Raw genomic sequence first — 144,179 nt, 5'->3', positions numbered from 1 at the left:
ACCTCAACCTTGTTGGGTTACTATATTTGACATCGTCCACTTTACGCTAATAAAAGGTGTAATTTGAGCGTATCAAATTTTAGCGCTATTGGTTGTAATCCTTCATGACACAACACAGTGCACTGTCTCAACAATTATCATTAATTACGGCCCGTATGTCATTTTACGGACCATATTTAGTGATTGAAAAAAAAAATACGACGGGAAGTCACTTAAATAACGGGCAAAGAGGGAGAATAAATACTCATATTCCCACCACTTCAAACATAACTCCCACTATTCAATCACAAAACCCACGACCTCCCACTAACAAAACCATCATCTTCCACTCCCCATCTCCATAAATACACCATTATACACTCTCAAATTCATCATCTTCACCCAACCAAAACCCTAATCTCTCTGCCCTAGTTTTAGCTGCTTCTTGTTGATTTTTCTCTCAAAGTTCTTCAAGGTTGTCATATAATATTCATCAATACAGATATGATTGACACTCTCCAAGATTAATTTACTCAATTTGGGTATGAAATAGTTTTGGGTGTACACTAGAGTTTTGTGAAAATTTTCTTGGTTAATGATCTTGTATTGGGGTAATGATGTTGTAAGATTGTAATTCTCATGGGAAGTTTGTGACTAGGAACCAAATGGGTTGGAGGGCATTCCAAACCTCGAAATTCAAACTTCAAGTTTTGTTATGCCCACTAATAGCATGAACCATGAGTAATTGAAAAGAATTTGGTATGAAATTGGATGAATTCTAAGTAACCCAACCCCATAAATAATGTGAAACCATGGTGATTGAGGCGATTGATGTTTTCTTGAACAACCAAAACAAAGTCTGTTTCTGTAACTGTATGAAGCGAGCGTAATATGAACTCAGGATACGAACCGTATTTCACTTTATGGTCCGCATTTGGTCGTTATATTGAAAAGCCACAAGCAGTGAAGTCAAAAATATGAGATGGCACATTACGACCTGAGTTACGGACCATATTTCGCTTTACGGTCCGTATTTAGTCATTATATTGAAATGCCAAAAAACAGTGAAGTGCAAAAATGAAAGATGGCACAATACAACCTGAGTTACGAACCCTATTTCACTTTACCATCCGTATTTTAACTTTACGATCAAAGACAGAACATAGTTTTTTTTGTACAGTTCTTTTGTTTTCGCTTTTGTTTAGTTGTTTCATAGTAACTAATAGGAAGTGCCTTTTGTATGAATGGGTCCGAAAAGAAACGCTACAAGGAAAGCGAGGCTCCGACGCAAGGTCAAAAGAAAGCAAATGGATGAACCCTCCAATTTTGAAGGAGAAAAGTTAGGGTCCGAGTCCAGGGGAGGTTATACGTCCACCGAAGGTTAGAGGGGCCCCCGCACAAGGCACATCTACACCTCTAACCATGGCACCGTCCAAGTCCGAGTCTGAAGCCTCCCAGTCTGAAAAGGGGGATTCTGATGCAGTAGCAGCAAGCAAGGGGACGTCACAACAACCTGAGCAAGAGAGTGCCTTTGAGGAGCCACGTTCTAGCCAAGCTTTGGATTCTGATACATCACCAGAGGGTCGAAAATTAGCCATCCAAACCAAACGATTAGAGGAAGAAAAACTCAGGTTCTCGATTAAGGGTTCAAAGGAGTTATATGACCAATGGATTGCCGGAACAGAAAGTAGAGGCAAGCCGCAAAGGAACATATTTAAGGAGCAGCGATTGGTTTTCGAGGGTGTTTCGGCATATCCATAGATTAACGAGACCGTCAGGATGTATCACGTATCATTTGGATCTCTTCACTCACGAGCCAACAGAGTATTATCTGCACGTGATGAGGGAGTTTTATGCTGCATATGAGGCTGTGTTGAATGATCTAAAAAGTCCCAGTCACGCTTGGCATGAAATTTCTGTGTTAGAGACAGTCATCGTCCGGAACACCAAGGTTGATATTTCCTCTAAGGCCATCAACAGAGCTTTATTTAGTAATGATTATGTTGCGCCTACCGACTTGAGCATATTCCTAGACAAAAGAACAAGGAAAGATAAGAAGTCTGTGAGGGAATGGACTGCAGCGACTATTACATCTCAGCCAAGCAAGCAAAAATGGACAGATGATGAGAGAGTGAAGATTACAAAGTTGCTTAACGACGGAAGCCAAGTTTTGGTGGATGTTGCTTAGGTAACAGATCACTCCAAATTTGGCTAACAATACTCTTTCGACCAGTCAGGCAGTCACTACTGCCTCTTTTATGTCAAAGTATCTAATGGATATTAGAGAGCTAATTGCTGAGGAATTGCATGTGAGGGCACACAAGCCCAAGCAATCTATGGTGTTCCCGTGTCTTATCATGGAGTTGTGTAAAAAGGTGAGGATATTTGAGCTTCCAAAATGGGACAACATCATCAAAGTTGTCCATGTGGAAGATTGGAGGAAGAATAAGGTTAACGGCAAGGATGATAATGAGGCAGATCAGTCTGGTGATGACGATAACACTCAGTTTGAGTTGAGTTCGAGCCATGTTTTTGGGACTGATCCCGTTGAGCCCACTATTGATGCTGCTACTGATCCTGCTGCTGCCACTATAGGTGTCTCAGAGAGTGTTGCGGCGAGTACCGATGCTGCGGCTGAGAGATAGATACACCAGCTTCCGCAGCCGGACAGCCCGTGGTACAACTGCCATACTTATAGACAGGAGGCTGCAGGACATTTAGGATGTTGTCATTCTTTCTATCTTACATCGTGCGATAGATCCATGTGATAAGAATTTACTTTCTAATAATTTGTCCTAATTTCAGCGATGCCTCTGAAGAAAGCTACAGCTGCCCAGAAGGGTAAGAGAGCAACTGGTAAGGCTACTAGTCGTACTCAGTGGACTACCAGGCCTCGGGATGAGTCTCAGAGTGAGACCCCATCTCAGACTTCACGTACCTTTCCTGCACTATAGGAGCTCAGAGAGGAGCCAGCCCCAGCTCTAGCACCTGCCACAGTGCCTCCAATCCTTCAACCAGATGCACAGGGTCAGGATATGCGGGATGCTATACAGCTGTTGACTAGATTGGCAGCCGCTTAGGCTCAGCGTCAAGAAGTGGGTGTTGATCAGGCATACCGAGCTACTAGTGCGAGGGTTAAGAATTTTCTTAGTTTAGATCCCCTAGAATTCTCCGTGTTGAGGCAGAATATGAACCCCCCAAGACTTTATTGATAGAATGCAAAGGACTATGAGGGTCATGCATGCTAATGAGGTTGAGTCAGTGGAGTTGGCTTCTTATAGGCTCCGCGATATTGCAGTGCAGCGGTACCAGACGTGGGAATTATCTAGGGGAGAAGATGCCCCTCCAGCCATTTGGCAAGAGTTTTCAGATGCCTTTATTCGTCATTATTTGCCGCCAGAGGTTCGGCAGGCCCGAGCAGGTAGATTCTTACATATTGAGCAGAGCAATATGAGTATTCGGGAGTACAGTGTGCACTTTGATTCACTGGCTGGGTATGCTTTAGCTATGGTGGCTGATATGGAGGACCGAGTTCACTATTTCGTGTCTAAGGCTGCATTTGATTGATGAGTGTATGACAGTTGTATTGCAGCCTGATGTGGCGTGATTTTACGCCACAATCGATGCTTTTTGACTATAAGTTTTACTTGTTTTTAAGCAAGCCTATGTGATTTTACGTGGTTTTTAGTGTTTTTCAGGTAAATGAACAGATTCGGCACAATCACAGTTGAAGTGCAGAACCAGGTCGTAAATTGAATTTTACGGTCCGTATTCTACAATACGGGCCGTATTCCATGGTCGTATTAAAGGATCTCAGCAACGGAGAGTCAAGCTGCAAAGATGGTGGTTTACGAGCTGAGTTTACGGACCGTATTGCAGTTTACGGTCCGTACTCCATCACGTATTTAACCATTTAAGCATCTGGCAGAAAGTCTAAGTTTTGGCAAAGTGAAAGACGAGCATGCAGTTTACGGACCGTAAACCACTTTACGGTCCGTATTCCAAAAGAAGCAACTGAAGGAGAACTGGGTCGTAAATTGACTTTACGGTCCGTAAACCAGTTTACGGACCGTATTTTGCCATGACGGGACTGAAGTGCAAAATCTGCAACTTATGTATTTCCAAAACCTATAAATAGTCATTGTAGGGTTTTTAATAGACATCATTCATTATATTTTTGTCTCTTGACTTAGAACATTAAATTCTCTCCAGTTTTTGAAGATTCAAACATCAATTCAAGTGTTCTCAATTTCTTTTTCATCCCAAAGTAAGCAATTATGAATTCTTCAATTTCTTATTTCTTGTTCTTTGTCATGAGTAACTAAATTCCCTCACTAGGGTTGTGAACCCAATGCAGGGTGTTTTGTGATTGGGTTTTGTGATTGATATACAAATAATGGATTATTAGGGTTTAGTTATTCTTCATTCTTCATTCATAATTAATGGTTGCAAACATTGATTAAAGCCATTAACTCTAAATTTATTTGGGAAAATAATTAGGGTTGGTAAGAATAATTAACAGGAACTCAAAGCTTTAAACTTTGTTTAATAAATTCACTTAGGGATAAGAAGAATTTACTTGGCACGATTAATCGTTCTTCATAATTACTTTCTTATATTTAGGAAAATCATAGAAAGATATAATCTTTATTTATTGGGGAATAATAGAGATTCACATAGAGATTAAAGTGCATTCATATAATGGTCCATTAGAAGTATATCAAGATCAACGCCCATGATCATACACCCAATCTAACGGGGACACAACCTTAGTTTCTTTTACCATAAATTTTCACCAAAGCAATAGTTTAACAATTAGTCATATAAACAACCAACTTTTACACAAATCATCGGAATAAGACATTGGACCTAGAACTTAGCATCTACGACTTTAGTACCCTTTTCACACCATATTCCCTGTGGGATTCGACCCCAACCTTGTTGGTTTACTATATTTGACAACGTCCGCGTTATACCATTTATAGGTGTAATTTGAGCGTATCAAATTTTGGCGCCGATATGGATATTTTGCGTATGCAGGCATATGCACAGAACCTGGAGGATCGTAAGAGTCAGCGGAGGACAGAGCGAGAGCGTGACCGGGGCCAGGGTAAGAGGGCTATATCTTTTGTCACGACCCAACCCCGTAGGCCGTGACTAGTGCCCGAGTTGGACACTCATATTATCTATTAACTATAATCATTTATATTCAGCATATCATGAACTTATTTGTATAAAAACGGCAGGATGTTATTTTAAAGCTGTCACAATTCTGTATGTTATTTTAAAGCTGTCACAATTTTGTATGTCGTAGGCACCTGTCTCCTGAGAAGTTAAAGTTTTCAATAACAACATATATATATATATATATCTACGCAAGCCGACAAGGCTGCCACTACACACAACATCCCAAACATACATATAAATGCAAGCCGACAAGGCTGCCATTACGAATGGGTACGCCCCAAAACATAAGTCATATTCATACAACGCAACCACAACTATATAAAGACCCACACAGATGTCTACAGACCTCTAAGAGTAATGACAGTATCATATGACGGGACAGGGCCCCGCCGTACCCCGAATAAACACATACATATATGACAAAAGGGAGTTATACCACAAGCTAGGCTCCGGAACAAAGAAGCAGTCCAAAATAGCTGAATAGGTATCCTAAGCTGGCGGATCTCCAAAACGAGCGTCTGTACCTGCGGGCATGAACGCAGCCCCCCGAAGAAAAGGGGTCAGTACGGAATATGTACTGAGCATGTAAAACATGAAACATAGTAATAGACTCATACTGAGACAAGGTGTATAGGACTCAATGCAACAAACAGAATTTCATAAAACTTGCCTTTGAACATATTTCATCTGTATCGTCTCATATCAATGTCAATATAGTGTTTTGTAATCAAAGCTGCATAATCATTCTGTATATAACATATATAACGTGTCCCGGCCCTTTAATGAGGGACTCGGTAATTATAATCATAGCATCATAAAAATAAACATATTCGTGTCCCGGCCCTTTAGTGAGGGACTCGGTAATAAGGAATATATGCCCTCCTGGCCACCATCTCCATATCATCATATCATCATATCATCACATCATTATATCATCATGTCGCCATACCATCATATATATATAACGTGTCCCGGCCCCCTAGTGAGGGACTCGGTGAATAATATAATAAACATGCGCACGAAACGTGTCCTGGCCCGGGACTCAGTGAAGGATATAGCGGTAAGCACGAGCAGAATAATAAGCAACCACATATATGCAATTCATCTTTTGAGACTCAATAGATAAGCAACTAACCAGCTCTAAAGTGTCAGGATAATAATCATATTCAGTTCTTTTTAAATCTCATAACAAACTATAACAAGAAACGTTTCAGATTTCATGTACATGTATCACTTTAACATGGTGTAGCTTTTGAAAGTCAAGTATGCCTCTAGTTGTGCAATTCTTTAAGAGTAGGAACTTCCATACATCATTCATTAGTCATTCATATTGTAGGCTCGTGACAATAACATTACGGAATAAATAGAATCATAAGTCATACTTGGAACTAGAGAGTAGAATTTACCCCAAGGTTCATATCATTTCATACTTACGTCTAGGACATGCCAAAAGAAAGAAAGAATAGGCTTTACATACCTTTAGCGTTTAGTCGTATTATACTTGTACTTGCTGCCCAATAACACTTATCCTATATCAAGATATCAAGAGCTACAATTAGTCTACGAGGGAATTCAATATGTATTTTAACGTTAACAATCCCATTCTAACATTTAGACGACGTTTCGTTCGCATTCAAACCAACTAGCACTACAAACTAATGTTGCTAATCATTCTTTCATGTATCAATCCGAACTTGTTTAAACATGACTTAAGGGAACTTTGGACAGTCCGTAAATAATTCAAAACAGTCCCATCTCACGGCCAGGCAACACACACAACATTACCATTCTCATTTAGCAATTTTCCAGCTTTAACTTACAACGACAACAACACGTTTAACAACATTACCTTTACGATTCTTGGAACTGTTTTAGCATCATTTTCATTCTTACAACAGCCCACAAACCATTTCAATTTCAACTTGAATCATTAAACTTCACTTTCACTATACGTTCATAACAACATTCAACATTCAAAACGCATAAATTTGCTCCTATCATCAAAACAATCCACGGTTTGGACTGTCTTCCCCCTTCAACATGATTCGTTTCCTTAACACCTCAATTCACATATTCATTATCCATACAATACACCATAATGTCCATAACAACAACAATCAAAATATGACACAAAACAGTCCACAAATTCCTCTAAAACAGCCCACTTACACGGCTTCAACACATGATAACGTCCAAAATACACTCTCAAAGAGAAAGTGTACACGGTCGTATGCAATATATTTACCCAACTATGAGTCGGGGTCGATCCCACAGGGAACAATATGCTAGGCGATTAAGAAAGTATGAAATTATCACCAACTAAGCTAAAGCCAAACGATAGATAATATTTTGGGTTTTTGGAAAAGATTATCACTAATGCAAAAATATAAACTAACCTAGAAAGCGAGTAAAATGATCAATGGCCACAAGCATGGATACAAGGGAAATTACTCTCAAGTAACGATCCAATGTATTTTACAATTTTACAACTAAGAGTGGGTCTATGTTAATAGATAATGATTTCTAAAATCTCATTGAAAGTTTCTCAACCAAATCAATGAATTTCACTCTAAGCTTTCTCAAGCCTTAGAGTTTGATGTTAAACACAATCAATTCAATCTCAAGTTAACTATCCTATCTCTAGCTCAAGTTATTAGATGGGTTTAATGACCCAAATCCTTGCTATCAAACTCTTTTCCTAACTTTCACTTTCTTTCTCAAGCAAAGTAAAAGTGCTTAGGCACAAATAATGTTTGCAACCATTAGGAGATATTTAAGCATGAAGAGTTAATAGAAAAACAATAAACCCACTTCATTAGAAATAAAAATCATTCAATACATAAGCATAACAAGAGATTCAATCCAAACTTTAATCAAGAATATTTTCATAAACAAGATTCAAGTATTGAAATGAAATACTACACACTTAGATATACAATACAAAACATGGAATTGAAGAAAGGTTTAAGAATTATCTCATTTAAGAACTTCAATCTTCTCCTCCAATGGTGTAGGTGAAGGAAACCCTAGCCCCCAAGCTTGCAAAATGGCAAAAGATGTGTTTTACAAACCCTAAAAGAGTATTTATATCATCCCAAAAACGGAAACAAAATCTGGGCAAAAATACCCTCGTGCACAACATGCTGCACAACATGCGGTTCGCATGTTCAACATGCTGCACCGCATGTTCAACATGCTGCACAGCATGTTGTTCGCATGTTGAACATGCTGCACCGCATGTTCAACATGCTGCTTCGCATGTTCAACATGCTGCTTCGCATGTTCAACATGCTGCACCGCATGTTCAACATGCTACACCGCATGTTCAACATGCTGCACGCATGTGTTGCTAGCATATGCTGCCAGAAAGTGCTTCTTGTTCAATTTTTGCTCCGTTTTGCTTCATTTTGCTCTCCGGACATCTTATCCTACAAAACAACATAAAAACACACAAAGTAACAACAAAAGTTCTTAAAGAGTCACAAAAATTTAAGGAATTAGCATCGAATATCGCGTAATTTCACGACTTATCAACACAACTACAACATCTTCATGATTTTCATCCATTTATCCATACCACAACACATTCAATCCATTTCCAATACATGTACAAGAAGATTAAGCATGATTTCATTTAACTCTACAACACACGGCTCATTTCAAATTCAAGAAAAACAGTCCAATACCAACATGCAACATCATAAACAAACTTCTACGATCTTTGTTCATTTACATATGTTGACACACATTCAATCCATCAACAAGACATGCAAAATGAAACCAACCATGACTTCACCAAGCTCACGGCTCACCCCCAACTTCAACCACAACAACAATCCAACAACAACATGCACGAATTGTACATTCAAACTATCATACAACACAAGAAAAATGATCATTCTTACCTTACAACTTGCTCTTCAACCTTGGCCGAATTTCAACATCATAGACATGCTACACTTCCTTGTTTCTTTCCAACAACTACTACACGTTCTTATGCACTTGGTAAGGAGTTGAATTGAGGGAGAAATTTATTTATTTTTATCAAACTTTGGAGTTCATTCTCGGCCAGCCATGGCCGAGAGCTTCTCTTTCTATTTCTTGGTTTCTCTCAACTTTGTGAAGGTGAAATGGCTAACTAGTTGAACCATGAATCAGCATTTTTACTTGTATATGCAGTCCACAAGTTGGACATGTGTCCACTTAAATTTTTGGGTCAAGAATCTTTGACCATTGCACTATAATGCACGGCCAAACATGGCTAAAAATAAGGGACTGATTCTTGTTCCCAATCCCACTTAATAATCTAACCATGGTTAATTTAAATCCCAATTTTCCATTAATGCTCCCATACCAACGAAATTTGCAGGTAAATTGTGACTTGAAACGAAACCGGAAGTTAAAGTCTCTACTTCGTATCTTAAGATAGTCTTGTCTTTAACTTGTCGCGTTTATTTTAAAACGTCCCAATGTATGAAAATATGGGTTATAACATCTTTAGATATTGCTGGTAAGTTCAGAGTTGGAAAGAGATAGTAGTATTCTCGTTATCCATTCCATTCAACGGCGAGTGCACCTCTGCGATTTTCAGGTCAGAGGTTTGATCGGTCTTCTTATTCCAGAGCGGGCTAGAGTTCTAGAGCTTCAGGTTCTCAGCATAGACCGGAGTCCGAGCAGATGAGACCAACGTTTCCATGGTGTGCCCAGTGTGGTGGATTACACGCGGGATGATAACGTCCAAATACACTCCTCAAAGAGAAAGTGTACACGGTCGTATGCAATATATTTACCCAACTATGAGTCGGGGTCGATCCCACAGGGAACAATGTGCTAGGCGATTAAGAAAGTAAGGAACTTTCACCAACTAAGCTAAAGCCAAACGATAAATGGTATTTTGGTTTTTGTTTGAGAAAAATATGACTAAAGAGGAAATATAAACTAACCTAGAAAGCAAGTAAAATGATCAATGGCCACAAGTTTGGATATAAAGGAAATTACACTCAAGTAACGATCCAATGTATTTCACGATTTTACAACTAAGAACGGGTTTATGTCAATAGATAATGATATCTAAAATCTCATTGAAAGTCTTCCAACCAAATCAATGAATTTCACTCTAAGCTTTTCCAAGCCTTAGAGTGTGATATTAGGCACAATCAATTTAACCTCAAGTAACTATCCTCTTCCGAGCTCAAGTTATTAGATGAGTTTAATGACCCAAATTCTTGTTAATTAATCTTTCCCAACCTAGATTTCCTTTTCCAAGCTCAATCTAAGTAAATGGGTGAGTCCTAGGGTTAGCTAATCCCTTTGGAAACATTCAAGAACGAGATTAATTAAATTAACAAAGACCCACTTCAATAGCAATAAGAATCATTCAATACATAAGCAAAACAAGAGTTTCAATCCAAACTTTAATCAAGAATATTTTCATAAACAAGATTCAAGTCTAGAAATGAAATACTACACACTAAAATATTCAATACAAAACAAGGAATTGAAGAAAGGTTTAAGAATTATCTCATTAAAGTGCTCCAATCTTCTCCTCCAATGGTGTAGGTGAAAACCCTAGCCTCCAAAACTTGCAAAATGGCAAAAGATGGAAAATGTTTTGCCCTAGCCTCTCTTTTGTAGCTCCCCCCAATTTTTCCAAGTCCAAAAAATGTCAAAATCTGCCCCCATATTTCTGTTTTTGCAATTCTGCCCGTTTTTGCAAAACTGTCCACTTTTGACAGTTTTGCAAATCTGTCCCGTTTTTGCAAAACTGTCCAGTTTTGACAGTTTTGCAAAAATGTCCAGTTTGACCTCTTTTTGACTTTCTTTTCACTTGGTTTCTTCCGATCACTCATTTCAGCTACTTGGCTTGTTTTGCTCTATTTTGTTCCATTTTGGTCCATTTTGATCCATTTTGCTCTTTTATGCTCTCCGGGCATCTTTTCCTACAAAACAACATAAAAACACAAAAAGTAACAACAAAAGTGCTTAAGGAGTCACAAAAGCTTAAGGAATTAGCGTCGAATATCGCGTAATTTCACGACTCATCAACACCCCCAACTTAAAGTCTTTGCTTGTCCTCAAGCAAACTAAAACAAAAATCTCAATGAGGATCCATTTTAAGCACAAAAACATGACTTTGGTTGGTACCAACAATTAGGCTACAAGCATGTGAAGCTTCAACCAAATAACTCCCTCATTCAAAATACAATTTCAAGAATGCAATAGAGATATAAAACTATCAAGCAACAACACTCAAGTCTCAATAAGTGACTCAAAACTACTAGCTTACTAGATATGCTCAGTTGACTCAACTTTGGATTTTTCAACATCACCAATCTATCGTAATCCATATGCCCTCACAAGAAAGAAAGTCCCAAAATCACTGTATTCACAACAACAACACAAGGGACAATTACACAAAGTCACTCAGACTCAACAAAAAAAAAATTCTAGTGCTAACAAATATCACACCATAAGCTTGCCCTTATTTTCAATCATCACTAACTTAAGAACATTTAGTTGGAGATCACATAGGGACTTTTTAAGCTTGTAATGTAGGCTTAGGGAAGGGTAGGATAAGTATTTGGGATACAAGTGACTACGCCCTCCTTGAACACTACACAAAACCTTTCGTCCACTTTCCTCTTCATTTCAAAACAACACTCCTTCCTTTGCATACTAGTTTCCCCAATTATTCCAACTTCCTTTATAAAGTTCCAAAATATAATGTGCTAGCACATGCCACCCCCAACTATAAATGTTGCAGTGTCCTCGCTGCACATAATCAAAACAAAACATAAAAATAGAAAAGGAAAAAAAAAAAAAAAATTTTTTTTTTTTTTTTGGCTGGCACCACCTGCGACCACACATGCGAATCGCAGGTCTGACCTGCGAGTCGCAGGTGATGTCACCTGCATTTTTTTTTATTTTTTTTTTTTTTTTTTTTTACAAAGATACATTTTTTTTTTTGCACAAAAAGTTTGCAACCTTTTTGTATTTTTTAAATTTTTCTTCTTTTCTTTTGACTTTTTCACAACACCAACCTTCACCACTCTCAAGCAACACTAACACCCCCAACTTAGGTTTTTGGCCTCAAATTCACAATTTCATGTTCAAGGAGGGAAAGGTTCAAAAGAGAGACTTTTCATCGAACAGGGTAAAGGCTTGTAATGGAGCAATGAAAGAAAAGGTCATAAGCTCAAATGAGGTTACTAGTGATATTATTTATGCAATGGTAGGCTAGAAAGGCTAAAGAGGTTTTTTCACAAAGATAGCCCAAGGTCATCTCTCCAACCAACATAATCAAAATTAGCATTGAACGACTAACCGGACAAGTTCTAGATGATAAAAGTAAACACAAGATTTATTCAACAAACACTCACACACATGGCATATGAACTAGTCAAGATGGATCAATTTCACTTCCCAAGCAAGAACAACTAGTTCAATATCTCATAATCCAAAGTCAATACACTAGTAGGTACAGAGTCACAAAATGAGCCAAAAAGTTGTCACAAAGATCATTCTTTCCTATGCACCTTGCTTTTTAACTTTCACAACAATTTGGAGAGGTATTCACATTTCAATTTCACATGCAAGAGACTAACTCTATTAGTACCAAACAAGCCAAGAGTTTTCACATTTTTCCTCAAAGGAGAACCTACACCTAAACTTACAAGACTAATGAAAGAAGCTAAGAAAGAAGATAAAATAATAAGAGTGACTAATCCACAACATGTCAAAAGAACAAAAATTTTAGAAATTTTGAACAAATTTCAAAATATAATGCGCTACCACATGCCACCCCCAACTATAAACATTGCAGTGTCGATTGGGGTCAGACGCTTGTTATGCTTGTGGCCAGCTAGGTCATGTGATGAGGGAGTGTCCGCCGAGTGGTGGTGTCATTATTGTTCAGCCTACAGGGTCCGTAGCTGGTTCTTCTTCATCTGTACGCCCTCAGAGCAAGGTTCTCAGACACCAGTGGGACGTGGTAGAAGAAGGGGTAGAGTGTCTAGTTCGAGCGGTCCTCAGAACCGCATCTGTGCATTAACTAGTAGATAGGATTATGAGTCATCTCCTAATGTTGTTACAGGTCTATTATCCGTCTCCTCCTGTGATGTATACGTACTGATTGACCCAGGTTTCACCTTATCATATATTACTCCATTTGTTGCTGGCAAGTTTGGGATAAAGCCTGAATTGATTAAACCTTTTGAGGTATCTACGCCAGTTGGTGACCCAGTCATAGCTAGGCGAATATATCTGTCACGCCCCAAAACCCACCCTAGATGTGACCGGCATCCGATGTTTTGAACATCATCGGAAGAACCTAAACGACACAATAATAACACTTAAACCCGCCAGATTCAACATTCACCTCTAATAGTTTATAAAATAAATCTAGCATCAAGTTCTTTTTTAATAATCTTTCCTTATCAAATTAAACAAAGTTATAAGTAACTGCATATATCAGGATCACAATTATGAAATAAGATCAACGGAAGTCCATTATAAGTAAATAGTCATAAACGTGGCAAACACCCATTAAGTCATACGAGACTTTGACAATCTACCCACAATTCTAACAACTATCTATGGAGCTTCTAAGAGATAAACAATCATCTAACTTCGGGACACAGCCCGAAAAACTAAAATAATAAATGAAACAGGAAGTGTCCCACGAACAAGGATGTGGGCTCACCAAATCAACAGCAGCAGCAAGTTCTCCTAAGCATCGAGAGTATCACAAACCTGCTCTTCTCCGTTACCTAACATACCATAAAAAACAACAATGATATGCCTGAGTACTTTCATACTCAGTGAGTGCCTCGGAGACAACAAGTATTACAAAAATAAAATATAATAATACATAAAGAAATCAGTTCTGAAAGGATAGTATAAAAACAGTCATTCCACTTTGTGATTCTAAATATCATTTGTTAAACAGTTTACAAAGCCATTAATCAATATAAAAACAGGTATTCAGCATATGTATCTCAATAAGAATTATCAAAACCGATTACAAAGCCTTTTGTCAATTTATAAATTTCAATTATGCCTTTCAAATTGATCATGATTGTCAACAACAGTTCCATGAGAGGATAAGAATATCACACATCCCAATACAAGCCCAAGAATCAATCATATCGCACATAGCGTACCACACCGGAACATATAATTCTCGATGGCTATCCTTCCTCCCGAATAGCTAGGCATAAATCACACCAGACTATGTAGTACGCAGTGGCTATCCTTCCTCCCAAATAGTTAGGCATAAATCACACCCCGGGTAGCGAACCCAGCGGTGGCTATCCTTCACCCGAATAGCTAAGCATAAATCACACCCCGGGTAGCGAACCCGGTAGTGGCCACTCTTCCTCCCAAATGACTAGGCAATTACCACACTAGGATCCATAGTGGCTACCCTTCCTCCCGAGTAGCTAGGCATAAATACACCAGAATATGAAATTCTCGGTGACCACTCATCCTCCCGAATGGCTAGGCAAAATCACATCAACAGAGCTCATAGCATAAAAGCCGAATTACAATTCATCTCAAGGTAGTCACATCACCATTTAGCATTAAGGTTTATTATGCCATATCGTAAAGATAAATCATTTTGATGAATGTCTAGAAAACGTTTACACTTCTTTAACCAAGATTTCAATGTCATAACTTCTTTACAAAAGATTTTCATGTCCCAATTCATCAATGAGAATGTCATTACCAACTCTTAACCATCATTATTAAGCATCTCTTATAGAGGAAAACATTCATAATATCTTATACATATATAGGGTTTGTTACAATCTAGGTTTAATGTGGGTTTGTCCCCTCACACACATTAACCACTATTTAGACATGAATTAGAGTTCAAGAAACATGAAAAGATTACTTTTCCTTTCATTCATTAAAGAATTTGAATAAAATTTATACTTCCAACAATAGGTTCAAAAGTGATTTTCATTCAAAATAAGTTTCCAAAACGAGAGACATACAAATCACCTTTATAGTAAAAAAAAATGATTTTTAAAAGAGACATACAAATCACAACCAAAGAGTTCATAAAAACCGATCGAAAGAGTATGTTAAAAAGAGACATATGAATTACCTTTATGTTAAAAAATGATTTTATTTTTAAAGAGACATACCTTAATATGTTAAACAAAGTTTAACAATTCACTTTCCTAATGAAGAATACCCAAACCCTAGCTTGAATCACTTTAGGAAGAATTATGCTGCAAACTCAGGTTTTTATCACAAGAATCATGGTAAGAATCATGGGTTTGATGTTAGAATAGATTAGTAATGTTAAGGGTGTTCTTACCTTTGATTTGAAGACTTGGAGAGATGATTTTCGTCCTTAAGGTTTGGAAGGATGAAAAAAAATTGGAACAAAAAAAAGACCATACCCATTTTAAACCCAATTTTCTGCCAGAAATGGAGAAAATACGGCCTACAAGTACGTCCCGTACTTTGAAGTACGTCCCGTACTTTGAAGTACGTCCCATACTTAGGCTGCCAAGACCAGTGAAGAATGGAAGAAGTAAGTCCAAAAGGAAGTCCCATACTTTAAAGTATGGCCCGTACTTTCTGGGCGTACTTTGGGCGAATTCTCTAGCTTTTGTGCCCTTCAGTAAAACGGGCATAACTTTTTGTACATAGCTTTTCTCGGGCTGGGAGACCTACCGTTGAAAAGATAATTCAAAGATATACAACTTTCATTAAGGAAGTTTTTCCAAATTCGCAACACATTTTCATGAAAATTGCTTATAAGACAGATCTACCAAAACTTAGGCGAAATTAAGAGCCCTTAAGAACTTCAATTGTTGGTTTGACTTCAAAACGACCATCTTCCACCCGAATTCATCAATAATGGATTCATATAGATATAATATCATCTTAACACTAGATTTTTACATATTCACACCTAACCCGAATTTACAGAGTGTTACAATATCGAGGTTGTGTAGTTATAGATTGTAATCGCCATACCATAGCAGACCTCATTGAGTTAGATATGATCGATTTTGATGTCATTACGAGTATGGACTAGTTGGCTTCCTGTTATGCTAATATTGATTGTTGAACGAAAGTAGTCCGATTCCAGTTTCCAGATGAGCCAGTTTTAGAGTGGAAGGGTAATGCTGCTTTACCGAAGGGTAAGTTTATTTCCTACCTCAAGGCCAGTAAGATGGTCAGAAAATGGTTTATTTGTCACCTGGTTCAGCTTCAGGATGTACAAGCACAGTCACCGACCCTTCAGTCTGTCCCTGTGGTTAATGAGTTCTCATAGGTGTTTCTAGATGAGCTTCCAAGCATTCCGCCAGAGCGGGAGATCAATTTTACTATTGATCTATTACCAGATACTCAACCCATATCCATTCCTCCTTATAGAATGGCACCGGCAGAGTTAAAAGAATTGAAGGAGCAATTGACAGATTTACTTGAGAAGGGCTTTATTAGGCCCAGTACATCGCCGTGGGGAGCGCCAGTATTATTTGTAAGAAAAAAGGATAGCTATTTGCGAAGGATAGCTATTTGCGAATATATATTGATTATAGGCAATTGAATAAATAGACTATAAAGAATAAGTATCCACTTCCGAGGGTTGATGGTTTATTCGATCAGTTGCAGGGTGCCAGATAATTTTCAAAGATAGACCTGAGATTGAGGTATCATCAGGTTAGGGTGAAGGAGAAAGACATTCTGAAGACGACATTCAGGACTAGATATGGGCACTATGAGTTTCGTGTTATGTCTTTCGGGTTAACTAATGCTCCAGCTGTATTCTTCGACTTGATGAATCCTGTATTCAGACCCTTTCTGGATCGGTTTGTGATTGTATTTATAGATGACATCTTGGTTTATTCACCGTTAGAGGCCGAGCATGCAGATCATTTACGTGTAGTGCTTAGAGTTTTTCGAGATAGAGAGTTATACGCAAAGTTTTCTAAGTGTGAATTCTAGCTGAACTATGTAGCTTGTCTGGGTCATATTATTTCAGATGATTTCTTCTCTTTCAGCCCCGTTGACCAAGTTGACTTAGAAATCAGTTAAGTTTCAGTGGACGGAGGCATGTGAACTGAGTTTTCAGATATTGAAGAATAAGCTGACCTCAACACCAGTCCTGACTCTTCTAGAGGGAACAGATGGCTATGTGATTTATTGTGATGCTTCAGGCGTTGGGTTAGGTTGTGTGTTAATGCAACACGGTAAGGTTGTTGCTTACGCTTCTAGACAGCTGAGGGAGCACGAGAAGAATTATCCAACCCATAATCTTGAGTTAGCTGTAGTGATTCATGCTTTGAAAATGTGGAGGCACTACTTATACGGTGTCCACATTGATATTTATACCGACCATAAGAGCCTCCAATACATCTTTAAGCAGAAGGACTTGAACTTACGTCAGAGATGGTTAGAGTTGCTAAAAGATTATGATGTTGATATTCTGTACCATCCTGGGAAGGCCAATGTAGTAGCCGATCCCCTAAATCCATGGGTAGCCTATCATATTTGCAGCTAGAAAAGAGAGAGTTAATCCATGAAGTTCATCAGTTAGCTAGCCTTGGAGTTCGGTTGATAGACTCAGGTGATACAAGAGTTACTGTCCAGGATACAGCGATGTCATTTTTGGTAGCTGAGATAAAGGAGCGTTAGTACGAAGACCCAATTTTAGTTCATTATCGAGATACGACTCCTCAGAAAGAAAAGACACCTTTTGTGATTACAAGGGATGGACTCCTCAGGTATCGAGAGAGATTATGTGTTCCTAATGTTGCAGGGCATCGTCGGCAGGTTATGAAGGAAGTCCACTATTCTCGCTATTCTATTCATTCGGGAACAACAAAAATGTACCATGATATTAAAGAGGTGTATTGGTGGGATGGTATGAAGAAGGACATAGCAGAGTTTGTCGCTCAGTGTCCAAATTGTCAGCAAGTTAAGATAGAGCACCAGAAGCCCGGAGGTTTATTGCTGGCTATTAAGATTTTGACATGGAAATGAGAGGTAATTAATGTGGATTTCATTACAGGTTTGCCCCGTACTCAGCGGAAGAATGATTCAATATGGGTCATAGTTGATAGGCTTACAAAGTCCGCCCACTTTCTGCCTATCAGAACTACTTATTCGGCTGAAGATAATACGAAGCTCTACCTTAGAGAGATTGTACGACTTCATGGGGTTCCTACAACCATTATTTCAGATAGAGGGGCGCAGTTCACAGTACTGCATTTCATTCGCAAACAGATGGACAAGTTGAGCGTACTATACAGACACTTGAGGATATGCTGAGAGCTTGTGTAATTGATTTCCAAGGTAGCTGGGATGATCACTTACCTTTTATTGAGTTTTCATATAACAACAGTTACCATTCTAGTATTCAGATGGCTCCTCATAAAGCTTGATATGGGCGGAGATGTAGATCACCCATATGATGGTTTGATGTTGGAGAGAATCAGCTAGTAGGCCCAGATTTAATACAGTAAGCGGATGATATGTTGAAGGTAATTCAAGAAAGGTTACTAGCGGCACAGGGTCGACAAAAATACTATACAGATAATCAGCGACGCAAGTTAGAGTTTGAGGTAGGCGATTGGGTCTTTCTAAAGATCTTACCTATAAAAGGAGTGATACGATTTGGCAAGAAGGGTAAGTTAAGCCCTCGATACATTATTCCATATAGAATCATTCGTACAGTGAGTAAGGTAGCATATGAGTTAGAGCTACCTTCTGATCTGGAGTCTGTACATCCGGTGTTCCATGTATCCAGGCTCCGTATAGGAGATCCCTCGAGAATTTTACTAGTAGATGATATCCAGGTGACCGAGCAGTTATTATATGAGGAAACCCTAGTGGCTATATTGGATAGACAGGTTCATCGATTGCGAACTAAGGATGTGGCTTCCGTTAAAGTGCTTTGGAGGAATAATAATGTTGAAGAAATGATTTGGGAGGCTGAAAATAAGATGAAAACTAGGTACCCGTACTTGTTTCCATCGTCCCTGGAGGCTCAGTTTGAGGCATCATCACCCCCACGTATTGGTTTTATGTATAGTTATTATGATTGGTCGTGTGAGGCCATAATGTTGTGTATTTTAGCATATGGCCCTGTGTGGCATTGTATTGGGTTGTTGTGTACATGTTGGATTGGTATACTTATAGGAGAGACTTTGCTGAAATTTTTATAACTCATGACTTGTATGAACATTCGAGGACGAATGTTTTCTAAGGGGGGAGAATGTTACACCTCTCGTTTTCATCGTAAGAAAGTTTATGGTTTCCTAGTTTTGTATTCCCTTAGTTTGGAGATTCGTATCCGAGTTTATGAGATATTAAGTGTCTTACCTCGCGTATACCGAAGTACAAGTATATGTTCCTTGCAATAAGATAGGGGATGTTTTGGGAGGTGATTTGGAAGGGATTTGATTATATTTTGGTATGTAAGTATTGATGTTGTTGTGGTTGGTATTGTTGTTGATGTTTGGGTCAAATTGGGATTAAGGGGTTGTTAAGGTTACAAAGAAAATGTTGTCCGAAATTCTTCAAGTTCCTTTCGTACTTGAATTGGATAGTAGGTGATGTAAATGGTCTAATTGTGGCTTATGTTATCTTGATAGAATTACGAGTTTGAAAAGTAGATGTTGGATGGTTGGATACGCTCCAAGGTATGTTAAGGCTGTCCCTTTTATTCTTTTGGCATGATATTTATCATACAATTGGAAGAAGCAAGCGAACGAGTTCCAAAGACTCTACTCCAAGATGGTATAGGGTTCATTGTATCCTTGGTTTCACATTTTTTCATATCTTTAGCTTCCAGAGATCTTATATTGCCCAGAGGAGTCCAGAGTATCCTTTTACGAGTCCTTCATGCATTATATATGTATGTACAGCTATTTTCTTACACCGCGCTGCGCTATAGTCGGTCGGGCAGGCAAGTAGATGTGCACACCACTGCAATGGGTAGATTATAAGATTACCCCGGACGCGGGATGACATGAGATATGGATCGGGCTGTATGTTCCACAGCACTCGTAGTTATATAATTCTAAAAGAGAGCATGCATATCATACGCCGTAGAGGCACTTTTAGATATCGAGTTTAGCTTTCATGTTTTAGATATCTTTCATGATTTTTATGTACATGTTGCTCTTATACCTTACATACTCGGTACATTATTCATACTGACTCACCTATTGCTAGGAGGGCTGCATTCATGCCCGCAGGTTCAGGTAGACAAACAGGCGGTCCAGCTCAGTAGGACTTCTACTCAGCAGTAGTCAGTGCGCTCTACTTGGTTTGGAGCTGCAGTTCATTTTGGTATGCTATTTTTGATATGTATATATGGTTATGACGGGGCCCTGTCCCATCCTTTCTACAGCGTTGTATTTCATTAGAGGTCTACAGACAGTTGTATATAATTGGGATGATATGTATCCTTGTCGGCTCTTATTTTGTTGTACAATATATGTGGCAGCCTAGTCGGCTTGCATTGTTATTTTCAGTATATATGTATAGATGGTTGTGAGTTATTGTTGCTCAGTTCATGGCGTTGTTCTTACAAGAGTCATTATAATAGAATTATAGGTCATATATGGGCTACCCTGTTGCTCAGTGAGACCCAGATACAGGTATAAGGGTGTCTGGTCATTAGAAGTCAGGCACTCGTCATGACTCATCGGTTTGGGTCGTGACATTTTTCCACTGAGTGCTTATTTTTTTTTAAAAAAAGTGAGGTGTTTGACCTAAGCCTGGCTAACGGGTCGGGCTGACCCGGAGCCGGACCGGTTCAAACAGGTAAAAGCCTGGACCTGACCGAACCGGATTAGGGTGGTCTGGTTTGGGAACCAACCCAGACCCGCACGGGTTGAAGGTTTCACACCGGTGACCCAGATTGGTTGAAACCGGTAATGTCACATCATGACTTTACCGGTTAATCGGACCGGACCAAACCGGACCAACCCGATTTAACAGCTAATTTTCATTTTTCAATTTTTTTTTTTTAAAAAAGAGTGTAAGGCACTAGCCAGTCCTTACTGGCAAAACTTTTGCCATATGACCGCTTGGCCAACGGCTACTTGTGCACCTTTTTCCCTTTTTTTTTTTTTTAAAGCATGGCATCCCTTTAGAAATTGTATATATAGCCCCCACCCTTCCCCTATTTTTTCCACACAATTATCATTGCCCTCTAATTATCAATTTCAGCAAAAATTCTCTCCCAAAGTTGGAACAAATATTATTAGCTTTCTAAATTAGCTTTATTTTATTTAAGGTTTATTTGAAAAATCAAAAAAATAGCAACAACCAAGTGAATTTGTGGTAGCATTCAACGGTTCAAGACTTTCAATTATTGGGGAAATTTGGTACACTTGTTCCATCTCTTTCTCTTCTTTAGTATTTTTATTATCATATATTTAATTTTTATTAGTGTTTTTATTTTTCAACTTGCATAATGAGTTTTGTTAAAAAAGCTTATAAATTAGTTCGGGGTAATAGTAGTACTAGTACTAGTAATAGTAGGGGCGGAGGTCGAAAATCAAGGGGTTCTTTTAATACTCTTACTAGTAATATAAATGAGTATTTTACACATGTTTCCGAAACGTCACCTGATAACAATGAGGATTATGAACAAATGCAAGAAGATTATTGCATAGAGGATGATGAAAATGATGACATTGAATTAGTTAATAATGATACACAACCTACACCTACTAGTGGAGTCAGCCAAAATCAAGTAAGTAGGGGTGGCGGTCGTGGTGGGGCTACGCCACCTTTACCCACGGATATCAAAAATCGTAAAAAAAGAAGTAGGGTTTGGAAATTTTTTACTGACATTGAAAATACCGATCAAGTTAGATGTAATTTATGTGAACAACCTTTTAAACATGCCACCGGAGGTAACAATGGGGGGACGGGCACATTTGCTAGACACATGAGGGATAAACACCCAGAGGAATGGGGCGGTGGTTTAGAAGATGATCAAACAACGTTAAATCCGCAAACTAGAGGATACCATAAATATGATAAAATGAAGGATCGGGATGAGTTAGCAAAAATGATTGCTTTGAGTTGTCTACCTTTTTCCTTTGCTTCCTCGACATATTTTATTACGTATATTCAAAGAGTTCATAATCCTTCATTTAAAGGTGTTCTTAGAAGTACATGTAGATGTGATGTTCTTAGGCTTCATGGACAATATTTATTTTATTTAAAATATTTGTTTAACAACCATGCTTGTAGAGTTTGTCTTAATTCTGACATTGGTCAAGTTGTTAATGGAAATAAATATTCTACAATTACATGTCACTGGATGAATGATGATTTTATAATGCAAAAACGTATCATTGCTTTTAAATATGATGAAGATCAAAGTCACACAGCTGCATATATAGCCACTACAATAAAGGAAGTTTGTGAAGAATTCAATCTTATTCAAACAGTTTTGTGTGTTTCTTTTGACAATGCTTCTAATAATACTGTATCAATTCCACTGTTAAAGTTGCATCTTAATCCACCGCTTGAAGACATTTTTCATGTTAGGTGTGCATGTCATACTTATAATTTAATTGTTAAAAGTGGTCTTGAATTATTTAAACCTGAGATTACTCTAGTTAGAAGAGCAGTTGGTGTCATCCAAGGAAATAATAGATCTTCTAGAATTAAAGAATTTAAAAAGAAGTCGGTTGATTTAGGACTTGCCCCGAGATACATGCCGGAAGGAGTTGTCACTAGGTGGAACTATATATATATATTTTTGAAAGTTTGTTACAAATATAAAAGTCCTATAACCAAAGTTGCTAATGCTCATTGTACCGAACCAACTCGTTTGTTAACACCTGGTATTTGGAAAACCATTCATGAAGTTGTTTTATTTTTACGTAAATTTTGTGTGACTACACTTGAGTTTTCTGGAGCTTATTATCCTACTATTACAAATGCTTTAGCTCATATAGGTGAAATTTCTTACCTACTTTATAATTTGAAGAAGGACCTAGGTATACACCCGCAGTAACCAAAATGATGGACCATTTCAAAAAATATTTTTATCCTATTCCTCTTATTTATCTAATTGGTGCTGTTTTTAACCCTTCTATTAAGTTGAATGACACTCATAATTTAATTAAATGCTTGTATGAATATATGGAAATTGAAGGTAAAGAAAATCCTTGTTACTTCACTTGTATGAGTACACTTAACACACATTTGCAACAGTTATATAATTATTATGCAAATTTAGTTGACACGATGGCACCTGATATGCCAAATCCTAATCTTGCTTCTAGTTCTTTTTCTGCAAATAATGATGACGATGAAGATGTTGATAATTTTGCTATCTGGTGCACTTTTTCTAGTAGCACACCACATAGTAGCAGGAATATTGACGAGCTTCAATTCTACTTGCAAAAGGCTAACGAGCCAAAACTTCATTTTTCACCACTAAAATGGTGGAAGGACAATGCAAACAGTTTCCCGTTCTTTCTGCAATGGCCCAAGACGTACTAAATGTGCCAATTTCAACAGTTGCATCAGAGAGCGCATTTAGCCAAGCAACGCAACAGCTAGGAGATACCCGTCACTCATTGGGTAGCAATGCCTTGGAAGTTCTAATGTGTTTTAGAGATTGGGTAAGATCGGAGCGAAGAAATCAAGGACGTGCAGAGCCGGAAGATGAAGAGATTGCAGAACTAATTGGAGATGAAACTTCAACAGAAGCAACACCTCATGTTGATGTGGAAGAGCTTCCAAGGATGTTTCAAAATTGGTGAATGATTCAAGAATTAAGAATGTAGTCATGTACTCTTTTTTTCAGTTTAAGTCTTTAATTTAGAAGAAACAGAACCCTTCCTAGAAGGTCGCTATGTAGACCTAGTTGAAACAGAACCCTTCCTAGAAGGTGGTTGTGTAAATTAGGTGCTCTTCTTGTATGTGTGACTTTGTGTTTAATATGAAATTTCTATTAAATAAAAATTTCAAGGCTTGGCCTTGATTTTATTAAGATAAATATTGTTAAGTATTAATTAGTAAGCCTTTTCTTTTTTATAAGTATTAATTATTAAATATTAAGTAGTAAAAGTTTATCTTTAATAAAAAAAATTAAGATAAATATGATTAAGTAGAAATTATTAAGTCTTTTTTTTTAATAAGTATTAATTATAAAGTACTAAAAATCATGTGACAAAATATATTGCTACAAGACTTTTATTTGTAGTTTTATACAAAATATACTGCTAGAAGACATAATTTCGTACCAAACTAGTTAGCTACTTTGGAATAATTTGCATTTTGAAAATTTTGAATTTTGAACTTTCACTTTTCTCAATCTATAAAATAAATTCATTTTTCAACTTTCTTCTCACAACTTCGCAACTCAAAACTCACTACTTTCTTCCAACTTTGAAGTTTCAACAATTCAATTTCAAGTTTTCAAGTTTCAACTCTCAACTTCAAAATGAATAACGATAATTCTCCTCTTCCAAGAAGAATAAGTAGTTTCGTGTGGAACTATTTTGTCTTTTTCGGAGATGATAAAGTTACATGCCAAATTTGTGGACTCACCATGAAGTGTTATTTCGGCCCGGGAGGAGTGTGTACCGGTCCGCTGGTTCGTCACATTAAAAATAGTCACCCGGAGGCGGATCCGCATGCATAAGTTCTAAAATTATTGGCTAGTTTATTAACTTTATGTTTATCGTTCATTTCTCGAGTTTCATGTTTGTTGTTAAAAATTTCTCAAAATTGTTGTGTGTTTGTAAACTTGTAATGTTATGTTGTAAACTTGTAATAACTAATAAATGTTAGTCGTTTGTGTTTGTATTTTAGACTCGTTAATGACGTTAAATTAATTTTTTAAACAATTTAAGTTTTAAATATCTAAGTTAGTTAAAGACTAGTTAACAAAAAAAATTATTTTAATGAAACCCGACCCGGCCCAAACCGGTTGAACCCGAACACACACGGGTTCCATAAAAACTTAACGGAAACCAGCCCGATTGAACCCGGTTAGCCCAACCCGGAACCGAACCGGCCCCTGAACCGGATGGGTTGGGAAATTAAGGAACCGGACCGGCCCATTGACAGGTTTAGTTTAACCAAGCTTTTGGGAGAAAATAAGTGCTTCTGGGAAGTAGCAGAAGCAGTTTTCCACTAAGTGCTTATTTTTTTTAAAAAAAAAGTGCTTTTAAAATAAATTGGCCAAACACAAACTGTCTTTCACCAAAAGTACTTTTGAAGAAAAATTACTTTTCAAAATAAGCTGATTTTAAAAGCTTGGCTAAACAGGCTATAACTCTTGTTTTGCACTATTTTTTTCCATGTTAGACCCCTCCTGTGATTGTTTTCTCATCTGCATGTGCAAGGCTAGCAAGTTCGCACTTGCTTAGGACCCGTGTGGCCACAAGAAGTTTTCATTTTTTCCCCCAATTTATTTGAGAATCAGCATTTGGCAATGAAAATTCATTAAGCCAATGGTCTTTTGGAAATTTATTTCAAAATCAATGTTGCGCTATGAAAATTCAACAAGCTGATAGTCTATCGAAAACAACCTCTCTATCCTCAGAGGGTAGGGATAAGGTATGCGTACATTACCCTTCCAAACTCCACTTGTGAAATTGTTACACTATATCTATCGAAAACAACCTCTCTATCCTCATAGGGTAGGGATGAGGTATGCATACATTACCCTCCCAAACTCCACTTGTGAAATTATTACACTATATATATGTATGTGTGTGTGTGTGTATATATATATATATAGTGTTGTTGCATCGATTTTAGTATAAAATAATACAACAAGTTATATACACAATCAGGGGGGATTTAGAGGGTGCGGAGGGAGTTCACCCGTACACCCTTCATAAAAAAATTACATTGTATATATATGATAGACTTTCTGTGTTTATGTACATATATTAACTTTTAAATACCCTAAAAAAATGCAAAATGTTAGCTCAAGCGTTTTCATTTCTAGTGTCCTAGATTCAATTCTCAAGAAAAACATTATATTTTATATTTAGCTATTATTGTTTTTCTCGAACCCCTGAGTGAAACCCCTGGGTCCACCAGTGTACATAATTATACATAACTCGAAAGACAAAATAAACAATATCAAATTTTATACCATAAGTTTTCACTCAATAGCCGTATTCAATACATCAAACCAAATATTGATTCTTTCTTTTTTTTCACAATAAAACGCAAAAACAAGAAAAAAATCTGAGCCAACTTGGCCAAACGGTCACCACTTAACTGTTGACACTGCCTATTCTCCTCGACCATACCCTCCAAACACTTACCGTTAAAACGAAAGGCTCATCTTTAACTTCATTTAAAAAAGCTTCTCCAAAAATAAGTGTCATCTCATAAATTCAAGACAAAATTTCGTAAATGTTTTCAATTACGCTCTTAACATTAGAGAAGTAGTGCTCTTTAATAGTACTCAATTCTGATTAAAAAAAAATCTAATAAATAGAGTAGCTTATTAAACTTCACGTTATATTTATTGATTTCTTAAAGCGCGTAATTTTTGCTAAGCTGACACTTATTTTGGGACGGAGGGAGTACCTTTTCTAGAATTAAAAATTCACAAATCTAAAATTCTAGTTCTGGCCTTAGCTCTGAGAACAAGTATGTTTCTACTCGGATCAAACAAGTTTCATCTAATGTACAACTAGAAGTAGAAAAAAGTAGGCAAAAAGAAAAACACGTACCTGCCAAATTAGCTTCAAAATGTCCATTAGCCAGAAGTAGTTGATGGATAAAAGATAGAAAAAACCGCTGCAGACATGGGCCAAAATGAAGCCACCAGAATATTCTTCCGCTCTCCAACACTAAGGGCCCACGGTAACATCGGATCAGCTAAAAATGACATTGGGCTTTGGCAGCCCATCAATTATACTTTCAAATGGAGCTTCCATCTTAGTAAACACAGCTTTCACAAAGCCCAATAAATATCTGTGTCTGCCCTTTTCTGATGGAATTACATTTGGGATTGTAACGAATTTGATGTTAGTTGGTTTTGGCTCTGATTTCAAGAAGCTGAGCCACTCTTCTGTTACAATAAAAGAGATTAAAAGATTTGGTCTGGTTATAGCTATGAGCTTGCACAAGTTCATTAAAGGATTGATGTGGCCTCTACCTGGATATGGAATAGCCAATACGTGGCAATATAGAGCTTGATCCATGTGGGCAGTTTCCATGTATGTATGATCTCTTTTGTTTTATGAACTGGCAAAGGAAACTAGGGTTTTAGGACGATAAAGTGACCAGATTGATGATCGAGGAAGATGATAGCGATATTTTACAGCACTAGAATTAGAAGAAACTTAGTTCTAACCACAAGCTTTTGATAATATGGTTGTCATATGTCATGCGATTATGGAAAGAAAAAAGTTACGTAAAATAAAAAATAAATTTTTACACACATCTATATTTATATTTATATTTATATTTATACTAATATAAAAGTGAGAAAGCCCCTAAGTCAAAAGTTAAATTACTATAATGTCCATTAAAAGTTGAATGATCAGTTTGCCCTTTTATCATGTATTATTATGCTTTAAATGTTAGAGCAGAATTGAGTAAAAACACTTCAAAATTAAGAAAAAATGTTGTTTTTATAAAAATAGCAAATATATAAAATAGAAAATTCGGGAGAGGGGTGGGGGTGTGCAAGCTAGGGTGGGTGGTGGAAGGGGGGTGGGTTAGGTGGCAGGTGTGGATGGGAGGTGGGGTTGGGGTAGGTGAGTGGTGGAAGGTGGGGTGTGGGGGTTGGTGGTTTGGCATGGAGGTAGGTAGTGGGGGTGGAGGTTAGCGGTGGGGCTTGGGTTTGTAGCTGGAGGTGGGGTAGATTTGGAGGGTGAGTTGGTGCAGAGCTCAAATATGCCATCGATTATTGGAATCATTTATGTAACTCATCAATGGTTTGGCTTAAATGAGTCAAATTATTGATGAGTGACATAAATGAGCCATTTCCGATTCCATTTTTTTTTTGTTGTCATAAAAAACAATTATTGGAATCGGAAATGGCTCATTTATGTCACTCATCAATAGTTTGGCTCATTTAGGCCATCGAACTATCGGAAATGGCTTGTTTATGTCACTCATCAATAGTTTTGCTCATTTATGCCGTCACCTGATAGAAATGACTCATCCATGCCATTTTTCTTTAACGCTGATTTTATAATATATGTGACACGTGGCCTCCAATTAGAGATCTACGTCGTTTAATTAAACCAGCCCAATTTTAAATTCCAAATTAATAAAAAAAATCCGACCATACACCCTAACCCACAACCATAATCTAGTTGGAGGCCATGTGTCATATTTGGTATCGTAAAATCGAAGTTAATGAAAAATGGTATGGATGAGTCATTTTGGTAACGGGCGATGACGTAAATGAGTCAAACTATTGATGAGTGGAATAAATGAGTCATTTCCGATAGTTTGATGACATAAATAAGCCAAACTATTGATGAGTGGCATAAATGAGTCATTTCCGATAGTTCGATGGCATATTTGAGTCTTTTTCCTTTTTTTATTAATCTGAAAAATGTTTTCCCCCAAATTTGTATGGAAAATATTTTCTCTTATTTTGAGGAAAAACATTTTCCATGGGAAAAAAAATTTCAAGATACTTAATGCAACCAAACAAGAAAAAATAGGAAAACATTATCCTTTCATACCAAACTGCCCTAAACCCTTCACTTGTAACTAATCTTGTGTCCAATGTTTGAACTGATTAGCTAAAGAAGAACCACCTCCTCCAAATTTTATCCTGTTGGTCTTTTCATAAAGTTCAGTAAGATAATTCATTCAAAGCTCCATTTGACTTTGTCCGTTGCATGTAACATTCCACATTAAAGCACTAAGCATTCCATGCTCTCTAAATACACCATACAACTTCATATGTCTAGTGTTGGGTTAAAACGGCTCAAAGACACTCTTAACATGATGTGATATTGTTCGCTTTGGGCCAAGCCCGCACGGTTTTCTCCAAAAGGTCTTACATGATTAAGAGTATCCAATACCGTATAAGTAGCTCTTGTTTCTTTTCAGCTATACTATGTTCGCATACCTAAACATCTAGTCGTTCTCAATGATTACAAGAAGAAAGGGAATTACTCTCTATTGTTTCATGGCTCTCCTTGCATAATTTGCTTTTTTGGAGTTAAATGTCACGGAAGAAGATGGCTGGTCGTTCTACTTCTTACTTGAGTGTTACTTCCGGGGAAAGCCTAGCTGATTGTCACGTCCTTAGTCTTCAACTAAGCGCACGTGCGGCACTTGACAACTCACTCACGTTCTTGCACAACTTGCTCACAATCTTGCTATGCCAAGTCAGCCTAGATTACTACACTCAAGATTGCTAAGGGAATAGTAGGTGAATAAGACAAGAGAAACTTGCTAGAAGGAAGGTTTTTATTATAGAAGATTTGATTGATTTTTGCTTGATGATTTACAAATGAATGACCCTCCTATTTACACTACTCACCTAGGGACTAGTATGTAAATAATAATTATTATACAAGTCCCTACATATTTACAAATAAGCCCCTATTCTAGAAATCTCTACACAACTAGATTATTATAAGGACTTTCCATGCAATTCCATAAGGTTCTAAGGTCTTCCATGAGAAATCTCCATATTTCTCTAGAACTTTTTCACATAAGCTAGCCTCCTCTCCATGTAAGCATCCACATAAGCTTCCTACATGGCAAAAATAGTTCCACGTGGCACCTAGGTGGCATGATGATGTGGCGGGTCATCACACTCTCCCCCACCCGATATTACGACGACCGCGGCGCAATGCTGCTGTATAAACTCTCGAATCTTGTCTTTAAATTGCCACAAGTCTTCGTACCGCCCTCATGCGGCCTCCTCCGGTGATTTCCCCTTCTAATATATGAGGAACATGGCAGTGTCCTTTTGCCTTTGTTTCCGCCTAGCCTAGTAGTCAATGATAGCCTCAATCTCGCTATCGTGTGAGGCGGTGACGGTAATCGGTGCATGACTTGACCCTTTTCCGGTTTATACTCCAACTCAATCTTGTGATCCTGCTCACGCCTAAGAGGCAAGATCTTAGGTAGCTCTTCGGAAATACCATCTTTATTTTCTTCAAGCAAATTACCTATCCAAGGCGGCGGTGTCTCTTGGGTACCATTATCTTCCTTCAAACTTGTAATGGTTACCATGAATGTTGGCTCCTCTTTCTTGAGCCCCTCGACAAGCTGCATAGCTGAAAGTTGTGCATGACCCTGTTCATGCGACATAGTCACTGTAGGCACCATGCAAGCGCCTTCCCGCTCCATGACCAAGAGACGTTGGAGGTAGGGATCAATCATCGTGTGGCAATGTCTAAAGAATTCTTTCCCCAAAACAATGTCAAAGATATCCATAGTAATGGCGGTAAAGTTTGTCGTGCCTTTCCAATTGCCCAATTTGATACCAACTCTATTGGCTACACCACGAGCATTTTCTGGCTTAGTATTCACGGTCTTGACGAGTGCATTAATTGAAGCAAGCTTCAACTTTAGTCTCTTCGCTGCGGCCTCAGTCATAAAATTATGAGTCTCCCCAGTTTCTACCAGTGCACGAGCGGGCTTGTTATTGATGGTGGGATTCACGTACTGGTTTTTATTATCGTTGGTTTGACTATCTTGCTTCGTGACAGCGCCACATAGTCTAATCGTCCCCAACTGTGCAATTCCCGTACTCTATGCTTGCGTCTGCTCGTTACTTTCACGCACCATAGCGCTAAGGCTCTTCAGGTCAGGGCAAATTTTGAAGCTATGCAGCCCTCCATATAAGTAGCATCCCTTCTTCTCGCTCTGCACCTTCTTTTCGGCATAGCCCTGACGACCACTTGACTTTTTGCCATCGAACTTGTTGGCATTTTGAGTCCTGGAGTAGTATTGTTGAGACTCCTTATTCTTACCACGGTCTCCCCCACCTATGGCATTGCCACCCCTTGACTCATGACCTTTGACTTTGTCGCGTTTGTCATGCTTGAAATCCATCAAAGACTTGGCCTCCACTATGGCTTAGTCTATATCACTGACTTGTCGGCGTTGCAACTCTTTCTTAGCCCAATTCTGTAACCCGTCCATGAAGTGAAATAACAAGTCATCACTAGTGAGGTTGGGAATTTGAAGCATAAGGTGGTGAACTCCTTGACATAGTTGTGAATGCTCCGTGTCTACTTCAACTCTCTAAGTTTGCGCCTTGCTTCATACAATACATTATTTGGGAAGAACTGTCGCTTGAACTCATGCTTGAACTGATCTCACGTGTTGATTGTGCATAGACCTTTGTCAGCATCGGCGACCTTTCTTCTCCACCATAACATGGTAGTCTCTGTTAGGTACAACACAGCGGTGTTGATCTTGGCCTCATCGTCCCTCACTTTTCCATGCCTGAAATAATTCTCCAAGTGCCAAAGAAAGTTCTCCACCTCTTGTGCATCACGAACCCCTTTGAACACTGGTGGCTTGGGAGCCTCGATCTTAGCCTCCCTCGTCACGACAACATTGTTGGTTGCCTCAGTCACACTAACATCAATCTGCTCTTCGAGTGTCACTATATTTGCCTTCATGGCATCGATAGTACTTAATGCCTCCATGAGTATGCACTCTAAGGCAGTGATGGTTTGTTTTACCTCAATCTTAGCCTGCATGTGCCCTTCCAAGTCATTTCAGATGCTTTCAATCTCTTTAAGAGTATGCCCCTCAAGAACGCTAAGAGTGCCCTCCACCTTGCCCAAACGTTGGCCAAATATGTCGATGGCGTTCATCCCCACGTTAACCTTCATAACCCACTCTTTACCGAGCGAGACGTCCTCGAACAGGACCTCTACGTCATCCTCGCTCGCCTCAGTGGTAGATGGTTCTTGGGATGTAAGCCCTTCATTTGGCACAACCTTTGGTGGAACCTCCTGGCTCTTGTTGGCGTCATTCCTCTTTTTTTTTATAGCCCTTCTTGCCAGTAGCATCCTGGATGACGTTGGCTTGGGTTTTAGCAGCGTTGATTTCTCCGTCGTTTGCCATTCCCTCAGTCGTAATCTTCGCTCTGATACCACGTTGTCACGTCCTTAGTCTTCAACTAAGCGCACGTGCGGCACTTGACAACTCGCTCACGTTCTTGCACAACTTGCTCACGATCTTGCTATGCCAAGTCAGCCTAGATTACTACACTCAAGATCGCTAAGGGAATAGTAGGTGAATAAGACGAGAAATTTGCTAGAAGGAATGTTTTTATTATAGAAGACTTGATTGATTTTTGCTTGATGATTTAAAAATGAATGACCCTCCTATTTATACTACTCACCTATGGACTAGTATGTAAATAATAATTATTATACAAGTCCCTACATATTTACAAATAAGCCCCAATTTTAGAAATCTCTACACAACTAGATTATTCTAAGGATTTTCCATGCAATTACATAAGGTTCTAAAGTCTTCCATGAGAAATCTCCATATTTCTCTAAAACCTTTTCACATAAGCTAGCCTCCTCTCCATGTAAGCATCCACATAAGCTTCCTACATGGCAAAAATAGTTTCACGTGACGCCTAGGTGGCATGATGGTGTGGCGGGCCATGATTCTTCAGAAAAATTGTTACCAGAGTTTAGAGCTCAAAAAACACACAAAGAACGTTCTTTTAGGGGTTGGCCACGTTCACAGCAGAGGAATCATTCACTATGAGTCTATGACATGAAGCCACACAATATTGTTGTTGTGGCAGGGATGAAATTGCTTTAAAAAAAAAAAAAAAAATTGGTCATAAGGATAATATTGCATTACTTAAAGCAAATTATTACAGGGAGCAAAATATTGCAGTGATGAAATTGCTAATATAGCACATTACGGACTTTCCATGACTTTGGAACAGAACATGAAAGAAAAGCATAGACTGAGGGGAACAATAAAGGTATATGAATATGAGACCAGAATCCGTGTTTAATGAGAAGTAGAAACCAGCTGTTGACATTTGGGCTCTTGACACCACTGTATATGAGTTGATTACAGGGACATCGCTGATGCAAAGGCTGATGTGTAATATAGAATTTGGTTTTGAACTTTTAAGAACCCAAGTTTCGGAATGTCAAGTTGTCAAACGAATCACAAGATTTTTTATCATCATGGAACTTCCGTTCCCATTATACAGACATAATATTTTGCTTTAATTGTGTACCCTATTAAAAACTTATCTAGTGAAATTAGCATTCACTCTTTTACCTTATATTTCATGTGGCATTATCATTCTTAGCTTTCACAGAATGACGTCAGAGAAACTTCCTTTCAAGATATCTAAGAACAAGTATAAGGTAATGAATTTTCACAAAATAAATTGTGCGTACTCGCTATTGAGTAATAGCAAACCTTAAGAGATCATAGTAGAGAAATAGTTAATATCATGACTATAAAAACAAAAATTCAATTTTTTAGATTTCTCAATATGTTAAGAGCACTATCCACAACCTAAATACATCGTCAGCCTGAGAAAACTGAGCACGCTAGTTAGAGCACATGCTGGGATCATTGAGCACGTAGAAAAAAAAAATTAGTAAACCTGCTTCACACTTCTGCAAAAATAGCTAAAAAAAGGAATTTGATAATGCAGAAGATTTATCTATTTCAAGACAAGAAGGGTAAATATCAAATGTCATGTGATAAGCTCATCATATTTAACCTGGAATTGAACTCGACTTGATCAATTTCAATCACAGGTTAACAAGCCTTCCAGTACTCAGTTGTCTTTGTACAACTAACATAAATAAATAGTCAGTTCAAAGTGCTTTAATTTTATCCGGAGAAAAGTACTCTGCAAGTGGGGTCAGTCCCTGAAAGGGTTTTCATGATCTTAAATCTGCAACATTACCCACTGGTTTGCCGAAAATTAAATGGACTTAGATTCCTACAACTCTTTCTCCTTTTGGCCTCTTCATAAACAACAGCATCTCTTTCACCTATCCAGGAAACTACTCCTAAGCCTCCAACGCAGCATGCATAAGCACATCGAGACATTGGCAAGATGCCTGTGAATAACATCAGGAAGAAACTTCTTGTTCTCACCACATGCAACGATTAAATAAAGGTATCAAAATGAACTTCCACAAGTCAATAACTTTTCTCAAAAAGATGATTCTGCATTTCAAGAACTGATACTTTCTGAAGATAACTGATCACTCCATAAAGAATATATAAGAAAGGAAAAATGAATATCCACACACCAGATAGATAGCATTATAAATTTCCACTACAGACCAAATCACTCTTAATAAAGGTATCAAAATGAACTACCACAAATCACACAGGAATTTTCTTTTAGCAGTAGACACCGTATGGATGGCACCGCGCGGTTCTGAAAGATAATTTTCTGTTGTGAAGCAAAGGGTCAATATGGAAACTCCCAACTAGGATGCAGAAAAGCATCCCACCACTTAAAGAAGGAATGCCAGCAATCAGATGCATAATAGTTAGACGTAAAGCAGCAATACAGTACTAAGTTCCTTTTTTTCCCAAAAAGAAAGTGGCAATCTGTTACTGCAGCTCTTCGAGAAGATAATCGCATAGAGGATTGTCTACTTCATCATTCGATTCTTTTGACAGCATAAAAGTACTGGTTCTGCAACGTACTCTTTCTTCTGGTGATGCCATGAGTTCCTTTACAGTGACATAAATCCTTACATCCCCATTTTTGACAGCTACATTTATTATCTAATACAAGCCATTTATGGAGCTATTCCAACACTGATTGACAGATTCATGTGTGAATTGGTCAAAGAAAAGATTGAAAACCTATACTACCCTTCCCAGTGGGGGAACCGGAATTTTTAAGGGGATTCAAAATATAAAGTACTCAAATACACAAAGAAACCAAGGGGATTCATACCTTATATATACAGTGTAAACTTATGATGAAGGAGATTCGGATGAACCCCTATGCTTCCCCCTAGCTCCACTCCTCTCCCTTCCCCTCAACCCCCAAACAGAAGAAAGTAGAACAGAATTTTGGGATCTCCTTAGGCTGGATACATTGAAGACTGCCAGAAATCCCTTTCTTGTTACAAACACAAAGACGTGAATCAATCCGAAGCCTTATATAGTACAAGAAGAGAAAAATTGCGCGAGGTTATGCGATAACTATGTCTATTTCAGCAAACAAGATATAAGCACACCACTCTGATATAAAGGGAAAATGAATGATAAAGATGGTTTTTAACTTATAAACAATACACCTCCTAAAAAATGAAAACCATTCACCAAAAAACCTAGCTCAGGTCTTTTATCTGAAAGCTGTACTACTAGTGTCCTGATCCTTGAGAATCATCCTCTGGAGATGTTTGTTGCTGTTGCCGATGTTGATTTTGTTGGTGCTGCTGTGGATGTTGCATTCTTGCTTGCCCCACCTGCTGGTATATCTGACTTAAAGCTTGTGAGTTCAAAACCCCTATATGACCCTCTTGAGATAATCCAAGCTCCAATCCTGGCAGTTGTTGCTGGTTACTCGCACCCATAATTGAAGTAAAGCTCATAGGATTCATATTTGTGGCTGCAGGCAGATCAAATCCAGGAAAGCCGATTTTCTGCAGATAATAATTTGAACTTTCACTACCCATATTAGTACTTGATGGAGCAGACGATGAAGACTGAAACCCGAAACTAGTGACAACAGGGGCAGGTGCGGGCCATATCCCCGGGGGTCTTCCAAAATTCCCACAGATCATGGGCCAACCGGTCCTACTATTAATACTAGTACTGCTACTTCTGCCTGACCCCCCAATATTCGGGCCCGATTCAGCCATTAAACCAGCTGATACAGAGATCCCCTGTTGGGAAACAGAGGCTGCTGCAGCTAAAGCCGAGGCAGGAATGGTCCCTGTGCCGGTAGCGGCGATTATGGACGGCTCGGCTTGCTGCAGCAGCCACTGGATTGTTTCTCCATCAGATTTATGACCTAATTCGCGCGTAAGTTGGAAAATCCTTGCAGCACAGAGAGCAGGCATACGTATCCTCCTACCTCTGCCTTCAACTTTGGTATGCCTATCTTTTCTTTTAGGAGCAACCAACTGCTTCTGTTTGGTTTCATCATCTTTTTCTGCAATCAAATCTTTTATCTGATCATGACCAGGCTTAATAATACTGTGGTTGTTGTTATTGGTAGCGTTAGGCTGTTTGGGATCCATGAATGAACTGGATGGGGGTACCTTGCAGGCTATGGTAATAACTAAGATACTCCTTAAAAGGAGGCTCTTTGTTTACTAGTAAAAGGAAAAAAGAAGATATGGTTTGGATTTTTTTTCACTTGTGTGTCCGGTTTGAGAGAAGAAGGTGACTTCAAATAACAGACAAAAAACAAAAGAGAGAAAAGAAAAGAAGAGGAAAGCCCCAACTATGTTGTCATGTCAGGAGGTTTCACTGTCTGTCAGTGACAAGAAATAGAAAATGTGAAACGTTGAAACTTTCCTCTCCTTTCAGGGGCCGTAGTGGCAGAGTAATCGAAAATTATATGGTAGATATATTAATTTATATATATGTATGTTAAATTCAACATTTTGCGTGTTGAATTCATTGTTTTAAAAAGGCAGTCAGGACTCGCCCCGAGGCTCGTCTCGGGACAGAGCAGTGGCAAAACGTCCTGGGGTTAACTTACGGGGCTTAGTTTCTATGAGGCTTGCGTCCTAAGCACTCAACCATACGCCCTAAACACGCCTAACGTCCAACGCCCAGGGCTCGCCTAACAGTTCTTACACAAATTATATTTTAAATTCCTTAATTAAAATCATTCACCCTCATAATTGTTTAACAAAATAACGATACTTAATAGTTTTTCATCTATAGAAATAGAAGATTGGGTGTAACTCATATAACAAGTCGTAGTGTTGGATATTTACTATTTGAGAACGTCGTGAGCGTGAATATCACTTAATTTTAAAAAAAAAAAAAACACATAGCGGAATTGTACATTTTCACTTGTCATTGGTCATAAGTCCTATGTATCAGAATTATCATGTAATTTTATTTTTTGTTCATGAAGAAGTTATGTTTTAATTGTAATATTGATAAATTTTATTGATTATTTGCTTATAGGGAGATAAAATGAATAGTATGATAATAATAGTGTTTTAAGAAATTGTGTTTTTTTTCATGTTTGAAAGTTAAAATGTTAGAATTGTTTTGCATTTCATAATAGCTTTTATTTCATTGTATTGTTTATACTTGTAAAATTATGTTATATATAATTACAAGTTATAAGCGGTGAATAATGGATTGCTTTGATCATTTTTTTGTGAGAATCAAGTGCGCGCGCGCGCTCACACACACACACATATACATACACAAATATATATATATCATTTATTTGCAGTTTTCTTTTATTTATTTTTATGTAATTTTACCTATTTAAAAATATTTATTGTAATTATATTATTTTAAGAAATATTAAAAATTAAATACCCATGGGGCTTACGCCCCGTGCCTCGAGGCTTACGCCTCGTCAAGGCGTATGTAAAACGCCCCGCCTTACTCCCCCGCCTTTTAAAACACTGGTTGAATTATAGCTGCAGGTAGGACCGATTCAGTTCGATTTCACAAATTCGATTCGATTTTTTGATTTTTAATTTGTAAAAAATGGGAATCAAAACTGAACTGAAATAACTTCGGTTCAATTCGATTTTTGCAATTTCGATTCGGTTTCTTCGATTTAGATATGAATGACATAGTTAAGCATCAAGCTGATACTTCATCATTCCAGAAAATCCTAATAGAGCTCGGTGTGAGACAGTAGAAGTGTTGACCGCATAATAATCACTTTATCAGCCAAAATACAAATTAATGCAGTGGCAGAACTTTTCCTCACATTTCATTTAAGTTCTCTATTACTAGTATTTCTTGTTTATCAACCAACATCTTCTCTACAATCCAAGAGATATGACAGAGGGAATGGAGATTATAAGTAGTTCTTACTTATCAAACTTTGTTGTATCACATCTTCCTACCACTAACCAAGAAGAGTTTTTTATTCACAATTTGCAATGTTAATATATATTACTAAGATAACACCCATTGTCACAAGAAAATATGCTAACGGGGGTTCTAAGATACATTGTTGAGGAAATTTATTAAAAATCTACAAGGAATTGTACAAGGAATATATAATGGAGTATATGTTTCAAGAAAAAAGTGGCTTGTTAAAATTCGGTTTTTCGGTTCAACCGAATTAAATTTTGCATAAACCGAAAACCAAAAAAAATTGTTGAAATCTTATAAATTTAAACCGAACCAGACCGAATAAATCGAAAAATCAAAACCGAAATTAACTTTGGTTCGGTTCAATCGGTTTTTTCGGTTTGAACCATATTATGCTCAGCCCTAGCTCCAAGCTTCTTATTCCATATAAGTTATACTCCTTCTGTTTCAATTTATATGATATGATTTGATTAGGACGGAGTTTAAGAAAGAAAGAAAGATTTTTGAATCTTGTGATCTAAAACAAGTCAAAAATATGTGTGTGCTTATAAATCATCTCGTTAAGCATAAAAGGTGATGTTTAAAGTTAAATTATTATCAAAAAAGAAATGTATCATTATTTTTGGGACTGACAAAAAAAGGGATAAATAATAGGAGTAGTAATAAGAGTAGCTGTATATTCTTTGCAGTTTTACCCGTTTGGTATTCCGATTCAAGTCGTGCAGAAATGGGAAAAGAAAGAAGATGGGGAACCAAATGGTCAAATTCCTCGGGGAAAGATGGAACTTAATTAGGTAGGTTAAGAAGGTAAGTATCAAGACTAACACTGTAACATATACTTCTGCTGCAATTTCTCTACTTTAATAATTGAAGTGCGAATGCGCATGTATCGCATCGCATGACAATTGACATTCTAGTATACTAAGTCGCGGCGAATAATAGAATGCATGATTTAATGTCCACATAGGAGATAGCAGAACATGTGTTGGGTGGAGATGCATGCAAACACTTGGGTTTGTATTTATATATATGGTTGCTTCTAATCTACTCCCATATAGTCCCATTTGTATCATTACTAGTACTATTACTCTCCTTTTTAATTTATTTGTCAGAGTTTGAATATGTACGAAGAAAGATTTTTGAAATATGTGATCATATACTCCTAAACTTGTGATCTTAAATGTTGAAATTATTTGTGCGGCTAATAAAAACTTTTCATTAAGTATAAAATGAAAGTTTTTGTTTACAAGTTTAATTAGAAAACTATCATTCTTTTCGGTATACACTTAAAAAAAAAAAAGTTATCATATGAACTAAAACGGAGGGGGTATTATTTATACGCTGACTTACTCCAACATTAAACAAGATTATCAATTGTACATTATTTGGAGTAATAATAAGGCTTAACTATATGTAAGCACCATGGAACATGTAAGCAGCAAAGAGCTGATGACAATGATTGGTGGCTCCCCCTCCCACTCAAAGCTCATAAAACTAGATTATTATTATTATTGCTATTATTGTTATTATTATTATTATATTATTATTTAGCTTAAATCCAGTTGGAAATGTAAAGTCCATGAGCGGCAGAAGATAAAGACAAGAGACTTCCCTTCAATCACTCCTTGAACAAAGATGCCCCAATTTCTATGAACGCCTTTTTTTTAAAATAATGATGAAGATGATAGATAATGATAACAACTAGTAGTACTAATATTGCGAATAATATGTGAACTCTCAACACTGTCAATGTCATTTGTGTTTCGTTTTTTTTTTTTTTAATTTATATTATATTACAGTGATAATAATCATAATAATAATAATATTACATGTGTCTTCTACCACAGGCGAATATAACCTCTTGGCTATAAAAGTTTATTAGAATTTCAATAAATATTAGATTTGAACCCTTAATATAAACCGGTAATTTTAATTGTCCAATTAGTTCAGTATTAATAATCTTATAGATTAAATCCTTTAAATTTAACTTGCGGAATTCCTTGTCCTTTGTATATGCTTTTATCACATAATTATTTTTAAGTATTTTTACTTTCTTTATTATTCAATTATAATGAAATATATTAATTAAATTAATATAAATATCGAATAATGGGTAGATTTTAGTATTTTACCGGTGCCAGTGTTCCTCTAATTGAGTGCTGAAAAAGTGTTGGCAAAACATTCCAAATATAACGGGGAGTTGTGGTTAATTATTATTGGTGTAATAAGGGTTTCATTGCCGATTTTATCGTATGTGTCTTTGTCGGTCAAATCAATTTTGCTTCCCATGATGGAGACAAAAGAAGACCGCCTAAGAATCCAAGTCTTAAACCCCCGCCCCCGACTTTTTCTAAAGCTACCTCTCTTGAATTGTCACTATTTTGGTAGGAAATTACTCTCTACGTTTATTTTTGTAAATATTTACACCATATAGCTCATATTTTGTGTACAAACATTTGATTTATAACATATGTGTGTATTAACATCTTTTACATATTATGATACACTTTATACAAGGTTGATATATAATGTATAATGCTAATCTCCAAATATAATATTATATATTGCATTATGTGACGTAAATATTTTTCGGAAAAGGGCCAAAATTACCCTTGAATTTTGGAAAATAGTTCATCGATACCGTTCGTTATACTTTAGGGCCAATTATACCCTTACCGTTATTTTATGGGGTCAATTATACCCTTATGTCTAACAGCTGTCACGTGGCATCATCCCAGCCCTTTAAAATTATTTTCCCCTCAAATAATTTTTTACCCACTAAAATAATCCAACCCGACCCGATTTTTTTTCCAGCCAAACTGATACGGACCCAACCCATTATCCCTTGGATGGAAAAAAAAATCTGGTCGGGTTGAGTTATTTTAGTGGGTAAAAAATTATTTGAGGGGAAAATAATTTTGAAAGACTGGGATAATGTCACGTGGCAGCTGTTAGACATAAGGGTATAATTGACCTCATAGTATAACGGTAAGGATATAATTAGCCCTAAAGTATAACGAAGGGTATGGATAAATTATTTCTAAAAGTTCAGGAGTAATTTTGACCCTTTTTTTGAATATTTTCAAAAGCTGTAAAAAATTTTAAACATCCTTTTTCTTTTTCCTATGACTCGAGAGAGAAGAGAGAGATGGTGTTTGAGCCTTCATGGGTACGTTTAAGAAGTATGATTTTCTTTTGGTTGCCGGCTAGATAAGGGAACATGACATTTGGAATAAGATAATTGATTGATCATTTAAAGTCTTACCATAATTTCTTGTCATGGACAGGTTTTCTATTGCGATAAGCGAAAGTTACAAGGGGGGAAACTAACTGATGCTCTGAAACTTTACTGCAAATGAAGTTTATTTTAATACTTTCCGTAAACAAATTTGTCCCCGCCGTACTGTTTAAAATTGAGTAACCTTATCATCTGTCAGAGATTTGATCTACCGTAAGAAGGGTCTTAATTTTGTCCTTCACGCCCAATATAATGAAGATTTAGCCTGAGATTGTTTTAAACATGGTTACAAGTTGAAGCGTAAATTTAAAAAAAAAAAAAAAAAAAATCTAGACAATTTAGACACGTAAAATTTATTCCTGTTGTGTTGGAACCCTATCGGTGACGAGATCAAGTACGAGATGACTTCTTAACAACAACACGAATCGACCAAAATTCCAACGGGAGGGCAAAGTTGCTCAATATTGCATAGCAAAGTGGCAAAATTGGACATTTTTCCTTTTCAATTTAAAATATTTGGCGAATGAATCATCACAGTTCTAAAATATCTAATAAATTTTGCTAATAGCATGTTAGAACTTGTTTTACTATAACAGAAGAATTAAATTTTAATTATTCTTCTAACGTTTCGATAGCATGAAACTCGATTAATGTGCATTAGTAGAGGATGGAAGGTAAAATGGGACATCCCATTAATACTTTCTAGTAGAGTATAACAGTGAACATAGTAACAGCAAGTGATTTTAAATACAAATAGAGGAAGTGGTAATTAATTGCAGATCAACTATTTTAGTTGATAGATTACAAGTGTTAGTTGAGGTAAAATGGCTTAAAACTATACTTTAAGAAACAATGGTCGTCGACCCCTTATGCATTAGCAGTTCACAGTAAACTTCTTCCCCAACCACTGAAAAGGTAATGTTTTCTGTTCTGTTTCATTGCTTGTTTTCATAGTTTTCTCCCATCCCATGATCTAAAGACTAAAATGATACTTCATGTTAGCTATGACAAAAAGATTGATGCAAGGTCATCACATATAGATAAAGTAGAAAAGCATACAAAGGTTCTGCTTCTTGATATATACATTTGCACATCCTAAAAATGTTTCAGATATGATTTCATCCTCAAAGATTGACATATGAGAACAATCCACTAAAAGATGTACAATTAGATAGATCCGTTAAAAGTACCTCCACGACCACTTTCATTAGATCTTTGTAACCACGTCCCTAACTTTAGGAAGATTGATTGTACGTATTCCCACCCTTCTAAGATTTATTGGACTCAAATTTACTTCATTTAGAAGCCAATAATTGTTAGACTTTGTATCTTCATGCATCTTTTTATGTGAACAAGATAAAAACTATCGGCTTCTAAACAGAAAGAACCCTTTTAATGTAAATATGATCGAAGTGTGCATGTATCTTTTAAAGTTTATGTTCTTTCTGTTTAGCTCAGCTCAGCTCATTTGCAAGTGAGAAATGTCATTCTGCAAGTAATTACATTCTGTCATCAAATGTTTGTAATTGGTGATACAGTTTTCATACCTAAGAAAAGTTTTTCACTTTAGCAATGACTACATTGTATGTTTTTTTACTTTATATAAGTTCTCCTTTACGCACTTTAAGAGTTAACAAAGAGAATCTGTAGCAAAAATGGAAGTTTAAGCCTTCACTCCCACAACTAAAAAAGCTACTATTCATATTTGTTCAACGGTGTTATTTTATTTACCAATACATTCGCCGATCTTACAATAATACATACTGAACAAAATTCCAATCGACACCTGAAACTTTGGGTAAGAGACCAGGACAAAATAAATGCTGCAAACCCATCAAACTCAGTTACAAAAGCCAGTAACTACATTCAGATGTTAATTGAAATTTAAAGGACAAATTAAGTGCTAAAGAAACTATCACAAAACTCATTACAGAAACTATTAATTACATTCGGAGGTTACATGAAATGTGAAGACCTCAATAGTCGGGGATTGAAGTAAAACAATAACCTTGAGCACTCTCCAAGAATAATATGCAATCGTTTCTCATAAAAACCTGCAGGTAATTATTAAGTGTCAAATTTGATTGTCGGAATCAACTAACGGAAAAGCGAAGAAAAGACATAAATAAAGAACTAGAAATATGCAACAAGAAGTGTAGTCAGTATTAGACTAAGAATGTCTAAACAAAATGATAAATACCTTCTTGGTCAAGAAGGATAATCACAAAGGATAATTCGATAAACACATAACAAGGTTGCATTCACCATTCAACAAAAATTTATTGATGAGTGTGCGTGTGAGAGAGAGAGAGAGAGAGTGAGTGTATACATATCTCAAAGTTTGTCAAATTTGTTCCATATTTCGTCTCATGAGAGTCCATAACTTTTCATTAACTTTTGAATCTGTTGTTACAACACTAATCGCATTGCTGGTATAATTACCAAAGGAAGAGAAAAAAAATATATCACTGCTACAAAGCATGTTTAAGCCAAAATTTTGGTGGTTTTGGTCATCAATGTGTCTCAAAAACTCTTGAGGATTGACAGTTTCTAATGTGGTCAGGTCCTCGTAATCAATTTTAATCGTCCAATTGGAGGATTCCTAGGTGAAACCTTTGCATGACTTCTGACATTAGTTCTTCTAATTTGAGAAGTGTATAGGATTCATAAAACTCATCAACCATTTTCCGGCATATAGTTATACATTTGTTACTCATATCACCAACTTCTGTCAGTATCACACCTATTCCATCATGGACAGACTTTTTCCAGCATTAGCTAATGAATTTTGACTTGTTACCTATGGGAAGCTTTTCAAAATAGTACCACTGCACTGATCTCCTTGCTTTTTTATGCATATTGGCTGGAAAGGAAAACGGGGCCTTTTAAAATTAAAGAATTGTCCCTAATTAACTTTAAGGCACTGGTCATGAGAACAGTTTTGTTTGGTGCAAATTGCCTTTAAACTCTACCTTGAGAATGATTGACAACTCCTCACCAGCTTATGTATAGCAGTTCACAATTGACTTCACTCTCAAACTACTGAAAAGGTAAGCTCACAATTATGCTTTCTACATTCGGAAACTCCCGCACTTCCTTCTCAACTCAGACATTGTTTGAAGAGCGAGAATACAATGTATAGCCAACCTACTACTTCACAACCACAAAGTAACCACAAAGAGTGTATCAGAACAAGTTAAAAATAACAAAGTGGAGATCGTCCAGGAAGAACCATCTGATGAATTCTTCCATGACTTTCTCACAATTGGCACTATTGGTTCTCAAAAAATAAAACCGATCCTCCGATACCAACAATTCCTATGCCTATTGAGCATGTAATTGATTGTGAAACGACATAACAGAGAGAGAACTTAAGCTTATATGACGATAAGCTAGAATAGTTTACTGAAGCTTTAGTGAATGAAGGTCATCAGACAGAAGAAGCCATGCAAGCATTATGAATGGCAAACAGATTAAAAGAGGAGTTGCTGAAAGCCTTGTCAGTATGGTAGAATCCCCATACCAGAAATATCTTTTCGGTTCTTCAGTTGAACTTCAAGAGACAGAAAGAAACAAAAAGGGTCACCAGGAGAGCTCCTTATAAAGAACGCACAGTCCAAGTTTATATCCAGCAAAATATGGGAAAGGGAATAAACAGGCCAATGGAAGATATGGAACACATTTCATGAAGAAGATGTTGAAGACCGTCCAGCCAAATCATAGAGCTCCTAACGCTGATGTCGTAGAGTCTGTCTCAAGCAAGAGGAAACTTCCCCGGGTTGGTATCTATGCAAGGTAATTAAAAAGTGTATTTTTTTTATAAGTTGAAGGTATAAAAAAATTATCTATCAAAGATGTGGTTTAAAAATTAAGCTCATTAAAGGGTTTGCTCATTATATATAGTCAAATATAATCATATAGTTAAAACTCGAAAGGAATCCCTATTATGTATAATATTCTTTTTTCTTCTTTTTAAATATCTGAGTTATTTAGGACAGTTTGCGAGCACCGCGACTAAATTTGCTTCGGATTACGAAAAAATGGTTACTAGGATCATTAAAATGAAAAATCAGAGTTTTCACTCTTGTTTCAACGCTAATTCACCATGTCAATTTTTATCTTGTGAGCTTTATCACTACTCCTAAACTCTTATCATTTTTCCCTGTGAAACGAAGATCAGCCATAACTGAAAAAGCATGAAGATAAAGAGGCCAAATACAGTCATACCTCATAGATTGCACCAGAAAATGATTGTTGGGAACATTATAAATCCCAGGTATTAAATGGGTAGTGGCTCTCTTTTAAGTGCTCCTCCCATTTCCATCCTCCAAGATTGATCTACCAAAGATGCCAACTCCCTATAGATTACCATCACTCCGGCTATTAGAGAAGGAACCAAAAATTTAATACATTAAGAAAACAAGGTACAGTTATCTCATTTTCACTGCCAGCTATGGATTAGTTAATTATCAATCAAGAATCAGAGATGAATTGCTAAGCAAATAAGAATACCAGAAACAAAATGATGATTTATTGCCTTCCAATTAAATGCATCGTTTGACTATGCTCAAGTTGACAGTTGCATGCAGTTCTAACTTCTACCTCACACATGGAGGATATTGCCCACCACTAGTTTTTCATATCCTTCAGGGATAGCAGTGAATAGACAGCCAACTAGCTTCGGGATTGAGGCAACAATTGTTTGATTGATCAAAAACTTAGAAATTGCCGATCGTACAAAGTGTAAATGCTGTCCTTATATTGTCCATCACTTCTATTTCAAATTGATTGTGTCGGTTTTCCCTTTTTCCTTGGATAAGTTTTCACCTCTTATTGCAAACAATTATAAGTTTGATAGACTCTATGTTTATGCTTTCAACATCTGAACAATTAATCTGTTGTTTGGCTGTTTTTTTTTTTCTTTTTCTGATGACCGAGAAATCCGTCTGAAGCCAACCGCTGCCTTCGGAACGCGGGGCTGATATGCCCGCCCCTCTACCCTTCTCCATTGAAATACTAAACTTTGTTTGCTTGGCGTAGTGCTCGAACATCTGACCTAAGACACAAATTCCTCGACCATTGCCAATTGAGCTAACCCCTGGAAGCATCTGTTGTTTGGCTGCTTGTTATACAGAAAATAGAAATACGCATATAAAGTCTAAACTATATTTTCAGTAAAATATAAAGTCAACGGTTTTACATTTAAAAATGGTAGAAGCCTAGAAGGTGAACAAGATATGCAATCAGGAACGGAGTAAATGAAAATTTCTTTATCATAACACTTGATATCATTATGGGACAACCAAATGTGTCAAAGGGAGTGGCAAAGGTAGTACATGCGGCATGTATGGCAAGCGCATGGCACGAGTTCGAGTTCTAACGGATGAGTCAAGTCTAGTGGAGAAGGGTAGAGAGAAGATCCCATTCTCCACCGAGTTCCGAAGTGGGAAACAATGGATTTCTCAGTTATCAAGGAAATAGAAACGGGGAGTCAGCGAAATTTTCCAGAGTTCACGAGTTATGGATAAATGACTTCCGTCACGGCTTCACTAGAAAGTGTCGACTAAAATTTCTCGATATCAATAGAAGCCTCGAGTGGACAATGCTAGACATCTAGCATGGTGATTCATTTCCAATAAATAAGTAAACAATAATAACAAATGGACCAAAGCAGGAACTTACTTGAGGTCATGGCTGACAACAAGTAAAGTTAGCTCCTTCTTTAGATGCTTTAACAATTTCGCCACATCTGCACGAGCCTTCCAATCTGTTTTCCCTCATAGATAATGAACTTTTTTAGACACTGAGTTAGGCACCCAAAAATATAAGTAAAAGTTGGGACCAAAAATACAAAAATAGTCCGCCGATCTAATAACTTATTTATAATTAAAAGCAATTAATTCTAAATAAAGCTAGTAATTCATTAAAAGAAAAAAGAAGAACCAGGGCTAGCTATATCATATCAAACAAAAGAAATTAGTAAAATTTTGCTTTCCAATCTTTATGTGAATAGCTTCACTCCATAAATAGTCCTCCCCCTCAATACCACAAGCTAGCCTCACTACCATTAGCCTATATGCAATCTGAACAGAGGTACATCTAACCTGGCAAGCTCGTCAACTCTGCTTGTACCAACCATACCAAAGAATTGCTATATAATAAATTTAAGAATAGCCCTTGTAACCATATTAGCAAGAGCAAATATGAGAGCTAGTACACTGATAGCAGCAAGAATGTTTTAACACAACAATGTTTTTGTACATCGATGTAACCATTTGGAGATTAAGATCAGATAACCTAACAAGGAACTCGAGCTTCTACTAGAGAGAAGCAAACAAAATGCTTTTAAGTGAAGCCAAAAGAGTTCCTCTAAAGCAGATGTAGAGATCCCACCCTGATTGCCTTTAGTTTCTGGAGAAATAGATAATGCAGCCTAACATAGAATCTTAATGTTCAATGGCAGAAAGATTTAACATATTTTAGCACATTATTCATGAAGTAAAAGCAAGTAACATAACCCATGACTAATTACTCATCCTATTTTGACTTGTTTATCATTATTAACAGCTCAGCATACAGGGTTTGCTAAGATTTTACAATCTTGGTACTTCAGTCAAAATAAAACAAGTTAGGACTTTTGTAAGCACGGATTACTGAGATTGCAGGATACGGAAGACTGAACCCAGACTTCAATAACCATAGTGAGAAGAAGGATTGTTCTTCAAAAATAACAAATGTAAAATCCTTGGGCAAGCATCTCAATTCCTTCTGTACCCTTTCAACTTTAACCTAGAAATCTCAACTATTTTTGTTCTGTAAAACCAGAACTTTTGTTAATATAAAAGCATAGGTACGTGGGACAATAACCAACTAATGAATAATCAAATACTAATAAGAGAAAACTATTGAAAAAGATGAAAAGTTAATCCAAAAAATAAACTGAAATAGATCGCTGAGAGCTTCTTCATACCAAGACCAGCAAGAGGCTCATCCAATATTAATAAATCTGGTGTTTGAACCTGTGTAAAGAGAAAACTATATTAACAGACAGATGATCAACCAAGATAGCAACAATATTTGGTCGCACAAATAGGCATATGCATGTTCATACAAATGCACATAAAATGGCAGGCAAGCAATTTCAGCTTTTCATAGGTGAGAAATCCTTACTAATTGAATAGCAAGGGCAAGTCGACGTTTGTAGCCACCGCTTAATGAGTGGGGATCCTTATCCAACGGTATTCCAGTTAGACCAACCTAGGAGTTGTCAACCACATAGACACCTGTCATAATTTTCTGAAACGCGGACAAGTTTTTCTCCTTTGGACGACAAAATTACATGACAGTTTAAATCACACTTAAGGAATACATACTGAGGTAATGGCCTTTTGAAGTCTAGAAGCAAGAAGCTCTCTTAACTGTAGGCCACCCTTTTGTCTTGGCCACCCGAATGTAACTTCATCAAGAACAGTGTCCGCAACAAAGTATCTGTAGAACAGTGAAACAGACAAAATCAAGTTGAATAAACTGCTGTTGGAACCAAAAAGAACTGTTTAAACTTTATGTACCTACCTAACACATGCAATACTCACTTTACCAATATGCATGTAAATAAATAATTCTATAATTATGGAGAGGTAAGAAATAGTGTTTAAATAATTGCAGTGCTGATGATTCATACCATCTGCACCTGCAATAAATTTGATAACTGGAGGAGCTTTTGTCTTTTCAGTAAAAACAGCAAATGAAAACGCATTGTGTTTAATAGGAACCTCGTCATTAAAATCGCATTGTGTCACAAAGAACATCCTGACAGTGCATGAAACACCCCATTCAAGAAATGAGTACCTCTCAGGAAATTGGAAAACAATGCCAACTCTTTCTGGTTGTAAGGGTTCAGGAGACTTGATCTTTTCACCATCATAGCTATATCTTTGCACATGTATGGAACCTGATGTTGGTTTGCTTAGCCCTGCAATCAGCTGCATGGATAAGGTCAAAGATAAAAAGCAGCCTGAACAAAGTACCTTTTCTTTTGAAGGTCGGACAAGAGAAAAGCTAAAATGAATTTGGATAGAAAAGACCAAATCAAAAGAACACCTGCAATAAAGTAGTTTTTCCACTTCCACTCCGTCCAAATATCAAGCCAAAACTACAAAAGACCCATGTCAAATCCTCTCATCCACACGGAGCCTCTTTAAAAGGCATACCAGTATTTGAGCTTCTAGTTGATTTGTAGTGATACTGTTCCATAGACAGCTTCATGTGTTTTTAAATATCTTATAAACAGTTAGGAGATTCAAAAATCTTATGAAACAGTTAGGAAAATGTAATCTCTAGTTAGCTCTCAGCCATGATCAGTTGACAAGATGACAAAGGACGTTTATAACAGTAACGGAATGTAGAGCGTTTGAATTTTAGCAACAGCCTGTACCTTTTCTCAGGGATGGAAAGGTTGACTTGACTCAATAGGTCGATCTTGGTCCCTGGAGGTCGATAAGAGACATCCCTTAGCTCCAAATCCATAACAAAAAAAAAAAAGGTTCGACATCTATTAGTACCACCTCCACTATACAACCACAATAGGTTCAATAATCTCTGGACAGCCAAAATAGATAAATTATAAAGAGAAAAACTGACGGTTTCAAATTCAGCTTGCTGCATGCCTTGTTAGTTAAGATGGGACTAGAATTATTTGGAATACCTTGTCTAATACTTATTAACTCCTAGAAGTATTGGACAATTGAAAAAAGAGAAATCATTGGAAATTCAATAAGAAGTTGCTGAAAGACTTCTTGATTAAAGAGTGTATATGCTACAGAATAAGGTCTCACAACCTAGCAACATAACTCCTTTTGCCATCAGTCTAGTGTGCCACATGCGACAAAGGGGATTCAATCCGTCAGGAAGTTAGACTACTCAAATAGGTGAAAATTATTTTTTCTTGTTCCAAAAAAATTCTCGAATCCCCTAGACATAATAGTACAGGCTCAATCTCGGTGTCATTCTTGTAAAAAAAAATTGAATCCCCTTATCAGAATTATTGGCTTAGACACTATCGCCACCCTAGAAAAAAATTAAATAAAAGAAAGAGGAAGCCTGCGACACATCGGTTGCTTCTGCTCGTATGTAAATGATTCAAAGTGCCTGCAATAGTTATCAATTTCCAGAAAAACTCAAATACCACCAATCTCCAGCTAGGCTAAACTTCTGAACCTAAAAAGTTTGCAAATTCATAACAACTGAAGCTATCAAGTATTCTGATAGTGTTTATGAAAAATACCCAGAGAAAGAAAAGAGGGAAGCCCTGATCTAGAGAGGTACACCTCTAGCAAATATACAACAACAACAACATACCCAGTGTAATCCCACAAGGAGGGTCGTGGAGGGTAGAGTGTACGCAGACCTTACCTCTACCTTGGGAGGTAGAGAGGTTGTTTCCTGTTACACCCTCGGCTCAGAATAAGGCTATAACAAAGCAGGTCAAATAGCCAATAACAAAGCAGGTCAGACACAATAAATCAGTATGCTAGGCGAAGAACAAGAGACAGTAGACCTCAAGTTTTTGTGTGAACGTTCAGTTAAACTAAATTTCAAATGTAGAGAATCAAACAATGTTCAAGAACTTTACAGCAATTAATTTTCCTAAAATTAGGAAAAGAAATACTAACAAATATACAAAATGATCGCTGCGAGTGCTATTGGGAAGTAGAAATGTACTAGAAAGACAATAAAAGAAGAGGGGTTTACTTCGAAACAGGAGTAATCGCAGGAAATGGACAGTGCTTGCGCCTTTCTGAAATAGAAATGAGAAAGTTAAGCTGACAAATGTGAAATTATAGGGTAAAGAATCAGAGAAAACCGAAGGAAGAAGGAGCAAGACTTGCCTGAATCGCCGGTGAGGATATAAAGGCACTGTTGATGGTCTTCCCAAAATGTAAGAGGAGCTGGAAATCAATGGAGAAGATGAGGCAAGTGGAACGCTTCCCATCTTCTGGGCCAAAGTCTATATTTCTCTGGTGCTAGTGGTGTGTACCCAGTATCACTCGCAATATCAAGTTTTGCACAGAACCTTCATTTCAGAAAGTAATAAAAAAAAATACTTACTGACAGAACAGATACAAAATAGACCTCACTAATTCAATTTCAAATGATCAATTGAAAAGAGTTAAAAGGCTTCACTCGAAAGTATTCAAACTAGACTACAAAAATATTAAAAAAGAAAGAGTGATTGTGGAAATAAAGGGGTTTTGTGATATTCAGATGGAAGGAAATAGAGGGTATATACCTGATGAAAAGAGAGAGCACACAAAATCGTAGCTATGTTAGCTAGAGAAAGACGAGAAAGAGCCCGTTTGGATTGGCTTATAAGTTGCTTATAAGCTGTTTTCGGCTTTTTTAAGTGTTTGGCTGGCCAGTTTAAAGTTATTTTGTGCTTAAAATAAGTTCAAGAAAATAATTGGGCCTATTTGACTTAGTTTATCTAAAGCAGCTTATAAGCTAAAAAAATAAGTTACACTGCCCCAACTTATTTTTTTTAACTTATAAGCTGCAAACAGCTTATAGGCATAAACTCATCCAAACAGGCTCAAAGCGAGGAAAATTGCCCAGATGAGGGAAGTGGACGTTGGCGCCGCAGTTGGGTGGGTTATTTGGATTGGGTGGGTTGAGTTGGATTGATCTTTTAAACTCTTTTTTTTTTTAGGTAAATTACGTATATATACATATTTAAGGAGAAATATTTATGAAATGTGACGATAGTTTTCTACTTACAAGATTTAACATTACAAACTCTATAACAAACATACTTTTTAAAAAAATATATTTTTTATTTTATTTTTTATTTTTTTTCGCTTAAAAACTTATGTATGAATTATGTCTATCTCGCTTAAGGCTTAAAAAATTCGTTCAAAATTTAGTGTATGAAAACGGTATGAAAATCGTATGAAATATGTATATCTCGTTCAAGGCTTGAAAAATCACCTCAAAATTGTATGTATCAAAACGGTATGAAATTTGTATCTCGCTGAAGGCTTAGAATTTCGCTCACATTTTCGTGTATAAAGTTCATGTTACATTTCTCTAAAATTAATATAACTACAACAATATTGTATACAACTTTGATACAACATTCAAGACTTCAAATAATCGCTTAAATTTAAATGTGTATATCTTGCTCAAGGCTTAAAAAATTCGCTCAATTTTGTGTATGAAAAACGTATGAAATGTGTATATCTCGATCAAGACTTAAACATGACGCTCAAAATTTTATGTATGAGAATGGTATAAAATGTGTATATCTTGCTCAAGACTTCAAATTTCAATCACATTATGTGTATGAAAAACTATATTAAAAATTTCGCTTACACATACACATTTCAAAAAGCTTTCATATACAAAAATTTGAGGTAATTTTTTAAGCCTTTGAGCCAAAAAAAAATTTAAATAAATTTTTAAAAAAATATAAAATTATTTTTTTTAAGTTTAAAATAATATTTTTTATTTTATTTTTTAAAATAAAATAATTTTCTGATAATAAAATTAAAAACGAAAAATATATGAAAATCCGTCATGTTTCGTATAATATCGTTATGTTTTGTAAATAATGAAAACTATCGTCACGTTTCGTAAATATTTCTCCTTAACATGTATATATACGTAGTTTTCCCTTCTTTTTTTTTTTAAGAAGTTTGGTATGAACCAAAAGTGAAAAAAAATATTTCGTGCCTGGGAATCATTTTTCTATCTCACCAATTAGTGAACCCAAAAGTGTAAAATTTGAATTCTAACAACTTGTGAAATAAAAAAATGGGAAAATTTCAGAAATATACAATTTGCTCACTTACATTGCAAAAGAGTAGCTCAAAGGAAAAATTACGTGTTATAGCTACTTTTAGTACATAATTAGTGATATTAACTACCTTTTGTTTTAATTACTAATAATAATTAAGTACTTTTGGAGTTTAACTAATATAGCTACACAGTAACTTTCAGTTACTGGTGCACAAATACACCTAAAATTTAGCATCCCCAATCCCATATCCCCCTTTTAATGGTAACAATATTAATCACTTAATATACATTACCATTTTCTCTCATTTTTCATAAATTTTTTACTTTCTCTATTCTCTCTCACTACCCATTTCAGATTTTTCATTTCTTAAATCCCTAAAACATTCCCTCTCTCCTTCTATCAACCACCACCACCACCACGGGTGGCGTCCGCCCCTCTCAATTTTATTTTTGAATTCTAACAACTTGTGAAATAAAAAAATGAGAAAATTTCAGAAATATACAATTTGCTCACTTACATTGCAAAAGAGTAGCCCAAAACTTGCATTGCAAAGCTTTGGCCCCAAAACACTTTTATACAGGTTATACACTTACATACAAAAGAAAGGTACATTATGTATATAGGTGTTTGAAGGTGTATAATGTGTAGATATATACACTAAAAAATATAATTATACAATATTATACAAGAAAATACGCACTTATACACATTTATACATAACTATACAATATTGTCTTGAGTGGGTATAAACATAGATCTGGACTGATTTTGAATAAGAAGTATGTATATACAGTCTGACCTCTGTATAACGACACTCGCATATAACAGCACCTTTCTATAACAACCAACTTTTTTCGAAACCGATTTTTTATGTTATATTTTACTTCTTTATAATAGCATTTCACCTGTAACAACAACAATTAACTTTATAACAGTACGCTCTTTGTAAAATTACCCCCTATATAACAATTATCTTTTTTTTTTATAATATAATAATTAACCATCTTTATAAAAATAGAATATCTATGATTACCAATAATAAGTGTAGAGATTTTGATCAAATATTTTATCATTTAATACACTATTACAACAAAAAAAAACATTTTATGAATATATATATTTTCATCATTAAACGATTTTCCTTCGTTATATAAAGTGTGATTAAACTTAGAATTTGATAATTAAAAATAAAAATTAGATTTTGTGCATTTGTTTTCCTATAACAGCGAAATATTATTTAAATGTCAATGCTGTTATAGGTGTATAACAACCATTCTCTATAACAGCTGAAAATTTTTGGACCCAGCAATGTCGTTATAGAGAGGTTTGACTGTAGGTGTATAAAAATGTATAATAGTGTATAAGAGGTGTGTATACACCCATATACTACTATTATACAAAAACTAACTTCAACACCACTAACGACAGCGGCAGCAGCAGACACCAGCGCAGCAGACACCAGCCATCGCCGGAGTTCCGTTCTCCGATGAACTCCAACACCACCACCAGATCTGAGAGAGAGAGAGAGAGAGAGAGAGAAATTTCTAGTGAATAACCACCAGCCACACCACTACCAGATCTAAGAGAGAGAGACAGAGAGCGAGCAAGAGAGATAATTTTTCGGTGGTGCCGACCAGCCACACCACTACCATACCGGCCGGTGAACTCTCTCTCTCTCTCTCTCTCTCTCTCTCTCTCTCTCTCTGACCTTTCCGGTGGTGCTGACTGCCGGTTGCAGCGGCAACGTTGTTGAGAAATGCCAGCGATTATGGTCCGGCGAAGAAGAGAGAGAGAGAGGAGGAGGAAGAGGAAGGGGTTATTTTTGTAAGATTTAGAAATATGGGTCAATTTTGATAGCATTGTTATGCTAATCAACATACAGCGTAATTATCTCTAAAAAAATCTCACATAATTAATGTTATTTGTTTGAGACATACAAGTCAACCTTTCTAGAATTGTCATTCGTTATAACAACATTTCACTATAACGGCCTGATTTTCTCCGGAATCGATTTTTCATGTTATATTTTACTTCTCTATAACAACATTCTACCTATAACATAAATGACAATCACTATAGCGGTACACTCTTTATAAAATTACTTCTCTATAACAGCCATACTCAAATATCGTGTAATAATATTTTGTAAGAAATATATTATGTATAAATAAACATTAAAATATTTCTGGTAATCATCATTAATATCATGCAAATAGTAAACTTCAAGTACTAATATCTAAAAGGAAACTAATATATTTCTCATAAATCTGATTTAGTCTTGAATATTTTCAAAATCACCTATTTTCTATCTACCGATTTTGTATATATTTGATACTTATTTCCTTGAATTTGGTAGCTATAATTAGCCTATTTTAAGTTTGAAATTTTGCAAGAGCAAATCTGATTATTATGAGAAATATATATTTTTTTTCCTTTTAATATATGCAAACAACCAAATCTTACGATTTAATATAGTGAATATTTGCGGAACTTTAATTTTGCTATCTTCCTTTTATAATTTGAATTAATTCTGAATTTTGTAACTATAAATACAATTATATTTCTAGTCAAAAATAGCATTGTTCATCACATATCCTTTATTCACGCAATATGGGGTCTAAACGTCAAGCTATTTCTCTAGAAACAAAAATAGCATTGTGTCAATACAAATAGGACAATCCAAAAATCACACATGAACAACTGAAGCAAAAAATTTCAATTGGTAGTCGTCAAGCTGTCGAGGATATCCTTAGCAAGAAGAGCAAGTACATTAAGGCGGCTAAGCAAGCTGAAGTTGGTCAAAGCCTGTTAAAAGCAAGATATTGCGTGAATGTGCGCATCCAGAGGTACGTATAGAAAACAAATTCCTTAATATTCTTTTATCAAAAAACTAACCCGTCTATATTATTCAGACTGACAAAGCAAGAAAGATTTGGTTTAGTCAAGCAAGGGCAGACCATGTCATCTTGATAGATGCAATTATCCCCGCCAAAGCTCTTACTTTTTCAGAATCTCTAGGTATTCACACAGTAGAGAAAAAAAAATCTCTACCTCTAATGGGTGGCTCTTGCGGCTCAAACAACGACATGATATCAAGTCTTATCATTTTCATGGGGAGGCTGAGAGTGATTCCATCCAAGACCTTCCGACTTTACGCACTAAACTTTCTCTTAGGGGTTGATGTGGCGTGATTTTACGTCACAATCGACACTTTTCGGCTATAAGTTTTACTTGTTTTTAAGCAAGTCTATGTTATTTTACGTGATTTTTAGTATGTTTCAGGTAATACGGGGTCCCTAGAGCCAAAGTGTGGAAAACAAGCAAAAAAGCTGCAAAACTGGAAACAAACTGAAGGTTCTGGAAAATTTCGTGGAAAATTACTCTGCGCGTTCGCGCAGGTAACCCACGCGACCGCGCCCATGCGCGTTATTAAGTCCACGCGACCGCGCTGAAGGAATCGCGTGATTCTACGCGTTCGCGCAGACACATGGCGCGATCGCGTTGAAGGATTTTCGGCAATTTTCGACCAGAACTTGAGATTTGACGATTTCTTCCATTCCAGTTCATATAAATAGAAAATTAGGGCAAAACATCAGGCATCTTTGGCAGCTTTCACAACTTGGAGGCTAGGGTTCCTACAAAAATGTTCTCTCTTCTTTTTAATCCTTGTTGATGGAAATCTCTTGGTGACAATTAAGATTGACACTCTTGTTGTGCTTATTTATTCATATGTATTATTCTTAATCAAGTAAGTTTTTGCTATTTTAATTATTCTTGTTCTTGAATGTTTTCAATGGATTAGCTAACCTTTGAACTCACCCATTTACTTTGTTTGAAACTCGGAAGAGGAAGAACGGAGTTGGGATAGAATAATTAACATTAATTTGGGGCGTTAACCCTCATCTAATGGAAATTGACCTAGGAATAGGCAATACCACTTGTAGCCATATTCGGGTGTTCTTAATGCTCCTAATTGCTTGAGGGATCTTCAATTGGGTAGTCTAGTTAATCTTCGGAAGAAGTTAATTTAGAGTCATTATCCGAGGCTAAATAACATAAACTTGCTATTATTTATAATTCGTGAAATAGATTGGATCGTTACTTGAGAAGTAGTTTCTCTTCTTCCATTCTTGTTGTCATTGATCAATTTACTTGCTTTCTAGATTAGAATTTATATTTCCATATTTTATCAAAACCTTATCAAAAACCACCATTGATGCGTTCGAGCATAGCTATTGTTAGTGATAATTCCTAATCTGCTTAAATCGCCTACATATTGTTCTCTGTGGGATTCGACCCCAACCTTGTTGGGTTACTATATTTGACAACGTCCGCGTTATACCATTAATAGGTGTAATTTGAGCGTATCAAATTTTGGCGCCGTTGCCGGGGAACAATTGGTGTATTTTGGCTAATCTAGGAAATAAGCTAACTTGCTTTGATCTGAACCCGTAAATATTTGTGTAGTTGTTTTCTGTGTTTTATTTTATTAAAAAAAATGGCATTTTTCCATGAAAACTTGTTTAGTAATGACTTTTACTGTGAGCATGGCCAAATTGGTGAGTTCAAGCGCATGATGGAATGCCTGCTAGGTGAGGGTAATGAAAATCAAAAAGCCTTTGAAGAGTATTTGGAAACTAGTCTCCAACTTGGTTTGATGAAAGAAGAAGAAAATCCTCCACGGGCAAATCATTATGAACTACCCAATGCTCAAGATAAAAGGGTAAATCATGAAGATGAGTTTATTGGGAATGCCAAAGAAAAAAATGAATGGGAGTCAACCATTGTTCTGAACAATATGGTTGGTGTTGACCCCAATCCGGGGGAAAGAGAGGATGTCATAGTTCAAAAAGTTCAAGAGCCTTATATTCTGCAATTTGAAAATTCAACAAGGCAAAATGACATTCCTCACTTGAAAGCCAAAAAGTGAAGAATGAACAATATTTTACTTGGCGTGATCAGATATTTACCACCCCCCGCTGCTCGTGGTCACAAACTTGATTCCAAGTTAGGTGCCCAATTCATAAGCTCCAAATGGTGAGAAAAGCGGTAAAGTTGGTAACCGTCGTGCCGCGACGTTAACTTAAGCGCTTGGTGGGAGGCAACCCATCGTTTTTAAATTTTTTAATCATTTTTGAAATTTGATTTTTTAGAATTGTTTAGTTTATGATTTGTGACTAATCTGCAAAATTTCACAATTTTTGGAATTGTGTTGAATAGGTTGAGTTTTCAGAACAGCCACAAATCAGTAGCTGCTGGTTTCTGCTTATTTTCTGAATCTGGAAAAACAGGGCCGAATTTACCTCTACGCGATCGCGCAACAAAACGACGCGATCGCGTTAAAAAAAAAAAAAAAAAAAAAAAGAGTAACTTACTCTACGCGAACGCGCCACATCGCCACGCGATCGCGCAGAGGCGCGTTTTTCAGTTACTAAACAGACCTGGGGGTTAAAATCCCCCATTTTCCTCCCATTTCCCTAATTCTCTCTCAAACCCAATTTCAATTTTTTTTTTTTTGGAAAATTCTTCAACTTGCAACCACAAGGTATGTGATTCCTCCATTGTCTTGTTCCTAGGGTTGTTTTTATCATCTTTCCAGGTTAGAAATTGTGAGTTAGAAAAATATATATATATATTTTTTTTCCACTTATTTAAGCATGAAAATGTGATGAAATTGTTGAATTTCTTGTTATATAAATTGTTGTTTGTTGTTGAGTGATGTGAGTTGAGAGTTGGGTGCTGATATAAAAAAAATGGGGCAAAATACGTGCTTAGAATCATTGAATTGAAGCCCCAAAAATGATGCCCATAACCTGTTTGTGAAAATGTTTCGCTGAATCTGAAACGATTCAGCGCGATCGCGCCCATACAAGACACGAACGCGTTGAATAATGCAGTAAAATTGGCGCGAACGCATCATGCTGAACCGCGATCGCGGTGAATGAAATCATAAAAATGGCGCGATCGCGCTGAAGGAATTCATCGAAATGGCGCGATCGCACCTCTTTGTCACGCGATCGCACTGAAGAAAAAATGCCAGTGCACAAACAGAATGCTCGCACAGAGCTGCTCAAAACTTGGGTGCCCAATTTCCTTAACCTAATTGCCTCATTATACATCATTGTAGGTGTTCATATGCATTGTGTTTGTTTTGTAGGTACTTAAACTTAAAAAATGGCTTCATCATCCAATGCTGCCCAAGTGCCCTTGATTGAATACTATGACACCACCACCTTCCAGTCAGCAAAATGTTCGAAGCTATATGATAGACTGCTGGGAAAGAGCTTCATTGAAGAGAGGGGCTTTGTAACAGAAAATTTGGAAGAAAAGATACCCGAGTTCTATGGAAGGTTGGTAACAAGCGGCTGGATACGCTTTACAGATGAACCAATCAGGGCAAATCATACCCTTGTGCGGGAATGCTACGCAAATGCTGCAGAGGCAGACATTACACATAGGGCAATTGTCAAAGTCAGAGGTGTGGATGTCCTGTGCAATGCCTCTAGAATCAATGCCTATTACAATCTGCAGGATGGTGACAACAGCGAGATGGCACAGATGTACGAACAACTGCGACAACAATGGTTTGTGACCCACCTTCACGGTGGGGAGCAACCAAAGTGGCTAAACACAATTCAGAAAAGGATTGACTCTGCAGAGTTCACTGCTGAAGCCAAAACTTGGCTTGATATTGTCACATCCAGGGTGCTGCCTTCAAAACACGATTCAGAGGTGCCTCTTGAGAGAGCTAAAGTAATTTGTGCTGTGATGGAAGGGTTGCCTGTTGACGTAGGGAGGCTCATTATGCAGGAAATCCGGGAGGTGGTGCTTGAACGGACTAAGAGCTTATTCTTCCCATCATTGATCACTTACTTGTGCTCCACTGATGGAGTGCCCACAAGACCAGGCGACAAAGAAAAAGGGCCTGGTGGACCGATTTATCCGTTGAAAAAGAGAGGACCCGGTAATGTACAGAAGAAAAGGAAGGTTGATATAGCAGCCTCATCATTTGAGCAGTTCACATCTACTGCATCAGATTCTATTGGTGGGGCATCTGCTCCTCCCATGGCTATACTAATCTTGCCACCACTGCAAGAAGCCGCCAGGCCTTTCCAATATATCTCCACCCAGGTCCATGGGGTGGACAATCGGATTCAGCAGCTAGTGGCTAGTCTCCCTTCGGGCCCACATGGAGAAGGCACATCTACAGCTCCCTCTGTTCCTATTGGTCCGACATTAGCAGGTGTGGTGGAGGACATGAAGCATATCAAAAAAAAGCAGGGAAAGATAGAGAGGAGGCAGAAAAAGGCAAGAGAGCACGCAAAGAAGCAAAACAAATTTCTGAACAAAATGATGAGCATTCTGAGGAGTGTATGCGGAGCACAACATGAAGATGAGGAAAATGAGGATGATTTTGTCCTGCCAGAGCCCAGCAGCTCCAGTTCAGAGGGTGAGCAGAGATGACCATAGCACGCAGTGCTAGGAAGTATGAAACAAAAAAAAAGTTTTTCTGTGTTGATGTACTGCAGTGAGGACACTGTATGTTTTTTAGTTAGGGGTAGGAACCTCCTCGGCTTTTCTTTGCCAGAGTTCTTTTCCTGAGGGGGGTTTTTATTTTGTTGAAACTGGCATGTTTAGGATGTTACTTAGGTTGAATAGAGTAATTTTGTTTTATTTGGTACTACTTGGTAACTAATGGCATGTATTGTGTTTTGTTGAAATTTTTAGACCCCTCGAAATTTTGAAAAATGCATACTTAGAACAGTTATTGTCTGACATGATTGATTCTTTATATGACATTGTGATTATTGGGGTGTTGTGTGTGATGAATTACTACTTATGAGGTCATAAGTGTAAAAATTATTGTCCTTATGCCGATGTGTGTGTGAGTTGTTAGTTTAATTATGTTTACGCATGTATAATCTAGAACTTGCCTGGTTGGTCGTGTTTGAAATGCGAAAGTTAGTTTGGTTGTGAAACGATCTTAGGCTTTCTTTGTGTAAATAAGTCACTGTGCCTAAATAAGCCTCTCCAAAAGCTGAAAATACCCCTAGTTTTCCCTTTTGAGCCTTTTTGACCTTTTTCTTGGCTAGCCAATTATGAAACCTTACCCTTTGTGAAATTAATCCATCTTCACACCCGTTCCCTTCTTGATGCTACTAGTTAGATGAGGCAAAATGCCTAAGTTGGGGGTGATTAAATGTGGAGTACATGTTAAAAACATAAGTTGGGGGTGGTGGAGTTTGCTAGTGAAGATTCAATGTGGTAGTTGCGTATATATATATACATAAAAAAAAAGGAATAATCAGAAAATTGTAACACAAAAAGATTTGTAAGTTGGTTAGGAGTAAAACCACATCGAGGTCGAAAACTGAAAGAAAATAAAGGGGTGAAAAGAAAAGAGGCGAATTATGGTGACAAGATGTTGTAGTGTTCAGGGAGGGCGAGTCACTAATATCCAAAAAGTATCCGACCCGTCCCTAAACCTACATTACAAGCCGAAACAAGTCCTAATGTGATCACAACCGAACGAGCCTAGGATGAGAACATAGAAAATAAGGGCAAGCCTATGGTATTTGCATGTGTAGATATGAATTCTTTGTGAGTGTTGAGTGTTTTTCTCTTCTCTTTCATCTTCGTCCCATTCTTGTCGTATATATGTGTGTTGGGACATTCTTTGGTCTATGTGAGGGCATAAGGATGAGAATTGAACAAAATAAAGTGACCGCCGAAAGTAGCGTTTGTGTGCACCATAATATGTTCGATAATGTAATGTCATTTATTGAAGCTTCATTGTTAGTCGTAATGTTCTTGAGTTGTGCATATTGCTTTAAAGTAGAAAGTTGGGGTGGTCGTTTAAAGGAAAACATGCATGCCGGTAGTTCAAAGTCAAAACCAATGTAGACGTTGTTATTCTATCATATCTAGGTGTTAGATTGAGTCGTTGTTTTGTATGGCTTGCTTGAGGACAAGCAAATACTTTAAGTTGGGGGTGTTGATGTGGCGTGATTTTACGCCACAATCGATACTTTTCGGCTATAAGTTTTACTTGTTTTTAAGCAAGTCTATGTTATTTTACGTGATTTTTAGTATGTTTCAGGTAATACGGGGTCCCTAGAGCCAAAGTGTGGAAAACAAGCAAAAAAGCTGCAAAACTGGAAACAAACTGAAGGTTCTGGAAAATTTCGTGGAAAATTACTCTGCGCGTTCGCGCAGGTAACCCACGCGACCGCGCCCACGCGCGTTATTAAGTCCACGCGACCGCGCTGAAGGAATCGCGTGATTCTACGCGTTCGCGCAGACACATGGCGCGATCGCGTTGAAGGATTTTCGGCAATTTTCGACCAGAACTTGAGATTTGACGATTTCTTCCATTCCAGTTCATATAAATAGAAAATTAGGGCAAAACATCAGGCATCTTTGGCAGCTTTCACAACTAGGAGGCTAGGGTTCCTACAAAAATGTTCTCTCTTCTTTTTAATCCTTGTTGATGGAAATCTCTTGGTGACAATTAAGATTGACACTCTTGTTGTGCTTATTTATTCATATGTATTATTCTTAATCAAGTAAGTTTTTGCTATTTTAATTATTCTTGTTCTTGAATGTTTTCAATGGATTAGCTAACCTTTGAACTCACCCATTTACTTTGTTTGAAACTCGGAAGAGGAAGAACGGAGTTGGGATAGAATAATTAACATTAATTTGGGGCGTTAACCCTCATCTAATGGAAATTGACCTAGGAATAGGCAATACCACTTGTAGCCATATTCGGGTGTTCTTAATGCTCCTAATTGGTTGAGGGATCTTCAATTGGGTAGTCTAGTTAATCTTCGGAAGAAGTTAATTTAGAGTCATTATCCGAGGCTAAATAACATAAACTTGCTATTATTTATAATTCGTGAAATAGATTGGATCGTTACTTGAGAAGTAGTTTCTCTTCTTCCATTCTTGTTGCCATTTATCAATTTACTTGCTTTCTAGATTAGAATTTATATTTCCATATTTTATCAAAACCTTATCAAAAACCACCATTGATGCGTTCGGGCATAGCTATTGTTAGTGATAATTCCTAATCTGCTTAAATCGCCTACATATTGTTCTCTGTGGGATTCGACCCCAACCTTGTTGGGTTACTATATTTGACAACGTCCGCGTTATACCATTAATAGGTGTAATTTGAGCGTATCAGGGATGTCTTTAATTGTGATAAGACTGGACTTTTTTTCTCGTATGTCTCCAAATAAGACTCTTGCTCAAATGCCAGAGAGTGGACGTAAGAAAGATAAATTTAGAATTACTGTGATGTTAACATGCAATGCTCTGGGTAAGATATCATTTTTCTACGACATATTTTATTTGTTAAATTTTTTTAAGATTAAATGCTTTTTTCAGTTGATTGTTCTTTTACCAAGAAAAGGCTCAAACTAGATTTTTTTATGCGCACTTTATTCGCAGGGACAGAGAAAATAAAACCTTTGACTATTGGATCTGTTGCTAAACCTCATTGTTATAAACATGTCGATATGGACTCTTTCCCACACATCAATTATTTCTTTAACAAGAAAGCATGGATGACTCGTGACATTTTCAAACAATACATGCTTGGTCTCAATGCTAAATTTGAAGATGAAAATCGTAAGATTTTGTTGCTGATGGACAATGCTACTCCTCATGACATCGAGGAATACGAAGATCGGCTAACACATATTAAGGTGTTTTATGTAGCTTTAATCATATTCTTTTTAATGATAATTTTATGCTAAATTTAGTTATTCAGGTTCATTATCTTTCGCGTAATATGGCATCACATCTTCAACAAGTTAATGCTGGCATAATTGCAAAATTTTAAGGTCAAGTATAAAAGTCATTTTATCAAACATTTGATTGATGAATATGAGTACAATGGAAGCCACCTATAATCTAATGACAACAAGTTCAACTTACGACAAGCAATTAAAACTCTTGTAGAAGTATGGAATGATGTTAAGACCTCTACCATTCTCAATTGTTGGAGAAATATCGGAATTCTACCTACAGATGTCAACCCCAATGTTAATAGTGAAAACTTAGAACTTGTTGAGGATGTTATCAGTGTGTCATCACTTATAGCACAAATCCCATCTCATAACACCAATCAAGCAATGGATGCTACTACTTATATGGAGTTTTACGCAACACTTCCAATCCTTGAAACTTACATTGATGAAGAGATTATTGCACAAGTGATTAGAATGGAAGAACAAGAGACATCAGATACAGAAGGTGACAACGAAAGTGTTGATGAAGAGCCTCAACCTGCTGCTACTTGGGATGAGATAGAAGAGTCAGTTGTTAAGCTCTGATACTAAGCTTTGTCACTCCTCGATCCATGGCCTGGGCGTAACACGACACTCGGTGCGTATGTGATCGAGCGAACCGTATGGCTTGCTGAATCAACATGGGGCATGAGCTAATGCAGAATATGATATAAACATGCATGGTGAGAGTAAAACCTGATATTAAATAATCATAAGTCTGAAAATACATAATAAATGCTTAGCCAATACTGGCTATACGACTCAGAACATCTAACATGGCATAACTAAACTAATCTAGTCTATGAAACCTCTGACATGAGTCTGGCTGCTAAGCTGTTACCGGGATAAGGCCTCCGGCATACCTTAACTGCATAACTGAAAATAAATAAATAATGATAAAACCCCGAATGAGATGGGGTTCACTGATAGCTGATACGTGCAAAGTCCTAACGAGCTGATCCATCGTTCTGTAAATCTGCATCGTGAAATGCAGGCCCTCAGGAAAATAAAACACACACACACACACACACACACATATATATATATATATATATATATATATATATGGAATCACCACGCGAGTATGTGGAGTCTGGTACTGGCCCGACCAGCAGAGCAGCCCCACACCTTGCCAGGGTATGAGACATAAGCATGACATTAAAATGGATCCAATTCAACTTTCAGAAAGTGTCATCCTAATTTGGGCGGATTGACCCTTCCTTACGTTGGCATACGTAGTTTCAGGCTATCTGAGCCTTCTCGGTAAACCTATGCTACTCCCAACAACATGAACATGGATATAGTTTGGCATCTAGGCCAATGGTCTGTATAACATGTTAGTGTCAAGTTTTTATGATGACAATTTTACGTGTGCAGGTATAGTAATTAAATCACACAAGGAATATATGTGAGCCCACAAAACAGCCCCAACAAAATAGAAGCCCACAGAACTGCCCCAACGAGCTGGGCTCACTCGAGAAATGGCTTCCCAGCCCTAACGGTGCAACTAGCAGTACTCTTCAGCAGTACAAAATCTTTCAAGAAAGGAAAAGATATCTGCAAAATAAAGAAGCAATATTCCAGCAGCATCAAATCGTTTCAAAGAAGGAAAAGCCATCTCCAACATTAAAAGGCATATCTCATGAAGAGTAATAATTCTGATGCTGCCCCGACGCACAAGGAAAGCAGCAAAAGCTCAGTCTTATTCTTGGAAATAGGATCCTTAATTCCATTTCCAAGGATCAAATCCCTTGGGTTGATCTCTCTGCGTGAAGAGCCTAAAACACTATAAAAAGGGCTGTCTCACAAACACAAGTCTTATGCAACAGTCTCATTACCTCCATTGCTCTGCTTTACTTTTAATAAACATTGTTAGTCTGAGTGATTCATAGTGTAATAAGAGAGAAAGGAGAGTTATAGTTTGTGAGGCTTTGTATAAAAAAGAATAAGAGTATTTTGAGTGTAGACGTAGGAACTTCATTGAAAACCTTCATTGTACCAAACCTTATAAAAGAGATGCAAAGAACACCCTTGCAACCCAAGGGGACTGGACTAGGATTCACATTGAATCTGAACCAGTATAAAATACGTGTGTCATTTATTTTCTGCACCTTATTTTAGTATTCACTGAGTAGGTAGTCGACTAACAGATCGAAAAATTTTAACAATTCACCCCCCCCCCCCCCCCCCCCCTCTTTCACTTTCATAACATGGCTTGTAAGCATGACTTGTAAATTTTGATTCATAAACATGGCTTGTAAACATGATTTCGTGAGTATAGTATAGCATGTATATAGGTATATAGTATAACTTGCATGACGTGGGGAAGAACAATGATGTTCCCGCACGTAGATAGAAACCCTACATACGTTAATCGCTCCAAAACTTGTAAGAAGGTCTGAACTTGAAGAAGGAATCCAAAAGCCTTAATCTTGAATCCCTTAGATGGGTTTTTTTGAAAACCCTACGTTAGGAACAATGAATTCCTACTTAATATTCATGAAATATATGCTAGAATTCACTTGGGATGCTTAGAAGTAACTTACCTTGATATATACGAATGGTGGGAAGAGAAGAACTTTGTGCTAGGGCTTGGAATTATGAAAATAGAATTTTTGGAATGAACATGACGTATTTATACTTTACTGCGTCGAAAATTATACGGTCATGAAGTACGATCCGTATATATTTATACGGCCCGTAAAACATTGGCCATATTTCAAAAGTACGGCCCGTACATATTTGTACGGTCCGTATATATGGTCTGTCTTTCACTTGGCCCAAAACATAATGCTGACTTTGGACCTACTTTGATACTGCCCAAGGTACGGCCCGTATCTAAAAGTGTGGCCACAAGTACGGGCCGTATCCTAAAGTACGGTCCACATAAATGGGTGTATTAATGATACTTCACTGAACTGAAACGAATTTAGTTCTAACACTCCCCGTTTAATTTTTTAAGTCCCGAATCATGAACGTAGCTATATTTAAAGGTACGAGATGTTACAACCTTCGAGGGAAAGCTATTGAATTTCCTTTTGCTGAAAGTTTGGACAAAATTCTTCGTCAATTCAAACGTTATATTATCACTAACAGACTAGAATTTACGAAATTGTTGAGTTTTTACATCAAACTTGAAATATTTAAATTCTCATTTAATTGTAAACGCATATGTTCCATAGATTTTAATTCTTTATCGGTGTGGTACAACTAGTTATGGATTTATTAGTAATTTATTAGTCTTTCCAATTTTAAATTAATGAGATATGAAAATCAATTGAGATTTTAAAATTAACAAGTATATTATTTTCGTTTATAACATAAAAAGTACAAAAAGTTAATTGTTTGAGTACTTTTGTTTATAACAGCTAAATGAGATCTAATTATTGAATGTTAGTATACATACATAACAGCATCTCACTATAGCAGCCATGAAATTTTCGGACAAACGCTGCCACTATAGAGAGGTTTGACTATACAATAAAATTTTCACCAAAGATGTACTAGTGATCTAGATTAAAAAATAAGGATGATTTTGCTTCAAAGTTCGAATATACGGAATTGTTTGGGGCTTCTTCTTCATTTTCTTTCGTGAAAATGGCATCCAGGTAGCGACTTTTAGAACTGATATTAAAGCTTTAATTATCGCTTAAAAATTATTTAATGTTTAGTCACAACGTGAAAAGCGGACAAATATTGTTTCTTCATCTTTTTCGTTTCCTCAAACTTTGTCCCGGTCAATAAAAAATTTCAAGATACTATGTTTTGAAGTTCAGTTTTCAGTTCAAATTTTCAGGGCATTGTAGCCTAAGTTCAATTTTTAGTTTAAAACTTCATGATATTGTGTCCTTAAGTTACATTTTTTTTTAGTTCAAAACTCAAGACATTGTATCTTTAGTTCAAATTTTTAGTTCAAAACTTCAGAATATTGTGTCTTTAAGCTAGATTTTTTAAATTCAAAACTTCACCGTATTCTTAAGTTCAATTTTTTAGTTCAAAATTTTCAAATATTGTGTCCTTAAGTTCAATTTTTTCAAACTTTTAATATCAAAAAATTCATCAATGTTATAAAATGAAAATATTGGAATAACAAGTATCTAAAATCTGAATTTGTGTCTAGTTTATTTAAATGTTTATCTATTCATATATTAATGAATTTAGGTTGCTACAAAGTCTATATTTGAATCAATTTATAATTAAAAATTGTACATTAGTAATCAATTTGCTCTGTGGTGTTACAAATTTAAAGATATTTCAGTTATTTTTTACCAAACAAATCGACAGTTTATTTCGATTTTTCAAACAAATTAATAACTACGTAGTTATACATTAATCAACATAACGATCTTTTATTTGGTCCTGTCTAACAGAGAAGTTTGTCATTTCCATTGTCATCCTGTGGAGAATGTATTTAATCTTTCTCATATCACCAACCATTTTCGAGTATCCACAAAGCCTCAAGAAAGTGCTCTGATACCAAATGATGTAAGAATAAATTTGAGAGAAGTCTAGCTAAAAACTAAGCTAAGTTAAGTTAAAGCTATACTTGATAAAGCTAAAAAATATTTTCATTGATAAACTCTAAAATGGGTACACCAACAGAATATATATCAAGAACCATAGCTATCTAATGGGTCTAGAAGAAACCATTACAATTAGAATTGGAGTTCTTTTTTTATTTTCATAATTGTAGCTTCTTTATTGAACTTGTTGATGAGTTTTTGAAAAAAAATCATCTGAGAATACATCACGATTGTTTAGTGTATGAAAAAAATAAATAGAATTGGAGTAAAGTACATCAGTAAATAGCTACACCTAAGGGCTCTGAATGTAATTAACAAAACCTGTATCCTTCTTTCGAAGATCAAGTTATCAACACAACCACCCCAAGCATTAGTTATAACCCCAATCAAGTTATAAAATATCTTTCAACATTTGATGCATGCTTAAAATTCAGGTAAGTCAAACGGGCTCTGAAGCCACTTGAATAAGTGCGATACGTGACTCGGGATTGGGGGGCTTGGTGTAGAATATCTTATCGGAAGACCAATCACCTGCATATTTTTTGAAAAAGTTTTAACTTTTTAATCAGTGCTCGTAGATGTCTAATATGTAAAGCAATTCTATCTTTAACTGTAACTTGTACCATCATTCCCCCGAAAATTAGCTCTCTAAGATTATACACGTCTTCTATGTATAAGAGTAAAAAAAAAAAATATAAGCATACATGGAGAAATTTCATTCAAGTTGATTTGGAGAAATAGAAATAGGTAGGTTCCTCTCATACTTGTGACTTGACTCATTTAAATTAGTTGAGGCTATATAGATTTTCACAGACCGTGTTTTTCTATTTAAAGTCATATCACGGCACCATTATACAAATGAAAATAAAAATTTACTAGAAGTACTTTATACTTTTTACTTGTATAAAAATCTCTGATAGGGGATCAGGACGGTAGGTTGGGGCTAGCACAGTTAGACACCCAGACAGTTCATGATGTTATTGACATCCAGTAGCATATGTATCAAAGAAGTTGCGGAAGAATCAAGATGCAAAGGGTATCTGAACATCATTTTCTGCATTATATACACCACATATATAGTAGCTTTGTTCTTGTATGTAATGGCCGTGAAAAAGAAAGCATCAGAGGCAGTAACGTTTTCTCGGAATAGCCCCAATGGTGGACGCTGGAAAGTAAACTCATGTTGACAAAGACATTGTCCTTATCCGTTACATGAAACTATACAAAGTGGAAACGTAAATTTGATTCTTATGTAGATATTGTCGCGAAGCTCGTTCAGGGAATAAAACATCGCCTATCCAGTTAAAATGATGCAGAAACTTGATCAGAGTCAAGCTAAGCATTATAAACAGGAAAATTATACCGTGTATTAAAATTACTACTATTTAAGCATATATAGTAAATGTTGAATGTTGTTAGCTTTTTTATGTATGTGTTTACTTTTTTATGTATGTGTTTATTTAGCTTCTTTATAGTTTGGATCCGTCTATTGAAAATTTCTCGCTTCGACGTATCATTGATCGGTAACATGAGATAGGGAATCATGCATTTATGCTTCTAGATATTTCGAAAACTCTTTTGTTTAGCTACTATTGGTCGTCTTAGAAGAAACACATGTTAGATAAAAAAGAAAGATTCCAAATACTATTAATTAAGCGAAAACAGATGGATATAGCTAAAAGGACAATATAATAGTAGTTCGTGAGTGCTTCATGTTATGTTCATATATATATCTACTTGCAATAATGCAATTAAACAGTTCATAGAATTAAATTAGCTAAATGCTCATTTCTACTACTAGTATATAAAGACCATCTCTCGATCGCCTCTCTACAATCAGAACATCTAGCTAGCTGTAATTTAACAAAATAATACAAGGGAGAGAAATGGAATCGAGCCGCAAGCGATTCGGGCTCACCAAAAGGAAGCTGGTGAAGTCTTTGTACCGAGCAGCAGCAGCACCTAAACCTTCTCCAGCGATTCAATATGGGAGCAGTAGCAGTAGGGTCCCAAATTATCCCTCCGAGGGCTTCGACGTGAATCAAGTAGACCGTCCTTCAACTATTCATCATCATCATAATGATCATCAGCAGCCAAAGCAAAATCTGGTCCCTTATAATCCAAATAGTACTACCTTCTCATCAAGTAGTGCGGGAGTAGATTTCATAATGAACCAGGAGCAAGTAACCATTCCACACAAGCCCAAAATTTCATTTTACATTTCACCCACGCCCGAGAGTACTGATCGAGAGTACTCTAACAGTAGTACTACTGCTACTACTTATAGTAATTATGCCAAGGTTGACAACGAAAACGTAGATCTAAAAGCAGCGAACTATATATCAAGTGTTCAGGAGCGTTTTAGGCTTGAACGTATCAACTCTGAACGGAAGGCGCACTACTTTTCACATTCTCAAGAGCCTGTGTTGCAGCTTCAGCAGTAAGCTGTAGCCTTGATTAATGATTGTTATGCACCTATGCAAGCATGTTAATTAGTATAATCGTTTTAGCACTGTGCCTAAAGTATTAGACTACTGTTCTTCTTATTAGGAGTAGCGATATAATTTTAAATTACATACTTCATCTGAGCAAATATATATTGATTAAAAAAAATTGAAGTACTCCCTTTGTTCCATTTTGTTAGCTACTAGTATTATTTTATTAGTCCGTTCCAAAACAATACTAGTAATACATTTATATATTTTCTTAATAAGAAACTTTTGAAGTGCTCCCTTTTTTCCAATAAACTGTTGCTTCTTTTACATGAATTTTAATTTGTCTTTTTAGCATGTTCAAAAAATAATTTGAAAATTCTTGAATTTAAAACTTTCATTGTACGTACTTATTCTTAAGGACATGCTTGTATAGTCACAAATTAAAATATGTCATAATTAACATGTTTAATCAAGATTACAAGTTCTAAGAAAATTTAGCATGTTACAAAAATCATTCTTTCTATCTTAAATTCCGTATGCAATTCAAATACTATCATATAAATTACTGTTTTTAAATAAAAAATATCAGTACTTTGTATTTATTAACCCATATCTCAGGATACGCTAGTTTTTTGAGTTGCACTTCACATCTAAGTCAATCGATCAGCTATGTCATTTGGAATTACTCATATGAGATCAATCTTTTGTATTTTTTCGACTCTATCCAGTTCCATTTTATTTCATTTCACTTTATATCCATTAGCTATTCAAACAAAATAGCCCATCGACTTGTTTAGGCAAGATTTTTGGAGAATTTCGACTTTGGCAACTATCAAATTGAAGAGTAAGTACTTGTCAATTGATATTTTTTGTTTAAAACGAATCATTGAAAACGTAGGATGGGTCGATGGAGAAATGCATTTTTAATATTGAAAATGATAAATTGCATGATCTTTCATTTTAACAGTTATAAAGGCGAGAAATTAAAGTAGGTCATAATTTTTTGTTTTATACAACTCTTGAAACCACTCATCTTACTATCATTTCGATATTAATAAACACTACCTAATATAGATCACTGTCTCAATTTTATCTACTCACTATAGATACCCCACGAATATATAGGTTAAGTAATTAGCCACTAACTTATGATATTATATTTTTATAACTTTATTTAGCTAGCTCACTGAATTATTATTCATTAATCTCTCTTTTCTCGAGGAATCCAAGTGATAAATATGCAAATCCAATCCAAAAAGAAAGCTTGCATTTTTCAGTTTATATTATTTGGAAACTTATACACAAAGCCAGTACATTCTGTCGACTTGCTCTCCATAAAGTAAAATCCCCACAATCACACTACTCCTTTCTTCCCTTTTTAATACCATACGTGCATTTCACTCTCAAGTTTAGCATCCTTTCTCCTTCTCCAGTAAGTTAAAATCACTATATTAGTCTTAGAAAAATCTCCTCTATACCACCTATTTACAAAGTACCAAACAAGTAGAGAAATCATCAATCATAGCTAGCAAGAAGAAGTGTTAGATAATAAATGGGAACAGATTGGGCGCCGTCGCTAATAGCGGTTGGATTGTTCATAATATTGTCACCGGGACTGCTATTCCAGCTTCCTTCAAGAACAAGATTCTGCGAGTTTGGGAATATGTACACCAGTGGGATTTCAGTACTTGTTCATGCCATCTTATACTTTTGTATATTTACCCTTTGTATTATCGCCTTTAATCTCCACATATGGTCCGATTTTTCCTTCCCTCCAATCAAGCTTTAGTACTACTCTTAACCTTTTTTGTGTTTCTTCCCCATATAGTTATACTATTTCACATGTAATTGTAGAAGTGTTTTACAGGATGTTATGAAGTTCATGCAAAATGAAATTAACTAGTTTTTGGATCTGCTCTTGATCATGAGATGCTCTCTATATCTTCAACATGGAGTAGTATCTTTAAACTAGGTAGCTAGTTCGTTTGAAACGTTTTCAATTGATTTCCTACGAAATTCGTGTTTTTAGTAGCGATCATGCTTGTCCACCTGTAAGTTTCATTTAAACGGTTATGTGTTCAGAGATGAATTTAGAATTTTGATCGGGTTCAAGAAAGGGCAGTTCTTATCGAGTTCTGAGTAAGATATTTATGCACAGTAAGTAAATTATTTAATAGAAATACAGGTTTTGGCTTAAAGCTACTAAGTTTTGCCGAACTCACAGCTAAAATCTTAAGATTTTGGACTGAATGCTCATATTTTTTGCATGATAGGTCTGGTATATATATGTTGCTTAGATTTTCATGGAACTTTTGTCGTCTACATATATTTTACTTACATAATCATAGCATCAGATACGTCTGCTTTTAATTTGCTAAGATTGTGACGGGCTAATGCAAGAAAAACAAATCGATCTAGGATATAATCAATTATATCACTAATAACTTAAATAGAACACATTAATAAGAGACTAATACAATGGATATGAGAAAGTAATAACAGAGAAGTGGTGCATAATATATATGATGAACTGGTGCATAATATAAATATGATGAAGCACAGAATGACCCATTACATTCTTACTACCATATGTTACCCGAAGGCTTAATAATAAAAACACAGAGGTGGACGTGCCGGAGTGGTTATCGGGCATGACTAGAAATCATGTGGGCTTTGCCCGCGCAGGTTCGAATCCTGCCGTCCACGTATTATATTCTCTTTTATTCCTTTTGCTCTGTTTGGGAGTTTGATCTGTTGGGATTAGAATGGTCAATCATGAGACTTATGGGGTCAATCATTAGATGGTCAATCAAAAGAGTGGAGGGAGTACTACTCTTTCACTAGATTACAAATAGTTTGGGTTCAGACTCTATATTTATTTTAAGAAATTAATTTAATATGTATAAATTATTATTGTAGAATTCGGTTTAAATTCTGACCTTGCGGAGAATCGCACAAAGAAAAGAAAAGGACAATGTGTGGTTCATAAAGGAATCAATTGAGCCACTGGACCAGTTGTTCATAGGAATTGTTCCAACTTTTGGGATAAAGATATGGTATCTTAATTTCCTGTAGTAATATTAAGGCATTACGTCCTGTATCCGATCTTCTTTTTTAACTTCTATTTGATGTTCCTTTCTAAATTCTAATAAGAAGTTTAATTTGCTTTACAACAATACTGTATTGGAAAAACTCGAGAACTGTTCAAAAATCAAAATGTTGCTGTTTCAACGAGCAACATATATAATATATGCGACAAGTGAGGATGGCTCAGTGGTTAAGCACCTCCACCCACGACCGGTAGGTCCTGGGTTCGAGTCACACTGGAGGGGAAGTGTGAAAACACTATAAATCCTCCTAAAATGGGTTGGGAAAAAAAAAACATATATAATATATCTAAAGTATTATTTAATATTATGATCTTAAATATGTCATGCCATTTCTATAAGGTGTCATTTGGTTGGTAAACAAGTTATAGCAAAATTGTCGGGATTAAATAATAACTATATGTTTAGCTAATATATTTTTATTGGTAGATGTTTGGCTCATTGTACTAAATATAAAATATATAAGGTATATTACGAAACACGTGTTTGATTTACACTAGACAACTTGGGATAAACTTTAGTTCCAATTTTGACCTTGACGGAAGAGCTTTGGAGGACATCTTTGTCATTTTGATTTTTTATTCTGGGGTTGCTATCCCACATTAAGTGTGGTTAAAATAATACCACAAGGGTGGTATGAATAATTCCGAAATTGCTAAGTTAGTTATCCTGATATAAAATTTTATTTGAAATAAATTTCTCGTGTTTAATTATAGATATTATCCAAAATCAAGACTAACTTTATATAATTATTAGACTATCTATCCCAGAATTATAATTTTGATTATAATTACAGAATAACCTGATTTTGAACCAAGCAATCCTTAAAAATATAACATAAATATTAAAATTAAACACATGCTAAATATAGAAATGTAACGCTCTTTTAAAGTAAACTTAATACAATAATAAGACATACAAATTAAAACGAAAAGGATAAAAAAAAATTATAGTACTATTGTGCATTGGAGTAGACTATGTACCGTAGTCAACAAGCGCATAATTGGAGGACTTGACAAGAATTTGTTAGGCAACCAATAAGCTTTGTCCCGTTGGTGTCCTCCATAACATCATGGGATTGATTTGCCTTCCGCACCACCATAAGCCATAACTAATAAATCAGTACTGATCTAGTTATTAAGTTACTATAATAATGGGAATAAACTAGAAAGTGCTATAGATTTTCATATATTCCTTTGCTTTATACGATTCTCATTATCTCGTATTTATTCCAAAGCTAGCTCTTCCTTTTTTATCTACTTGCTTTGTTTACTTTTTTCTTCCTTCCTCCTCTTCAATTGAGTACAGAACTAAGTCTAAAAAAATGAATGATTGGGCTGGTCCGATTATAGCAACATCGCTATTTGCATTTCTATCACCGGGATTACTGTTTCAAATGCCAGGGAAGATTACGCCAGTTGATTTCATGAACATGAAGACCAGTTGGGTTTCTGTTTTGGTTCATGCTATCCTCTTTGGTTTGCTTCTTATTCTTGTCCTTGTTGTTCTCGATCTCCATCTCTATGTTTAAATTGCTAGCTAGCAAGTAGCAACGCAACAGATGTATAATATAAGAAGCTAGCACTAATTAAACACGCTCCTTTCTCTGCTATTTAAATTGCTTGTTTTAAGGAGATTCATTTGATTAATAATCTTCAGAAGAATTACAACCTGAAGAAGATGACCTTCAATTAGCTATTTTTGTATTCAGTACTTTTAGTGGCTTCGATCCCCGTTCATGCGCCACAAACTTACATTTTTTGCAACTCACTACTCACATATTGTTATTTACTTGCGGGTCTCCACCACCCACCATCTTTCTTCCTTGTTTTCCCTTCTTCTTTGCTTATGCATCTAAAGGGATTTGATTATATTGTTGAGTCCTTGAAGTAATCAAATATGAAGAAGTTCTAATAGGTTCTAAAGTTGAAACTCCCCCTTGGCAAATTTCAATAACCTTATTTAGCCGAAGATCCACAATCACTTGTATTGTTATAGACTGAACAGGAGAACTCAACTAAAGAAGCTAGTCTATCAGATGAGAAAAGCCACTCAAAAAACTAGTCTAATAGATGAGAGAAACCACTCAAGTCTGTAAACTCATCAGTAATTTTTTTAATCAGCAAGGAACAATGGGCACACATGTACTTCCCAGCACCGGCTGGTTTTCTCCCTATTGACCCCTTTGTTTCTATTTTTATGTCTTTGCCACCTCTCATCTGTCTATTATTTGCTGGTAGAAGTTGAAGTGTGATAAAGTCATAATCTCTCAAAACAACCACTAACTTCATCTGATTTATACCTAGAGAAGTAGTGTTTCCTATGAAATGAGATGCAAATATAATTCATTCTGTCTGTTTTATGCGAACCAAAAAAAAAAAAAAGCACACTGCGACTGTTCATATCAAACACCACATGGTGTTAGGGATTTCTTTGCCAGGTAGAAGAATGATGGAAAAGAAGTGTTTTGTTAGTGCGATTAGCTCCCGTATGATAATGCAGATCCCAAAAGGGAATAAATCACAAAAGAGAGCAATTAGAAAAGGAAAAAAATAGAGAGATCTCGCAAACATATGAATATAAAAGAAGAGAGGCAAAACCAAACATGATACCCATCACCCATGGCCTAGAGAAATATCAAGGGCAAATGGCAGTCCGTGCTCACTTGGATTTCAAAGGCGATGTTGCTTGGCCCCTCGGACAAAAAAGAAACACAGAGACTGCATATTGGCACGTGACTCCTATAATACATAGCAAAAGCTATGGGGTCAAAGTGTTTGGTATCAAATCCTATAGGTCTACTTTCACCTTCAGAAACTTAAATTCACCAAGCTACAGTAAAATTTAGCAATGATCATGAACACGAATTGCAAGTGCCAAGGCTCTGATAAAAAAAACATTTCTTGACAACTTTTTTCTTAAAGAAGATGTAGGCAGCGTATCAACTACTACTTAAGACACCAGAAAGCACTCACAACACAACTTTTTCATTTATCAAAATCCACCATACTTATCATTCTGTTTATCGGCTATAAGCAGCATTGAGCAGGGAGGAATCGTGATGACCGACATGGGGAAAGGGAGGAATTGTGATGTGAGAGAGAGAGAGAGGAGCTTGCAAGAAAATAACATCAGGCAGTGAAGGCAGGCCTCATTCAATTCCATAAAATTCAAACTGTCACCAAACCATTACGGGAAAACAAGTCTCTCACTCACTGTGAAATGGAAGCAATATCTTGCTAAAATACTAACTTTGCCTTGTTTAATTTTTTGACAAATCAATCAAGAAAACATGACCAAGAAACAATTCAACTCGGAACCCTTCAAGCATAGTTCAAGCGAAATATGTCATTCTGCACATAGAAACTTCCTTGAGGTGTTGGAATCAAGTGAAACATCTGCAGTCCACGAAAGAATAGAAGTATCACATTAGAAATTTGAGATGCGTATAACTTCGAAGCATTGAATTCAGAAATCCAAATTTCCAAAAACTTGAAAATAAAACCTCTCAATACTAAAATATTTTCAGACAACAAACTGATCACTGCTTGTTCTTTCTGAAACAGGCAAACAGCAAGCACATGTGTTTGGAAAGTAAGATCAGGTGCAAGAGGTACGGAAAAAAGAAAGTGAAAATCAACAACTATCCTTACTGATCTCCTTAAATATGTATGTGACGACCCAAGAAAATCTGTCCGCATAACCAGTTTACATTATTGAGCCAAAATCACCAATTAAAAAAATGCTTTAATTTATAATGAACATAGGGGCCTGCTACAACGAGAGAAAGAGAAGAAAACAATCAATCTTTGCTTGGGAAAGATAGGAAAGTTCTCTGCAAAAACTGCTTGATTTTGTTTTGGTTCTTGTTTTCCTTTCAGCGATAATGTCTGCCAAAGCTAATTGTTTTTCAAAACATAAAGTGGCAAAATGAGACCAAACAATCAATATTAGATGTGAGTCCAAGAGAATAACTTCAAAACCAGTCAAAGCATGATACTTCACCATTATTTAAAGTATGACAAAGAAAGAAACATAAAAAAGATATTCTACAACTATTGAATACTCTGTAGTTGTTAAACTATTCATAGAAACAGAGATAACATCAGAAAACCAACTTGATAATACCACTATCCTGTTCAGGAATAAAAACAAGCAGTACAAGAAAGTAAAGCTACAAAACCCTCATAGGCTAGACGTGGAAATAGAATCCCAACACATAAGCACCCTTTAAGCGATTAGGACAAAAAGCTTATTGCACTCTTCCTTAAAAGCTCTGCTGCACCATTACTTACTTGCCACTTTTTATCCTTGCACATATGCACACATATAATAGATCAATGCCAAACAGTTTCAACATATTCAGCTATATCACAGGATCATAACGTCCACACAGGTAGAGGGGCGGGCCATTATCCACCAGGGGAATTTCTCGGTTATATATAATACACACACATAATATCCACATAACTTCAACATATATGACAACATTCTCTACGAATCCAGAAGCATCAAGATTTTAGTGAAGGTGCTGCAATATGGGTTACTTCGCAGTGCTCCCTCGGAAACATAACTTGCTAGTGAAATCTTATGACTGCTTCTGAAGCTAAAATAATTTGCAAAATGTGTCTACAAGTTGTATCCGACCCTTCTACAGTCTTGCATATCAACCTTCTCAATTTAACTTTTCATTAATGCACTGTGTTGTTCAATGAGGTTGTGAATAATGATAAGGGTAATAGCAATGTGGATGGCTAAGAAATTTCATAGTTTTGCTTATTTTTTCTGATTGAATTTGTTCACCAAAGTTTCTTAATGGCTGGTTAAGTTTCCAAAGAAACTGCAGAGCTATCTTCACCATGTAATTCAACTATCATACCAAAACAATGATATGATCAAGGCCATACTAGCAGGTATATTGTGTCACATCTAACATTAAGCCATTGATTCTTAAGACTAATCTGCCCCTTCAAATAGTATAGCAACTGAAAAAACAAAATTCCCCGTGCCTTATCCAAATCTTGAGAATCTCAAGTAGGCCTCATTTCCCTACCGCAAATGACCACCAATTTCAAGCAATCCTCAAATGATTAAAAAGTGGACTGGTGTTATAGACTCCTTAAAGTACTACAAGTTGAATGAAACTATTTTATTCATAAACTCCAATAAATCTTTGAGTGCTCTCTACAATTCTCCACACTATCTCTAGTTCTGAAAGTAGCTAGCAGCACCCCTATTTATAATAGTATGAAACCTATTTTGACTATAAACTGGAAAACGTATTCCTATACAAATTTGACTATAAATCCTAACTAGACATGAATTGAAATATAAAATCCTAATAATTTTGGTTTCCAACAACTTTTAATTATTTTTTCCAACACAAGTCTATTGCAATTTGCCGTAATCACTATATTCATGCATCAGGATTGCACTCCAATGCACTGATGCTCAGAAATGAAAATCTAGGAGTCTTACATCCGATCTGATATTCTATAAGAAATCCGCAACAAATGAGCAAGCCTTATCATCGAATTAACGGACCAAACAACAAACTGGACACCGAAAATTAAACCCTAATGGCATCTGAGATGAGGAAATCCTTCGATGTAATAATCGGAAATCAGTCCTAAAATGAACACATCGAGTAGTACTAGTGGAAAAATTAATATTCTATAAGAAATCCGCAACGAATAATCAATCGCAATAAGGGAGCAATCCTTAATATCTAATTAAACAAGCAAAATTAAACCCTAATGATACGGAAAATTAAAATCAATCGGACATCAGTCCTAAAATGAACACATCGAGTAATAAAATTACCTGACTGAACTTGAGCGCGTGTTGTTCACCGGGGAGGCTAAGATTGCCACTAACAAAGACAAGCATACCACCAGCAGGACCAGAAGGCTGACAATCAACAGTGTTGATGTGATGCTTGCACTGCTGGAAAGGGAGACTAGTCAGCTTACCTGCAATGCTTTGAGCACCCTGATATTTCTGACCTTCAAAATTCAACATAGAGTTTTCCTGGTAAAGGTTAGCAAGCCCAGCACGATTGGTATCGAAGGTGGAGTAGTAGTGATCCACAAATGCTTTTGACACGCTGTCGGGATCCATTTTGCAAATCGGAAAATTGGTGGGTGAACGAACACAAGTCCAACAGCACGCTGCTGGCTCTCGTTTTGTTCCAATAGGTGTGTAGGTGCTGGAATATGGGTGCCCTTTTTATTGGTTTGCGGGCCATGCTCTTATTTTCTGAGTGGTTAAGAGGGCCAAAGTGGTTCAAGGGCCCAAAATATGAGGATTGGACTCTACTTCATCAAGCCTTTTTTACTAGTACTCAAGGCTTCTGTGACAACTTTTTCTTTTAAGAAATTTTTACTCATCGTATCTTCTTTTAAGACCTAATTATTAATATTAATTATCTTTTTATTTAATTATATTTAGTAGCTAATTAAATTTTCTAAATTACAATGGATGGCTATATCAAAAATATATACCCGAATGTATATATATCTTTCTTTTTTTCCAATCACTATCCTTTCAGATTTTTTATTTATCAAAACCCTAAAAAATCTCTCTCATCATCCAAACAGAGTGTTAGTTAAACCTCGTCCTCTCATCATCTCTTCTCTGCAAAACTCAACCTCTAGGGTTTAAGCCCAGTCATTTCCACTTTCACCTAGAACCTCACCGCCATCACCATGGCACTCTATGCCTTACTCTTCTCCTCTTTCCGCCGTTCTTCCTCCATCACCCAAACCATAACAACATCCCACCTCCACTCTCATCCACTGCCAAACGCTAATTTCCATCTCTCTCACCACTCATTCGCTTTCTTCTCCGCCGAAGAAGCCACCACCGAACGTCGCCGTCGCAAACGCCGCCTCCGTATCGAACCACCAATCAATGTTGTTACATCCGGCATTTTTGCATATTCGGAAGATTCGAAATATTTTTGACTTGAAAGAGGCGAGGCTATATTTGGACCTTGCTTGGTATGAAGGTGTAGGTTAGGAGTACGTTGGTGTGAAATTACGAAAGGAGGCCAAGGGCAAAATTGGAATTTTGGAAATTTGTTTCGGAAATTACAAAACGAGATTTTAATAAATTGGGCTCAAAATAAAATAAGAGAAAGTGAAGCCCAAGTATAAGGGTTGGCCCAAGCCCATGGCACATGGAGATCATGTGACCATTTAATCAATTAATAGGATATATATACATGTGATTATCCATAGAACCTTCAAGAAAAAAAGAAACAAAGCAAGAATAAGAAAAAAGAGGGGAGGGTTCGGCTCCAAGGAAAGAAAAAGAGGAAAGAAAGAAAAAAAAATTCTAGCCTTCAATCTCAATCCAAAAATCTTGTTCTTCTTGAATTAGTAACAAGCTCAAGACGCTCTTCAATGTGGTATAATTAGTTTGGCGAAAGAACCACGTTGGTGGAAAGTTGGAATTTAAAGAAAAGGTATGAATTCTATATTTTGTGTTATGGAATAAGTGTATGAGTTATAATGCTTAGAACTAGATGAGAATCATGGAAGTATGGTGTGTGTGTGCATGACGTGTGTGTGTGTAATGATGTGTTGGCCGTGAGCTATGCTAGTGTGGAGGAAAAATGAATTCAAGTTCATTTAGTTTGTTAGTTGTGACCTTTGTGATGCAAATAAAGGTTTAATGACTTGGATTGGCATTGGAAGTGCTTACATGTAATTATAAGAAAATTTTATTAATTTTTCATGATTTTATATAAGTATGGGATTAAGGTTCTAAATGTGAAATATGATTGTTGTTAGTAAGCTTGGAAGGAAAGTAGTGTGATTTGGAAGTTTAGGTGAATTATGGTGTTGGTGGAAATTTTGTATATCTTGTGTATATATTGTAGAAATGACATGAAATTCTTCCAAATGACGTGGTAACGATCTTGATTAGTAGTGAGTGTGAAAATGGTAAGATTAGTTTGGAAGTCTAAGGTCGGAATGGAAGATTTTATGTTATGCCGGAAAGATGGCTAGTGACGCCATATTGTGTATTTTGATGCTTGTTGTTGTTATTGATGTTGTCCTGGGTTGTTGTGTGGATAAACTAAGTCGAGCTAAGTCTCGGGGATGTTATATATATAGAGGAAATGCTGCCGAAATTTCGGTAGGCAAGTATGTATTGAGTTTGGAATCTTAAAGTTCGAATTTGACAATTGGTAAACTTGACCATTTGTAGATTCTGGACGAAACGGGAATTAAGATTCGACGAGCGTAAGAAGCGCGAAAGGTATGTAAAGCTCGTCCCCTCCTTCTTTTGGCATGTCTTAGTATGCTGGGTTGATATCGGGACCCCGGGAGCAATTCTGCTCCTCGAAATCCGAACTAGAGAATGGTTATTATTCACTCAATTCAATTGAATGTTAAAGTGTGCCTTTAGTTGGAAAAAATGGTTAGACCACCATAACTTCCACAAACGTAACCCGATTGCCCTGAAACATTCTTGGATGACTTCACTAGGCCTAATGCATGAAATTTTTGTACGACACCTCGACTTGGCCCGAGGTGGGCCCGCAATTCCCGAGACCCTTTTGTATTGCTTTATTGAATTTATTTGGAATGTGGTTGTGGTACTAGTGACTTCAAAAACAAAGTTAAATATTTGAAATCTATTAATTATTATTTTCAAGCTGACGGAAACATAAGGTTGACTTTTTCAAAACCACTCCAAGGGGGGTGCGGTGGCCTCAATTTATGTCTGAGTGTGCTGATTTCAAAAACCACTCCGAAGGGGGTGCGAGATTTCATCACTTGACTTTTCAAAACCACTCCAAGGGGGGTGCGGTGGCCTCAGCTTATGTCTGAGCGTGTTATGGCCTCAGCCTATGTCTGAGCGCGCTATGGCCTCGGTTGATCACCGGGTGTGCTATGGCCTCAGTTTATACCTGAGTGCGCTACGGCCTCGACTTTTGTCTGAGTGAGCTATTTTTCTCTTAAAACTACTCCGAAAGGGGTTCGAGGTTTTACTACTTCATTTCACTTATTACTTATGATCTTACTATTACTATTATTAATGTTATGCCCGAAGGGGCCTGTAGTATTATTATCATGCCCGATGGGGCTATTATGGATGTCGAGCCGAAAGCGACTGCCCGATGGGGCTATTATTGATGTTGAGCCGGACGCGGCTGCCCGATGGGGCTACTGTTGATATTGAGCCGGAAGCGGCACGTACGTTGTATCATATTAATTCCTTAAAGGAGGTGTGTTAGATTACATTACTTATTTTGAAAATGTTAGTTAGATTGCAATTATTTACTTGAAGCCTGCTTGAGATTTGCGTACATAATTACGATTCTTCCAGCGAAGGCTGCAGGTATTGGGGTGGTTATGATTTCTTCTTTCCTAAATTACGTGATGGTTATCATTTATTCTCGCTGTACATATTCAGTACATATTTCGTACTGACCCCCTGTCTTCGGGGGCTGCGTTTCATGCCACGCAGGTCCAGGGACGCGACCCGGCGATCCAGCTACTTAGGGGGAGACAGCGTTGGGAGTCAGGCAGCTCCACTTGTTCCGGAGGCTGTTCTCACTTTGGTATAATTTTGTATATATGTTTTGTAATCCGTACTCTTTAGAAGTCTGCGAACAGCGTGGGTGTCATGGGTACTGTTTGGTTTTGTCGATCGCTATTTTGTTGTACAGAACTAGTGTAAGCCTCTTGGGCTCGCCTGGCCCTATGGCAGGTGTATGTATGTATGTATATATGTAATACGTTTGAGGCGTTTTGAGTAACGTGTGGACCTTGGTGTCGTGATTATAACTTTCTGGAAAAAAAAAAAAACGCTACCTCGTGGATCAAATAATGTAAGTTGGGATATCGGGCAGGGTAAGCTCGATCGCTCGTCGTGGCCCTATTTTGGGTCGTGACAAATGCTCTTCGTCGTGACCCCTTCCCTAGAGTCCCCCTTTCCCCTGACGACCCCCGATCCTGTCTCCCCGATACCACATCAGCATTAGTGGGCCTACATCTTAACCTTCACAATCGTATTCAATCACTAATCCGTGCTGTTTGGATGGCACTGATTTTGAGATGGCGGCGGAGAAGATGACGTGGAGGTAGAGAGATTAGGGTTTTGGTGGTGGTGGAGAGATTAGGCTTTTTGGTGGTGGTGGTGTCTCAGATCCGACCGTGTGTATTTTTTGTGCGTATTTGGTAAAAGCCAAATACAAATACATTAAAAAAATCTACATCTCATAAATACACTATTTTTTAATGTATTTGTGTTTGTATTTTTTGAGTGTATTTTTTAGTGTATTTTGTTAATAGCCAAACACACTGTTTTTGAGTGTATTTGTCATATTTGAAATTTTTTTGTCTTGTGTCTGAATGTATTTGTTGAAATCCATTCAAATACATGAAAATTTGAATGTATTTGGCTTCATATGTAGTTGGAATGTACACAATGTATTTGAAATACATCAAAGAAATACATTAAAAATAAAACCACTGAAATACATCAAAAATAAATAAAAAAATCACTAAAATACATCAAAAAAATCACTGAAATGCATTAAAAAAAAAGACACAGAAATACATTATAGCAAAAAAAAATCACTGAAATATATCAAAGAAAAAAAATCACTATGTATTTGAAAACAAATAAATATACCTGTTAAAATACATATGTTCATTAAATAATAGCTATAATTGGTAATATTGAAAAGGTAGTTACTAGAGGTAAGAACCTACTAAAAGGTAGCTATTCCTGTAAGTTTACCTTCTTTTAATTTGTCTAAAAATTAGTACAAACAAATTTGACTTTTTAATGGGACAACTACGTATATATACATCTTAAGGAGAAATATTTACGAAACGTGACGATAGTTTTATATTTACAAAATATAACATTACAAAATCTATACAAAACATGCTTTGAAAAAGACAATTTTTTTTTTAAATAAAATATTTTTTTTAAAAAAAATATTTTTTTATTTTTTAAAAATTAATTTTTTAAAATATTTTTTTCGCTCAAAAATTTATGTATGAAATGTGTATATTTCGCTCAAGGCTTAAAAGTTCGCTCAAAATTTAGTGTATGAAAACAATATGAAAAATGTATGAAATGTGTATATCTCATTCAAGGCTTAAAAAATCCACTCAAAATTGTGTGTATGAAAACAGTATGAAATTTGTATCTCGCTCAAGTCTTAAAATTTCGCTCACATTTTCGTGTATAAATTTCATGTTAGATTTCTGTAAAATCAATACAACTACAACAACATTGTATACAACTTTGACACAACATTCAAGACTTAAAATAATCGCTCAAATTTTGTGTATGAAATGTGTATATCTTGCTCAAGGCTTAAAAAGTTCGCTCAAATTTTATGTATGAAGAACGTATGAAGTGTCTATATCTCGATCAAGGCTTAAACATTACACTGAAAATTTTATGCATGAGAATGATATGAAAAGTGTATATCTCAAGACTTAGAATTTCATTCACATTTTTTGTATAAAGCTCATATTAGGTTTCTGGAAAATTAACACAACTACAACAACATTGTAACAACTTTCATACAATATTTAAGGCTTAAATTTTTCGCTCACAATTTCGTGTATGACAATTATATTAAACATTTCACTCACACATATACATTTCATACATTTTTCATACAGCTTTCATACACAAAAATTTGAGGTAATTTTTTAAGCCTGTGAGCAAAAAAAAAAAAAAAAAAAATATAAAAAGTATTTTTTTAAAAAATATATAAAAAATTAAAATAATTTTATTTAAAAATTATTATTTAAAAAAATATTTTCGGGAAAAAAAATAAAAAAACGAAAAATATATGAAAATCTGTCATGTTTCGTAATATATCGTTATGTTTTGTAAATAAAGAAAACTACCGTCACGTTTTGTAAAAATTTCTCCTTAACATGTATATAAACGTAGTTTTCCCCTTTTTAATTACTTTTAGCATCTTCATTATTCATTCTTGGTAACGTCATTTGTTTATAATGAGGTAGAAAATGAAAGATGTGCGGAACTTTCTTTAGCACTCATTTAAAGTGATAATTTTGACTTTTGTAAAAATAATATTCTGGCATACATGCTTCGATCAATCGCCTTCACATAAAATGGTATGAATTGAGTAGTATTTAGGAGTAATAAACTAAATTGCTATAGCGGAAATGGTAATGATAAGGGGAACAATGAAATTTATTAACAATAAAACTTTTAGCCTAAATTATATGTAATGACTCGATAGTTTAATTTATAAGCTTTAGTTGTACATAGGTAGGTTCTACAGAGTGGTGGTTAGACCAACCTTGTTGCATGGGGTGGAGTTTTGGCCAGTCAAGAACTCTCAAGTTCAGAAGATGCAAGTTGCGGATATGAGAATGTTCAGATGAATGTGTGGGCATACTAGGAGGGATAGGATTAGAAATGATGATATTCTGGCCTCCGTGGTGGACAATGTGAAGGAAGCAAGACTGAGATGGTTCGAGCATGTCAAGATGAGAAGAGCAAATGCCTCAGAAAGGAGGTGAGAAAGGTTGGATAAGGTAGGTATGAAAAGAGGTAGAGGTAGCCGAAGAAGTATTGGGAAGAAGTAATTAGATATGACATGCACCATCTTCAGCTTACCAAGGATATGACCTTAGATAAGAAGGAGAGATAGTGGATTATGGTAGATTGTTAGTAGGTAGTTAAGCGGTGTCTCGTTTTTAAGTAGGATAGGAATGGTGGTAGTCTAGAACACCGTGTCAGTCATACCAGTAGCCCTATTCATGTAGTTTGTTGCCATTTGATATCTATTACTATCTGTTGTTTATTTTCTTTCTGCTATCACATTATTTCGTTGTGTTACTGTCTATGCTCTGTAATGCTTTCTATAGTAGCTGTCATGTTTTCTTCACTATTATATTTTTCTTTTTCATAATTTTTTTGATTTGCTGCACTTAAGCCGGGAGTCTTCTGGAAACAATCTCTCCGCCTTCACGAGAACCCCACTTATAGAATTGCACTGGATACGTTGTTGTTGTAATTGTACATGGGTCGATATATAAATTTTAGGGTCAACTACGTATATATACATCTTAAGGAGAAATATTTACGAAACGTGACGATAATTTTATATTTACAAAACATAACATTACAAACCCTATGCAAAACATGCTTTTTAAAATATATATATATATTAAATGTTTTTTTATTTAAAAAAAAATATTTTTTAAATGTTTTTTTCGCTCAAAATTTTATGTATGAAAGTTGTATGAAATGTGTATATCTCGCTCAAGACTTAGAATTTCATTCACATTTTTCATATATAAAGTTCATATTAGGTTTATGGAAAATTAATACAACTACAACAACATTGTAACAACTTTCATACAATATTCAAAGCTTAAAGTTTTCGCTCACAATTTTGTGTATGAAAATTATATTAAAAATTTCGCTCACATATACACATTTCATACATGTTTCATACAACTTTCATACACAAAAAATTAAGGTAATTTTTAAGCCTTTGAGCAAAAATATATATATTTTTTAAATATATAAAAAATATTTTTAAAAAAATTAAAAATATATATATATTTTTTGGAAAAAAAATAAAAAAATGAAAAATATATGCAAATTCGTCATGTTTCGTAATATATCATTATGTTTTGTAAATAAGGAAAACTATCGTCACGTTTCGTAAATATTTCTCCTTAACATGTATATATATGTAGTTTTCCCTAAATTTTATTGTACAGGACTGTTACTCCATTTTTTTGTGCCAATTACCTTCTTTTGGGGTGGTCTTTAATTTTTGCCCTCAAATTGTTGGCCTTTAATTTTTGTCCTTCGCTTAAAAAAGTGACCGAAAATATCCCGAGCTTCTGGGTTTGAACCCCTGCTCAGTAAAAAAAAATAAAAAAATTGCAAAGTATGGCTTTAGAAAAAGTCTGCCTTATGCTGCATAGATTGCCTTAAGGCATAACTAAAAGTCTGTCTTATAAGGCAACCTATGCCGGATCCGGCATAACTAAAAGTTATGCCTGAAGACAACTATGCCGTCTCCGGCAGAGGTTGCCTTGGCATAACTAAAAGTCTACCTTATAAGACAACCTCTACCGGATTCGGCAGAATTTTAGTTATGCATTAAGGCAAGTTATGCTGCATATGACAAACTTTTTCCAAAAGCCTTGCCTTGCGAATTTTTTATTTATTTTTATGCTTGAGCCATAATTCAAACCCAGAACTTAAGGTATTCTAGGCGAATGACAAAAATTAAAGACTAGCAATTTGAGGGGCAAAAGTTAAAGACCACCCGAATAAGGGAAACTCCTGCTAATTGCCCTATCATATTGCTCGTCTCATCATTGCTTTGCTTGTCTCATCGTTGCTTATTTTAAAAAACAGAAGGGGCAGCCCGTGCGCTGCAGGGGCCCAACAATTTTAGTTAACATGATAGTGTTGCTTGAATTTATAACTTCTAATTACAGTATACAGGGACCAAGTGACGGTAGAATAACAATATCACCTAAAAAAAAAGTTGTACATGAAGTGACTCTGATATAAATGAAAGAGTAAAGAATACAAAAATGCATATGCTTAGAGTACTCACAACACAAACTGCAAAATAGTTAAACACATGGAAGACAAATATTTACCAAATAAGCTGAACCCGTAAAGAAATCTCTCTAAGAATTGAAAAAGACAACCCCCCCCCCCCCCCCCCCCCCCAAAAAAAAAAAAAAGAAAAAGAATCAAGATTTGAGCACAAAGACACTGTAGCAGTGCAATTTGGAGTAACAAAAGAAAAATTGTGCTTTCATTCAGTAGGCAAAGGAGGAAAATTGTAGCTTCACGCGACTTTAAGGCGAGAGATTAACCACTTCAAAAGTGCTTTGAATTTTGGCCCAGTCAATTTGCGTATACGTATTGAACTCTACCAATGTAAGGCTCACACAGAGGTATCCTGGCTTTTGTAGCTGGTGGAGGTAGGCTTCAGTTTTCATGGCCCTTCCACTACTCAGCTTCAGTTATTGCACTACCAGGTAGAGTCCCATGCTCAGATATTCGAAGGCAAAGCTAACAATTTCTGTTAATTAAGGCTTTTCCAAATCAGAGCAACCTAGAACCACTGTAAAATTCAATACATATATGTTAACATATTAGTAGCCCCATTAACTTCTCATCTGGCAATTGTGAGCAGTCATGCAGCTTTGACTTTTCCACGTTCCTATTTTTGTAGTGCTCTTGGATGCTTCTTCTCTTCACATTAGTACAGGAACGAAAAAACATTTAGACAGAAGAGATTATAGCAAAGGAGAAAATGTTTGCTTCAAACTCTGTAAGCAAGACGCAATTCTATTCGTACAATGGCACAAGTATATCAAAGAAGGAAAATGCTCAAACCGTATGACCACTAAATTCAACTTAAGTTTTATAGGTACTTAATACCCGTTTGGCCATTAGAAATTTTCACTTTTTTCCGGAAATTTTCTTCACTTTATTTGGAAATCAAGATTTGGCCATGAAAATTCCATGTACACCTTGAAGTTGTATTTGGAAAACACCTAAAACTCAATGTTCACTTTCAGTACATTCAAATAACCAACTATTCTTTGCAAAAACTACAGCCAAACAGAACTCCAACTCAAAATTCCAAAAAAAGTGTAAAATATTTGATTTTCATGGCCAAACGCATTCAATGTGGTTTATGCCAATATTGTTCTAGTCTAGCTGAAAACAACTCATTCAAATTTAATGAAGTCATAGCATTCCAACTTAGAGAAGCAGTAGTAACATTCTTTCATGTTTCCTGCTAAATTCACTAAATGAATATCAGCCCTCTGACTTTCTTGAATTAGCGCGCTGTGGTAGGATTATCTTGAGAAAATTAAATAAAACAACCTTTATCCCTCAGTTTTACTTGTGACAATGAAGCATCAAGAAGCAGGCAAACTGAAAATGAAGAATATTCCAAAAAAGAAGTTAAAATGTCAAGATCTCTATGCTAATGTTGGTGTTAGAGGGTTCTCCAGCTAAATATGATTCTCTTTGTTTTTCTTTTGCCGCTATCCAACTCATAGTAGAAATAAGATACATTTTTTCATTTCCATCACCAACAGAAAGTACTACTATAAGATAAATGAGCTTCACAACTAAAATTTGACAAAGAGAAGGATCTCTAAATCGTCATTTATGTATTTTCCTTTTCAAGCACTATACTTCAAGTAAAAAATGGTGCTTTCATTAGTTTCCCAGGGTATTGAATCAAAAAAGGGGTACATACTTTTAAAAAAAGTTTTTGTGCTAGGTGAAACATGATGAAATGTAGACAGCTATCAACCATTTTCCTTTCATTCATTATCCTAAGAAAGTAAACATAGATTTGAAGGTACAAATAAGAACATAGAGATGGAAAAACAAAGAGAGTCCGTATGACCTGAGACAAGAGTAATCTTGACTTAGCAAATTTGAAATAACTTTTTTGGCCTTGTTAAAGAGCTTCAAATTGCCAATCCAGAAATCAAGCACTTTATCGCTAGCTGTCCTAACAAAAAAGACCATACCTTTCATTAGCTTTTCTTAGTATATTTTTAATCAATTACCTCAAGAAAAATGTAGCGAAATTAACTGTTACAGCTTAAAATTATAAACGTCAGTCAACAACAATTAAAAACGTGATCATTTGCTATATCAAGCTCGTAACTGAAGCAGCAAGGATTGATTCTACTCTATAGCAAATCACAAATACAAATAAATATAAAATGAAGTATCTCTCTTTTTTCTTAATTAGTTCTGCAAGCTCTTTTGTTAGAGATATGTACACCGAGGCTATAATGGGGCTGACTAAGAACTGCAAGCTTAGTAACTATATTACAAATGTAGTTACACAATACTAATTTGCTCGTATGAATTGCACTTACTAAACACTGTAATAAAGTCTTACCACTTATTCAAAAGATTATGAGCTATCAGTTTTTGTGTTCATCCATACTTGTTTTTCATAGGCACGCTTTCCATTCATATTCAAATTTCTTCCACCACCAAGAACTATATTCTATTGCCGGAAATCAGAAAAAAGAATTAGGACATCGAGTTCACTTTAGTTATTCTCTTATAAATTAAAAGGCTAATGTTCGTATTGGAAACCATTTAACCATTCAAGTCCTCCAGTTGAATTAGAGATGAATAATTTCATTATCAATAAAGAGTGTACTTCTAAAAGAATGGGCTTAGAGCAATAGCAAAAAAGGAATTGAGCGATTTCCACTATATAGATCACTCATCTATAAGTTTCTAAATTGTTGTTCACCGCTAAGTTTTAAGCAAAACTTATTGTGAAAAAGGGAGAGAACTTAATAAGAAAGATCACGACAACATGATCTACTGCAGAAAATAAATAAATTTCAAGAACATCAGATCAAGGAGGAAAACAAAATGAACACAGAAGTGTACTGAATAGAGAGCTCAGCCTCACCATAGCATCTTGAGAGCAAACAATAGAGGAAGTCTCAGAATCATGCAATGAGGAAGTACAATGAAATGGAAATAAAAGCTAAGTGGAAGCCAACTGTCCCACTCAAATAAAAAGGGTAAAAACGTGTCATCGAAAAGAGGAAATTTGAAGGGCTTGAATGAAGTACAATACACGTGTTGAGCAATAAGATGGTCCAAGTGTGATTGATGAATGAATAGAGAGGCCCAACAATACCGTACAATCTATACTACTTTTGGTACCATATAATTGTGCAATGTTCGTCCACCCAACTCTCATTTATATCTAGTAGAAAAGAAATATAGATATCATTCTTGATGTTTAAAAGATTTTTGTCAGCATGATTAAATTAATTAGAATGTAATCAAAAAAATTATTTCAGACTCTAAAACCATATAGGCGTGTTCAAATAATGCAAACCAATCTTGTAGTTCCACTCTATGCCTTTGAATTCCATAGATCGCTCATGTTAATGCTTTCACGAATATGAAAACAGCAAAAAGCAACAAAACACAAAAACGTCGACAGCAGGGTTCGAACCTGCGCGGGCGAAGCCCAACAGATTTCAAGTCTGTCTCCTTAACCACTCGGACATATCGACAATGTTGTTTTTAGGAACGACCTGAAATTATTTAACTTACTATCCCCATTTAGCAAATTTATCTCAGATTTTTGTTGGGCTCGCTTTTTCGCATAAATTGGTAAGCACCCGACATTTTTTTTATAGAGAATTTCGACAAGCTTATCCAGTCCAGCTAAGCTGATGAATTCTGAAAACTGGTCTAAATATAACAAGCAAACAAAACCTAAATTTCGTGCAGATTGTTCCATACCACATCTTCTTTATTCAGGTAAGAGCCAATGACACTCAACATTATATTAGTACTAAAATTATTATGGAAATTATCATTTATAATAATTAATCATTAATGATTGTTTTATTACAACAAATAATTTAGTAATTTTCTTGATACTTAGTTAAATTTAAGTGATCGATCTTTTCGTTATAAAAAATAATTTAATTACTTTATACAATAGAATGAAAGTTGAGTGACCATATAAGTGGACCTTACTGTCAATGAACACAAAAAGTGCTATATACTCCGTCCGCATGTGGATTAAATGTCAAAATAATAGCACACGAGCTATTAACTACGTGTAACTTAATGGACGAGTTGGCTTTAAATGTATAATAAAATTATATGTACAGTGGTTGATTTTTTTTTTTTAATGCTTTAGAGTCGTATCTTAATAGTTTTCTAACCATTTAACTAATGAAATTGACGCAACAATTGAAAAACCATATTATTTGAAAATTTTGAAAATGACGTGTATATATTGGAGGAACCTATTACCCGACACGTACGAACTTGGCAACATGTCATTGTACATTTAGACTAAGATATAATTGGTGTGGAAATGAACTAGTGGAAGAGAATAGATCCACGAAAAACAAACAAAAGCAGCAAAAGCCACACTTGGTGTGACGACACCATTATAGCATCTCCATCACAAATTGAAAGCATGATAACGTCAGTGCTCTGTGCTTTGTTTTTTTCCCTTCAATTTGAGTGACCCTTCTGTCGCTATCTCATGCCTCTAAGGGGCGGTTTGGTTTGGATTGTAAGGGATATAATGTTTAATTTCTACGTAGAAACTAATATAATTAATACAATGTTAGACTGTTTCTTTTTATTTTCCTCGAAAATATAATATCTTGTGTAAGTTACATAAAATATCTTGCGTAAGTTATGTGAAATTTATATTATTTTATGCGAGATATATAGAATATGGGATAAGAATGTAGGTATTAGATAGTACATGGATTAAAATGCTAAAATGGCCAAACTAATGCTCGTAAGAGTAAGAAATTTTGTTTTATGTCAAAAGTAAACAAAACTATACATTATATACTAAAATATGTAATATGTCAAAATAAATATTTAATGAACAATAAGCTCGACATTATTTTACCTGCATAACTAATTCTTACATTATCAATACCTTCAATACCTCCCTAACTTGTCTTCTAACCAAACTACCCTAATTGCTTCTGGACAGTGATCCGAACTTTTAAGTGTGTTTGTGTGTGTATATATATATATATACACACACTTATTCAGATACTCCCTCCGTTCACTTTTACTTATCCATTATTTTAAAAATATATTTTTACTTTTATTTGTCACTTTTAGCATATCAAGAAAAGATAATTTATTTTTTCCTGTTTTACCCATAGTATTAATTACTCACTTCAAATTATTTTTAAAATCCAATAAAAATATGCACCAATTAATATGGGTACATTAGTAAATTATACACTTCATTTACAATTTTTTAAACAACATGAAAAGTTTAAAGTGGATAATAAAAAGTGAACGGAGGGAGTATAATAGAGAGAAAACATCAAATAATCTCGTTTAGTTTGTAGTCATTCATACTCCTATAATTATCAAACTATTTTGTATTTGTCTTAATTTTACTAAAGAAAAATATGTGAATTGGACGTGTCAGAATATGTCTTTGACTCAAATGACAAGGGTATATGAAATGGCACTTACTACCATGTATAGTAAAATTAAAATATTTTATTTAGCAGGAGTATAAATTTTATGTTTTTTATCATTTAATATTTAGATTCAAGTATAAAAAATATAAAGTAACGTTGTGTTATGTCCTATATCATTTACCCCTATATAATCCTATGATGAGAGGAGGGGGTGAATCATTTTGAGCAACGATAAAGTTGTTACCCACTATATTAAGATTTAGTGACGGAATCAGAATTTTCATCGAGGGGTTCAAAATATAAAAAAGTAAACATACGAAGAAGTCTGAGGAAATTCAACATTTACTATATATAAATAAAAAATAATTTTAACCTTATAAAAATAGTATTTTTTTTTTTTTATCAAAAGAGGTTCGGAAGAACACCCTCCTCCGCATAGTGTGGCTCCGCGCTGGTAAGATCCAGGTAAGTTGTTTACCATGCAACTTTTTTCTGAAACCCGCATACATACTCCCATTCCTTATGCACGAGTCCACCTTTTCTTTTTGACTGATCGCTTTTCTTTTACCTTTTTCATTTAAAAAGAAACCTCAATCATGAAAAAAACATCATCAATAGTATACAGTATATCTTCTGCCCAACGTCCTTAATACTCTGCTCTGCTATTATCAAAAAAAATAAGAGGAGGTGAAGAGAGTACTCAACGTAACATATCCCACTCCCCACAACAAAGACAGTTCCATTCATTCACTTCATTCATAACCAAGAATTGAACTTCAAGAAAATCTAAAGCTATTAATTGTCACCATTCCATCCAATTATACACGATGGTTCATTTGAAAGAAAGACTCAATTTCTTCTTCAACAGCAGATGGCTCGTTTTCGTTGCTGCAATGTGGATTCAAACTTGTGCTGGCATTGGATACCTTTTCGGCAGCATTTCTCCAATAATTAAAAGTTCTTTGAATTATAATCAGAAGCAGGTTGCTCGATTGGGTGTGGCTAAGGACTTGGGTGATAGTGTTGGATTCTTGGCTGGTACTTTGTGTGAAATCTTGCCTTTATGGGCTGCTCTTCTTGTTGGTGCTATTCAGAATTTTATTGGGTATGGCTGGGTTTGGCTTATTGTCACTGGCAGAACTTCACCTTTGCCATTATGGGTTGTGAGTACCCTTCTACTTCAGAGTTTTCAAGTTTGTCTTTATGATTTTTGTGTAATTGTGTGATTGTCTCGTCTGAGTTGCTTAGATTAGATAGACACACACTTCGACATGGTGTCAGATCAGACAAAGGTTCTGAGATCAATCTCATGGTACACGTGAAGGGGTGTGTTGAGAATATAATTAAGAAAATAAATTTATGCTCTCTCTAACCGCTTAAGCTTTTCGGTGAGATGGTCACAAGTTTCTTTGAAAAGGATCTCTTTGTCCACTGATTTCATTTATACCTTTTTTCTATCCAGTTGGATGTTGCAAAGCTTCCATGTTTTTTATAATGGAAGTCAATTGTGGTCTATCTTGTATGATATGCATTAAATTAACAGGGTTGTCACTAAATCAGGGATTATTAAATCAAACTTTTTGCTTTGTCAAACTCATAAAACTAATTTTAAACTCAAAAGTTTTTCTGTGTGGCCCTCTTGCATTTAGTAAGTGTATTTGCTTTTGCATCAGTTAACTATGTTCTACTTATTCAATTTACTTCATCTGAAAAAATCTTGCCTAACCAAAAAGCCATGAGCTGAGGCGGCCTCGAAGAACATGTTTCTGTGTGTAGATGTAGTTCAAGAATTCCGCTTTTCTTTTTTCTGTTTCTATTTTTAGGAAGTTTGTAAATGTAAAAATGAAGTTGCGATACTATATTTGGCAGCTTATAACCTGTCAAGCTTGCCTTATCGTTTCGTCTGATGGTCAGAATTTGATAGATACCCCGAACAGCAAATTTTAAAACAAGCATTTATTTATGGTACCGCCTTTCAATGTGTAATTACTGAAGGAAAGAAGTGCATTTGTCTCTGAACAGATAGAGACAAAACTGCTCTTCTGTCCGAGTTTTATCCTTCCCCCAGTGTGCCTGCTCAATAACTGTGCTTATTCTACATCTTTGACAGCATGCATGTGACAACTGACATATCAACAATCTCCTCAAAATGCTTAATGTAAATTGCATCTGGATGTCCTCATCTCCAATAGGATTTATCAAGAATTTCTAGTAATTTTACTTTTATTTTATATTATATGGGTTTGAGATGAGCTTAAGTGGAGTGACATAGTTTATGAGAAGTCATATAACTAGTGGCGGATCCAGTATTTTCACTCAGGGGGTCCGAAAAAATTAACAAAAGCTAAATATAAAAAAATAATGTTGTTTCTGGGAATCAAACCTTGGACACTAGAGTGAATTTTGAACACCCTTAACCACTTGAGCTAACCTTTTGCATTTGTTTAGGGTATTCAAAACTTATTTATGTACATAAATACAAAAAATCTACCATATATACAATGTAGTTTTTTGCTGAGGGTGTTCGGGTGACACCCTCAAGCCCACATAAATCCGCCCCCGCATACAACCGACCCTACTTGCTTGGGATTGGAGCATAGTACCAAATATTTTTCAGTTTGCATTGGGATATTTGTAGAATCAATACTCGTCGTGCTCCTCTCAGACGATCGCCATCATCATAATGACTAATGAGTAATGTCTTAGCCATGACATATATCAGCATAACTAATTGATGTCTGCTAGAGCGCAAATAATCATGGATTCCTAGTTTTTTTAACAGCTAACCTAATTGTAGCCATTTCTCTGCAGATGTGCATTCTTATATTTGTAGGAACAAATGGTGAGACCTACTTTAACACAGCAGCTTTAGTCTCTTGTGTGCAAAATTTCCCCAAAAGCCGTGGTCCTGTGGTTGGGATTCTTAAAGGATTTGCTGGCTTAGGTGGTGCTATTTTAACTCAGATATATGCAGTAATCCATTCCCCGGATCACGCTTCACTTATATTTATGATTGCCGTTGGACCAGCAATGGTGATTATTGCTCTCATGTTTCTAATCAGGCCTGTTGGAGGCCACAGACAAGTCAGGCCTTCTGATGGGCTAAGTTTTTCATTTATTTACAGCATATGCCTCCTTTTGGCTTCTTACTTGATGGGAGTTATGCTTGTTGAAGACTTTATTGATGTTAGCCACAATGTTATCATAATCTTCACAGCTATTCTATTTAGCCTCTTGATAATCCCGATTGTGATCCCGATCTCCTTGAGTTCCACTCAGGAGCTGAGAGTACCAGAAGAAGAGGCACTTCTATCTGAGTCACGGAAACAAGATCCTGGCAAATCTGAACACGACGGTGGTCAAGAAATTATATTTAGTGAGGTTGAAGAGGAGAAGCCGAAGGATGTAGACTTGCTTCCGGCTTTAGAAAGGCAGAAAAGAATCGCTCAACTACAAGTGAGACTAGCCCAAGCGGCTGCAGAAGGAGCAGTGAGGATCAAAAGAAGACGAGGTCCCCGTAGGGGGGAGGACTTTACTTTAGTGCAAGCTTTAATAAAGGCAGATTTTTGGCTTATGTTTTTCTCAATGCTTTTGGGTTCTGGATCTGGTTTAACTGTCATTGACAACTTGGGTCAGATGAGCCAATCTTTAGGATACGAAAACACGCATGTTTTTGTTTCCTTGATCAGCATATGGAATTTCCTTGGCCGTATTGGGGGTGGATACTTTTCTGAAATAATTGTCAGGTACATGAAATTCACTTCCTATACATCAATGCTATTAACTTATCTTCAAGTAAAGGCTGAATACATTGATTGCTCCTTAAACTTATCATTATATTTCATTTAAATACTAGGAGTACGGCTTGTTCCAATTAAGCCCCTGAACACATGATAAAATATTCTTATTAGACACTTTTGGCTCAAATTTTGGAAACGCTTATGTACGTGATCTCAAGTGTTCATTACGTAGATAAGTTAACCACTTAAAATACCTCCTTTAATTATCAATATTAGCCTCAATAAGCTGTAAATCGCATGTATGTTCGGCTAGTTCGAATAATTAAAGGAGGTGACATATTTAATATTGTTAATTTATCTACATGATTGGCGTTTGAGAACATATTGCAGAACATGTTGCAGAATTTTTTTCAAAATTGAGTCAGAAGTGTCTATAGGAACACTTTATTACGTGCTCAATTCAAACAATTCGTAATTCGATAGTCTAAATGAGATATACTGACAACTTCAATGGGTTGTCGATGTATTCAGCCTTAAGTAAATCTTACAATGCTAAGAAATTTCTCACACATGACAAAACCTTGTCAAACAGGGATAATGCATATCCAAGACATACAGCAATGGCTGTTGCCCAGGTCATAATGGCCTTCGGTCATTTTATCTTTGCTATGGGTTGGCCTGGAGCGATGTACATTGGCACTCTTTTGGTTGGACTTGGTTATGGGGCTCATTGGGCGATTGTGCCAGCGGCTGCTTCAGAATTGTTTGGCTTAAGGAATTTTGGAGCTTTGTACAATTTCCTCACTCTTGCAAACCCAGCTGGTTCATTAGTATTCTCAGGTCTTATTGCTAGTAGTATATATGACATGGAAGCTGAAAAGCAAGCTCAACAGCGCCATCCTAGACAGTTGAATTTGGCGTCGGTTTTGACAAGTTTTCTTAACACGGATGAACCTCTGAAATGTGAAGGTGCCATTTGCTTCTTCTTGACTTCTTTGATAATGTCAGGACTATGTATTATTGCAGCTATTCTAAGCACGATCCTGGTGTACCGTACAAAGACTGTGTACGCTAATATGTACGGAAAGTCTCGTACATAATTTATCCTCGAGGGATGGAAATTTAAGCATCCTAAGAAAAGACACCTTCAGCCAATTCACATTTCCAATGTCATTATAATGTGGAACTGCAAACCATCAACAGAACACCTCCAGCTGAGAGCAAACGACGAAGAAGACAATAAGCCTAATTTTGCTGTTGCAGAAGTAATCCATGGTTAAGTGAAACAATATTTGTGTTGCAAGTGATTTCTGTATATTTGTATTTTCTCAATCTTGAAATTGTTAAATTTTGGTTGTGGATCACCATTAGTTGATTGAAACAGTGTTGATATATTCTTTGTTAATGGTAAATCCTTTTTCAGCAAGAGATTGTGGTCCAGTGACACTGGCCACTCAATAATTTCTGAACAAGTTTTTGATGGCAGCAAGCCAGCAACTACAGGAGTGACATCTAACTAAACGCCATAACCAAGAAAGTAGATTAATTTGCAGAAAATTGTAATGAATTAAAACTGTAGGTCAAAGCCAAACTCCATGAAAAATATCAAGGGATGAAAAATAAAAAGAAAAACAATCTTATTTTGATCTATTACACCAGAAAAAAGTCTAACTAATTAAATGACTGAGGCATGAATACCTAGCGCCCTGTTTACGCAAAGGAAAAACTCTAGTAGAGTATTAGTAAAGCTGCATTATGGCTTTTATTGTGGAGGCGGGGGTGGCGGTGGAGGCATATTAGATTTTGCAAATCCCACCCATGCAACAATACCAACGGCAAGTATTACCCATCCAAAAATGTCATACTTGAGATCACTGCTCTTCTTCTTTTTTGAACTCTGCAATGCAAGAGCAGACACATAGTTGGTGAATAAGCAACAATGATTCCAAAGATTGAAAATGAATCTGATGAAACCAGCAGATTCTCCTAGAGCTTCAACACCAGTCTTAAGAGCTCTTTTTAACTTTCAAATTATTCACCAGGGTAAAGTTTAACGTAACACTTAAAGGCATTCACGATCAAAGAGGAAAAAATACACTGAAAGGAAAGACAGCACGACTTAATTCTGAATAACAATTGAAAAAGAAAAAAAGATCAAGACACATTAATCAGTAGGGATTATACTCGACATAGAAGATAAGATATTGCACCTATCAACAGATAGGGTGAGAACTAAAGACTAAAAAGAGGTACCTTTGTGCTTGTCGATGTAGAAGGTTCTGGTGCCATAGCTTGTGGAATGTTACCGTGTCTGTGGATTTCCTCGTGCAATTCTGGAGCCTAAATAAAATGTAGGAGAACATAAATCGAGAGTCCCAACCAAAACACGAGACATTTCATGAGTACAAATACCACAAATTCGACAAAAAATAAATAAACAAAACAATCATCAATTTCCCCAAGCTGCCACCACCTAGTCAGGACATTTCTCAAGCTTGTTTGCTTCGACAAATCAGCAGAATCTGACACTCAACCGTTCATTACCAAAGACAAAATGCAACTCAATCTAATTATTCTCTAAATTTCTTAGCATGATATAAGAATGAAACAGTAAAAAAAAAATTCATTTTATAGGAAAACCGTGTCAGACTAAAAGATGTTCTCATTACTATGTCCAATAAATATGACGATAAAAGCATATTAAACTTCATTACATTAATTTCCATACACCTTATAATAAACCAACATTTCTACGGTCACATAATCTTATACGCAAAGCAACCCCCCCCAGCCCCTTGGAGGATTGATTAGCCATTGGAAAACATCCCATCCAGCCTTTGGCTTGTGCTTTCCAATTCAGTCTTCCAAGGGTTTGGGGAATATACTAGTAGGGGAGAGAGGAGAGAAAGATGGAGGATTCAACAGAGACCACAAATAAAAGTCAAAAGATCAAAAGGATGTTAACATGAGATCTATATCATAGAAGCGTTTTCAGTGTTACCATTCATCAAAACGTTCTCCGCTCGGGTCCATAATGCCTTCCATATAGCTTACAATAATAAACATATTAAGACACCTGGAAAGAGGAATTCCTCTGAAACCTTAAAAAATCTTTAATATAGTAAATATTGAATGTTATCCGTATAAAGAAATTTTTCAACCAAGGAACAAAACAAGATCATTTCGTTCCATTTATAGTCTATGTTACTCGGACTCGGGTGCGGGTGTCGGATACGGGTATGGATCTAGAGGTCGGACTCGGCATGATCTAAATTTTAAGATTCGTGGGTACGGATCCGGGTACGGATACGGGTGCGGGGATTCGGCAAAAATAATTCAAAATTCTAATAATATAGCTACAAGAATATGCCTAGATTATGAGAGCTTTTTGTGGAAGCACCTACATGTAGTTTGTACCAGACATGTGATTCAATCTTCCATTCTACTAGGTGCTAGACTGCGTGCTCCGAGAAACTAGTTAAATTTTCTACATAATATTGAAGGTATGCCATCTCATGTCTTCAAATCTCTACTTTTTGTTATCTTGAGAAATCATAATCTCAAAAATTTTCTTTAATTTGGTCATGAATTTCGGTCAAAGTATCCGATCTCTATTGACCGGATCCGACACGAATTCCGTACCCAAACCCGTGTCGTGTCGTGTCGGACACGGGTACGGCGGCAAAAGTGAAGGGTCCGAGCAACATAGTTTATAGTAAGCTAGAATTAAATGTTCAGGTCAATTAGAAGGTGTAGAAATAGCTAGAATTAAATGCGGGAAGTAGGGAAAACATCTAGTAATATATTTAACTTGAAAATATTCATAGAATAGGGAAAAACTTTTGCTTGCAACCTTAGCGAATCTCGGATATAGTAAATGTTAGAATGCTATTGTTGACTCCCACATCAGTCGTGCAAGGGTTGATTGGTCTCTTTATATGGTTTTGCGCAACACTCGTCTCTTGAGCTAGCTTTTGCGGTTTAGTTAGGCTCAAAGTCCATTTTCTTATTATGGTATCAGAGTCAGGCCTATCCCAATTGGATGCCAGGCCCATGTTAGATTGTCACGCTTCAAATGTGGCGTTGAGTCCCACATCCGTTATGGGAGGATTGATTGGCCTCTTTATACGATCTTGGGCAACCCTCACCTCTAGAGCTAGCTTTAGCCTTTAGGGATTGGGTTAGGCTCAAGGTCCAGACGCTTGAGAGATCCACTTCTTCACCAGTGAAACCTAACCCAGCCATCTAAACACCCCGGAGGATTGACAAGGCGCACTGCTATTTTTCGAATAGGAGATATTCATCCTAGTCACTATGGGCGTATTAGCCCAATTGACACATCTGAAGGAATCAATGTTGGACTTATTGGATCCTTAGCAACTCATGCAAGGATTGGCCATTACGTATCTCTAAAGAGCCATTTTATGAAATTTCTGAGAGGTCAACCGGGGTACAGATGCTTTATTTATCACCAGGTAGAGATGAACACTATAAGGTAGCGGCAAGAAATTCTTTAGCATCAAATCAGATATTCAGGAAGAACAGGTTGTTCCTGCTACCCTAATAAACTCCGACAAATCCTTCCTTTTGAGAAATCTCACACCCCATAATTATGTGAATAGCAAGAGAATAATATAAATGCAGATGTAGTGAAAGAATTTGCAAATTTGAAACTCTCCTTTTGTCTGCTAAATAGGTAAATCTTGAGCTATACTGTCTCTTGGTAGTGTGGCAATTTGTGGATCTTTGCTTCAGTTTTCATTCCAGTTCTTTTTTAATTTCCTTGCTTACTTTAAGGCCTTAAATTTTATTTTCTTAGTTGTTGCTACTTCTGTGAATCCTAGCAATGTAAAAGGAAGAAACCGAAGAGGACATTAGAAAAAACCTTCAGTTACACAATTAGTGATGAGCTTACTAACATGTACCACTTTCAAAAATTTAGAATTTAGTTTAATACTTTAAGCGCGCTAACAAATATAGTACATATTTGTTTTTATACCAACGATGATGAATTAAGAAAAATATTATTCGGACATGTTAATACTTATATAACATGATTCGGAGGTACATAGACGGCGTATAAATATTTACTAATGTTCAAATGAGAGATGGAATTAGAAAAAGAAAGAACAGAAAAGGGACCCGGTGTGAAGCCCAAAACGTCAACTGAAGGCCCATTATAGCCCCCGGACATATGCCATTTTTGTGGTCATTGAATGGGGTTAAGGATCAACCCCATTATTTTATTATTAGTAACAAATTTGGTCTTATACAAATCTTCCATTGTCTGAAAAAAATTGACATACATACCAAGACATTCTGTGATTCTTCTGGTGAGCTCTCAGCTCGGCTCAAAGAAAGATGAAAAAGTGGCAAATTATCTTTTCGAAGAAAACCCAAAGTAAGTATTGACCAGTATTTTGTGTTAGTTGGATTTAGTTAACACTTAGATTAATACCGTTACACTTTTGGATTGGGCTAGATTTTAACAAGAACACCAAGTATCTCCAAAAATCCCTAAGTTGAAATTTTGGGTTTTCTTCAAAAAGGAAATTTGCCTATTTTCCATCTTTCTTTGAGCCGAGGGTCTATTGAAAACCGTCTCACTACCTTCTCAATGTAGGGTAGAGGTTTGCATACACACTACCTTCTCCAAACCATCTGTGGGATTACACTGGTTTTGTTGTTGTTGTTGCTGCTTCAAAAAGGTAATTTATACACTTTCAAATGACAATTATGAGTTACTTATGAGTATTTATGGCTATGAAAGGTATAATTTGAATTGGTTGGTGGTTGACGCGACAATAAACGCAAAGCCTTTGCTTGACATTAATGGAAGTTGTCAAGTTGGTGTACGAAATGATGAAGAGTACTTCTGGGTTTTTAATGGTGAATTTATATGGCTCAAATGAATGTATTAACGCCGTTGTTGGAATTATTCAAGGCGATTAACCAAGACATCCCTAAAATGGAGAAATATGGAATTTTCAAAAATGTAGCCTTAAGGGTAAAATACTTAGTTAGTTAAATCGATCTAGTTGTGAGACGTTCTTGATAGATATGAGTTCATTTATGTTGACTGATGTTGTTGGAATCATTTGAAACGGTTGGAGTGAATCTTAGCTTCATTAAAGCGACTTTGAGTTATATCGAGCTTCTAGCTTCTTGTGTGTTTTCAAAGCTAACTCGTGGCTTCTAATAACAACTTAAATGAGATTCCATGCACGTGCAGGACAAGTATACATTGTTTACCCTTTGGTTGGAATATTTGATAAAACTGTTGATATGACTAGATCTTGAATCGTGTACGAAGTGTCTACTACTATTGTGCAAATTGTGTGTTAAGATGTGAGACACACATCCATTATATACTTCTCACGACTTTTTAGTTACAACTTTATCATATGCTTTGATTAACATTATTGTGCCTATTTCCCCTTGCTTTTCATTTAAAGTAACGACATGAGTTAATTAAATTGAAAAAATAGGAGTTCGACAAATATGCCATGAGTTGAGATAAATTGTATTGAGAAAATTATACGATGTCTATCCAATAGTGAGAGTAGATTGGACTTCTTGGATCCTTGATGCATTATAGAGAAACGAGATTTGGCTACAAGCCATGATTTTATAAATGAGATAAATATCTTCTTTTTTTGCCTATCCGGTCAAAAGAGTAGATTGGATTTCTTGGATCCTTGATGCATTATCTGTAACCTATATGTCAGAGAGAGTACGCTAGGCTTCAAGGATGGTATCCCGGCGTATTTCTTCACCTATGGTTGTGACTCTTGGGATATGGATATCAAAATTACGAACTAACATGAAGTTTGATGGTATGATCATAATAATACCATTACAGATTTGGACTCATTTCGGGCATTGGGGGTAAATTTAAATGCTTCCATTTAATGCCATGATAAATTTAATCCCTTATTCATGTTATATCTTTCATGTACTCCTTATTTTTTTATGTATATATAGTTTTTTTTATGAATTTTTTTTTTATGTATATATAGTTGTATAACTCTTGCCCCACTGCGAGTTATGGCTATGACGAATATCTGAGTATCCATACACATCCATCATTTATTTAATGGTGTCAGGTTTAGCAGATGGTCGGATGCAGAATGGTCAGCGTACAGGCTAGGACTCCAGCAACTCCATCCTTTTGGTGAGCCCACCTTTGTACTCGTGGGACCACTTTATTCCAATTGTATATTTTTGTATAGTGTGGGCTAGCCCCATAACTTTATTAATTCATTCATAGCGTCATAGAGGCTCCATAAAGGATTTGTATTTTCCTGTGGTTATGGGTACTCTCATGGCACCACGAATGACATTTCTACTTATGTCTAGTTTATGCTTTGATGCACTTTTATCGTCAATGAAGTTTTCTCATTTCTTTCATTTAGTAAGGAAATTAATTATATGAACCGAGTTACATGGATGGATACGAGTTGGGTATGTAATACATCATAATGGTTCGCACGGTGCGAGTTGATAAACACTGGTGCCAGCCACATCACAATCCATTTTGGGACATGACAATGTTGTTAGTGGTCTCTAACGGAGTTAATACAGTTGGCAGCATAACATTATGTGGGATCCATAGTCTTTCATATTACCCATAACTTTTTGCTTTGTAATCTTGTTTCTCCCACACTGACTAGCTCCAGAAGTTAAAAAATCCACCTTGACAATTTTCTTTTTTTTTTCCAAGAAAAAGATCCACCTAACATTTGATATCTAATCCCCTTTGAAGTACTATACATTCCTTTGGCAGTTCTTACCGGGCTTGCAAAAACGGCTCTCAACTCTCATTACATTCAACGAACACTTTATAGTTTAAATCTATAAATCCACTGAATTCGAATATAAGGCTCCCTCAAGATGTCTTGAGAAGACCGTTTCTTTTAAGCTATAAATTTCCTCACTCACACACGGTCTGATCCCTCCTTTCCCATTCAACACTTGATTCAATACATGCAATCTCCTCGTCGACCACCATTTGATGCAGCCTTGCAAGTGCTTCAATACCTTCTCACAGATCCAAGGCATGCGGATAGTCTTCTCTTCAGCCCCCTCATTCGATCCCATTGCCTTTTGCGACTTAGATTTGGCCTCCTTCCCTGATTAACGATAATTTGTAAGTGGGTAAGTCAACACTTGAGGCGGTGCTCCTATCTCATGGAAGTCCAAATATCAATCTTTGCTTTCCCTTCCAGGCTGAGGCAGAATACAAGTCTTGTGTCGGATAGTGGCTGAATTAACCTGGCTCGTGCCTTTACACACAGATTTTGGAGTTCCACCTTCGCTCCCAGTAGCTCTCTTCTCCGACAGCCAAGCCACTATTCATATCACCAAAAACTGGTGTTCCATGAGCGAACTAAGCACATGGACCTCAATTGCTACTTTATGTGATAACTGTACTTAGCCCAACTCATTTCTTTGTCATTTCTTCCATCTATTGCTCAGATTGCTAATGGTTTTAAGAAGCCCCTTTCCAGCCCAAATTGTCCATCTACTTTGGGCAAGCTGGGGGTTGTTATTCCACCCTCCATCTTGAGGGGGGTGTTGGAATATGATTCACATCATACACAAGCAGAAAAGGGAAGTGACGAAGTGAAGAAGAGGAGTAAGGCTCGAGTCTGAGATAGGAAATGAGACCATTTCTCAACCAAACCGAAGTGTTCTATTCAAAGCATAAGTAGAAAAGGGAAGTGATGAAGTAAAGAAGAGTAGGAAGACTTGATTCTAAGATAGGAAATGAGACCATTTCTCGACCAAATCGAAGTGTTCTATTCAAAGCATTACAAAAGATCCTGGCCCTTGATCGGCCTTGCTATAGATCTAATCTTGGCCCTTCGTTTCAATCAGAAATAAAGAAAGCTTCTGGAAACTTGAAGGTGTACGTGGAAGACAAATAGAATACACAGCTGTATATATATTTCTTATTTTATTTTCTTTACAAGTCGGTTAGTTATTTAGGAATTAGCTAATTTAGAGCTTACAAGTGTTCAGATTGAAAGGCTAGAGAATATTCCTTTATTTGTATAAATACATGTACAGACCTTGAAGGAAATACAAGAGAAAAATTCTGCATTCTTCATTCTCATTTCAAAATTCTAACAAAGATGCAGAGCATTGAACATATCGAAAGTTAGTTAAAACAACAACAAAAGCTTCACCTTAGCAGTAACTTCCAAAGATTTGCGGTAAAGGTCATTTGATGGATCCTGCATTCAGAGCAACAAAAAGCTAAGCTAATCGCGACAGTAAGCACAAATACATTTGGAATGTCTGTTGTGAAATATATACCGCATCAACTGCCTGCTGAAAGCACTGAGTTGCTCTTTCAAAGTAAATCTTAGCCTCATCCATATCAGGAGTTAAAAATGCGTGAGATGTATGTGCATTCCCCAAACACCAAAGCGCATCATGCTTTTCAGGATTAACAGCCAATGCCTCCTCCAACTTTGAGGTTGCATCTGCCGAGTTAATTCCCCAACAAATAAATTAAACAACAACAAATACACACTTAATCAGTTTCTAAAAGAAGAGAACTTCAAAAACTCAAAGTACCAAAACAGTTCTGTCTTTAACCATGGGAATAGAGATCAATATTCACAAACAGTATACAACAGCAACTTTTGTATTTTTTTGAAGAAAGACATTATCTTGCACAACATAAATATATAAGCCGCCATTAACCTCAACATTTGAACCCTGCCACAGACAAAAGCCTGGCATTTTAGAGGAGTAGACCCATTATCCACCGAGTTTCGAACCATAGCCCCTCTTGATTTCACGGTAATCAAAGAAATATTCATAAACAGTATGTCAAATCAACTCTTTTTCCTCTTTTTGAAGAAAGACAAAATTCTTGCATAGAACAAAATTAACTAAGCCACCCATTTTCCTCTGCTAACAAATTTTATTAACTGACGGAGATTGTCCTTAAAAATCCAATTTTTTAGCAAACTGTTTAATCAGGGCCCAAAGTACACACCAGAAATCATCTGTTTTGATTCAGGAACAGGCTGAAACTGTGATAATTCCAACAATGCACCTCCCCATCTCGTCAAGTTCTGCATTTATTATCATATCACAAACAATAAATTCAGTTCAGTCAATAAAGCATCTAACTTCGAATACTCCTCCGTTTAAACCTATTTGACTAGGCACGGAGTTTCAAAAAGAAGCGAAAGACTTTTAAACTTGTGGTATAAAACGAGTGACATATATTTTGTGTGGCTATAAAATCACTACATAAAGATAAATTGTTTCCAAATATGAAAAATGAGTCATTCTTTTTGGCACGGAATAATAAGGAAATAGGTTCCAAACATCAAGCTGGTGGAACACAAAATGATAGGTGAAGATAAAAAAAAAGTAGATATACATACATCAGCATCAAGTGGATTCTGAGCATATGTAGTTTCTGCAGTCTTACGAGCGTGCTCAAAGAAAAGGAGTCGATCGAATTCGCTTTGCATCTCCATTGTTAAGGGCCTTTACTGTTTTTGTGTTTAGGGTTGTAGCTGGATCCTGTTTCTCAGCTGCCCTTTGTTTTTTGTTGAAAGTGGAACTAAAGTACACTCCTGTCTTTAAAATCTAACACTTGTACTATAACACTTGTGACACGTCATTGGTATGAGGTAATATTGTGGGCTTGAATACTGGGCTTTAACCGAGCGGAATGGAAACTGAAAGTCCATTCTAGATGGGCTGGCTGTAGAGCCGACCAGCCTTAGTGGGTTTTGCTTTGGAGGAAGAAAAACTTTTAAAAATGTTAGATGTGAATAAGGTTTATTTATTGGGAGAATAATCTATATATACATAAGAATAGGGTATATTTATAAAATATGATGATACTTTTCAGTTTACAAAATATATCAACAAATTTCTTACAACACATGTACGAAATTTTTTGTGTATGAAATGTGTATATCTCGCTCAGAGCTTAAAATTTTCGCTCAGAATTTTGTGTATGAAAACTGTATGAAATATGTATATCTCGCTCAAGGCTTAAAATTTAGCTCAAACTTTTGTGTATGAAATATGTATATCTCGCTCAAGCTAGAATTCTCACATTTTTTGTGTATTAAAACTGTATAAAAACGGTATGAAATATGCATATAACTGTTTAAATTTTGTATAAAGTTCATGTTAGTTTTTTGGAAATTTAATACAACTACAACACCATTATATATAATTTCAATACAAATTTAATACAATTTTGAATCTCGCTTCAAAATTCGAGTGAAATATAAAACAACTACAACAATTTGTATACAATTTTCGTACAATATTTAATACAAAATTTATTGAATATAAAATTCAAAATTTTCAGCAACAGCAAGAGATAAAAAGCTTTAAGTTCTATGCTTCCTAGTTGTTATACAAGAGCTCAATCAAAAGCCTACTGAACATTACGCTAGATCAAGGGTCCATGAAATCACTGAGGGTGTCGCTTTGGTCTGAATTACTTGCAGTACCACAACTCTAACCATACCGGCTTATGGTTAGAATCGCAGCAAACAGCAAGAGATAAAAAACTTGTCCACAAGTATGCTTTGTTGATGAAGAAGAGAGTGTCGGAAAGCATGGACGAAACAGAGCATCGACAAGCCATTTTTTTTTCAGATCTGGGCCGATTGTGATAGAGAAGGAGAAGGGAAGGGTCGGTTGATTTTTGTTTTTCTAGATCTAGACAGATTGTGATAGAAAAGGGGAAGGGAAGGGTCGGTTGATTTTTGTTTTTCTAGATCTAGACAGATTGTGATAGAAAAGGGGAAGGGAAGGGTGAGCTTTTATTTTTTTCAAATCCGTTCTGTTTTGTAATTAAATTGGTATATTTTGTAAATAAGAAAAAGTATCCTTATTTTGTCATATAGAGTCTTAAGTAGTATTATTAAATCATTTTCCCTTATTTAGGGATTTGTTTAAATTGTTAAATATTAAAGAATAAAATGTGTTAAAACTTATATACGTGATTGTTAATTTCATTTGAAGAGCTAAAGCCGTCATATTTCCTATAAAGATATCTAATTATACTGCAACATTAAAAAATTTGATGATGCGTCATGCGTCAATTCTAGTATTTTTAGTGTATACAAACAAACTAAATTTACTAAAGGAGCTTGAGGTAAGTACAAGAATTTGTGCAATGAAATAACATATCTTCTTGAAATTGTCATAATGTTGATTTATGAATATAACTTTCGTAAATCTAAATGGCCCGTACCAGCACGGGCCCGGCCCAACACTATATAATCATGTTTGTTCAACTTTATTTTGATACGAAAGAGAGATAATAAAGATCAATGACTGATGAGCGCATGTGGTGCGGAAGGATATAGTCAACACTATATGCCAATTATTGGATATTATGAACCTACATTTTTCCTTATCAAAAGAAAAAAAAATTGTGTACTTTTTGGATCAATATACACAGTTTTGGTATCCATAACAACATCGCATCAGTAGATGCTTAAGATGTTGCAGTACTATAGTTATTGCATATTTTCCATTCGTGATGTGTTTCCCATTGGTGTTTAGTCTTCATCTTAGCCTCCTCCTTAAGGTTAAGATTGTATAGTCTTCTTTTTAACCTTCTTAGCTTTTTGCCCTGTCAAAAACGACCTGTAAACAAAGAAGCAAGCCATCGATAGATGGCAAAGTGAAGTCCAAGAAAGAAGAAAATTTGTGTTTATTGCTTCAGATTTTGGCTTCTACACCTAGGAAAGAATAATAACAAATGCTTATAAAGAGGAAAACAGTGTCCCATTGCTTCTAGAAGAGAGATCCCAGAGTCACAAATGACTCAGCACAGGTGCTGCCATCTACATAAAATTAAGTAAAAAAACTGTTAATAACATCCCAGCTGAAATTTAACAGTGTGTAGTTAATATTGCACATATTTTAATGCTTGATAGTCAAAAAACTGTTAAGAACATCCCAGCTGAAATTTAACAGTGTGTAGTTAATATTGCACATATTTTTATGCTTGATAATGAATAGTCTTTTAATTGTAGTCTCTTATAACTAAAAGGTTTCGAACAGATCAAAGTTGTTCTCACACATTCAAATAAACTCTCTTCCTTTGGCTTCTCTGATAGTTTTTTTTTTTTTTTTTGGCCTCTTTTTTTCTCTCTGTTCTTTTCTTGGGTTTCTGCATACTCCTTTCGTTTTCAACTTTCATTGCTGTTGTTTGTTAAACATGAGGGTGTGACTAGGAATAGACGATAAATTATCCCTAGAAAATATTTACACTTCTACAGGTCAAATAGGACATGTATCACCTGCCATTCGTACACAAATGTGAAGACTTCCTTAAGTTCTCGATAAACTAACAGCTCATTCTTTCAGCACAATCCTATCTTTTCAAGCAAGCATCAACTGATGCATACATATACAATTCATTCTTTCAACACAATCCTACTTACATTATGACTCCAATTTTTTTTGGTTGGTGATTTCAATACCAATGAAACATTTGATTTGTTGTTCCCTTAGCAAGTTTGATGGCTAATTGGCAAGGGTTCTGCCAAGTCTACACATATTACTATCAAGGTTTACATCTTGAATAATATATTTCAACCTCTATCCAAGAATGGTTATAAACATTACTACTTCATAAACATGTGAAAGTTGCAACACTAAGTTGCTGGAAGTGACTCTTAAGTTAACAAACATAACGACCATTAACCTTACCTGCAGTGCTCTGGGGTTCTGTGGTGGCATCTCACAAATCACTCAACTGAAAGACTTCACATCGTCCTATTTTTTTCTTAAGCCTGACCCAAACAATATTTTTTTAGTACAAATCACTAAGTAAGAGCACCTGTGCATCTAAGAATTCGGTAACATGCAGAGATATGAAGTATGGATAGGATATGCTTTGCAAAATACTTAATTTGCAGTCACCTTATAGAAAAACTTATAAGGTCAAAATCTGTTTGTCTAACTCTAGGATAAATCATATATCACATCATTCAAGAATTTCTTGAAAAAATAATAGGAAGAAGGAAAAAGTTACCTTGTACCATTCTTGAACAATGTCATAGAAGCACCAAACTCTTTGGTTTGTTTTGCCTTTTCTAATCTGAATCAGAAAGAAAGTGCATTGGCATCCCAAGGGCTTATTACAATGCTAAGTTGGTGGAAGCGACTCAAAGTTAACAAACGTAATGACCATGAACTCCTACATTAGAGGTTATTACGAACATTATATCAAAAGAGTTCACATGATAATCAAGCTTCATAAGCTGAAGTTTGGCTAAACAAAAATTTTGAACTATAAAAGGGGAATTACCTTTTATATATTCCATAATGCTGTCGGCGGTTCTGGTTTCAGCATCTCGCGTGATGTTCAAATTTGACAACTGCTTCTTCCATTTCTTGTTCGGTTGTACTCGATGACACTCTTTCTTTTTTTTTGGCTTCTTTCACCGGCACTTGTTGAGAACATATGTTCCTTTTCAACATAAAACAAAACCAATAGTTTCGTATGCTCGCTGTCGGAATTACTCCAGACTGATTTTTTTAGTTTAATACAAAACAGTTTGTTCGACAGTTGTTCTTGGATATGCTTAATGGGCGGAGTTGTATCTGAAGATGAAACTCAAGTTCTTTAGATATAAAAGAGTAGGAGAAAAAATCTCACTATACGAAACACAGAAATTAGCAAACATCTTTCGTGCTAAACCTTAAGATTCCCCCCTAATCCTAATCCCAATCCTATTTAACCACGAATTATCAAATTATCTTGCTAGTGGGTATGGCCCGTGCCAACACAATATCATTGTTACAGACAATTGATCGAAGGAATCATTAAGCTATCCAGGACCTCAGCTAAGAGCACGGCTTCAACGTTAGACATAAATATTACATGGCATGTTTAGTTTTCTATAGTGGTAAATACTTGCGCCTGTTCAAATGTTACAAAAGGGCGGACTCTGTAGCGTCTAAAAAGACAAATTACATACAAATCAAGGATAGCATCTTCGTTCTCTTCGCCAGTAGTTACGGCTACTTCCTCAAGCCGTACAATCGGCGCAACCTGAGCTCCGGTATCTTCGTCATCGGCTCCGGTGGCTTCTTCATCTTCTCTGTGTTCGTGCTCAGGCTCCTTGCTTGCCATTGTTAAAAGGTTTAGATTGCTGTGTAGGTTTTGTAGAGGGAGAAAGTGAACCTGCAGCTAGAACACTGATTGAGACTTGAGAGCAGTGCCTATGACAACTGCGGAAGCACTCTCTAAAGTGCAAAGAAAGAGACGGCAATAGCTCATAAAGAGAAATGACAAGTGGAATGATAAAGAAAGCACACGTAGAGAAATAAGCAACATTGCAAAGACATAAATGCCCTTGTAATGCCAAGCAGGCATGTTGAAACCAGGGTTTATATAATATACTCCTAGAAATTTATATTTTATCCAAACAATATATATACACATATATACACACACGCACTATATGCATGCATCCAAGCTTCAAAATATGAAGCACGGGTGAGGTCAAATAAGAGCCCTAAAAAGTTAGAGTGCATGACTAGCTAATAATTTAAAGCCTTAAAATAGAGAAAATTCGATTTCAGAAAAACTTCTAACCTTGTTAAGCCAGTTGTGATTTCCTTTCTATTCCTTAATTATTATTTTTATGTATTTTTGTGTTAAAATTAATTAATTATTTTATTTATTTATTACTTCAAGGGCCGGCCCAGCCTCTTGAGGCCGGAGATTTGACTAAGATTGGCTTAATAACTTAACCTCATGTTTAAATTGGGCTGGAAGTTCTTAGCCTAACCTCACTTATCTAGCGAGTTGGATTTGGCTAATATGTAATGACTTATTAAGCAACATGAATTGATAATTATTATATTTGTTTGGTCTTACTATTCGGGAAGACGGGTGGCCGTTACGAATCCTAACGCATCGCTTTTAAGCAGCCTTGTCAGTTGGTAGAAAGATTGACTCCTGTGAATTGGTTCTCCGGTTCATCGCTTTCAAGCAATGGGAACCTAATAGGCCTCTCCCATCTTTTGGTCTGCCCCTGGCATGTGGAATTATTTGATTTGTCCCTTTGCTGGCATGTTTATAACCTTAAAAGACATAACGTAATATGAATAACGACATCACTGTTGTTTTACATCGAATTTTCATGAGCTACATTTACTACTAAATATCAATTATTTTCCCAATTATTGCTTCAAACTAATTATTATTTTATTAAGTAAATTCTTGTCTGGGGACACTCACTGAGTATCCAGTATTCAAGCATACCATTCTTGTTTTTTATGATATGTTAGGTAAACGAAGAAGAGCAAATACAGGGAGAGCACGTGACTAGGAGTACTTGTTGCTTTCAAACTTTGCTGAGTCGACATGCTTGTTCGTGGGACTACATTTATTCATTCCTTCATTTATATTATTTTTTGAACTGTATCCCGAATATAGAGTATTATTTCATTCTACTTAAAGACTCCATGGACATATGATGGCACTGTAAACAATATCGTACTACAATTAAGATGACTTAATTGGTATGCAGAGTTGGACAAATTATCAGGCTTATTTTGATTATTAATCTAATTCACAGTATTTTATTTAGAATTGTCCTGATCTTGACAAGGGAAAACGCATAAAAATACCCTTAAACTTGTCTCGAATTACTAGTAACACACCTATAATTATGGGGGACCTACGACCCCTATGCTATTTGAATTATAATATATAAACCCTTGAATGATGATGTGGCATAGCAAATGTTCTCACTAGGTGCGTGAAACAAAAAAAAAAAAAAAAAGGCCAGATTTACCTTTGTAATTTGATAAATAGTTCATGTTTACTCTTAATAAGATTTTCTATCTAAACGCACTCCGATCGTTAACAAATCTAGTGCAATTACCCCCAACCCTAACGACGGCCACTATGCCATCGGCACTTCATTAAAATTTGCCACCTATGTTCCCAGTCACTATTTCCAATTAATTTTACACTAAATTAAATTGACCCATCCAAAAATGAAACTCAACCCTTTACCCGCAAACACTATGTTCCTTGGTGGTCCTCAATATAAAATATGGCTCCATGCTTAAAATAGAAACCAATAGCAACAAACATCCCTTTTTTTCCTCCAATAAACATTGCCCAGAGAAATCACGGCAGGTCTAAACCTCATGTACCTATTGGTGCTCCATCGACGGTCCCAACAAATTTTCACGATACAGTAAATACTCTCCTCATTATAATCATAGCCAATTATCAAGAAGCCATGTCCGGTTCCCACAAGACACAAAACATCGTCGAGTCCTACCACAAACGTCGAACTAGCCATAAAAATGCTCCTAAGGCTCAATTAACGAATAGACCCAACAATGGGGTGCTGGTCCAATGTTCGTATGACACCCAACCATCAATTGAAATCTTTCTTGCTATTATAACACCAAATTGACAAAGGCATTGATAATTGTCACCGATAAAGGCGTACTTTTCTTCGGTGTGAATCTCATTGTCCTTGACATGGTTCATGATCGACAAAATTAATAATTTAACCATCCATTGAAAAACAATCATAAAGATGCTGCTTAGAAAAAAGATTTTTTGCCAAAAACTTTAGACTAAGGGCAGCTTATTAATTAGTGGCCTAAAGCCATATTTTAATAAAAACCTTTTTTTTTCATACTTGTTATTAATAGTGCAGTGCTCTTAAAAGACATAATGCATGTAACGTTACATAGTTGTATTAGTTCAAGTTATAACATGTTAGCCATGTATTTATGATATATTACCTTTGACATTGTTGTAAGAGAAATTATTTACAAATATGAATATTTAAGTAGTTTAATTCAGAGTTTTAAAATATTTCTAACGTTAAGAAGTAGGCAGTCTATAAAGACTTTTTACATTTTTTTCTACAAACTTCAATATTATCTAAGCGAAAATAAAATCATATATACACTACTACAAATTTTATGTGCCTCAAAGTTCTTGGGGTCTAAAGCAAAGGCGTTACTAGCCTCCCCTTGGGAAACCCTTGCTTTAGAGCATACAATATTTAGCTTGTTCTGAATACTACCAGGAATTCGCCTATTTCTTACTTTCAGATTCGTCGGAATATAGTTGGAGATCACCTATTTCCAAAGCCTTTCAAATGGTTTCACGTCCGTCAAAAAGCTCTTTCGATGAAAACAGTCACTAGTAACCAATAATTATAACAACACTGAGAATTTGAAACCCTAATTAATGAGTGTAAATAAACATACTAAAAAAATAAATCAACAAAGTACAATTTTTTTTTTTTTTAAGAAAAAATGGTGTTTAACAAAGTACAATTGAAATTAGTCATGGACTCCAAAGGAGAAGATAAAGATTTGAACAAAATTCTTGATGTCACGCGTTAAAAATTTCCCTAAATGACTTAAAAACTCCTCTTTATACTAAGTCCAACGCCGGACAAACATGCCATGTCGAGCTCCTACATAGACATGCAAGGGTGGTGCGGCCACACAAATCTTTTTTTTTTTGGGTGTACCTTCTACTTGCTCCAGGTGTGCGTGTGTGGTTATGCAAGGCTGCATACTCCTAGATCTGTTAAGTCAATGTTTTAATTAATTTTGAAATATTTCATCTGATAAAAGTTTTTCAAACTAAATGAATGTGAATTTGAAGATACATTCTTCATTTAGTATTTTACGTTTTAGATTCTTGAAAGTTACATGAAAGTTGCATGTATTTTAAGAAAAATTCATGAACCTATTTTAAATCCTATTTAATGAAAATTTTTATGTTATGTAATTTTTATCCTATAAATAGTGTTTCATTCTTTTGGAAAAGGCAAGCACTTCAAGAAAACAATTCCCCCTGATAACTTTAGAGAGACATTGATCAAAAGGTGAAATCATCAATTCAAGAATAGAAAAGCAACTTTCTTGAATGCTACTTGTTGTGGCTTAGTTGAATCCCGAAGATAGAGTTGTTATTTATTCTTCCGTTTGCTCGTGGGAGAGACTCCAACTATCTTCAAGAAACGTCTTAACGTGCCTCTAAGCCTAGCAAGTTTATTTTGGATTCTTTTATTATTATCATCCTTGTTCTAACAATTTGAAGATAGTTGTCTCTACGAGCAACAAATCCCTACATTAGAGTGGATATGGATTTTGAGAATTCAAGTGACATGAAATGCTTTGAAATAATCTATGAAATAGTGGGGGAAATGATAGAGTTAATATATATCTTTATGGAAATTCTATCACGTGGAAAGGTTGAAAAAAAAATGAAGGACTATATTATGGCTTGAAACTTTATCTTAAAGCTGTGAGGTCCATCAAAATCTTTTATTTTTTCCATAGAAGAATCTTGAAGATTCTTTAAGATCTGGTTGATGTTGGTGGGGAATTACCAAACGTAGCATAAAAATTGGAATTGGATAGAAGCCAAATACTGAGATCAAGTGTTGCATAAATCGATCTCAAAATTTCAAAGTATTTTGCTGACGTTGACAATGGAGATGACCAATTAGATAACATGAAAGTCATAAATCAAAAGAAAAGTTGTCAATGAAAATCGAGTTCTATCTTCTAGACTCTATTCTCTATTTATTCTCTGACTATTGTGAATTTTTGTGAAATCTAATGCTAGGTAGATGACCATTTTGTGATGATCTTGAATGGTGCACATGATTAGAGATAACAAATGATTTCTTTGAAAGAAAAAAAAAATGCAAATTGGTTTGCATATAGATATATGTTGCATTCATAAAATTACAAAATGTGAATTTTCAAGTTCTTGAAAGGATATGCTTGAAAGCTTAACTATTATTATGAGATTGTGACAAAACGAAATACTTTTCTTTATATTGTAGAGCTTATTGACTTGAGGCATGAAAATCTAGGTCACGTGAATTTTAGATCTATTTGACTCTTGGTAAATAATGGACTAATTATTGTTTGTGCAAAGAAATATGTTGTTAAGTATCTTACTTGTAGTAAGTGCAAGATAACAAAGAAACCTTTTCAAAACAATTGAAAGGAAATGCACACTTTTGAGTTTAATCCACACAGATATTCATGAAATGAATTGTCTGTCACAAGATGAAAAAGAGATATTTCTATAATTTTCATTGATGATTATTCAAGATAAACTTTCAAACTTGTTACTAGACATGAAACATGTTATTTGAAAGCAACATATCTATACTTGAAAGTTGGTGCCAGTAGTTGATTATCCCTTAACTGCCTTTCAAGGCACTTGCAATTACAACTAGGAATGTGATAATTAATTTCATATCAAGTCTCATATACATCTTTCAAATATTTTCCTTTTTCAAAACTTGATCGTAGTTCTAATATTTGCTCGGCAAGCAATTAAGAAATTCTATGACCCAACTATCTCATGTTATGGTCGATGTGTTGTTTATAAAACAAATACTCCTTGATGTATGATTTTGTAATTGTATTTGATTCTGGCTTTTAATTTATGTTTTGCCAATGGTAAGTTATTCCAATTTGAATTAATGAAATAACATTTATATGAATTGTATTATTTATATATTTAATTTCAAGTTGTTGGGCATGTGCTTGCACGGGCATATCTCATCTAGTCATAACTAGTAACATGAGTTCTATGACCATCCAAGGAGAATGATAGAACTTTCCGAGGGTGGCTTGCTAGCATATGAAGCACGCATGGAATTTTTCATTGCCCTAAGAAAGAATTTTCTCTTCTAAACAAAAAGGAATCATTCTCTTCCCTTGATTGAAATCAAAGTAACCTGGTTTGATACCCTTGTGACTGATTTAGAGAGAGGAATCAGTTGGAAGTCTATGAATTTTCTAACTAAAAAACGCATGCATGGAAGCCAACGCAGGATTAATTTCTGAATTTGATCCATCTAGTGAGTGGCACAAGGAGGAATTTGATGTTCTTATAGTCCATATCCCAGGTATGGTTAATATGTTTCCATGCACATGTATATCTTGTCCCACAAAATTCTTCAAAAGGAAATAGGAAATAGGAATTACTTTTAAAGAAATTTGTTTAAAATATCTTCCATTATGCAAAGGTTAATTCTTTTCTAGCTGCAAGCTCTTATTTATTTAAATAATAATAAAAGTACTAATTCTTTTTTAACAAGTTTCTAAATATATTGCATCTTGAAGTTGTCTAATGCTTATTCTTTTTTCATTTTATCTCAGTCATTACGTTGGCTAATGCTTATTCTCTCTTTCCTCTATCTCGATTATTATTAGGATGAAAATACAAAAGTAAAATATTTGAGCCTAATGGTTCAATAAAACTACGGAAAAGGGTCAAAAATGCCCTTAAACTATGTGAAATTGAATAAAAATTCTCTCCGTTCATAGTTTGGTCCAAAAATGCCCTTAAACTATGCGAAATTGAACAAAAAATGCCCCTATCGTTACTTTATTGGGTCAAAAATTCCCTTTTCCTAATAAACATATTGTTTATTTTCTTTTTAAACATGTTTTTATATAAAAATATTAGTTTTTAAAGAAACGTTTTCTTGTTTCTTTTCTTTTAAAATCCCTTTAACTAATAAAAAAGTGAAAAGTAATTTTTTTTTCTTCCTAATCTCGTTTCATCAATTAAAATAGAATTACCCCATGTACTTTTTTAACTGATAATATATGTCATATATATAAGATCATGGTAACCCCATCTTTAATTTTCGTTTAGATAACGATAAAATTCTTTTTCCTATTAAGATAGGAAATATTTTTATTTTTTAATCTTTTTCAAATTAAAGTAGGATAAGCATTTGCTATTGTAATCCTTGGTTTAAAAGTAAAAATGAAAAAGGGTCAACAAAAACTCCATCGACGATAACTTAAAGATATTTTGTGATTTGAAGCAATATAATAAATTTCTTGATTTATAGCACTATGATTGTTGTATATTAACTTTAAAAGAAGGATAGGTAGAAAAAAGAAGGAATTATGCGAAAGTTCAAAAGTTGAAATAGAAATATTTGTTACCTTATGTATGGTTAAAATCTTATTTTAGTTAATTAAATCTCAACAGTAATCTCAAATCATGACACGTGTCGTTATTTAAGTTAGAACTTGGGAAAATGGAGAGGAGGTCATGGGCACATCCGTCCCACTTTTTGCATGCATTATAGCTAATGTATAGTAGAGCTAATTGATAGTAGTATATGTTACATAATAATATACCCAAATTAATTAAACATAGTATATTATTTTACGCTATTTAAACAGAAAATAAAACTCTTTCTGATTTTGTTTGAAGATAAAACCTACATCAGAAAAAGATATATGCTATTCTTTTTTAATCATCTCAATCATTTAATTTATCTAATTATATAGGAGTATTTGTTTATGCTCCTCGCGTATCCTCCATCCTTTGGTTATCCCTCAAATGTAATACCAAATTTTAGTCTTCTTTTCACTTTCTTTTTTCCCAAGAATTCACCAATAAACAAGGCTTGAAGGTGCAAATTAGCAATTTGGGAGTGGTCAAGATTTCTGGAGATCGTCAAGTGGGTAATTCAAGAATTAGATTTTATAAGGAGTTCCCAATACCAAAAGACTGTAATACAGATGAAATCCAAGCAAGACTTGCAAAAGGTTTTCTCAAGATTTCATTTCCAAAGAAAGTTACAGCCCCTCATGAAGAGGACAAAACATCAAATAAATCAAGAATATCGAAGAAGATCACGAATATGAGTGTTGCAGCAATGGTAATTGCGGTGGTTTCTGCCATCACTAGTTTTACTTACTATGTGTATAGGTCTGCAACAGTTGAAGAGTCGTTTTAGTTATCTATGCAAGAAATGAGTTGGGATCGTTGTGGTGATTTAAAATGTGGTGTAAATATTGTACGAACATTTGGGAATTTCTATTAGATGGATTTGGTTTATTCTTTAAGATCCCGTTTGGACTAGCCATGCAAATTTAATTGTAAAACTTACACAAATAACTACCTTTTAATAGCTTCTAACTAATTGTAGCTACAAGTTGAAGATTTACAATTCGTAGCTGCTTTTGGCTGTATTTCAATTGTATCTCGCATTTTTGAAATATAGTGAAATATAACGAAATACAGCGAAATATAGTGAAATACAGCGAAATACAAAACACGTTAGAGTAAATTTAGGCTCTATTTTTGGAACATATTTTTTAAAAAAATTATGAGAGAAAAAATAGGCTATATTTTTTTAACATAACATTCTTTTCCTTTTAAAATAGTAAGTCAAATTAAATCAGCCATATTTCACACAAATCACTGAAGAGTAAAATCAGGCCCTATTTATGGAACAATTTTTTTAAAAAAATTATGGGATTCAATTTAAACCTTTCCATAAATCACGCATAACGGTTGTTCTTCCATAAAAGCTTACGAATCTCTCTCAACTTTTATCACTAAAAAATATACATTGAAATATAATGAAATATGGTTAATTGTTTAAGAAATATAAAGTTATAGTATGCGTATATACAATGGAATACAATGAAATATATCAGAAACTGTTTCATAAATTAGAAATACAAAATGCAGAAATACATTGAAATACAGCAAAATACAAAAGTCGTGAAAACAACGTGTAGTAAAAATCGGCTCTATATTTGGAACATTCACTATACTTATACCAAAAAAAGATAAATACATTGAAATACAGCGAAATAATATACTGCAAAATTAAATATATTGTTTGTTAATACACTGAAATATACTGAAACATTTTATCAAATACTTGGTGAGCATGAAGCTCCACAACTCTCATCAATGGGGTTCTCATGGGAAAGAAGCGAGTCGTCTCAGATTGCTACAAAAAGAACGTTATCCAGAGATAAAGACTTTCAATTGGACTAGTTAGAGGCGTGGGATGACTTGAGTAGATGTAAATTCTGATAGCTCATATCTACTATGTCCATCAACTGTTTTGAACTCAAATTTACCTCAAACTTTTCCCAACAATCTCTAGATCTTTCTATCTTTGATAGAAGTCCAACAACTAAAACAACAAAAAGAGGAAGGCCTTGACACTTTTCTGCAATTATGTATCCAATTTCAATTAGTTCTTTCAAAGGACAACTTTATTTTGGGAATATCTTCAACTGGAGCAATTCCCAACATTCTTCTTTTGAGAGGAATCGAAGGAGATGAACGCCATCGCGATTAACTTGTGAAGCCACGTCTTGGAGTCTACTTGTGAAGAGAATTCTACTTCCATAATCTCTGTGTGCGCCAACAGAAAGAGAAAGAGGGGTGAGGGAGAAAATAAATTTGGTAGGTGAGAGAAAATCAATTTAAAAGACTAGGAGATGGAACGGAGAGAAAAAGAGGGGTGAGAGAGAAAATAGATTTGATAGGTGAGAGAAAAATATTTGGAAAAAAAAAAGATTGTGGGTAAGTGGGAGAGAGGTACTTATTTTTAGGGAAATATACTGCAGTTACAAAAACAAGTTATAGATGGTAATTTGATAAATAATTAAGCTACAAAATATAATTAAAAAAAAGGTAGTTATTACTAATAAATAAGTCTTAGAGGTAGTTATGGGCTGTAAAAATTCCAATTTAATTAGGGCAATTGGCGCGAATGCCCCTCTTTTGGGCTGGTCTTTAGATTTTGCCCCTCAAAATGGTGGTCTTTAATTATTGCCCTTCCGAGCAAAAGCAACATAGTAAAAAGACATTACTACCCCTAACCGTTACATATAAAAACAAATATCGTTATTCTCAAATCCTTCCCTTCTTTCATATCGTTAACCCAGCCCAACTTCATTCCCAATTTTTCAAATTATTCAAATCGTTGTTTCAAGCCAGATTTCTCAATTGATTTTGCTGCTACAACATCAGTAAAAGGTACAAATCTTAATTCAACTCAATTTAATGATTTTATTGAGTTTAGATTGTTAATATTTGAAAAAAAATCATCTTCTACGACCTGATTATTAAGAAACAGATGACATACAGCTCAGATTGAACATTGCGCATGATAAAATTAATCAGCAAAATAGAATTGATTGGATTTATTGTTTTGTTCTAATTTTAATTACTTTATACCTTAATTAAATTAGTATACAATGCTTATTTACTTGAAATTGTAATTATAGTAAATTCAATTTAAATGAGGCAATGCTTATCGATTTAAACTTGAATTAAGGCAAACTGTGTACAAATTTAGAACAAGTATGCCGGAGGAGACAAACGTTCAATTTACAAAAGAGTAGAGTATGCCGTTACCGGCAATGTTCTGAACCAATTTCATAACAAGTATGCCGGAGAAGGCAAATGTTCTGGTTTATATAGAAGTATATATTAGTCCAGTTTCGTCAATCCTCTAATTGGAATAACTGTTGCAGACATTTGATTTAAATTGGATGAAGGTAGAGGAGGTTTTCATTTTTTTTTTAATTTTTTTAACCAAAAACAGTTACTGCATTATCATCAGCAAAACAAAAAGCTTATGCCGGAGGAGGCAAAAGTTCAATTTACAAAAGAGTAGAGTATGCCGTTACCAGCAATGTTCTGAACCAATTTCATAACAAGTATGCCGGAGAAGGCAAAAATTCTGGTTTATATAGAAATATAAATTAGCCCAGTTGTGTCAATCCTCTAATTAGAATAACTGTTGCAGGCATTTGATTTAAATTGGATGAAGGTAGAGGAGGTTTTCATTTTTTTTTTAACCAAAAAAAGTTACTGCATTATGTTAAGCAAAACAAAAAGTACTTATGTCGGAGGAGGCAAAAGTACAATTTACAAAGTAGTAGAGTATGCCGTTACAGGCAAAGTTCTGAACAAACTTTTGAACAAGTAACATATATGTTGCGTACAAAAATCATGAAAATTTACTTTCGAGTTTGTGCAGTGATATGAATATATTATTTGTAAATATCATATCTATACTTAAAAGTTATAAGATCATTTTGAGATAAGGAGAAAATGATATTGATTCTGTTATAAGTCGAAGGTTCATCATGAATTGAGGAGTAAAATATATAAATATCTGGTGCATTTATACTCGGGAACAATATGATCTTTTAAGTTTCGAACTATGGGAAAGCTTTTAAAAAATTGAAAGTATGAAGCATTTTACTGTATTTCAAAAGCCAATAGTAGACTGCATAGTCTAATACAATTTGATGAACTTAATGACATAAACTTTGTTATGTTTGCCCCACTTAATCTTTGGTGGGTACATTGAACTGGTCCCGTATTGATGATGACTAGATGATGGAATAAGAATTTATAGATATACCTTCTACTTGAGAAGAAATTGATTGGCTTCGACTGTTATGCTAGATATTCCTTTATGGAGTAAGTCAGTGCCATCCTGTGTGATTATAAATTGTGATAATAAAGCTGCTATATTTCAGACTTCAAGTGATTGCTACAATGGCAGGTCAAGGCAAGTTTGTCTCAAACACAATCACATTAGAAAATTATTGGAGGATGGCATAATTTCCGATCAATATGTGAAGTCCAAGTTCAATTTACTAGATCTTTTGTCTAAGCTTTTAGAAAAATGATTGGTGCTGAAAATTCGTAAAGGAATGGAAATAAAGCCTGTTGAAAATTAATTGTACTTTATGGGAGCCCTACCTAATGATGCAATATTAGGTTCAAAGGAAAAAAAACAAGCAAAGTTACAATAGTGGAGCACATCAATGAAATTCCCATATCCTGAAAGGCTAAGTAAATGTGCATAGGTTAAGATTCTTTTCTCTTAATAAATCTATAAGACCGATCTCGGTTGGAGTTGGTAAGAACACTCTTGATAGATTTACCGATATTCCTACAACAGAGGAGGATGAGATTATATTCTCTTAATTAAGTCTATAAACCAGTTTCGGTTGGAGTGTGTACGAACACTCTTGATAGATTTACGGACACTTTGCTGTAAAGGAGGATGAGATTAAATTTTCTTAATGAATTCATAGACTGTTTGGTCGGAGTATGCAAAGTTACTCTTGATGAATTCACCGCGCTAAGTGCGAAGTGGAGGCCGCTTCAATAAGATTTTTAACAAGGAAATCTTAAAGCACTTAGTTTAAAGGATTCAGGACACATGGCCATAAGGTGTCAAAGGATTACGATTTTCACCAGAACATAGTAATGTGCGTGAAAATTTTTCTACTTCATTTAATGATCTACTCAATTCAAGATTCATTCACTAAGTAGTCAATGATTTAGAATGTATTCACTAGCTAATGGTTCAAGTCCAAAAGACACCATTATTGATGGATATTACTAGATTAATGTCTCAAAAATATTTTCAAAATTTCTTGAAACAAGTGGGGGGATTGTTAAGTTAATGTTTTAATTAATTTTGAAACATTTCATCTGATAAAAGTTTTCCAAACTAAATGAATGTGAATTTGAAGATACATTCTTCATTTAGTATTTTACGTTTTAGATTCTTGAAAGTTGCATGTATTTTAAGAAAAATTCATGAACCTATTTTAAATCCTATTTAATGAAAACTTTTATGTTATGTAATTTTTATCCTATAAATAGTGTTTCATTCTTTTGGAAAAGGCAAGCACTTCAAGAAAATAATTTCCCCTGATAACTTTAGAGAGACATTGATCAAAAGGTGAAATCACCAATTCAAGAATAGAAGAGCAACTTTCTTGAATGCTACTTGTTGTGGCTTAGTTGAATCCTGAAGATAGAGTTGTTATTTATTCTTCCGTTTGCTCGTGGGAGAGACTCCAACTATCTTCAAGAAACGTCTTAACGTGCCTCTAAGCCAAGCAAGTTTATTTTGGATTTCTTTTATTATTATCATCCTTGTTCTAACAAGATCCTCCAATAGCATGCCTACGCAAGGCCCTACGTAGTTATGCATGATCTATAACTTTTTTTTTTAATAATCGTATTGTGAGGACTATCTTAAGCTAGGGCTGTGCATATTAACGGTTAAACCAATAACCCGAACTGGTTAATGGATTATTGGGTTAATGGTTCGGGTTAATGGATTAATGATTCGGGTAACAGGTGGTGCCCTGTGGTTATTGGCTTATTGGATCGAGTCACGGTTTGGCCATTTTTGTTATCGGGTTACTCGATAACTAATTATTTAATTACAATTTTACCCTTTCGTATATAAAGTCACTTGGACAGTTGGACTAGGGTTACTTGACTTCTATTTCATAAACGGCGCTTTCAGTTTTACTCCTTTCTCTCTAGTCTCAACTCTCAAGTGACCTGATCTTTTTATCAATTCATGTGTGAAGCTTTTAGTGAGAAAGTTGCTGCAATTTCATGAGGTGCATTTTGTATGTTCAAGCCAGTAGCTAATGCAAGTAATGTTGTTGTTGTACAAAGTGCTGCAGTAATTTAAAGTAGTAGTAAGGAATTTGATGAGCACAAAAAGTTCAAAGTAGTTGTTGTAGACAATGCCATCAAAGATGGTAAGAGTAAGAATTAGTAGAGGTGCTTGACTGAATTGGAAGTTTAGTTTGGTTGGTTAATTGTCTGTAATTAAGTTTTGTGCTATTGTTTTTGTTTTTGTTGTGTAGCTGTAGGTAAAGCCATTTTTTATGGGTTCTTTCTTCTTGAATATTTTTTGTGTGAAATCTTAACGGTTGAACCGATAACGATCAATAACCGATAACCCAGTAATCAATACCTTAATGGTTATTTAACGATTTAACATGTCTACAAACTGATAACCGATAACTTTCAAACCTGAACCGAACCACCCGATACACAGCCCTAGCTTAAGCGCACCTAGATTAATTCAATGGAGTAGCTGCTAACTCCTATCAGCACAGGTATCGGTAACTCCGTTCACCAAGGCTTGGACATATGAGAAGAAATTACCCAATGCTTTGTCTCCACTAGAAGTTACACCTGAGACCTCATGATTCTCATATTACTTCATTAACCGTCAGGTCGCATCTTTGGACGTAGGATCATTTTTGCTCCTTTAATTTTTCTTCATGTTTGGCTCAGATTTAATGTCCTTTTGCGATTGTTTGATGCCTTTCAATCTTTAAACTCTCTCATAATTTCAGAACCTAAAAATACATCATTGACAGACACAACTAATCATTTATCACAAATATATGAGGCATAAATTCAACTAAAAGACCTGATAAAAGTTCGAAAAAATGCCAACAAAATTTTGACAAATATATTCTTAGTTAAAAAATGAATCTTTTAGCACATCCTCACATTTGGATTAAGAAAGTTTGAATTCCATGAATCGTTCTTGGAGTTTGAAACTCCACGAATCGTTCTTAGAGTTTGAAACTCCAGCAAATTTTAACACATGGATTGTGATTTGAATTTCATGATTCGTTCCTGGAGTTCAAACCGATAAAGATTTTAAATCCATCAATCGAATGCATGAAATTTGCAAGTCTAACAAAATTTTCAACTCCAACACATTGTGCTGGAGTTTCATTTATAAATTATAAAAGTTTCAAATTTCGATATCATGTGATGGAATTGTTCTGTATTTTAGCTAGGAGTATTTTTATTCAGATCCTATTATAACTTTACAAAGTTGGTTTTCTCAATTACCTTTCAAATAGGCTAAATATTGACAAGCGATACGTTAACTGCTCATCCGGGCTAATTTTCTTGAAAAATTGCGATGAAATTAGGAAAGAAATATTTATAGAATGCCAAATATCTTTTCTTGCTTAGCCATTTATTATGGATAAAATCTCAAAATATTGCTGCTGTTAAGTAAATGCGTCAGTATAACTTCGGATTGTGATTGTGTGAGACATTCTGAAAGTAGATATAGATAGCACCACGGACGAACGGAACAAGTATCATTACAAACTGATCAACAATAATAATGGAAACTAACAATTGATGCAAATCGATTGTAACCACTAATTACGCAGTTTGCAACATCATAATCAATTAACTGTCACAATTGTATATGCAATTGAAAACACTTCAAATTAAGAAGACCAAATCACACTAACGTGATCTCTAATAATGTTTCTTATATTTAAATAAGTGTATCCCTACCTTAGGAAACACCGAATCCAAAGTCAATATTCTGCTGTCCTTAACAACTTGGGTTTAATCAGAATTATATAACACTCTCCACATGACAACCAATGTGACTAGCCTGAAAATGCGTGGCACATGAATCAGAATTCAATCTCAGTTTAAATATAATTGCAATTTACACTGTTCTAATTAATATTTTTGTTTAAAGGCAGATACCCACTCATTTTTCCTCCTCTTTTTTTTATATATATACTCTTAATCTTTATACTCTTTTCTACAAAAAAAAATCGAAACATAGGCACCTAAATAAAATGAGATAATGGTAAAAACACACACCACAAACATCACTTTTTTGTGAGTTTTCTACATGAACTTTCAGGTGTTTGCGTTGAGTCCGGAGCCAAAATGACTTATTTTTGCAGCCATTAACCCAAAATAGGCTCCCTTTTTTTTCCACAATGGGTATTTCGTTGGTTATCCAACGAAATACCCACACAACACTATTCATGGCCGGATTATTTACTTGCATTTCGCTACAAGTGTAGCGAAATGCAACAATTTTTTTTTTTTTTTTTTTTGCATTTCGTGAACTAATCAACGAAATAGGTAAAGCCTATTTTTTTTTTATTTCGTGAATATTAACGAAACTGATTTGTCTTTTTTTTTTTTTTTTTTTGCATTTCGTGAATTAATTAACGAAATAGGTGTTTTTTGTTTTTTTATTTTATTTCGTGAATATTAACGAAACTGATTTTTTTTTTGCATTTCGTGAATTAATTCACGAAATAGGGTTTTTTTTTTTTTTTTGCATTTCGTGAATTAATTCACGAAATAGGTTTTTGTTTTTTGTATTTCGTGAATAAAAAAATGAAATAGGAAATTATATATATATTTTTTGCATTTAGTGTATTAAAAAACGAAATAGGATAAAAAAAAATTTAATTTCGTTCATATAAAAACGAAATTGGAAAATATATATATATATATATATATATATTTTTTTTTTTTTTTCATTTTGTTGGTATATCTACGAAATAGTATTTTTTTTTTTTGTATTTCGTTTATTAAAAAACGAAATATGAAAATAATTATTTTTATTTCGTTCATATAAAAACGAAATTGGAAAATATATATATATATTTATTTTTTTTGTATTTCGTTGATACATGAATGAAATAGGATAAATTTTTTTTATATTTTGTTTATATAAAAACGAAATTGGAAAATATAATATATTTTTATTGTATTTCGTTTATATAAAAACGAAATAGGATTTTTTTTTTGGTATTTCGTTTATATTCCAACGAAATAGGATTTTTTTTTTTTATTTCGTTCATATGTCCTTTTTCTGCTCCCCACTTTTACCCTATATTATTTTAGCTTACACTCTCCATTCTCCATTTTTCCTTCTCCATTCTCCATTCTCCCTTCTCCATTTTCCGTTCTTCCTCTACCTCCATTCTTTCTATTCTTCCGTTCTTCATTCTTTTCTTCTTTTTCTACTAATCCTATCACAAGGATTCCTCAACTTTTGCTCCATAATCTTCTTCAAATTGAGGTAATTTATTAATTTTATAAGATTTTACATATATTTTTTGATTTAGTCATTATAAATTAGTTCACATTTATTTTTTTGATTTATTTATATCTTATACTTAGTGTAGTAGACTATAACAAAGAAAACAAAAGTTACAAGTTTAATTAATCAATAGTTGGTAATTTCAGTCGTTGCTTCAATTAAAAAAAGCTTGTAAAAAATGTTAGTATAAAAGCTAGTAGAGTTTATTGGTCAACGAACTACAATTAAAATACTAAAAAAATCGTTGAAGCTACTGATTAAAAAAGGTATAAATTTATATTATAAAATGTTCTTTTAGTTAGTCATTTTCATAGAACAACAGTTAAAAAAAAGATGAAGAAATTGTGAGGAAAGTAAGATTGTTAAATATAACATAAAGATATTTGTATCATTTGTTGGGTCATTTTCTATGTTCAAATTGTGGCTAGTCGTTGGAGATTATTTTCTGTTGATAAGCATGAAGAATCTTTAATTTTTAAATTAAAAGTATAAGATCAAGAAACTGTGAGGAAGTTGAAGTTGTTTTTGAAGCTAATAGACAAAAATAACATGTCCTTTTTTTTTTAATACCAAAATGGGTATTTCGTTGGATAACTGACGAAATACTATTCCGATCCGTTAAAAAAAAATATATATATTTTCCTTGCATCCCCTCTCCATTCATATGCTTTGTTTTAAATAGAAAAGAAGTAGTTATATGTAAGATGAATACTATTATGGCAATTAATTATGAGCTTAACCAAAAGTTTAATTACATTTCGTTCACCACATAGGGAACTGCAATTATTTTTTTACAGTTGTATTCTTATTTTTTTTTCTTCTTTTCTCACGTGATAATATATCTTATAGTTTGACCTTTATTGACTTTCCTATTGAATATATAGTAAACAATTATGTAAGGTGTTGTCCATTATTCTAACAGCAGTGGCTCGGTGTTGCAATGTTATAGATATGGATCGCCCCAAAGTCACTGTACATCCAGGTCCAGAAAACTATGATTTATTAATACTCCAGCATGAGCATCGATCCCAGGCTGTGTGGGATGGAAAATTGATTGGAAATAACGCGTGTTTAACTATACGTCGTGCGGATCATGAATTCTGGAATCACGTGAGGCAATACCCTTTACATAATCGCATCCTTAATTACTTTGAGAGGTGTGGATTTGGGGGAGTTTTAGCAGTAGGTAATGTGCAGTATGATGAAGGAATCATCACTGCACTTATTGAGAGATGGCGTCTAGAGACGCATACATTTCATATGCAGACTGGCGAATGTACCATCACACTGCAGGATGTCGAGGTGTTATATGGCATTCCCGTGGATGGCCACCCGTTGGTGCAGAGAAATGTTAAAAATATAACTAAATCAAGGTGGCAGGAATTGATGTACGACCTTACTGGTTGGTTGCTCGGAGAAGAAGCAATTATAGGTAATAGCTTGTTGGTAATAACACAATTATCTAATCATTTGGAAACCTTGATTGCCAATAATGATATTATTGATGAACACACTGATGAGGCTGAGGTACAAAAGAGAGTCAGGTTGTACCTGCTTTGGTTGATTGGTGGCAATATATTCCCTGATAATACTGGTTCAAAGTTTTGTTTACACTTTTTGCTTGACATAATAGACCTTGATGCAATAGGCGGGAAAGCTTGGGGAGCAGCAGCATTATTAACCCAAGTTTGTTATGGTTAGAACCTAGAATATTCCCCAGCGGAGTCGCCAAGCTGTTATACCCCATTTTAACCGGGTTGATGCGGAGTACAACATATTGGTGATTCCTAAATTGCTTTGTTTTAAGGAGTCGCCACCTAATTAGTTTAATGGTGAATTAGGACACCTGATTATTAACTAAGGTAAAACTAACTAAACCTCCGTTAATAGTCTGCTTAACCAATATGATTCTAGGCAAGGGTTCTATATTATCCTAAAGGGAAGGGATTAGGCATCCTGTAGAATCCGTTAACTACGGTTGTCCGGCCAAACTTAGGTTAATTAATCGATGTTGGATATAGTATTTAAATTTTAGAAAAATGGCTCATGCAAATAAGATTTGTAAAAAAAGATATAACAATTTGTGCAAAAGAAGATTTTAAAACACCATTTATAAAAGATTTCAAATAATAATGTTGTTTAAAAATGGGACTAGTAATTCACATAAAAAGAGATTTTAGGATGCTGTTTGAAATAAAGTTTATGAATATGCTAAGGCTCTTAGGCAAACGTGCTAATGAAATTTATAGAATAATATAATAATTAGTATTGAAGGGGATTTCAAATGCTATAGAATCTATAAATATCATTAAGGCTTTAGATAAAATGCTATTTAGAATGAAATTTGTAGAAAAATATGATAATTTGCATAAAAGGAACTTCACAATGCCATTTAAAATAAACTTATAAATGTTGCAAATACTTTAAATAATAATGCTGTTTAAAATAAAATTTGCATGAAATATATAAGTAGAAGGAAACGTGAGTTTATGCAATGTTTAACTAAATATTTGAAACAACTCAAGTGGCGAAATATTAATTGATTTTGCAATTTAAGAATATAGACAAGATGCGAGTTTTCTTTCTCCTTTTATTTTAATAACTATGCTTAATTAAGGACATCATGATTGACTCAAACTTTGAAGGATTATTTAAAATATGCCTGAATTTACATTTTCTGCACATTGGTGATGTTTTGGAAGTAGTGTAATAAGAATAAAATGTGATTCCCTCAACTCAAAGTGAATTTATGCCACTAATTATCCTAGGGATAAATATTATGGGTACCGTCAATATAAAAGAAGAAAGATGAAACTTATGGGAGATTGATTTATGAATTTTCTCCTAAATTTACTACCCAATATGTTAGAATTAACTCACTAAGTTCATCTAAATCAGCAAGAATAAGACAAAGTAAAATGTTAGTCACATAATACAAATCAAACAAAAATGAAAATAAAAAAGAGGGAATCAAATGGGCCCAGCCATTTTGGGACTGTTGGGCCTTGTTCGCTGTTGGGCTTCGGCCCAGCAGCTCTTATTTTTGCTGGGCCGCTGCTGCTTATCACTGGGCCACTGCTGGGTTTCGGCCCAGCAGTCTCCCTTTTCTGGACTGCTGTTGGGTTGATACGGAGAGGAGATTCACGTTGGGCCTTAGCACAGCCTTATGCAGAAATTTTCAAAGGGCGGTGCGCAGCCCAAGCAATACATGAGAGCGATGCAAAGGGCGGTGCGCAGTCCATGCATCATATGAAAGGCGGGGCACAGCCTTATGCAGAAATTTTCAAAGGGCGGTGCGCAACCCAAAATGTCCTATTAAAGGCGGATTAGTCTAAACTGCCCTATTAAAGGCGGACTAGCCTAAAATGTTCAATTAAAGGCGAACAAACCTAAAGTGTCCTATTAAAGGCGGACGAGCTTAAAAGTCCTATTAAAGGTAGACGAGCCTAAATATCCTATTAAAGGCAGACGAGCCTAAACTGCCCTATTAAAGGCGGACTAGCCTAAAATGTTCAATTAAAGGCGAACAAGCCTAAAATGTCCTATTAAAGGCGGGCGGGCCTAAATATCCTATTAAAGGCGGACGGGCCTAAATGACCTATTAAAGGCGGACGGGCCTAAATGTCTTCTTAAAGGCGGACGGGCCTAAATGTCCTATTAAAGGCGGACGGGCCTAAATGTCCTATTAAAGGCGGACGGGCCTAAATGAGGTGCTTTTGCGAACAATGATGATGTGCCTTTGCAGGGCATTTGAAAGTAATAATGTAATGCAGGTGCGGTTGCTTTTGCAGTGCGGGGCATTTTGAAAACAGTAGTGCAGTGCGGGGTATTTAAAGCAATAGTGCATGCGCATTGTATTTGAAAGCATTTATGCAAGGCATTTGAAAGCAATAGGAAATGTTTGTGCATCGACATGTTTGAAAACTCATTTGCAAGACTCAAGCATTAATTTGTCGCGAATCTCGCAAATTATTGATACTCGAGAGGCATAAGAAAGATCAAACCGTTTGACGTGCAATTCTTGCAAGGCTGCGAACATTATATATTTTGGCTTCCGCAACTTGGGAACCGTGAAACAAAGCGAGCGTCCTTTCTCCCAAGTCTTCTTTTTGCCTGATGACGCTGTTGGCCATATTCTCTTTCATGTTCCTCGATGTCGCTTGTGATGATGCCCTTAAAAAATTGTCCCAGTTACTCGCATAAGAGGATGTTGCTTTTGCGAATGACGAGACCGAGCCTGACATAGGCTGCCTATGTATCCCACTAAGGGAATCAGGTCAAACGCAGTTCAAATTACAAGGCAGAATAAAATTGAGCTAGAAGACGGTGCTCGATCTTATGCTAAAATTTCAAAGGGGCGGTGCACAGCCCAAAATGTCCTTTTAAAGGCGGACGAACCTAAAATGTCCTATTAGAGGCGGACGAGCCTAAAATGTCCTATTAAAGGCGGACGAGCCTAAAAATGTCCTATTAAAGGCGGACGAGCCTAAATGCAGTGCTTGGTTTATGATTACTAAAATTAGTGTGGAGCGAGGAGCTTTTGCGATGCTTTATTTGTATGCGGTGAGACGAGTTTGACGCAGTGCGTAATTTGCAGCAGCAAATATTCATGACGTAATGCCGAAGATTTGGGGACCTTCTACCCTGCCAAAATTTGCATCTAAAAGTTCCTGCACTCAAAGAAATTTGTAAGTTTCAAATTTAATCAGTATTAAGTTGACTTTGCCCTTTGCTCTATCCGAATCTTGCAATTGCCGACTTGATACTGTGCGATATCCTTCAAAAATAGCTAAAATATGCCCCTGCGTTACTCAAAGAAAATTTGTCAGTGTAAAATAAAATGGTTGCCTTGCATTGAACACCAAAGCTTTGGCGTTGAATCTGCATTTCTCGAGGTGATGTCATGGCAACAATCTGGTGACGCTAATACATTGCTCGAGATTTCGATTCATGCTTTTATCGAATAATGATAGGCCATTTGCAAAGCCGCCCCAGTGTTGCTTTATGGGGAAGATGGAATTTTCACTATTTTAAGACCGTGTCCGAGAATGGACTGCCTACTTATCCCGAAGGAATCAGGTCGAAAGTAGTTCATAACAAGCTTTAGCAAAAATTACAAGAAGGAAAGCTGATGGGTGGAGAATGCTAGTGACGGTAGATCCTTTCAATCGTCTTACTTAGTTCTACACTTCCTTTTCAAATGTCTCGGTGCCAATTTTGACAGATCACCGGTAACAATAATTGCATTTGCAACTGAAGGGCCATCATTGTCGCACAATTTATTTTGTTGCACACTTATCTTATCCTTTTCGATCATGTTCTGGATCTTATGCTTAAGAGCCGGACAATTTTCTGTGTCATGACCTGGAATATTAGAGTGGTAAGCACAACTCTTGGACCAATCAAAATCTGGCGGTAGGCTTTTAGGGATCCATCCTTTCTTTGGCTTCAGGAGTCCCTTGGCTTTCATTTTCTCAAATATGCTGGTTAATGACTCTTCAAGAGGAGTAAAAGTGCGGAATTTTGCGTGCTCTGACTGTCGTAAGCTAGACTGTGCTTGATCGGGTTGGTCTTGAAAGCCTCGTTGATGAGGGTATACATGATCACGCGAACATTGATGGTTCTGCCGTGATTGCGGCTGACGTGTGGACCTGACAGTTGAGTCGGTCTCTCTGTTTTTGCCTTGCAAGTTGTTGAATGTCTCGGCTTGAAAAGTTTTTTGTACTGATGAAGTGTCAACAATTTTTCCTGCTCGAATGCCCGCTTCTACTTGCTTTCCAACTTGAATTAAATCAGAAAAGTCGCGTAACCGCGCACATAACAACTTTTCATAATATATGCCCTTTTGCATTTGGATGAAAGTTGAAATCAACTCATTCTCGGGCAACGGAGGGTGTATTTTTGAAGCTTCCAATCTCCACCGGATGGCATATTCATGAAAAGACTCATGTGGCATTCTTTCTATCTCAAGCATATCATACAGATTTGGACTAACCCCGATGTTAAATTTGAAATGTTCTACAAAGTCGCGGGCCATGTCCTCCCATGTGTACCATTTGCGAAAGTCTTGTTCCGTGTACCAATCTAACGCCAACCCTGATAAGCTCTGAATGAACAATTTCATTCTTATGGCTTCATCTTGTCCAATTCCCATTAATCTGCTACAATAGTCTTTCAAGTGCGTAACAGGATTTCCTCTGCCATTAAAGGTGTTGAATTTTGGCACTTTGAATCCTGGCGGCAAATCAACATTCGGAAGCATAGACAAACTTTCATATCTTAAACTTTGGACATTTCTTGCCTGCATCTCTTCTTCGATAATTCTCCTTAAATTGTGAAGCTCTCTATTCGAGTTATTCTGATTGATTGTATTCATTTCATTTCTCAATCTCTTGTGTGGGTATACCGCTAGCTGATTTTGCTGGTTTTCTGTGAAGGGCGCTGCAAGTGCAGGCTTTTGGACATTAGGTATCAATGTGACTTGCAAAGTTTCTGGTTTAATAGAGTATCTTGGCGGTAGGTTTGTAGGAGCTGGGTGAGGAGAAATAGTGAAGGAAATGTTTTGGGTAGAGCTGGAAGCTGAACTTGTGTTAGGAAGAAGGCTGAGGGTATTTCCCAAATTGACCAATACGCTTCTTTGTACTACATTCTTCTCGCTATCCTCATTTTGCGCTTGCACCAACCCCACACCGGTGTTGAATGACTCAAATCTTTTTGCCATTGTATCTCGTCCTTAATGCAGATTCGCAGCAAAAACAATGTTCAATGCCAGATAACCCGTAAAAGAAGGACACAAGAAGCTCTAGAATTTGTAGTCTGACGGTATCGTGACAAGCTGAATTGATGGCACGTAATCCTGATTTGATTCGTCTTTAATCTCGTCAACCTTCAAAAACAGGTGTATAAAGTTATAGAATTATTTTGATAAAATAATAAATTAAAAGATAAGACTGAAAGCAAAGCCGCATGGCTTTTGAGGCGAGGCCACAATGGCCCTGATTGATAGACTTGATTGTTGATCTCGCGATTTTAAGTTCCTGCATTCAAAGAAAAATTCTTAGTTTGGGAGGGGGGAAGTTGATTCGTGTTGACTCGAAGCTTGACTTTGTTGGCGCCCCATTCATCCTGTTTGTTTGGATCTTGCGGCCTCCGTTTAAAGCCTCGGTAGATGAACAGTAGTGAAACAATTGAAAGAAAGTCTTCCATTTGAAGAAAATATATATATATATATATATATATATATATATATATATATATATATATATACGTAAGTGTATGTACGTAAGGAAAGATATATATGAAAATATATGTATACAAGTTGTAAGATATTCCTGCTAATTTTCGATTGCGACACTTCCGAGAACTTTGAAAGGTCATTTGTGTGTACTATTCTTGTTTAGTAGCCTTAATAGTGTCGATGTCCAACTTTCTCCCGTCCAATCTTCCAAAATATGCCCCAGTTTTGATTCTGGAGGGTATACTAAACCTATGCTATGTTGTGACCGAACCTTGTATAGGTTGCCTACGTATCCACCAAGGAATCAGGTCAGAACGTAGTTCGTGAAACATTAAATGGTCTGAAGTTTTCTAATAAAAGGACCGAACCCGATATGGATTGCCTACGTATCCCACCAAGGGAATCAGGTCAGCATAGTTCTATTATATAAACGGTAAAAGGTTTGTCGGATCTTTATCTAGGTGTGACTTGTGTAAGGATTTTTTGGGTTTTCCGTTATAGCGCAACCGAACCCTATGTGGGCTGCCTACGTATCTCACCATGAGAATCAGGTTAGAACGTAGTTCGTGTCACATAAGATATTTTGGATTTTTTTTATAAAGCAACCGAACCCTATGTGGGCTGCCTACGTATCCCACCATGGGAATCAGGTCAGCGTAGTTCGGACGCATAAGATATTTTGGGTTTTTGTTATAAAGCAACCGAACCCTATGTGGGCTGCCTACGTATCCCACCATGGGAATCAGGTCAGCGTAGTTCAGACGCATGTGAATGGCAAAAATTCTAACCTAGTATGACCGAGTCCCTATGTAGGCTGCCTACGTATCCACCGAGGAATCAGGTCAAGCGTAGTTCACAACTAAAGGAAAGGTTGAAAACTAGGTTGTCTATCCTAGTGTCGTACTTTGATTTCTTCTTGAATTGCTAGCTTTTAGGCTTATGTTGTTACCTATCGGCTATTCCAATTTCTCGAGTGGAATCTTGTCTTGTCCCCTAGTTTATTTGTTACTACTCTCTCAGGATTTGTCTATTCGTTCATGTCACAATCGTAAAGTTGGCAGATTTGATAAGTAAAGTAGAAAATAGATGATTAAGGAAAATCCGAAATGCATTCATAGTTTTGCAATTCAAGCTTCCACAAGGTGAAGCAAAACAAACAAAATTTTGGGTACGGTTCAAGCATCAATAAAAGAAAACAAGTTCACTACATGTTCATGCCACCAAGGCTCCTGGCGAATCAGGGACGGAGTACAAGTCCAGTTCTTCAGAGTCTCTCCTGGTTCTGTACCCTGGATGGTTGGTGTCTCAGTAGTTGTTGCAGCCATCTTCACTGGCACTTGTTTTCGAATCATCCCCACAGGCGCAACGAACGTTGATGACACGCCTCTCTCCATCTTTTCCAATTGGCGTAACAGCCTCCTTCTGATTCTTAACTTTTTGATAATTATCATGTTCACGTTGGCGTTTTCGTGAGTAGGAAAAGGGATGGCGATCCATATCGGGTCGAGCTCCAGTGAGCTGGATTGTTCCTTCCTTAATCAAGGCTTCGATTTTGCTTTTGAAGCCATAGCAATCCTCAGTGGCATGCCCAGGAACTCCAGAATGATATGCGCAATGCTTGGAACTATCAAACCATTTTGGGATAGGATTGAGAATTTTCCCTTCAATAGGTTGTACCACGCCTTCCGCTTTCAGTCTTTCAAATAGCTGAGACAAAGGTTCAGCGAACTGAGTGTAATCACGGGTGTTTTTTATGACAGGGTTTGGACGGGCTCTATGTGTGGTATGTGGTCGATTTCGGTGGGTGGAAATTTGGGCAAATTGGTATGGACGTAAGTTTTGATATTGAGGTGCTCGGGGTTGGTAGTAATTTGGTTGAGTACTATAGACAGGGTAAGGGAATAGTGGAGCTTGATAGGGTTCAACGTAATGGTAAGGGTAGAAAGGTTGTTGTGGATGGCCAAAGTATGTAAGGACTTGGTTTGGTGGGTTTAGAGGAGTAATTGTAGGTGGTGGGTTAGTGTTGGTGGGTAAAGCAATGTAAGGAGTATTACCTAGTGATTGATTTGGTGGGTTGACGGGTGGTGGATCAGGAGTAGCATAGGTAGTGTAGGTGGGTGATTGATTCTGTGGAGGGGTGTAGATGGGCGATGGATTTGGTGGATTTGCGGAGGTGATTGGAGGTAAGTTGTTGTTGGCAGGTGCATTGTTTTGTGGAGGAAAATGTTCTGGAACTAAAGGTTCAAGTGATGGAAAATGAGGCGGGTTTGGTGCGACACTCTTAGGTTCAGGAGGTGGATTTTGGAGTGTAATGGATAAGTTGGTCATGTTTCTAACCTGATTCAGTTCTCTGCGTAGATCCTCAATCTCTTTAGTCAGGCGGGCAATATGTTCATCCCGTTGAATAGTAGTTCCATGTTCGGGAATCTCGGGTGGATTGCTAGAGATCACGATATTTTCCATACCAGTTGAAATAACTGCGGCCGGATCGGACATAGTAATTTCATTTCCTTGAACAGCCCAACTACGTTCAGGTAACGACGACGTCTTTGACCTTGTGATGTAAGGATGGTCGGCCATCGAATGTCAACACGAATCAACTCTCTTTGGGGAATAAGATAAACGAAACATAAGGTATAAACGATGTTAGTCTCATGAACATATCTAGGTAAAGTCATGAACATGTAAAGTCAAGTAAGACATGTAGCAAATAATTCATCAAATAAAGTCAAACAAGTTGTCAAACAAGTATATCAAACAATAACGCGTCCTAATATGCATGTGACCTCTTTGTGCCAGAGGTAGGCCTATCGTTGTTTGAAGGGTAAAGTGTGCCATAATATGTCATCCTGTTGCTTTGATTAATTAAACGGATTCTATTTCTCAAATAAAGTACAAGAGAATGCAATATTTATTACATGTTAAATGAATACAACATAAAGTGTTTCCTAATTTAAGTAAAGTAAATACAGTTTCCTATGTCTAACTTCTAGCTCCATTTGTGCTGTCTTTGATCTTCGTCATTCGTTGTACTCCAATGCAAATCCATACCTGTCATAGAAATATTAGTCATGCCCTCCCTCTTAAAGTTTAATTAATTAGGGCAAATAGTCAATATTTAGGCACAATTATCCTTCAAAACATGCACATAAAGTATGATTGGTGTCACTCGGGGTTGCGAACCCGCTTGGACGTTTGGGTAAAGTCATCTAACGAATTTAATACACCAAGGGTATTAAACCTCCTAGGTCATGAAATGCATGCTCCTAATAAAGGGTGTTGGTTTAGCTCTATCTTAGGCAGACTAAGAGTTGGCTTCCTATGACACAAGGTTCTCGAGCGGACTACTCGAGTGAGAAGGCTACGCGGTCCCCGTTACTCGGGCACCCCGCGCATACGCCAACTCTCCTAAAATTTGGATTCTATGAAAGAAATTTGCAGGTGCGCAAAACACACCTCGCGTGTACGTGTGATAGTGTGAATTTCCAGGAGTGGAAGAAATATGAACGGAATGCCAGTTAAGGAAAGCAGTAACACATTATTACATAGAAAATTTCACATAATAAAGCAATCATAAAAGAAACAAACAAGGCAATAAAAACAAAAGAGAACAACCCAAACATCCAACAAATTAATTATTAACCCAAGTTTGTTATGGTTAGAACCTAGAATATTCCCCAGCGGAGTCGCCAAGCTGTTATACCCCATTTTAACCGGGTTGATGCGGAGTACAACATATTGGTGATTCCTAAATTGCTTTGTTTTAAGGAGTCGCCACCTAATTAGTTTAATGGTGAATTAGGACACCTGATTATTAACTAAGGTAAAACTAACTAAACCTCCGTTAATAGTCTGCTTAACCAATATGATTCTAGGCAAGGGTTCTATATTATCCTAAAGGGAAGGGATTAGGCATCCTGTAGAATCCGTTAACTACGGTTGTCCGGCCAAACTTAGGTTAATTAATCGATGTTGGATATAGTATTTAAATTTTAGAAAAATGGCTCATGCAAATAAGATTTGTAAAAAAAGATATAACAATTTGTGCAAAAGAAGATTTTAAAACACCATTTATAAAAGATTTCAAATAATAATGTTGTTTAAAAATGGGACTAGTAATTCACATAAAAAGAGATTTTAGGATGCTGTTTGAAATAAAGTTTATGAATATGCTAAGGCTCTTAGGCAAACGTGCTAATGAAATTTATAGAATAATATAATAATTAGTATTGAAGGGGATTTCAAATGCTATAGAATCTATAAATATCATTAAGGCTTTAGATAAAATGCTATTTAGAATGAAATTTGTAGAAAAATATGATAATTTGCATAAAAGGAACTTCACAATGCCATTTAAAATAAACTTATCAATGTTGCAAATACTTTAAATAATAATGCTGTTTAAAATAAAATTTGCATGAAATATATAAGTAGAAGGAAACGTGAGTTTATGCAATGTTTAACTAAATATTTGAAACAACTCAAGTGGCGAAATATTAATTGATTTTGCAATTTAAGAATATAGACAAGATGCGAGTTTTCTTTCTCCTTTTATTTTAATAACTATGCTTAATTAAGGACATCATGATTGACTCAAACTTTGAAGGATTATTTAAAATATGCCTGAATTTACATTTTCTGCACATTGGTGATGTTTTGGAAGTAGTGTAATAAGAATAAAATGTGATTCCCTCAACTCAAAGTGAATTTATGCCACTAATTATCCTAGGGATAAATATTATGGGTACCGTCAATATAAAAGAAGAAAGATGAAACTTATGGGAGATTGATTTATGAATTTTCTCCTAAATTTACTACCCAATATGTTAGAATTAACTCACTAAGTTCATCTAAATCAGCAAGAATAAGACAAAGTAAAATGTTAGTCACATAATACAAATCAAACAAAAATGAAAATAAAAAAGAGGGAATCAAATGGGCCCAGCCATTTTGGGACTGTTGGGCCTTGTTCGCTGTTGGGCTTCGGCCCAGCAGCTCTTATTTTTGCTGGGCCGCTGCTGCTTATCACTGGGCCACTGTTGGGTTTCGGCCCAGCAGTCTCCCTTTTCTGGACTGCTGTTGGGTTGATACGGAGAGGAGATTCACGTTGGGCCTTAGCCCAAACCGAATGCGGAGCAGAACGAGTCCTTCGGACTCATACGTGATGGTCATGCATAAAAAAAATGAAAAAAGGAAAGGGATTAGTATCTAATCAACGAATATGTAAAAATACAAATTCAACAGGTCGGTAGGTTGTGTATACAATGCGTGTGCTTAAGTATATCTCGTATACACATTCATAAGGATGTATAGAAGATTAATGTTTGGAGCATAAGTGTAGCCAAACAGACAACAGGCATCAAGGATTAAGTTCTGACGATTAAATGAATGGCCATTCATCAAGAATACATGTGAGATTTCAAACCAATTTTCATTCAGTATTTCGAATCGATTTACTCAAGGATGCATGCAATGACAACTGAGTTCAAGAAAGGACTATGGCAGATTTGAACATTCAAAGGTTTATGCATGAGTAGGAACACAGAATTAACTGGACAGAATTGAAACTAAATCAAAATCTGCATCACTAGCAGCTTTAAATCACCCCTATCCCTCTTGAAATACAAATCAATAATATAATTACCATTATCAGTAAACAGATCCCTTCACCATTATCAACTCCCCTCAACTTCCCAACACAAACAGCTTCAATAAACAACATTTTTCAAGTCTCTTGAATGTAAATTCCCAACAAAATGGCACAATCTCAACAGGCATAGCAGACAAGTATCACTCTTCTAATAATGCAATCCTTTAAGATTATCAATTTGAGGCAGATTTGAACCCCTCTAATATCCGATCACAATTTCATCATACTCATCCTACAGACTCGAGGAAAAAAAAATGTTTTCTATGCATTAAGAAGACCCAAACACTTGAGCCTACAGTAAGAAACATGGTCATACTATAAGTATTAAACTATTTTCAGTCACCGAGCTAAATTCCATATTGTTGACTAAAACCAACTCAGCTCAGGTACTGGTTTTAACACATGATTACCTTGCACAAATTAAGGGCACTTTTCTAACTCATTTCACTTCCAATAGCACTTTGCTATTAGTTCCCAAATTATGAGAAAACTGATCCTACTTATATGAGATTTAGAAATATCCTTAAAAGAGAAAAAAAAAGCAGCCATAACTAGAAACTGAAACAAACTATACTGAAACCAAAGTTACACCTAAAAATTGTCATCAGTTTGAAGTCTCACCAGTAGCTCCAAACTATTTTAAAGTTACACCATATGCTAATGTCTTGACTAGGTATAGATTACAATAGCAACCAAATTAAAAATGGCAAAAAGGGTAACAGGCATGATGTTTTACTTGAACTAATACACACTCAGCTAAGTAGATCAGATGAGCTTATGCTAATGCTAAACACTTATCAAAATTCTCATAGAACAAACAGGGACTTTAGTGTAGGAACTCATATCCAGGGGATTCAAACAATACAAAACCAAGGCTGGCATTTTAGTATAGATAGATGAGATTCAGAAGATAGGTTTATGACTTAGTCCAACATGTTGAAACTCATTTTTTAATTACCAGCTGACCTTAACAACATATTCTAGTCAAATAAGGAAGGCAATTGCCATACTCTAAATTAGGTTACCATGACACAAATGACAAATCAAGGCTCAAGTCAAACCAACAACTTTAAAGACATGAAAGATAAATATGCTCTTGCTAAGCTAATATGAAAGAGACATCAGACTGAAACGATATTCACTTTTATGTTAAACTACTGAAACATCCAAATAAACACATACAATTGTATCAACAGGATTTCTGCTAAACTAGTACATGGAATAAGAATAAACCTAACTAACATATGATATCATATAAAGATATAGTCAAGCAAAACCACAGATTAACTGATGCACAGGCAAACCGAAGTTGGGCCTGTATGGCACAACCCAATAGCTACTGAACTGATAGGTGAACAATCATTATTGAACACACAAGCTATACTTAAATTGTTATAAGCTGAATACGTATGGCTGATCAAGATAAGACATAAAATGAAACACTGCAGAACCACTAAGTAGGCACATCCACATAATTGGCAAACTAGAAACTAATGTATAGAACCAATAAAATGAAGACTAAATAATCAATATAGACCCAACTAGCACATGATTAACCCGAATTGGTGCAGAGCATAGAGCTAATCGACTACAATACTGGAAGCAGGATTAACTTAAGCTTAACCGTGCATAATGCCACTAAAACAAACACAAACAGGAACTAGATCATGATAGATTACACGAATCACACAAGTAGTTTAAACACTCAAAACATTTGCTAAAATTTAACTAATGGAAGGTGTATTACCTTCTTCGGGTGCAGCGAAGTGGGTGCGGGGTCTCAAATATACACTCGAACACTTCGAATCTACTTCGAAACAAACCCGAACCTTTAATTTGTATATTCTCGAATCCAAACAGATACCAAGGGCAAAAATAAAATGAAAAAATGATTCAGATTTTTGACTCGATATCAAACACTGATGCAACTGCTGAACGTTAATTTTAGGGAATTTAGGCTATTAAAATTTGTATAT

At 35.7% G+C, this 144,179-nt stretch overlaps 11 protein-coding genes, 2 long non-coding RNA genes and 2 other non-coding genes across 21 annotated transcripts; 8 read left to right on the top strand and 7 right to left on the bottom strand.

Annotated features, from left to right (window-relative positions):
* Nucleotides 1-35,176: 35,176 nt before the first annotated feature.
* On the bottom strand, nucleotides 35,177-36,641 carry LOC132622521 (transcription factor TCP20-like). Its single transcript, XM_060337127.1, has one exon. It carries the CDS (start codon nucleotides 36,351-36,353, stop codon nucleotides 35,472-35,474), a length of 882 nt encoding a protein of 293 aa, XP_060193110.1. The 5' UTR covers nucleotides 36,354-36,641; the 3' UTR covers nucleotides 35,177-35,471.
* Nucleotides 36,642-43,167: 6,526 nt separating this feature from the next.
* On the bottom strand, nucleotides 43,168-51,757 carry LOC132622016 (ABC transporter I family member 11, chloroplastic). 2 transcript variants are annotated; one of them, XM_060336521.1, is made up of 12 exons: nucleotides 51,663-51,757; nucleotides 51,258-51,446; nucleotides 51,125-51,166; nucleotides 49,809-49,888; nucleotides 49,475-49,526; nucleotides 49,223-49,356; nucleotides 48,748-48,862; nucleotides 48,545-48,631; nucleotides 48,345-48,393; nucleotides 47,057-47,141; nucleotides 45,602-45,732; nucleotides 43,168-43,428 (listed from the first exon to the last, which is right to left on the bottom strand). In XM_060336521.1, the coding sequence occupies exons 2-11, from the start codon at nucleotides 51,363-51,365 to the stop codon at nucleotides 45,654-45,656; spliced, it is 831 nt and encodes a 276-aa protein (XP_060192504.1). In that variant the 5' UTR covers nucleotides 51,366-51,446; nucleotides 51,663-51,757; the 3' UTR covers nucleotides 43,168-43,428; nucleotides 45,602-45,653. The 2 variants fall into 2 exon arrangements, with proteins under 2 accessions (XP_060192504.1, XP_060192505.1); XM_060336522.1 differs by lacking the exon at nucleotides 51,663-51,757 and adding an exon at nucleotides 44,898-45,160 and having other exon boundaries at nucleotides 51,258-51,651.
* An 11,641-nt stretch (nucleotides 51,758-63,398) lies between these two features.
* On the top strand, nucleotides 63,399-64,510 carry LOC132624389 (uncharacterized). Its single transcript, XM_060339175.1, has 4 exons — nucleotides 63,399-63,492; nucleotides 63,624-63,880; nucleotides 63,946-63,997; nucleotides 64,206-64,510. The coding sequence occupies exons 1-4, from the start codon at nucleotides 63,399-63,401 to the stop codon at nucleotides 64,508-64,510; spliced, it is 708 nt and encodes a 235-aa protein (XP_060195158.1).
* Nucleotides 64,511-70,229: 5,719 nt separating this feature from the next.
* On the top strand, nucleotides 70,230-71,211 carry LOC132622101 (uncharacterized). Its single transcript, XM_060336634.1, has one exon. It carries the CDS (start codon nucleotides 70,374-70,376, stop codon nucleotides 70,929-70,931), a length of 558 nt encoding a protein of 185 aa, XP_060192617.1. The 5' UTR covers nucleotides 70,230-70,373; the 3' UTR covers nucleotides 70,932-71,211.
* A 238-nt stretch (nucleotides 71,212-71,449) lies between these two features.
* Nucleotides 71,450-72,833, top strand: LOC132622102 (uncharacterized). Its single transcript, XM_060336635.1, has one exon. The coding sequence runs from the start codon at nucleotides 72,475-72,477 to the stop codon at nucleotides 72,709-72,711; it is 237 nt and encodes a 78-aa protein (XP_060192618.1). The 5' UTR covers nucleotides 71,450-72,474; the 3' UTR covers nucleotides 72,712-72,833.
* A 713-nt stretch (nucleotides 72,834-73,546) lies between these two features.
* Nucleotides 73,547-73,628, top strand: TRNAS-AGA (transfer RNA serine (anticodon AGA)). The gene has a single exon. It is a non-coding gene; the product is annotated as a tRNA-Ser (tRNA).
* Nucleotides 73,629-75,269: 1,641 nt separating this feature from the next.
* Nucleotides 75,270-75,756, top strand: LOC132621693 (uncharacterized). Its single transcript, XM_060336047.1, has one exon. It carries the CDS (start codon nucleotides 75,354-75,356, stop codon nucleotides 75,558-75,560), a length of 207 nt encoding a protein of 68 aa, XP_060192030.1. The 5' UTR covers nucleotides 75,270-75,353; the 3' UTR covers nucleotides 75,561-75,756.
* Nucleotides 75,757-77,160: 1,404 nt separating this feature from the next.
* LOC132621692 (nuclear transport factor 2B-like) lies at nucleotides 77,161-80,243 on the bottom strand. Its single transcript, XM_060336046.1, has 2 exons — nucleotides 79,853-80,243; nucleotides 77,161-77,427 (listed from the first exon to the last, which is right to left on the bottom strand). Exons 1-2 carry the CDS (start codon nucleotides 80,147-80,149, stop codon nucleotides 77,353-77,355), a joined length of 372 nt encoding a protein of 123 aa, XP_060192029.1. The 5' UTR covers nucleotides 80,150-80,243; the 3' UTR covers nucleotides 77,161-77,352.
* An 8,498-nt stretch (nucleotides 80,244-88,741) lies between these two features.
* LOC132623822 (uncharacterized) lies at nucleotides 88,742-91,682 on the bottom strand. Of its 3 annotated transcripts, none has more exons than XR_009576436.1 (3): nucleotides 91,500-91,682; nucleotides 90,462-91,079; nucleotides 88,742-89,284 (listed from the first exon to the last, which is right to left on the bottom strand). It is a non-coding gene; the product is annotated as an uncharacterized LOC132623822 (long non-coding RNA). The 3 variants fall into 3 exon arrangements; XR_009576435.1 differs by having other exon boundaries at nucleotides 88,744-89,284; nucleotides 90,462-90,569; nucleotides 91,500-91,652; XR_009576434.1 differs by having other exon boundaries at nucleotides 88,744-89,284; nucleotides 90,462-90,564; nucleotides 91,500-91,620.
* A 354-nt stretch (nucleotides 91,683-92,036) lies between these two features.
* TRNAS-UGA (transfer RNA serine (anticodon UGA)) lies at nucleotides 92,037-92,118 on the bottom strand. Its single transcript has one exon. It is a non-coding gene; the product is annotated as a tRNA-Ser (tRNA).
* Nucleotides 92,119-94,568: 2,450 nt separating this feature from the next.
* LOC132624972 (protein NUCLEAR FUSION DEFECTIVE 4-like) lies at nucleotides 94,569-99,192 on the top strand. The gene is made up of 3 exons (XM_060339732.1): nucleotides 94,569-95,189; nucleotides 96,838-97,772; nucleotides 98,359-99,192. Exons 1-3 carry the CDS (start codon nucleotides 94,854-94,856, stop codon nucleotides 98,864-98,866), a joined length of 1,779 nt encoding a protein of 592 aa, XP_060195715.1. The 5' UTR covers nucleotides 94,569-94,853; the 3' UTR covers nucleotides 98,867-99,192.
* A 120-nt stretch (nucleotides 99,193-99,312) lies between these two features.
* LOC132624973 (mitochondrial import receptor subunit TOM20) lies at nucleotides 99,313-108,367 on the bottom strand. The gene is made up of 6 exons (XM_060339733.1): nucleotides 108,176-108,367; nucleotides 107,779-107,857; nucleotides 107,088-107,257; nucleotides 106,958-107,005; nucleotides 100,020-100,106; nucleotides 99,313-99,663 (listed from the first exon to the last, which is right to left on the bottom strand). Exons 1-6 carry the CDS (start codon nucleotides 108,269-108,271, stop codon nucleotides 99,529-99,531), a joined length of 615 nt encoding a protein of 204 aa, XP_060195716.1. The 5' UTR covers nucleotides 108,272-108,367; the 3' UTR covers nucleotides 99,313-99,528.
* Nucleotides 108,368-110,466: 2,099 nt separating this feature from the next.
* Nucleotides 110,467-113,052, bottom strand: LOC132624013 (uncharacterized). 4 transcript variants are annotated; one of them, XR_009576504.1, is made up of 4 exons: nucleotides 112,087-113,052; nucleotides 111,811-111,975; nucleotides 111,486-111,568; nucleotides 110,467-110,614 (listed from the first exon to the last, which is right to left on the bottom strand). It is a non-coding gene; the product is annotated as an uncharacterized LOC132624013 (long non-coding RNA). The 4 variants fall into 4 exon arrangements; XR_009576506.1 differs by having other exon boundaries at nucleotides 111,811-111,876; XR_009576505.1 differs by lacking the exon at nucleotides 111,486-111,568.
* Nucleotides 113,053-118,350: 5,298 nt separating this feature from the next.
* LOC132622257 (uncharacterized) lies at nucleotides 118,351-120,677 on the top strand. The gene is made up of 2 exons (XM_060336832.1): nucleotides 118,351-118,711; nucleotides 120,216-120,677. Exons 1-2 carry the CDS (start codon nucleotides 118,621-118,623, stop codon nucleotides 120,566-120,568), a joined length of 444 nt encoding a protein of 147 aa, XP_060192815.1. The 5' UTR covers nucleotides 118,351-118,620; the 3' UTR covers nucleotides 120,569-120,677.
* A 9,590-nt stretch (nucleotides 120,678-130,267) lies between these two features.
* LOC132624388 (protein MAIN-LIKE 2-like) lies at nucleotides 130,268-131,017 on the top strand. Its single transcript, XM_060339173.1, has one exon. It carries the CDS (start codon nucleotides 130,268-130,270, stop codon nucleotides 131,015-131,017), a length of 750 nt encoding a protein of 249 aa, XP_060195156.1.
* Nucleotides 131,018-144,179: the final 13,162 nt, after the last annotated feature.

The sequence above is a fragment of the Lycium barbarum genome, chromosome 12 (assembly GCF_019175385.1).
Source record: "Lycium barbarum isolate Lr01 chromosome 12, ASM1917538v2, whole genome shotgun sequence".
Lineage (NCBI taxonomy): Eukaryota > Viridiplantae > Streptophyta > Magnoliopsida > Solanales > Solanaceae > Lycium > Lycium barbarum.
Note: the sequence above shows the minus strand (reverse complement) of the source record. Positions and strands in the feature narration are given on the sequence as shown.

Coding starts and splice junctions, on each gene's coding strand:
- LOC132622521 (XM_060337127.1), bottom strand. CDS start 36,353: ATGGATCCCAAACAGCCTAACGCTACCAATAACAACAACCACAGTATT.
- LOC132622016 (XM_060336521.1), bottom strand. CDS start 51,365: ATGGGAAGCGTTCCACTTGCCTCATCTTCTCCATTGATTTCCAGCTCC. Junction 48,863..49,222: donor GTTTTCCAATTTCCTGAGAG/GTACTCATTTCT, acceptor ACTGTTCTACAG/ATACTTTGTTGCGGACACTG. Junction 48,394..48,544: donor TTGCCCTTGCTATTCAATTA/GTAAGGATTTCT, acceptor CTCTTTACACAG/GTTCAAACACCAGATTTATT.
- LOC132624389 (XM_060339175.1), top strand. CDS start 63,399: ATGTCTCCAAATAAGACTCTTGCTCAAATGCCAGAGAGTGGACGTAAG. Junction 63,493..63,623: donor GTTAACATGCAATGCTCTGG/GTAAGATATCAT, acceptor CTTTATTCGCAG/GGACAGAGAAAATAAAACCT. Junction 63,881..63,945: donor ATCGGCTAACACATATTAAG/GTGTTTTATGTA, acceptor TTAGTTATTCAG/GTTCATTATCTTTCGCGTAA.
- LOC132622101 (XM_060336634.1), top strand. CDS start 70,374: ATGGAATCGAGCCGCAAGCGATTCGGGCTCACCAAAAGGAAGCTGGTG.
- LOC132622102 (XM_060336635.1), top strand. CDS start 72,475: ATGGGAACAGATTGGGCGCCGTCGCTAATAGCGGTTGGATTGTTCATA.
- LOC132621693 (XM_060336047.1), top strand. CDS start 75,354: ATGAATGATTGGGCTGGTCCGATTATAGCAACATCGCTATTTGCATTT.
- LOC132621692 (XM_060336046.1), bottom strand. CDS start 80,149: ATGGATCCCGACAGCGTGTCAAAAGCATTTGTGGATCACTACTACTCC. Junction 77,428..79,852: donor ACGCGCTCAAGTTCAGTCAG/GTAATTTTATTA, acceptor CGTGGACTGCAG/ATGTTTCACTTGATTCCAAC.
- LOC132624972 (XM_060339732.1), top strand. CDS start 94,854: ATGGTTCATTTGAAAGAAAGACTCAATTTCTTCTTCAACAGCAGATGG. Junction 95,190..96,837: donor CACCTTTGCCATTATGGGTT/GTGAGTACCCTT, acceptor ATTTCTCTGCAG/ATGTGCATTCTTATATTTGT. Junction 97,773..98,358: donor TTTTCTGAAATAATTGTCAG/GTACATGAAATT, acceptor CTTGTCAAACAG/GGATAATGCATATCCAAGAC.
- LOC132624973 (XM_060339733.1), bottom strand. CDS start 108,271: ATGGAGATGCAAAGCGAATTCGATCGACTCCTTTTCTTTGAGCACGCT. Junction 107,858..108,175: donor AGAATCCACTTGATGCTGAT/GTATGTATATCT, acceptor TAATAAATGCAG/AACTTGACGAGATGGGGAGG. Junction 99,664..100,019: donor CTACATCGACAAGCACAAAG/GTACCTCTTTTT, acceptor CTTGCATTGCAG/AGTTCAAAAAAGAAGAAGAG.
- LOC132622257 (XM_060336832.1), top strand. CDS start 118,621: ATGGAAGCCAACGCAGGATTAATTTCTGAATTTGATCCATCTAGTGAG. Junction 118,712..120,215: donor TCTTATAGTCCATATCCCAG/GTATGGTTAATA, acceptor TTTTTTCCCAAG/AATTCACCAATAAACAAGGC.
- LOC132624388 (XM_060339173.1), top strand. CDS start 130,268: ATGGATCGCCCCAAAGTCACTGTACATCCAGGTCCAGAAAACTATGAT.